Here is a 144,179-nt window from a genome sequence, read left to right as displayed (position 1 = left end):
TCTGTCAGAGAGGAAGGATTGAAGTCATCTCAGTGTGTGTCAGAGTTGGGATATGTATGTATATATGTGCTCAAGTACAGAAGTGTAAATGTTATTGTGAAGCCTTGCATTTAAATGTATGTAACAGGAGCAAAATGGGGAAGTATGGGTAAGCACCAGTAAATGTACTGTCTACTAGCTTTTGTTAAAGTTATTCACAACTATTCCAAATACTATTTACAATGTTTTTGTGTATTTAAAACACAGTCCTAACAAATAGATCTATTCTGGCAACACTCCCACCCCACCTCGGTATAAGTAAATGCAGCTTATACTAAGAAAGGTGTATTGTTGGTATAGTGTATGTTGTTGGGGGAAGTGGTTTAAGTATGCTGGCAAAAGTACTCTTCTGGGCACGGAGCCTTTTACCACTTAACCCAAACTTAAACCCTTCTCACCTGACTCTTCCAACTTGTGTCTTTTTAACCCTGACTCCTTGTGCCAGTCCCATTCTCTTCACTTAGCTAGCCCCAGTCTCCACTCCTCTGGTTTCTCATTCTGAGTTCCTCCCTCATCCATGGCTCCTTGTTGAATCTGTCTCTACTCCCCACTAGTTTCCAGATGCCGCACAACCACCTTGTTTCCTGGGCTCCTCATCCAATATTAGTGTCCTCCATTCTCTTATTGGGTCCTTGTCTCAGTCTCTTTGCCTTTCTAGTGCCAGTTCTCCCCTGGTATCCTGGCTTCTCATCAGATCTGTTGCCCTGCACAACACTGGTTTCCAGTCCCAGACTCCTCCCTCAGTTTCCTTATCTAATATCATTCTGCCCACCCAGCCACTGACTCCGAGTCTCCCCTCATTTCCTTCTCTGGCACCCACTCTCAGGGTCCTTGCCCAGCCAGTACCAGACTCCCCCCAACTCCCAGTCCCTGTTCCTCCCCTGCAAACTCCTTTTCTTTTGTGAGTGTACATTAGAATTGAAGAAAGACTCAGAAGATCTTGAGATAGATCCATGTATTTAGAAAGAAACATTAATTTGCTAGCCTGCTGGGCACTTAAATCATCATTCAAGGAATTCAAGATTATTGCCTTGTCCATGTGTGTTTTGTGTGTTTTCCATTCTAAATACAAAAATGGACAATCTAGGTATGTGTATTTTTGTTAGTTCCGGAATAAAAAGATCAGGTGCCTTTGCTCTATCACATTTCAGCACATTTTAGCAGCTATTAAACTGTTTGCTTAGAACATGTGTGGCTTTTATTTTTTCTTTGTTAGTATGATGTTTAATCAAAGCAAATGTATTGCAGCAAAATCATCCTGGTGCCTGGCTTTCTACCAATGTTAACAATGATGACAGAAAGCATAATTACTAGGCCATGCAAATGCTTTAAACTTTTTCTAAAGGTCATTAAGCTTTATCAGCGTTATTTTTCAAAAATGGTAATTTCTGAAAAAAATCACCAGGGCAAATACAAAATTGAACTTACATTTCTTTTGCATCTGTCAGAGTCAAACAGCAGCAAGTACAATGAAGGGCTCATTCTGAAGTGATGTTGTGAGAAGAGTTAAGTTCAATCAGATGTGGGAACGCATGTGTTGAGGTTACATGGTGGAGCCATGGGCAAAATGGCTATGCAGTATTATGTTTGTCTGTATCTGCCTAGGACCCACCCCTACACACACCATGGAAAAGATCAATGCACCAGCCATGCATTGGCTGGAATGGTGGATGCTGATGTGATAGATTAGGGAAATGGCCAAGAGTTCTACATTTATACTGCTCCAGTGGCCCCACCACATGAGGCTAGTGGGTTAAAATAGTGACTGTTGGGTTGGGTAGACCTGTGCCCTGGTTGCTTTCATTGAAAATATGGCTACCTATTGTGGCCATTTGGCCTACTGACTTGCTGACCAGCAGGATTTGCTATGTAAATATTTACTTAAAAATATGTAAATCAAGCCATAGGGAAACTTTAATCTGAAACACTATGGAAAACAGTGCACGGTGAAGCCACAATGTTGATAAGGCAATTTAGGGGCTGTTGGAGAGTTAGTATTGCTATATCAATTAATTACAATATCAGTATAAGTGAGAAACAACAATTATATTAAAAGAGGAAGGCTTGATGTTAAATCCTTTAATGCTCATATAGAGGAAAATTTTCTGTGATTTTAGAGACAGTGCACAAAAACAACTGAAATGATTAGGAGATATAATCTAAATGCAGATTTTTCATTTATTAGGCTCATTTATACCAGTTTAATTCTTGCAAAGAGAAAACTATTCAACTGCCCTTTGTTATACTAATCTATATATTTGCCTTTCATACAAGGAAAATTGTCTAATATGATTCTGAATAATAATAAAACAGTTACGTGCTGACATGTCATTGTGCAGAGTAATGATGGTATGTGGCTCTAAAGAAAAGTAAACAGAGGCAGCTAGTTATTGAAGGCAGATTAAGCTGGGGTTCCATGGGACATATCATATCTTTAACACTGTCCCCTATTATAAAGATTAATTTTGGATATTCAGTATGAAATCACTTGAATAGTAACTCTGGGATCATTCACTTAGGTTGTGACTAATTTGATTGGGAAGTAAAAAAGCATCAGTTCGAGCTGTGCCTTCACACTGCTGTGGATCACTGTATTCTGGAGCCGCCAGTTTAGAGGTTCCACTAACGGCTTGATTCACAAAGGGACTTAGGCTCCTAACTGCCTCTCTAGGCACCTAAATCCAATATACAGACACCACTGACCTTCACATAGCCACTGCTTAGCCGCTGCCTAACTCTGTAGGCGCCTAAATCACCATAGGCCAGTGGGCATGTGCTAAACTGCCTATGTCCTGATGCTACTTCACAGCTAAGGAGTGACATGGAGCCATAGCTGATACCTAAAGACCAGGTGAGATTCTCAAACTAGGTATTCCTCTGCGTATCTTGCCTGTAGGACGTGTGCTCTGAGCACACCTAACCCCACAAAAGACAGCAGGCGGTGAGCCAGGAATTTTGCGGGCTGGCTGACATGAATGTCCCCAGAATATTCTATAGCCCAGAGATTAGAGTGCATGAAGCCTCAACACATGTGATGTGGGAGAACAAAGTTTGAACCCACTTTGTCTCATCTGGAGTAGGGACTTGAACCCAAGTCTCCCAGGTAGGTGCCCTAACCAATAGGCTATACTGTGTTCTGATATAGGTCTCACTCAAGCTTTCCTGCTGAAGTTGTTCCACTTGGATAGATTCTTAGTCATTGGGCATAAGAGAAAATTGCTCTATAACCTGGTGGTTAGGGCAGCTGGACGATTGTTTACTTAAGAATGTACTATTAAGAAAGTATTAAATATAATTTTAGCTTCTTTTAATGTGATCTGGGAACAAGGAGGAAAGTTAGCAGCATGTAACTATGTAGCTGTCCATGGATTACCAGGAACTGCTTCATAGGCTATTAGTGGTCACTGGACCACAGTTTGAAAACCACTGGCCTAGTCCAGGGAGCCTGATTTTTATGAAGTGTGCACACAAATAAATAACTTAGTTAATGTACAAATTAGGTAATTAAATCAGAGTCACAATGTTTAATCCTTCTTTGAAATGTAATGTATGATTTGCCTTAATATGGTTCAATGTTACCACTTTGGGTGACACTACTACAAAAACAATCAGTTATTTCTTCATCTCTTTTTTTTGTATACATGTTCTGACAGTTTTTCCCTTTTAGGTTGCCCAACGTTTGAAGTGTTAAACTCAAACTTTCTTTACCTAGTAACATAAACAGCACACTGTAGCAAAACCACTTCAAAAAGCCTTCCACAAATTAAGGTTATTACTGTTATTTCCACTCACTTGCCCAAGACCCTCTTTTTCCTCATTTTTCTTTCTGGGAAGGGCAAAAATTATAGAGAGAAAATAGATGGAACCATCAAGGTAAAAATAACATTTTAAATTCAGTGCACTTTTATGTTTCCTTTATGGTGTGTAATCCAGTGCAAGACCTAAGTACCACTGAAAACTGTATGATAAAGTGGCATTTTTACTGAAAAACCAATGAAAGCTGTGTGACTAAGTCCTGTACTTCTTTGAAAATGTAAGGGAACCTATCTGCCTTTCTACAAGAGGGGGAGGTTGAGGCCTCTTTTAGGATCAGAGGGTTCTTTACCAGAATGTGCAAAATGTTATTACTCTGTGTGAGACTTATTAAAAAAAAACTGATCTGTGATACTTCTTTGGGTCCACGGAAGAGCTAGGCAAACAGTGTGCAATGGCTAATTTGTTCAGCCAAATTATTCATTTTTTTGTCTGCAAATTATTTGTTAACAGCTTGTTATTTTTATAAATCAGTTCACTTTTTCATAATCATTCAACTGATGGTTTGTGCAAATCCATTTCATCCGACCTAGTGCGGAGAAACTACGTATTTGTCAAACATTCATTATTTACAATTTATTCTGTGATTGGTCTCTTAAGTCATATAATATTGTTTATGCTCCCTAATTGGATAGTTTATCTTTATAAAACAGAGGTGTGTCTGAAGAAACCACTGGGAGAGGGTAAGAGACAGTTTGAAAAAGAAAGATAGGAGGAGCTTGCCCCTTCCTTTGTATATATTCATGCTTTCTCTTGGTACACTCTTAGGCCAGGTCTACACTGAAATTTGTATAATAATATTAGCTAGGGGTGTGATTTTGTAATGACATTTCTATACCACCAAAGCCCTAGACTAGATGCAATTATATTGGCATAAAAGTACTTCTCTTGGTACATTTTGTTTTCCTCATGGAACTGGTGTAAGCTACTGGAAAAGCACTTTTTGCTATTATAAACTGTATCTACACTAGGAGGATTTGCCAGTAAAGCTATGCAAGCAGCTATACCAGCAAACCTTGTGTAGTGTAGACTTGGTCTTACAGTAAGATATCCACACTTTACTATGGAGAGAACCTCTTCTTTGTCCTAGATCAATCCTTGCCCTAGACCAATCCACAGCATCACTCTAGTGTTCCCTCTGTTTGTCAGGATTAACTAGCACCATGGTAGCACTACAACTATCATCTTCTCTTTCAGAAGAAAATCCCACACAGGTTTATCTGCAGAATGAACCCTGTTCTCCTCTAGATAAACTGCTCTCTTCTGCATTCTCCTCCTGTAATCAGCAAAAGCATTCGTCATATCCCCTTTACTGAAAATGATCTCTCAGTCCCAGCTTCCTTTCCCCAATCCACCCCAACAGATTGTGCAAATTAGATAATAATTCTGTGCAGCATTTGTTTTCTGCCACTAACAGAAGAATTATAATTTTGTGAGCTATGTCTAAAACTATTTGGATGGTACCTGCTGGCATCTGCATTGGCTTAAACGTTTCTTAGAATCATCCAATCAGTGACCTGAAACAACACTATGTTGCTAAGGTGAACTGGCCAATCACGGAGAAGTATTAACAAATTGTGTATACATTTGATGAACAGAATGTGGAAACAGGTCTTGTCAGAAATTTATTTGCATGAAACATTCATCGAAGTAATTATGACTAGTGAATATATTTTAATAAATCAAAGTTTGTTTACTCAGCTGTAAACAGCAGAAAGAGCAAAAATCATTTAATTTATTCTTTAGGAATAGTTCTCCCAGCTCTAGTCATGAATGATGGTTAATAAAATAAACATTAGGTTTTGTTGTATCTCTTCGATATTAAAATGGAACATTAGTAAAATGATTATGCTGCCATTGAGGAATACCTTTCATAAAGCAATTTCTCTTATAAGAATTATGTGCTTATCAAACTGAAAGCAAACAAGAAGCATAGAGTCTTATTTCATTCTTCTAGATGTAAAGCAGGTAATTAATCAATACTGCTCTATTTGCTGGAGATAAGATATACTATGATACACAAGCTACTTCAGCCCTCATGTTTTTACATGAAATTCAGTTTATTTTTGAAGGACTGTCGTTCTTTGGATGAATAGAGAACTTGGGTCATTCGGGACCTTTTATAAGAACTAAATTCATCCTATTATTTTAAAAGAAGAAAAATCTTGTAATTGTTAATAATGTATTTAAAAAAACAAAATGTTAAAACATTAAAATTTCGTATTTCACATGTATACACATCACACTCAGAAATTTAAAAAAAAATGTACCTCAGTCTTTCATGAGCAGATATTTGAGGAATCTCATGAATTTACCATAACATGTATGTTCCCAGACCTTGGCACAATAGGCAGAAGTATAGATGGATTGGCAGTATTAATTCTGAATTTTCTTCTTTGTAGGTAGATTATACCAGTTGCGCATTGTATTTAATGTTCTTTTTTACTATAGTACAGCTTCAGAAGTTTACTTCCACTGACATAAGACACATGAAAAATAAAATGATAGATAAGAAAAAATATATATATATATAAGAAATAGGAACCAAAAAAGTTTCTTCTAGTGTAATGATTGTACTGGTCCTGATATATAGTTTCTTCAAAGTCATTATAATGTCAGTGCAAGGGCATGAGACATTTCCTTTATTAACAACATTAATGCGCTCAGTCCTGCAGACCTTATTAAGTTAAACCACAACTGATTTGTAAGTTTATCTGGCCCATATGTCGTAGAGGGGAGAAATACATGGTGGTGTGATCCTATTGTGTGAGATAGCTAAATTATGCTAGAAAATACTTACGTTTTGCTATATTACTGTGAGAGGTTTTTTGGGGGGTTAGTATAAATTGGTTAGAAATTTCTGAAATGAAGCTATTTAGCTGCTTTGTCCTCATTATAGATTATGGTATAATGCTTCACAGAAACACACACAACAAAACAGTTTCCTCCAATTCCTGATGTGACCTGAGGTTTTTGGAGAATTTTGCTGTATGCGTACATGAGCGGAGGAATCAGCTTGTAGTGTAAATGTAGCCAATATAGACCAGCTGATATATGCTGTATATGGTAAAGTCACTGCACTATAGGTCTACATTGAACTTTATTATTCTCTGATTTTTTTTGTGGGTTTAAATTTAGAACCTTAACATTGCATAGAGTTTTTCATTTGAGATAGATAGATTTGATTAAAAACTATTATAAAGAACAATACTGTGCTGGCAGATAAATGGACTAGATGACCCATCACATATTTTCCATTTCAAATCAGGTGGACCAAAATCAAATCTTCACATTAAAACTACTTTAAGAACATTGACAAACTACTTCCAAATGGGCAGTTTTTGTAAGCACAAGTACACCCACAACTGTAAACATCATGCAAAACCCTTAAAATTTCCATTGTCAGAGAATGTTTCCAAAATAACATTTATGCACTGTAATAGCCCAGTTATGAAGCATAATGTAGAAATGTGCTATATTACACTGGGCTTTCTTTAATGCAAAGCCATTAGAGAGATGAAAAATGGTTATACATGCACTTAAATTTTTCACACTGAAGTGATTTGCATTGGAAGTTTTTTCAGGCATAGTAGTTTAGTTTTCAGTGCTAGTTACTAGTGCAATATAAAAGATTTTTGCCTTTGTTGTGTATTTTCACAGAGGTATAATTCCCCCCCTCCATTTTTTAAATAGGGACTATCAGAGCTGAACTACAGCATGCCTTAAAAATGAAATAGCTAGGATGATAAAAGGCGGCACATTTTCTTACTACAGCTATGCTTTTAATGTCTAGTTAAAATAATGTCAGTCCATTAGTGAAGTGAGAATGCATCTTCATCACCCCATAAAAGCAAGTCTCTTTACCTCAGAGCTCCATTTAGTAAGGTACATCTGGAAAAAAAAGTATTTTTATTTGTCTCTAACAGAAGACTGTCATCTCAAGGGTAAAGATTCAACTACCAATATACTCTGCTTTAGAGCTTTTATTTTTATTTTTTTCTCCTTCAAACCTACCAGTAAATTATTTTGGAAATAAACTATTTTCTCCATTCTATCAAAGGCAATCTATATAGAAAATCACAGCTTGAAATTATTCAAGAGCAGATTATTTTCTTTCCATACATAGTTAAGGCCTGTACACATTTTTATACTATACTACAAAAACCAACCAACCAAAAAAACCAGGAAGAATTGCTAAATAGTAGAATGTTAATAGAATATAATTAACATAGATACTTGTGGTAAAGCACAGCAGTGTGTCCTCATGCTAAATGGTGATCATGCAGTGTCAAAAAAAATAAAAACACAGAAGATACAAGAAATTGTAAAACAATAAAACTTTAATCTTGAGTGTCTCTTATCACCTTGATCACCTTGATACATCAGTCCTTCAGCGCTCATATAGATTGCGTGGATCACAATACATCTTCCATTCTTCTCTTATCCTGGCCTTCCTTCTCCATGTGCGGCCATTCCTTTTCACAATAAACTCTTTCTATCTCTTTGGAGGTTGGCTAAGTGATCATTTCCATTCCCACGAGTACCACTCGGAGACAGATTTAGTCCATCCAATGTCAGTGAGCCTAGCTATATGCCTGGCCCATTGCATTTTACTGTACCTGCTTTAAACACCAAGTCTCTTATAAATAATCCAAATCATGATCCTGTTTCTCCTTTTATTTCAGCCCAGCATAAATCAGGAATAACTGCCTGAAAATCAATGGAATTAAATGGCTATACAAATAGTCCATGACGGAGAATCAAGCTGCATATTTTGGAATTTTGTTGATATCTTGAATGATCACAGAGCTGCTCTAGCAGCACTAGAAATGCTGTAGCATTCTGCCCCTAATTTTGATCCAAAACCTGTTCTTATTAAAATTAAAGTGAGTTTTGCCCTTAACTTCAATTAAAGCAGGATTGAGACTTTAACTAGTACATGGAGCCCTAACCTTGAGTTCTATATATTGGTATTGGTATATATATATATATATATATATATATATATTATTTGTTTTATATATCTATATATATATAGCTGAGTATATGAAAATATATGAATTACACCAAAGTATATTGACATGTTTAACTTTAGATAAATCATAAACAAAATATAATAAGCAAAACAGCAAGATTTATGCAACAACAATTAACTCTTTAAGTTGCAGGAATTTAGGACTTCATTCTGGGACATGGTACTGCAGAGGTGAAAATTGTTAATAATCCATCAAAGAATATACTGTGTGCATATTTTCTTCCTTAAGTCTCAGAGATAAAGTAATTACTGGAACTGTAATTGATTAAAAAAGGAAAATAAAGGAAAATGCTATTTTAAAAGTGGGGATGGTTTGAACCCATCAAATTCAGATCAGCATTTTGATCCTCCTTCTCCATAATTCAATTCATTATAAACACAGTCATTTTTTTCAAAATTGAGATATAGACATCATTCAGAGGTGTTCAGATCCAGACCTTCGGACAGGATCCATTCCATTTAAAATACTCAAAATACCCAACTTGCTCCCACTGAAACCAATAGAAAAATTCCCATAGGCTAGTGGGTCAGGATCAGGCCCCAAAGACATGCATGAAAATGTGTGAAGAAGCGAAAATTTAAAAGGTCACCATAGAGATTTCATTACTGTTTCATTCAGCTTCTGAACCTGAAAAGAAAAGCACTGAAGAGGTAATCACCATGATAAGGGTCTGTAAGAAAGTGATGGGTTAATGACCTCCTAACCTAGGTTTGTTCAGCACTGCAGTAGGGACAAGTGGGTATGCTGTAGTTGATGCTATCTGCTAATACCATGGGATAGAAAAAATGACAACCTATAAGTATTTTAAATAAGCATCCATTTGTCATCAGCCATTCCTGTACCGCCACTGGATGGCACAGAAGTGCTTATATGAATAATGTGTTAGTATCAGGTAGTCAGTGTTTTCTGTTATTAAATCATACGTATAGAATTAGCGCTTCCACAGACGGAACTTCCATGAATGATAATTACAAATATAGCAGTGCCACTGTGTAGCCACATTTAGGTACTGTTGAGAAAAGCAGAGCAGCACTGGATAAACTCACCTAAAGGAGGAAATCAGTTCAGAGAAAAAAGTTTCTAAAAGACTTTTATGGTAAAGAAAGGGAGTGTCTTTAAACTCATATGGAATCTGACTGGTAAGCAGAAGACTGTTAATTGTTCATATAGCCAGAGTCTAGCAAACAGAATCTGCTAATCATAGACATAATTGGAGACCTGCTGTTAAATTGGGAATTTTGATTCCTATCTTAGAGCATTACTATGCAGTTTCATAGTTCTTTCCAATAGGATAGTTTTTAAAGTGGTATTTCAGGGAATAGAATCGTAGCGTTAAAGGCCAAAAGGGACCACTAGATCCTCTAGTCTGACATCCTGTATACCACAGGCCACCAACATCACCCAGCTCATGCACACTACACCCAACAACCAAAATGAGATCAAATTATTATAGCCTACAGGAGACTAGACTATTACGTGCCACAAGTAGAGAACAGGAGGAACTGAGGTGCACCCAGGGTCATGACCCCCACAATGACAGGGAAATGATTAAATGTGATATACCCAGATAATCCTTGCAAGTGATCCACACCCTGCAGAGGAAGGTAAAAAAAAACCAAGATCACTGCCAATCTGACCTGGGGAAAAATTCCTTCCTGACCCAACAGGAATGACATTGCTGCTTCAGAAATCCTTGACTGGATGATGCTATATTATTCTTATAATTACTGCTTTCTGAAGAACAGACCTCTGGGAGGACACCAATCCCTCTAGTTTAAATGTCTGTAGGTTCTACAGTTTGAGTGCATGTATTATTATATGGATGCCATTTTTTTGTATTATAGGTATTTGTCACCTGGATCCTGTCTTTTAAAGTGACTTTCTATGCAGTTTCAAACCTTTTTTACTCTTACTTTCAGAATCTGTAGAATATCTATCTGCAAAACATTAAGAACAAGACACCAGTTCTGCACTGTGTAAGCAAATCAGAGTGCTAAATAAAGAAAGATCAGAAAGCTGTAACGCTTCTTAATTTGAACCTAGCATCTTTAGAACTTTAACTATCTTCAATCTTAGAGAACTTAATTTACTGTATAATCATTAGACAGACTGCAGTTAGCCATGATTATTAGATTTCTCGGTATGGAACTGAATTAAATCATATTCATTTTATAGAAGAACACTAAAGTAAAATGGTAATGATAATTCATACAAAATAATTTCACAACTTAGTTTTGAAATATATCAGTTAGTATGATGCCTTTAGGAAAAAGTATTAGGAATTATCTTAAACCAAGAGTTAATGGAATGAAATAAAAATGTCAATATTAAATCTAAAAAGTACTTTAAAACTGTGGAGTAAATGACAAAAGTAATTATAAGATGATACAATAAATGTGTGAAGTGGTGAAATGCCTGGGTGGTGGGTTATGTTCCTTTTGAGATTGCAAAACATGATGCAAAGTTATTTAGTATTGCAGTATTGGCAACTTCATGAGTTGGACCCCCCCACCACCACTTAAGAGAGCAAAAATCATGGGGCATACCTTCAAAAAATCATGAGATTAAAAAAAATTCATTATTGTTGGACCAAAGGCCGTATTATGGTTTTTTTGGTCTGTCTTTTGATGATTGATTTCCCACTGGCCCATCCCCATGTGTATGTGACAACTAGTGTCGCCCACTCTCCCAAACTTATTGTGTATGGTAATTTTGGCTCCTGCTGAAGCAGCTCTCACTCCCACCTCTGCCCATCCCCTGCACAGCCATTAATTCTGCCCCCAATCAGCTCCTACTCTCATAATTTCAGTCCCTTTTAGACCTCACCACCCATAAATTCAGCAGCCCTACATTCACCTCTGTTCTTCCTGGGGTTCTTCACTATCTCTGCCAAGCAGGGTCCCCTCTCCCCGTACCTGTCTCAGAGGTGTAGCACCAAGTGCCCTTCACCCCCTCTGCCCAGGGCCGGTGCAAGGATGTTTCGCACCCTAGGTGAAACTTCCACCTTGCGCCCCCCTCCCTGCCTTGAGGCACCTCCCCCGTGGCAGCTCCCCCGCTCTGCCCTGAGGCGCCCCCCTTTGGAAGCTTCCCACCCCCCACCCTCTGCCCTGAGGTACCCTCCCCACCCCAGCTCACCCCTGCTATGAGCATGAGCACCCCGAGCACGCCGTCGCTGCTTCACTTCTCCCACCTCCCAGGCTTGCGGCGCCTAAACTGATTGGCGCCGCAAGCCTGGGAGGCGGGAGAATGAAGCAGCTCACCCTTTCCCAGCCTCCTCCCCGAGCACGCCATCACCGCTTCACTTCTCCCGCCTCCCAGGCTTGCAGCGCCAATCAGCTTAGGCGCCACAAGTCTAGGAGGTGGGAGAAATGAAGCAGCCACGGTGTGCTCAGGGAGGAGGTGGGGCTGGGGTGGGGAGTTCCACTGCATGCCACCCCCCCCTTACTTGCTGCAGGCGGCCTTCCCCGCCCTCCCCTGCCCCAGGTCCCTCCGCCTAAATGCTGGCGGCGAAGATCCAGCCGCCGCGGTCACTGCCGAAGAAAATGGAGCCCCCCAAATCCCAGTGCCCTAGGCGACCGCCTAGGTCGCCTAAATGGTTGCACCAGCCCTGCCTCTGCCCCGATTCCAGGCTGAGAGACGCAAGGAGGGAAGAGATGGGGGAGGAGCAGATGTCCCCACTGATCTTTAGATCCCTCCATTCCCCCCACCATAAGAATGGCTTTGGGTTGCCAGGGGGCGTGTGCGAAAGCTCTGCCTACAGCAGCTTTGATTGCAACAAAGAATCCTGTGGCACCTTATAGACTAACAGACGTTTTGCAGCATGAGCTTTCGTGGGTGAATACCCACTTCTTCAGATGTCTTGCATCTGAAGAAGTGGGTATTCACCCACGAAAGCTCATGCTGCAAAACGTCTGTTAGTCTATAAGGTGCCACAGGATTCTTTGTTGCTTTTACAGATCCAGACTAACACGGCTACCCCTCTGATACTTGACAGCTTTGATTGGTTATTCTGCCCCAGGAGATGGGCAAGAGGGGCAGACAGCCAATCAGAGGGTTCAGGTTTACTAGGGTCTGTAGCTTCTTGTGTGATTTAGACAGGCTTCTTGTGTGACAGCAAAATGGGATTCAGCCTCTTGCAAAAGCATGTTTCATGAAAAAAATTACAAGTATTGGAACACTGCTATTGAAGACAAATTTGCTATAAATATGTATTTTCTCTAGCAATAACTTAGGGCCTGGTTCCTCTGACCTCTAAGGGCTTTGGGTCATGCCCATTCTGCTGCAATATATTTACAATGAAGCATAGGTAGAGTCCAGCGTTTCTTTTTTATGTTGTTTTCTTCCTATATAATGGATGCCAGAGCTTAACATTGCTCGCACTGGGATTTGTTCAGTGGCACCCTTTATGGAAACACCCAATATAATTTAATAGAAATGAAACTAATAGATTTCTATATAAATGTGGAGAACATGGGAAATTTCTGCATTATTTTATTAAATATTATGTGTGATTCAATTAATCTTTTAAATCTTGTGCTACTTGTTACCTAAATTCAAAGGGGTTATCTTCTTTCCAAAGATGCTTGCTGGAGATGGGGAATAGGCAACCAAAGGACTAGTATGTGGCAAGTAGCCAAGTCTGGGTTTGATGCGTGAACATCTGAATAGGTCTGCTTAGGCAATACGACAGATATGCTAAAGAAGATGGCCAAACCAAGAAAACTGGTTCTGCCAAGGCTGGTAACCAGACAATGGATCACTTGGTGTGGGACTTTGATTACCTGATGAAGCCAGTCAGGGGATTACCTCACAAAGATGACTGGAAGTTATAAAAGAACGAATCTCTCACCAGCTATTTTGAAGAGAGCAGAAGGAAGCTGGCTGTAGGAGAGGGAAAGAAAGAGAGAGACTCCAAGATTCAGAGGAGAAGCTATGTGCAGAAGGGAGGATCGTGGGCACTCTAGAGGGCGCTGACTAAATCCCAAAGAATGCTCAGGAGTAGTAGGGAGCTAAGGCACGGAATGGCATATAGGTGTTTTATTGTTTTTACCTAGATCTCTGTATATCTTGTGCTTTCGAAAGTAAAGACTGTTTTTTGATCTTTCGCAAAGCCACTGTTATGTGCTTCAACTATCATATATCCCTGGAGAGGTAAACTGTAAATCAGAGTATATATAAGATTGGAGCTCAGAGAAAGGTTGTGCTTAAGCAGCTGATGTGTCTTAGGGTATCTCTACATTGTCAGAGTTACAGTGCCGCTCAGAGAGTGCTAAAGGGAAACTGCTGTTGTGAGTTCATACTGTCAGCTGCCTGTGCAATAGCACATTCACACTGGCGGCACTTGCGGCAGTATTCGGAGCATTGAACTCTGGGGAGCTATCCCACAGAGCATTTCTACCTCTTCTGCCACTAAGAATTATGGGAAGACAGAGGGGAGTTGCGGGGCATCCTGGGTCCTGTCCCAAAGCCCCGTGATGCATTGCTTCGCATCCCAGCAACCCCTGTGCTTCCATCCACATTTGGCGCCATCTTTCAACGTTTTGTATACTGCATGCCCTGCCTCTTTGGGCTGCAGGAATGGATCCCGAACTGTTGACCAGTATGCTGCTCACTCTCATTAACAGGTCACGAGTGGCAGTGGAGTTATTCCTTAAACTACAAAGGCAAGAGGAGTGTGACACTGATCTTGCCACAGGTACTAGCTACAACACGAGATTGCTTGTGGCATTCATGGAGGTGCTACCACATTGGAACGCCGCTTTGGGGCTCGGAAAACAAGCACTGAGTGGAGGGATCACATTGTGATGCACGACTAGGATGATGAGCAGTGGCTGCAGAACTTTTGGATGAGGAAAGCCACATTCATGGGACTGTATGATGAGCTTGCCCCAGCCTTGCAGCGCAAGGACACAAGAATGAGAGCTGCCTTGCCGTTGGAGAAGCATGTGGCGATTGCACTGTGGAAGTTGGCTACTCCAGACTGCTACCAATCCGTTGCTAACCAGTTCAGAGTGGGAAAGTTGACCGTTGGACTCGTGTTGATGGAAGTGTACAGGGCTATTAATCGCATCCTGCTCTGAAAGACCGTGACTCTGGGCAACGTGCGTGACATTGTGGATGGATTTGGAGAAATGTGCTTCCCTAACTGTGGAGAGGTGATAGATGGCACACACATTCCAATTCTGGCACCAGAGCACCTAGCCACTGAGTACATTAATTGCAAGGGGTATTTCTCAATGGTTTTCCAGGTGCTTTGGATCACCATGGGTGTTTCACGGACATTAACGCAGGGTGGTCCGGAAAGGTGCATGACGCATGCATCTTTCGGAACATTGGCCTGTTCAGGAAGCTGCAAGCAGGGAGTTTCTTCTGGGACCATAAGATCACCGTAGGGGATGTCAAAATGCTGATTGTGATCCTGGGAAACCCTGCCTACCCCTTAATGCTGTGGCTTATGAAGCTATACATGGGGCAACTTGACAGCAGCAAGGAGCAATTCAACAACAGGCTGAGCAAGTGCAGAATGACTGTTGAGTGTACTTTTGGCTGTTTACAAAGTAGCAGCCATGTTAGTCTGTATCCGCAAAAAGAACAGGAGTACTTGTGGCAGCTTAGAGACTAACAAATTTATTTCAGCATAATATTTCGTGGGCTACAGCTCACTTCTTTGGATGCATAGACTGGAACACACAGACAGGAGATATTTATACATATAGAGAACATGAAAAGGTGGAAGTATGCATACCAACTGGAAGAGTCCAATCAACTGAGATGAGCTATTGTCAGCAGGAGAAAAAAAACCTTTGAAGTGATAATGGGTCATTACACTAATTGAATCTATTTCCCTATGTTAAGTTCTCCTCACACCTTCTATGGGTCATCTCAATTATCACTTCAAAGGTTTTTGAAGTTTAGAGTCCCACTGGTGCTGCCTCTATGGGAAGCTGGACCGGGCCAATGACAATATGCCTATGCTTATAGCCGCATGATATACGCTCAATAATATTAGTGAAGAGACGGGTGAAAGCTTCACTCAGGGCTGGACTGCAGAGGCTCAGTGCCTGGAGGTTAAGTTTGAACAGCCAGAGACCAGGGCTATTAGAGGGGTGCAGCACGGGGCCATAAGGATCAGGGATGCCTTGAGGCAGCAATTTGAAGCTGAAAGCCACTAATATTTGTTGTTATGCTCGGGAGTGCAGTGCTTGTAAGGCTAGGAGGTGAATGTGATTGGTGCAGATAATGCAATATGAAGTTTTAAGATAATTGTTTGTTGCTTTGCAGAGTTCTATTTGCTTTCAATTAATAGAATAAAGATTGCTTTCAAATCAACACAATTCTTTTATTAAAGAATAACAACCAGAGGAGATAGTCAAACAAAAAGCAACATCAGCAGAGAGGGGGATGGGGGAAAGAAAGGTCCCAGGAGAAGGTGGGGTCCCAAAATGGCTAAAGGTTTGTATATGTCCAGGGATCATATCCAACCTTCTCCTTTGGAGTACAATGCAGCAGGTAGTGTACTTCAACAGGGCCAAATTGCAGAGGGATGGGTGTTGAGTGCAGTGGATAGTGGGAGTCCTGAGTGCTGGACTGTGAGGGGGGAGGAGTGGAATGCCGCAGGTACAGACTGGAGCCAGGCAGGGGCGGCTCTAGCAATTGCGCTGCCCCAAGCAGGGCGGCACGCCATGGGGGGCGCTCTGGCGGTCGCCAGTCCCACGGCTCCGGTGGACCTCCTGCAGACGTGCCTGCGGAGGGTCCGCTGGTCCCGCGGCTCCGGTGGAGCATCCGCAGGCATGCCTGCGGGAGGTCCACCCGAGCCGCGGGACCAGCGGACCCTCTGCAGACATGCCTGCGGCAGGTCCACCGGAGCCGCCAGACGACCGGACCCTCCGCAGGCACGCCTGTGGGATGTCCACCGGAACCGCCTGCCGCCCTCCCGCCGGCATGCTGCCCCAAGCGCGCGCTTGGCGCGCTGGGGTCTAGAGCCGGCCCTGGAGCCAGGAGATTAATAAGAGTGTTTGGCGGTGTCTGGGGGGAGCATGGGAAGGAGTTTTGCGACAGTGGCTGCAGGGAAGGGCAGGCGCAGGGCTGCTCAGTTTGGAGAGCTAGTATCTCCTGGAGCATGCCTGCTAGGAATTCCATAACGTTTAAGAGCTGCTACGTGGCTTCATTCTGGCACACCGTGTTTTCCTTTCAGTCTTTCTTCTTGCTGTCCTCTCCCCAAATGTTGATGAGGTCCAGCAGCTCAGCATTGCTCCAAGTGGGGAATCGCCTGGTGTGTGGAGCAGGCATGGTCACCTGGAAAGATGTGCTCAGACCACTGCATGTATCAACGAGCAAACAGGAAGGGGACTTTCAAAATTCCAAAGGAATTTACGTGTTGGGGATGACAATTGATCACCTGATGGCAGAGCAGTAGAGTTCAAACTGATGACCAGAGAGGTGAGAACAGGCATTGTGGAACACCTCCCAGAGGCCAATCACAGTGCTGTAATTGACAAGAGTGTCTACACTGGCACCGCAGCATTGTAGCCCTGGTGCAGAAAGCTGTACGCCTCTTGTTGGGGTGGTTTTTTAAAGCACTGTAACTGCGCAGTTTCTGCACCCTAAATGGCTTGGCAGTGTGTACACCTCGGCAGGTACAGTGCAGAAAGCTCCTTTATTGCGCAGAAACTTTCCAGTGTAGACAGGGCCTTGGAGAGTCAGCACACATCCTGAGGGCCTAGTGCAATAGGACTGCGAGGTTGCAACTTTTGTGAAGGGGTAACAGACAGAGTGTGTCCAGGAAGGGTGCAAGAGGACAAGGAAAGAGACAATGCTGGAATCTACCTAGACAAAGAGAAGCTTAAGAGCACACAGGCCTCAAACATAGAAGCCTTATGAGCATTCAAAAGGACTAGTGCTTCTCAAAATTACATACTACAATCTTTAGGGCCAGATACTGAGATGGTGTAAATCTAAATAGCTCCATTTACTTAAATTAAGCTATATTGATTGACACCAATTGGGAATCTGGTCCATAGAATTAAATAAAGAATATTTCTTGAACGTATAGAATTCTATAGCAGGAATATAATGCTCATTCTGTCTTGCCAAATACAGCCACGTGACATCTGTTCTTTGTTATATAATATGTTCTTGGGTGCTGGCATTAACAGATCTCAGGCATTGGAATCAGTTGCTGCAGAGGTAATCAACATAAAAGATAAGGGAGGATGTGATTGTAAAAAAATAAATTCTTTCCAATCTATGCATGTATTTAAGACCTTCATAGCTGAAGAGGTGTGTCGCAGTGATGGCAGGTTTAACTTTTTAAACATTTTAAAAACTCCCCAAAGAGTTACTAGCAAATTTAAATTTAAGCCTGATGTTTTCCTGGTGTTTTTTGGATAATTACTTACTCTACGCCATCTCACTGATGCATGTCTGTCTGTTGTACCGTGATGAGTGGTAGTCAGAGGACTAAGTTCCCATGGACGGTGAAGACAGCTGTCACTAGAAGTAGATCCAGTGATGGTGTGTTTACCATGAAGGGAAATTCCTGTGGCACTGAGTACTCCAGTACACAAAGACTGCAGAACAGGTGTATCATACCACTGGAAGAGTCCAGCAAAATCTGAGTAAGCAGTATGATGGTGGTAAAGAAGCCATAAGGCAAATTATGCATCTTCCAAGACCCAAAGCCACTGAAATAGACGTTTAAAAGATGTCATTAGCCAGTGCCCACAATTGATGACAGCTTGCCAGAACTTTCCAAAGTCAGAATCTTTACAGTCTGTGATGTGAAGAACAGGTTTTGGCACATACGCATGGATAATGAATCCAGTAGCTGACAACCTTTTTTAACACCATTTGGTCACTAAAGATGGCAGTGCATGCTGATGGCTTTAAGTTTTGCACCAGAGATGTTCCAGTGAAGATGCACCCAAGCACTGGAAGGGTTGCCTGGAGTGAAAAAGATTGCAGATGCTATTCTCATTGTAGGTGAAAAGAACGATGACATAGAAGCTGAATAAGACCATAATAGTGATGCTAGGATAAGAATGTCCCAGAAAAACTGTGACTCAAACAACATGTGGTGACATACATAGGACATCTACTGATAGCAGAGGGATTGAAAGCAGATCCCAACAAGATCAAGACAGTCACAGACACGCTAGCTCCAGTGAATGTGAAAGAGGTACAGCGCTTCATGGGAATGATAAATTTTCTATCCAAGTTCTGTCCACACTTGATGGCAGTAGGGAACCCTTATGTCAGCTCACAAGGCAGGATGTTGAATGGGATGGGTCAGGTCCCCAAAAGCAAACATTTGACATGCTGAAACAAATGATAGCGGATACCTCTGCCCTGAAGTACTGACATCCAGGAAAGCCATTGACACTCCAGTCTGGTGCATTGGAGAAAGGACTGGATGTTGTGCTTTTGCAGGAGCAGCTAGTCACTTATGGTAGCAGTGCCCTGTCAGAGACTGAACATGGGTACACCCAATAGAAAAATAGCTTCTGCCTGCAGTATGTGGAGTGGAGTAATTCCATCAATACACCTATGGCCACTTAGTAACAGTGCAATCAGACCCCAAGCCCCTAAAGACAATCGTGGCAAAGCCTGTTCTTAGTCCTCCAAGACTGCACTGTATGCTAATGTGCCTCTACTGCTAGCAGGTAGAGATCAGATAGTGTACAGGGTGGCTGATACCCTAAGCAGGGCATAAATATCCAACATCAGTGAGTTGGAGGATGGGGATCAGGATATACTGCAGCTTGTTAATGGTGTCAGTCTTCCAGGTTCAACAGCAAAGGTGATGGAAATCAAAGAGGCTACAGAATCATGGAAGGGACCTTGAGAAATCATTGAGTTCAGTCCCCTACACTCGTGGCAGGACTAAAGGTGTTTGTCTAACCTGTTCTTAAAAACCTCCAATGATGGAGATTCCACACCCTCCCTGGGCAATTTATTTCCGTGCTTAACTACCCTGACAGTTAGGAATTTTTTCCTAATGTCCAACCTAAACCTCCCTTGCTGCATTGGTTCTTGTTCTAAAAGAGCATCCAAGTACAGGCAGTCAAGATAGCAATGTTAGCAGGGTGGCCATAATTAAAAAGCCAACCAGTAGGATCAGAACCATATTTTCAAAATGAAGATGAGCTGAGCATGCAGGATAGAATATATTTAGAAGAGGGAGAGCTGTTGTCTCTAACTCATTATGTAAAGATGCCATCCAAAAAATATATGCCTCACACATGGGTAATGATGGCTGTCTTAGACGGGCTCAAGAGTGGGTTTCTTGGTGAGGAATGATACACAAATCCAAACTTTGATAGAAGGGTGTGACATCTGCGAGTTGTGGGATAGAGACTGTTACCATATTAACTGCTCACCCGACCATGGGAAAAGGTAGGAATGGATTTATTTACCATCTAGGAAAAGAATACTTGATTATAGTGGACTACTATTTGAATTTTTTGGAGGCTGGCAATTTCCCTGATACAAGAAGCAAGTCAGTGATTGGCAAACTGAAGGCCCACTTTGTGACATATGTAATTATGGATGCTGTATTCACTGACAATGGTCCCAGTTTGCCTCTGAAGAAGTCCAGGAATTTGCATGCACCACATCTCCTCCCCCAGCATATCCACAGAATAATGGTAAGGTGGAATCAGCTATGAAAAAGCTAAGAAACTGTTACACAAAGCTGTTTCTTGTAGGTCGGCCCCCTTGTTAGCATTTTTGGCACACAGGAATACCCTATCATTGGGGTGCCAAAACAGTCCAGCCCAGGCACTGATGTGATGAAGGACCAACATCCTGTTACAAATGAGGGGAGGTGTGTTACAGCCAGATGGATGAGGAGACCATCAAGGGGAGATGGCCAACAATCAAAGAAAATGGGCACTAGAGTATGACTCATCAGCCAAGCCCCTACTGGCCCTGGAAACAGGCACTCTTGTGAGGATCCAAACAGCAGAGAGAGACAAGAAGGAGTGGACTAAAGGAGTCATTGAGGGGTGCAGTGGTACCCAGGTCATAGGAAGTAATTACAGGAACAGGTGATCCTAAGGAACAGGAGTTATTTGAGCCAGCAGAAACAACTCCCATGGAGAGAGCCTACAGAGATTATCACAGAACAGAAAGACAGAGAAACATCCAGAGGCCTGCCCCACAAGGAAGGAGGGAGGAGACTCCACAGGGATAGTTTGCTAGGTGCAGTGATAGGTGACAGGGAGACAGAGACAGGTCAGTCCCAGTGCAGTCACCTGTTGAGGAGATCAAACTATCTTAAAGATGAGATAACCAGCTGAGTCTGTGGTAAAGATGAAACTTCAACTCAGCTATGTTCTAGTAACAGCTGGCCAAAGGGGCACAGGGCAGGGTGGGGCTGGGCATCAATTATTTGTTTTCAATGTTTGTTTTACAAGCATCTTAATATAGGGAAAATGTATCATGATCAGTAGAACTAGAGTCAGAGGGCCCATGTTTCCTGGAAGGGCTGTTATTGAGGGGATACCTTGGAAACAGGGAACACGTGGAGTAAGGCTGGAAGCAACACAGCCACATGGACAGAGCCATGCACAGGGTTTAATAAAATTACACTTCTTCTACATAACTTGCATTCAGCTTCATTCTTTAGTAATTAAACAACTGTCAGCCCCACATCACTCTGCCAGAGTGAAACTGGCTAAAGTGATATATAACTGATAGCTGGAGATGTGAAGACCAGAAGCTCCATGAAACATGTCTTGGATTTTGGGGATATAAAATATCACTTTAATATTATCCTAATAAAAATTAAAGGAGTTGAAATTCAGCGCTTACAAACATTTGAAGAACTCCGCTACCTTTACATTGCATTCCATATACACAAGAAAACTGATCTGTTCCAAATTAAGGCTTTTATATCAGAATAAAGCAATGCAATAAGTTGAAGTCATTTTCCTATTGTAATAGACCAGAGGCTCAGCCACTTTCAGACTGAAGAACTTTAAAAAACATTGGAAATGCTGCAATTATTTTTAATTGCTATGTTCAAGGTAGAGCAATTTAAAATTACTAGAGCATCCATTTTTTTAGCGCTTTAATTTGGAAGTAAATCAAGTAATATTCTGCCATGGCAGTTTAAGATATATTAAACCAATTTACAAATGAAGCCTTTAGAGAAACTAATGAGGAAAAATGTACATTAAAAATGAATTAAGATGGTCATGCAAAAATATAGATATTCTGAGAAATCGTATAAAGAATTCACAATTAGGTCCTAGGCATATAGATGTTTACAGTGTTGAGGGCTGTGAGGGACAGAAGGAGTTGTTTCCTTACAAAGGAAGGTTGTGATGGTATATGATGGTAAAGATGTATCGGAAAATAAAGACTAGAGTATTAGATGATCTAGATCTTTATAAAGCATGCATATTTGCTATGGCTGAAATGCCTCAGTGGCCTTAAGTACTAAGAATAATAGACTTTTTTTTTAACTACACCTCTACCCCGATATAACGCGATCCGATATAACATGAATTCGGATATATAGCGCTCCTGGGGATGGGGGCTGCGCACTCCGGTGGATCAAAGCAAGTTCGATATAACGCGGTTTCACCTATAACGCAGTAAGATTTTTTGGCTCCTGAGGACAGCGTTATATCGGGGTAGAGGTGTATATATGACAAGACACACTGTATTTTTCAGTACAGATGGCATTAACAGAAATAGTACCAAAATTAATTCCTAAGTTAAATAAAGCAGCTCATATCATATACACTGAAAAATAACAGAGGAGGGATTTGGCTCACTTCCGTTGATAGAACTCAGCCTATGGGCACTCAGTGGTGCAAAGTCCATCTCCAGTAATCACGGCACTATCACTGTATTAGTAACTGTGGGTAACTGCTGGCATTTGAATGGCGACTGATGTATGTAAATGTGTCTTTTATTAAAAATATTTGCTCTGCAAATATAAAGTCAGCTGCAGGTTCACCCTGATCGTGTGATATCAGCATCAAGTCCATTTTTACTAGGTATTGTGGACTGCTAAATTTATTTCGGAAGCTAAGCCAATATCATGATTACACACACTTGCTGAGGGTTTTTGCTGGTGCTGAGTATTTTCCCTCCCTTAATGATTTTATTTTTTTTCTAGAAACAGTTTTCCTCTATTGAGTTTTCCATCTCTTTAGCTTTTATTAGTCTCCTTTATTGCCCTGTTGTGTTTTTGCTTTGTTTTTTCCCCCCACTCTCTCTCTCTCTTTTTTTTTTTAATTTGGTTGTACTTTTATGTCTGATCTTTAGCCCTCTCCTCTTCTAAAGAAAGTCACGTAGCCATAGAAGCATAGGACATACAGTACAAATATTGAATAAAATTCTCACTCAAGATTATTTGCTTCTTCCTGCTCATCCATCAACAAGAAGAAATTAAATTTAAGAAAATACATGATATGTGAAGATGAAAAATTATATCACCCCGCCCCCCCTTTTCTTTGGTATACTTTCAATATTTCTGCATGACACCAAATATACTATACTAGTAAGTTTAGAGCATTTTACCAGTTTAAATTAACTGGAATATGTTTATTATTTCAAACAACCCAAGTGAAAATAAAATAAGTTATTACTATGAAAAAAAATTGAAGGCTATTTCTTTAAAGAAAATGTTTTAAATGGCCTCTGTGGGAAGGGCTGTATGTTCATTTTCATTTACAAATAGCGACGCATTTAGGTTCTAATTACTCTGACTTATTTTAAAGACTTTGTACAAGTGAGACTTCATAATTTTTGATCAGCAGTCTAAATAGCCATTTGAAACATTGAAATGAAAAGAGAGAATATGAAAAATGTTTCATTACCCCCTGCTGCATCGGTGTCTTGCTTCACTATGTTCCTAAGGAGAAATATTTCAAATAAAGTAGCCTTCAGAGTAATTTTATGGTGGACATTTTCTCCCAGGAAGTATAACACATTGACAGTAACTTCATCCATTTTTATGCATACCAAACAGAACCACATTTGAATGCTGTTTAGAGAAGGAAATGATGAATAACAATAAAAGCTGAATTATGCTACTGTATGCTAGAGAGCTAACAAGTGTAGGAGCCCCTTGATGCCAGTGAAACTGTACAAGAGACAGATATTATTTGCTTGTAAGAAGTGGAGAATTCAGTGTGGCAGGACAGCTTGTGTTGCTACCTGTGTATATCACTCCAGAGAGCACATGGCTGGATGTGGTGCTACCAGGATTATGATTCCACCTCCTTTGAACACTACAAGGGTTAGGGATGGGGAGACTATATAGACTACAAAGATGTAGCAAAAGCTGCTAATGTGATCCTTAGACATACAAAAGGGGGAATAGCAAGTGGAAGTAGGAAAGTGATCTTGCTTCTGTACACAGGATTGGTAAAATTGCTATTAGAACTCTGTTGTCCATGTTTCAAGAAGGATGTGGAAATATCTGAAGGAGTTCAAAGAAGGGCCACAAAAATAATGTAGGGGGCTGAAAAACAGTCTTAGGGAGATCAACTTAGGCCTGGTCTACACTAGGCGTTTAAATCGGTTTTAGGAGCGTAAAACCGATTTAACGCCAAAACCGTCCACACTAGGAGGCACCTTATATCGATTTTAATGGCTCTTTAAACCGGTTTCTGTACTCCTCCCTAACGAGAGGAGTAACGCTAGTATCGGTATTAACATATCGGATTAGGGTTAGTGTGGACGCTGATCGACGGTATTGGCCTCCGGGAGCTATCCCACAGTGCACCAGTGACCGCTCTGGACCGCAATCTGAACTCGGATGCAGTGGTCAGGTAAACAGGAAAAGCCCCGCGAACTTTTGAATATTTCCTGTTTGCCCAGCGTGGAGCTCCGATCAGCACGGGTGGCGATGCAGTCCGAAATCAAAATAAAAAAAAGAGCTCCCGCATGGACCATGCGGATGTGATCGCTGTAAGGGCAGGCAAATCCGTTCTATCCGTTCTATCAGCGCTCCGTTACAGAAGATGAAATTCAGAATCCTTTTTTAAAAATCTCCAGACAGACGCCATAGCAGGGACTCAGCGCACTGCAGCGTGACAAGCGTAACGGAAAGCCAAAGAATCAAATGGATGCGCATGGACTGGAGGACTGAAGCTATCCCACAGTTCCTGCAGCCTCCTAAAATTATTTGCATTCTTGGCTGAGCTCCAAATGCTTCTAGGGTCAAACACAGTGCCCGGGGGTCAGGGCATAGCTTGACAATCTACTCACCCACCCCCCCCACCCAGAAGCGAAAGGTAAAACAATCCTCTGACTCTTTTACATGTCACCCTATCTTTACTGAATGCTGCAGATAGACGCGATAGTGCAGCACTCAACACCAACATCCTTGCTCCCCCCCCCGCCATGGGCGGCTGATCGTGCAAAAAGATGGAAATCCATCCTCATCATCAGCCTCAGCTGATGGTACAAAAGGACTGGTAACCGTCCTCGTCATCAGCCTATTGGCCCTAATTTTTTCTGGTGGATGGATGGTGCAATATGGCTGGTAACCATCCTCATCATAGCAACAGGGGGCTGAGCTCCATCAGCCCCCACCCTTCATGTGTAAAGAAAAGATTCAGTTGCCCCTGGACTAGCAGTGGGATGCTGGGCTTCTCTCCTACACACTGCTTAATGTCCTGTCTGGACTATCATAGCAGCTGGAGGCTGCCTTCCACTCATTTCTCACTAACAAGTCAGTGTGTCTTATTCCTGCATTCTTTATTAATTCATCACACAAGTGGGGGGACAATGCTACGGTAGCCAAGAAAGGCTGGGGGAAGAACGGAATCAACAGGTGGGGTTGTTACAGGAGCACCCCCTGTGAATAGCATACAGATAATAATTTCTGCGGGCTCTGACACAGAGCAGGTGGTTCTCTAGCACACTTGCCTATATTAGGCAGCACTGATTCTATTTTTAGATACCAAAAAGGAGGGATTGACTCAGGGAGTCATTCCCAATTTTTGCTTTTGCCCCTGGCTGATCGGCCAGGGGCACTTATGACAGCAGCCAATGGTACAAAACGATGGAAGGTACAATATGGCTAGTAACCACTCTTGGCTTTTGCGCCCCTGGCTGATTGACCAGGGGCACTAGCAGCAAATGGTACAAAAGGACTGGTAGCCATGATCATCCTCAGTTCCAATTTATGGAAGGGTTTGGATGGTGCAATATGGCTAGTAACCATCTCTGCTGTCATGCAAAAGCAAAAGCATGCTTCTGTGTAGCGCTGCTGAATCGCCTGTGTGAGCGGCATCTAGTACACATACGGTGAGAGTCACAAACGGCAAAAAAAGCTCCATGATTGCCATGCTATGGCATCTGCCAGGGCAATCCAGGGGAAAAAGGCGCGAAATGCTTGTCTGCCGTTGCTTTCCCAGACGAAGGAGTGACTGACGACATTTACCCAGAACCACCCGCGACAATGATTTTTGCCCCATCAGGCACTGGGATCTCAACCCGGAAGTTCCAAGGGGCGGGGGAGGCTGCGGGAACTATGGGATAGCTAGGGAATAGCTACCCACAGTGCAACGCTCCAGAAATCGACGCTAGCCTCGGACCATGGACGCACACCACCGATTTAATGTGTTTTGTGTGGCCGCGCGCACTCGATTTTATAAAATCTGTTTTACAAAACCGGTTTATGCAAATTCGGAATAGTCCCGTAGTGTAGACGTACCCCTAGTCACCTTACTGAAGAAAAGGTTGAGAAGTGATTTGATCACTGTGTAAGGGTCTTACATGTGGCAAAGATATCAGATAGTGGCTGGCTTTTCAATCTTTCTGCCAAAAGCATAACAAGATCCAAAGGCTGGAAGTGAGAATGATTAAACATAGAACAAGGAGGTATCACTTGGAGTCTCTAAAACAAAATCAGAGATCTTTCTAAAATAAACTGTAAACCAGCTTCTGGGAGAGGTTCTGTGGTCTGTGTGGGTGGATGGGTGGATAGGGCTTGGATAGTCATGGTCCCAGCTGTCTTTGTAATCTGAATCTATGGATCTTCCTGTTTATTTGCTTCTTTCATGGGCCTTAGGGTGAGCAGGACTGCCTGCATTACCTCCAATATAGCTCTGTTTTATGATAATGACTGTAATTTCATGCTTCAGCCAGTCAGCTGCAGGAAGACGTTTTCCCCTGATATAAAACTAATCTGTTTTTTTGTTTGTTTTGTTTTTGCCTTCCTCTGAAGCATCACAGGTCAGTCACAGCTGGATATGGTATACTGGTTTGGTATTGATAATCCTTGTTTTACATGCCTTGGCGGGTGTGTCTTTAACTACACAGGGTCTAACTAAATAGTAGATTTGGTGTGGAAATAATTTTTTTTCCCCAGTCAGATTGGTAGAGACCTTGGGTTTTATTATTTCCTTCCTCTGCAGCACCCGACATGGATCACCTGTTAAAATGTCTCACCTAAACAATTCCCTGCCATTGCCTCAATCTCTCCTTTTCTTTGCCTGTGGCACACAACAGTTTACTCTTCTTTGGACTAAAATGCTTTAGTTTAACTGAAGTAATTGAGCTCAACATAGCGGTATTTGGGTGAAATGTAATGGCCTATGCTATACAGTAGATGAGACTAGAAGATCTAGTGGTCTCCTTTAGCATTAAACAGTATGAAATTATAAATTGTCATGCTGGTAAAATATAGATAAATGATCTGGAAAAAGGGGGTTAACAGTGACATGGCAAGGCTTGCAGACGATACAAAGTTGCTCAACATAGTTACAAAGCTGGGTGACTGGGCAACAAATTGGAGATGAAATTCAATGTCGATAAATGCAAAGTACTGCATATTGGAAAATATAATCCCAACTACACATACAAAATGATATGGTCTATATTATTTGTTAATATTTTACTGTTCAAGAAAAGTCTTGGAGTCATCATGGAAATTCTCTGAACACATCTTCTCAATGTGCAGCAGCAATCAAAAAGTTAAGACTGTTAGGAACCATTAGGAAAGGGATAGCTAAAAGGAGAATAAAGATCATAATGCCACTATATAAATATATGGTACACCGACACCTATTGTGTGCGGCTATGGTCACCACATTTCAAAAAAAGATATATTGGAAATGGAAAGGTACCGAGAATAGTAACACAGATTTTTAGGGGTATGGAACAGCTTCCATATGAGGAGAAATTAAAAAGACTGGGGCTATTCAGTTTGGGAAAGAGGGAGGATGCGGTAGAGGTCCATAAAATCATGACCGGTGATGAGAAAGTGAATAAGGAAATGTTATTTATCTCTTCACATAACACAAGAACCAGGGATCACCAATGAAATTAATAGGCATCAAATTTAAAACAAGCATAAGAGAGTAGGTTTTCACACAACGTTCTGTCAACCTGTGGAACGCCTTGTCAGGAGATGTTGTGAAGGCCAAAATTATGAATGGATTTAAAAAAGAATTATAGTTCATGGAAGATAGGTCTATCAATGGATACTAGCCAAAATGGTCAGGTATGCAACCCCATGCTCTGGGTATCCCAAGCCTCTGACTGGCAGATGCAGCAACTGGATGACAGGGGCTGAATAACTTGAGTTTGGACCAAGCACAGAGTCCCAAGTATTGCTGGTCAAAAATTTTCCAAGGGAAGAGTTTTCCATCAGAAAACACACTTCTACTCAATCAAAATATTCCACAGGAATGTGTTAATTTTTGATGAACTTGCATTTACCAAAAAAAAAAAAAGACAAAAATCTAAACGATTAATTTTCAGAGGGTTGAAATATTTCATTTAGACTTCTTCATTTCAAAATGCTTTTTATGTTTTGACTTTTATTTTATAATGTAAATTAGTACAGACAGGGATGGTAGTGCCACTTCTTATTGAGGGTGCCCAACATAATATAATGTAACATAAAAGTAAAAAACAACACAAAACATTTCAATTTGATTGAAACAAAATGTTTCAGAAAGCACATTTTGAAATAACAGAATTTCATGCAGGATGGAAACTCTGGATTTCGCTCAGGTCTAGCCCCAAATCAGAGAAAGGAATTTTGAAATCTTAAAGGGTCTTTGGAATAGACAAAAGGCAGCATATGAGCTAAGTGGGGCAGACACTATTAGAGGGAATCAAATTGAAGGGTAAAGGCTAGTGGGGTGCAGTCTGACTCATCTATCCCGATGCTGTCAGCCTAGCTAAAACATGCAAGGAAAGGCCAAGGTTTAGGTAAGATAATATGCATTAAAGTGTTCTTTTTTTTATTTCAACCCACGTCACGCTCCTATTTCCTACATTACAAAACCACTGTCATCATCCAGTCTGACCTCTTCTGCCACACAGGCCATAGAACTTATAAAAAATTCCTTTTGAACTAGATCATATCGTCTAGAAAAACATCTGATCTTGATTTAAAAATAGCTAGTGATGTTGCCATGACCCTTAGTAAGTTTGTTCCAATGGTTAATTATCCTCCTGTTAAAATGCGTACCTTATTTCCAGTCTGAATTTATCTAGTTTCAACTTCCAGCCATTGAATCTTGGTATACCTTTTGTCTGCTAGATTGAAGAGCCCGTTTTCACATTTTTGTTCCCCATGTAGATATTCATAGACTGTGATAAAGTCATCCCTTAACCTTCCCTTGGCTAAGTTAAACAGATTGAGCAACTTGTGATTTTCCTGGGGATGAATAAAACATAATTGTTTTGCAAAAGCTGTTGCCAAGTCATTATACTTTCATACTGGTCACAATCTCCCACTGTGAATTCTAGAGTAGGGGCCAAACCCAGGGGCCTGCTAAAGGTAATACAGTTGGTAAAACGGGGTGCTGTAAACCCGGTGGTCCAGTCTAAAAGTGGGACAACCCACTGAGTTTCACCCTAAAGAAGCACATGTATGGTCTGTGGCTTGGAAAGGGTGCCCATGGGAGGGACTGAGAGAGGGGTCCAAGTACCACATGAACCATAGCACAACCATGTTGTAAAAGTGTAAACCAGAATGAAAGCAAGACTAAACCAATTAAAAAGTAACTAATAGAAATGAAATACCATTGTAAAATGACAGGTCAGAGTGATGAATGTTGCTAAGCATTATAGCCCTGATTTTTTAAACACCTAAACTTGGCATCCAATTTAAGCACAGGAGAAAAAATATACCAGTTCTCAGATTATTTTATTGCAGAATTTTCTGCCTCATAAACCCATATCTCAACATTTTGTATGTCAACTGTGAAAATGATAGGTGGAAAGTGTTTTATGAGCTACTCCTGTGATACAGAGACATGGAACATGGCAATATTGTCATTTATACTGTTAATGTTTTCAGTGTTAGTATCTTCTATTAATGTAATAGTTCTAAATAATTTTTCTCACTGTGAAGCATGAGTTTCTATTTTTACTTATATAAATGCTATTTCTATGCATTCCAATTATTACTTTGTGAGTTATGTATTATTATTTTGCTGATATATGAAAAGGTTCATAGGCATATCTGAGTAGTGTCATTTGAACTATTATTTAAGAGTTGCTCAGGGTTTCTACTTTCAAAAATGTAATTTTAGGAATGGGCAAACTAACTGAGCTAAGATAAAATAAAATATTTTGTCCCAGTTAACTTTCTTGATGGGATTGTGTGGATGGGTGCATGGGAGTGCACCTCTTTGTCCAGAAGCAGAAGTGCAGGGGAAGAGGCTATTTTTGTTGCATAATTAACATGTCTAGAATTAGGTAGTATCCAGATCTCATGATATAGTGTCTTGTGACATAGCCTAATTTCAGACATCAACTGTGATAGGTTAAAGAAAGGGTCTCTCACACTGAGATTTCACAACTCTGCAGAGTATTTCAAGATAAGGCACATATGGGGTAAAAAACCTATCTGGGGATTGGTCCTGCTTTGAGCAGGGGGCTGGACTAGATGACCTCCTGAGGTCCCTTCCAGCCCTGATATTCTGTGATTCTATGCTTCTATCAAGAGTTTGATTAAGATTTGCAGATCTGCATTCCTAAATTTATCAGATTTTATTGTTGGTATCAGATTTTCACAATGACAGGTTGAGATTAAATATTTTGCATTCTTACAAGAGAAATAATTTGGCATTGTTTGGACATCTCTGTTAGGGGGAACCTGTTAACCATGAAAAGTTATCAAATGAGGTAGGTACTATAGTCCTCACTCTTGAGGGGAGGGACTAATGCCACATTCTCATTCTCATTTTTTAGTGATATGTGGGAATAAAACACTTTAGTTCCATCAGGTTTCAGCTAAATCCAGCCACACCTTGGATTGCCAACAAGAACTAGAAGTACTGAAACACCAGACAAGAAGTTGTGCTCACATTATTTCTGAATCAAATTTTGCTGACCAAAGAGGTTCTTATATTTTTGGAAGAGATTCATATCAATACGTCTAATTTCAGCTCATTACCAAAATTAAACCTTCTGGGACTTTTGCACTGCCAACCGGAGAAGAAGTTCTGTTCTTATGGCTACCATGAGCTCCCTTTGCTGAAACTGTGATCTATCTCCCTTTGTTACTGTGGCTAATATAAGATATCTTCTGACAAATGTTAGCCCTGGTTTTGGAGCATCTCTGTGTGTGAGTGTAGAAAACGTCACATCAGAATGTTAAAATAATTCCCAAAGCATATTGTGATGACATTTCCCATCATCCATGATTCACAACTGATAAAAGCAATGGGTTCTATTTTTAGTCCCTATGAATGCAGAAGCTCCTCTGAAATAACTTTTCTCAGTTCCATCAGCAAATGTCCACATAATGTACTGCCATTTTTGCCAATTTTTCTTTCTACCACCATTTTTGAGATTCCTGGTTACTTCTCATAAGAGAGGGAGAAAGTTCCAGTAAATGGTGGGCAGCTGTGAGATCCATGCTCTGTGAATATACATATTTGTGACTATGGATGGAAATAATTGGACTTAGAGAGAGATTGGTTTAAGCATTATACATATATATACACCTGCATTTGGGTGACCTTTTCATCTGCTAGCTTTCCTCAGCTTTTTATCCCTTTTCACTGCTGCTTTGATGGAGCCTTTAGGAAAACAGGCTGTGACTACAATACAAAAAGAGGAGTGAACTTTCCTCGGCCACCTTCCTAGAGTCTTAACTTTGAAAACTAATTGCAGTTATTTAGAATGGTGGTTCTCAAACTGTGGTCCATTCACCACTGGTGGTTTATGGAGAGGTGTCTAGTCACATAGTGCTAGCTGTCCTCCTTCGTTACCGCTACTAAAATACATTAAAAGATAGGGAAGTATTTTACACATTTTTGCTAAAATTACTTTGTAAGCAATTACTGTAAAGAGCTGCTGTGTGATCATGAATGGTGGAGAGACAGTCCATGCGATTGAGTGGAATGGGAGGTTGTCTGCAGGTTTGACAATGGGGTTGGGACAATTTCTTTGTTTAAATGTGGTTGATGCTATGGAAAAGTTTGAGGGCCCCCAACTTGGATGCCAGCACTGTTAAATCTGCTAACTTATCACTGCTAAGTGACCAAGCAGATATACCTAGTGAATATGCTTGTCCATTGTGGATGGATGCATCTGATTGACTAACTTTCAATCAGAAACTGCTGCTGGGAGACGTGCACATTCAAACAAAGGCAGTTTTAAAAAAAGCAAAGACATCTGGACCCAGTTTTTGTTTTGGAAAAATATAACATGCTAAAGATGACTAGTTTCAGTTCAGTGAACACAACTAGACAAAGCACCATCTCAGCTTTTTATTTTTTAGGTCAAAGAGACATATTATTAAAATTAATGTGCAATTTAGCCAGTTTGTATCACATGAACAACTTTTAGAAGAAGGAGATTTTTTTCCCCAGAAGACAGAATTATGTATCTGTCTGTATGTTAACCCTTTTGTAGCAGTTTTGGATGACTTGTACTGTTTGTCCAGAACACAAGCGATATGATTATGTGCATTAATGTCAATTTAAAAAAAGTAGCACTAATTGTATTTTTAGCCACAGAATTATTTGGGAAAGGTGGCTACTATATACTAAAGTAATATACAGCGGTTGGTCAAATATTTCAGCTGTTTCCTAGTGCACATTCTCCACAAATATTCCTTCAAATACAGTTATAAGGGAGCTTATTTAGTAATATTGTTTTAATTTAATATTTGTGTTAAGGTAATGAGTAAGAGCTGCAACCAAGATTAGGGCCAACCTATCCATATAGTAAGAGACAATCATGACTCCTAAAAGCTTGTTAAAATTGGGGTACTACTGCTTTTCAGAACTCTGCAGATTGAAAGAAAACAACCATGGGTTTTGCCAATGTTTTCTGCTGAAGTTTTTTATTATTATTTTTTTTAATCACATTATATTTAGAATGTTTTTCTTTCTGTTGCCTTAAGTTAATAAATGTGTTTTAGATGGAGGTACCTCAGTGTTTTACAAATATATTAACAGTAGTGCTAACCAGAATTGAAAACCAATAGGAAAATCCTTGCAGATATAACATCAAAAAATTATTTCTTCAACTACACTGGTGCAACCCAATTGAAATCTATGGCATTGTACCAGTTTCACTGAGAGTAGAATAAATAAATAAATATAAATAAAAGCTACAGAGATTTTGGCAGATCTGTGAGGAAGCAAATTCCCTGTGGATTTTTACTGTTCATAGTCAGGAGTTATAAGATACTGCTCAGTATAGTCCATAATGGATAAAAAATACCCCACAGTGATTGTTTTAAATAATGTCATATACTTTTACTAACAAAATGAATATCTCACAGTGTAACAGAAATAAAATAACAGTTCAGTTGTAGTTGAGACCAGCATTCTGCTTTCTTAATCACATCTGCTTTTTACAGGATAAATCAAGCAGTAAGACTAGTTAATCATCTAATAAACTGAATACATGAAGCTATATCACAAAATCCTGAATTAGGCATTTTAAATCAGGCACCCCAGGCTCTACAATAAGAAATTTGCCAAGATTCTAATTAAACTAGTTATCCACGGGCACAAAAAAAGATATTTGCATAAGATATATATACATCTATATATACTTATACCTATAAAATACTCAGAAAGATTGATTCTATCTATTCTGTAATAAGGAAATCATGCCTCATACACCTCATCTATTGTCAGGAGATTAGCATAATAGATAAGATGACAGCAACACAAATCTTATCAGAGGGTAAAATTTACTCAGAAGGAAACATTTGAAATAGTCACAAACCACTGAAGAAGTATTAATGACCAGATGGTACCTGTTTCTTGCACTGGGAAAGGAGAAGGTACAAAGAAACTTCTCTCACACCCCTTGTAAGTATCAATCTCTGTGTCATCCTGAGCACAGGGACTGCACTCTGCTAGCACTCAGTGGGGCGCAACCTGCTCTTACAGGAGACAAAGAAGATAAAAATAATTCTAGCTCTTCTCAGCACAGTTGCCAACTTTCAGGTGGTAAATAAGCACCCCAACTTTCACAAAAAGCCAAAAATCAAGCGAATCCCATTTCAAAACAAGGCCAAAACAAGCCAATCCCTAAGAACCCCAACACGCCATGTGACTAGATCCCCCGGCATGCAGTCTTGGACCCTGATGGGCCTGCTGTGCACCCCGACTCTCTCTCCCCCCTGCTTGCCCCTCCCTTGCCCCTGCTTGCTGGGAGCTGATCAAATAAAACCCCAACAAGCAACTCGCAAGCCGATTAAGCCAAAAACAAGCCCAATTTCTGGTGGTTGTTTTTTTTTCTGCGGGTTTGGCATGTCTGCTTTTCAGCTGTAGAGCTCAGTATTTCACAAAGATACTCATTATCTTCATCCCATTTTTACAGATGGGAAAGCTGAGGAACAGAGAGGGGAAATGGAATAGCCCACAGTTACCCAGAATGCCAATAGCAGAGCTGGGACTAGATCCTCAGTTACAGTTCAGCATGCTGTCTACTAAGCTATACTGCTCCCTTGTCTTTTATTTGAGATATCCTCAAATACTCTGATAATAGGTGGCAGTACAACTTTCTCAGAAAGACAGATAGGGAGCAGCAACCAAAAGAGGGGAGAATACAGTGGGGGCACAGCAGGGCTATTCTCCTTTGTGTGCTGGGAAGCTCAAGAGGTAACCATGCCTCATTAGGTTAAACGGACTTGATCCTTCCTTCTGTTACAATGTTTTTACATTAGTGTAACTCCATTTACTTCAGTGTAGTTATTTACATTTACACTGTTGTAAAGGAGAGGAAAATCAAGCCCATTGTGTCGCCAGAGCTCTCCCTGGAATGGTACAGCTCCAAACTGTCCCCAGGGTTGGGCTGTGTATTACTAGGACTGGCTTTGAACTTGAATCTCATTTTATTTCTAGTGGTTGAAGGCTTCTGGGAAGTGAATGAACACAGGGCTTAAATATTGGAAATTGATGGAACGAATTCCTTGGAGGTGTCAGAGTTGTACTAACCCCCCAGATTGCAAGGAGCATGTGTAAAAGACGTACTAGTGATAAAACTGTTGTGATAAGGCTCAGTACTATTCTTTTTAAAACAGTTGGAGTTTTGCTGTTGATTTCAATGGGGCGAAAGAATCAGAATGTGTGTATGAATAGTGGCTCAGTAGGCTCTTTGTTATTGTTGTTGTAAAAATACCATGGCAACTGGCAGCCTGACTTCAACTTGTGGTCTAATGGCACACATCAACATCTCAAACTCTGCTTGAACAGCAAATATTGGGGAATATGTGATGTGTGACCATGAGGGTTGAAAATTTGTGCACATAGCAGGTTTTTCTGCAGCTTTTATTTCATATTCTTAGATCTTAAGGAAAAATCAAGAATTTTCTACTGTATTTCAATCTACCACACAATGAAAGAACTTGTACTATCTCAGTTGGAGAAATAAATATAGAAAAGCAAAGGAGAAGACCTCAGGTTTCCATTTTAAATCTCCAAAGCATTTTTCATGATGGTGGATGCACAATTGTGCTCACTGTAGTTATATTTGCAGTAAAGTTTCTGAGATCATCTTCTGTTAGCTCATGTCAGATTTTTCCAAAACAATCATCTTTTTGACTTACATTTTTCATGCTTGGTTTTTGAAGAAAGGCAATACAGCCACCTGTATGCCTCTGGCTGAATGCTTGACTCGCTACGTTTACTCCTATGGTCCAAGGGTTGCAATTTGCTCTATTTGGTGCTCCCAAAACACAAAGCCCAATGTCTTTTACTCACTTTTTAGTCTGTTTCTACTTTTAGTCTGTTTCTACTCCAGCGGAGGGCAACAAAAATGATTAGGGGGCTGGAGCACATGACTTATGAGGAGAGGCTGAGTGAACTGGATTTGTTTAGGCTGCAGAAGAGAAGAATGAGGGGGGATTTGATAGCTGCTTTCTACTACCTGAAAGGGGGTTCCAAAGAGGATGGATGTAGACTGTTCTCAGTGGTAGCAGATGACAGAACAAGAAGTAATGGTCTCAAGTTGCAGTGGAGGAGGTTTATGTTGGACATTAGGAAAAACTTTTTCACTAGGAGGATGGTGAAGCACTGGAATGGGTTACCTTACCAATCTCCTTCCTTAGAGGTTGTTAAGATCAGGCTTGACAAAGCCCTGGCTGGGATGGTTTAGTTGGGGATTGGTCCTGCTTTGAGCAGGGGGTTGCACTAGATGACCTCCTGAGGTCTCTTCCAACCCTGATATTCTATGATTCTATGATTATAGTGACTGTCTGAGTGGCCGTTACCACATTAGGTAATGACTGTTAATGTGTTGGTTTGTTGGACAGCAACATTTTCTTTTGCTTCTGTCACTAGAACTTTATGGACTGGAAACTTTCCTTCATCTTATGATTCACTCATTCTCTTTTGATTTCTCCACTTTCCTCCTTACTTCTCAGTACGTTTTCTCTTTGCTTTGATTTGGTGTGGTCATATGGAAATTACTGCATGTGTGACTTTGTGGGTTGACTTTTTCTCTTGGTTTTACATAATGGTGTTGGTTTAAGCCCCTAACCTAACTCCTGACCTCTCTCTCTGGGATTGTAGATATAGAAGTGCTAGTCAGTCCAGTCTGCTTTCCTGTGGATATAAGTGCATGTTAGTTACTTCTGCAGTCTGCTATCAGAAATGTTTATACAGTCCATTTTTATAAAACATTATTTATATTGGGTTTTCTATGCTACACAAGCAAAACACTTTTCTCTTTTACCAGCTCACATAAGTGGCATCGGTCTGGTAGAATGCCATGTTATACTGTAGAGTATTTGGCTAAATGATCAATATAGTGCCCTTCCCAAATGTACAATGCAGTGGATGATGAGGGAAGAAGAGGATTTTGTATTCAATGTTGTCTCAGTGGAATCTTATGGCACATGTATCCATTAGCCAAAGGCCAAAAAAGCAGTTGATGCTGGTCACAGCCAGATCAGCCCTTTCATTTGTCTGTTGAAGATCGAATGTTCAGCATACAAACACGCTTGAGGCAGCTGTTACTACTGCTGCAGTGCCTTTGGTGGATGGTTAGTTTAAAACATTGAAAAAGGACCCACATATATTAGAAACTTGAGACGGAACCAAAGACAAGTAAATGTAATGAATATTCATTGCCATTCTTGATCTGTTGTCATTTTGGCAGGTCTCATAGTTGTGGAAGGGAGCCATCAATAAAAGTATTTTAATGAAAACTGAAAAATAGTTTATTTTCTATTTAATAGTGAATTAAAGGATCTCTGACATGCATGAATAGAGATTATAAGGGAGGTTCTCTCTTGATTATATAGTGCACATCTTATAGGGGACTCAAACAGGGAAAGTTAAACTGATATCCAACTTTCAACTATTCTTAGAACTTTCATCTTAGATGTGTTTTTGCATAAGAGTCACCTTCCCATGAAGAATCTAGTACAGGAAGTTAAGAAAATATAGTACTGAAGTACCATTTCTTTGATCTGGTATGGCAATATCCATGTTCCTAACTTAACTGAACCATAACATTTCAGAGAGTCAGAAAAGTTTTATTTTTTTTTTGCTTTTCTCACCTGAGACAGGAAATAGAAATAGTGGAATAATGTATAGTGTATACTCAGCTGGCCAACACTGGGGAGCAATGGAAATCTTACAAGAAATCTCTTGTGACATGTCTAGGCTAATATTTATTGCCACTTCAGAAACAAAACGGCAGAGAGCCAGAAGAAACTCAAAATCACAGTGAAGTATTAGACAGCCCTTGAGTTAGCTCTGTGCATAGGGTGAATTTCATCTTAGGTGCAGGAGTAAGCTACTGCATTAAGCAATCTGAGAATGCATCTTTAGTGGCCCCAGAGACATGTTTATACGAAGTGGAGGCAAAGCAGCAGCCTGCCTATGAAGATGGTGGCTGTAGCTTGGCTTCCATCCACAAAGAATGCCAAATTGTTTCATGAGGTCAAATTTTAATTGTCCCACTCACAGAAATGGTTCCACTAGCTTCTCTCTCTAGGGAGCTGATAAAACAAGACTCATCCAAAGCTTTCACATTTTAAGTTTAGACATAACTCTGGAGGGGAGGGGGGGGAATAACAAAAGTCTGACATTTGAATCATTAAAAGGTTCAATGACTAAAATAACAATGGCATCAGCACTGAGTTGTTTAACAGCATGTGCCAGCCAAACTGTATCCCACAGGTAAACTGTATGGAGAAGAGTAAATATCAGATTTCTTCCAAGAACTATGAATAAACTGTGTACACAGCTATTGCATGTTTGAGAGCTACTTTCAACAAACCAAACAACCCAGTCTTTAGTCCTATCAAGTGTTTCTGAAGTGGTTTGAAATATATGTGGAAAGGGCAGCTAAACAGCTTTAACCTTTGCCCAGCCAGTAATGTAAAAATGTGTCAAATACTAACTGACGTGAAGATGAATGGGTTACAAAATCTGGCCTGATTAGGTATTGCCCCCTGGAGTCTGATAAACAGAGATGTAACTTGACTACCACAGAATCTAATGTAATTGCATGCCTAAGGTACTGTAGTGATCAGCTAGTTACATCAATACTAATTTAATGCAGATATTTTACTAATAAAATGCAAGCAAGTTTCTTAAATATTTAATATACACTTAAATCATAGCAAAAGCAGAATTTAAATTATGAAAAATATGGCATTATTTTAACTTCAAGGATGTAAAGGCTTCCTAGTCCACAGTGCTTAAAAGAAAAAAATGGGTCTGTTTATTTTGACTGTTGCTGCCAAAATCAGAAACAAATATGGATCCGTTTAATTATAGTTTCACTGAAACAAATGAAAAGGTCTCTGGAAAAATGACTCAAACTGCCTGCAGTTGTCAAATTATTCTACACTTGGTAAATGGGTCACCGGAATCTGGAAAAATTGTGAAAAATGAAAAACTAAACTCTCCAAAATGGATCTATTCCTACTGAAAAAATGTTTAAATAATCACAAACCTGATTTCAAGGGATTTAAATTCAAAACTGGGAGTCCATTAATTTTCCAAGTGTTCTGCGAGGTTCTGCCTTAATGTCTCCCATTAGAGTAAAAAATTACCACAGCTAAAATTCCACATAGCATTTTGAGAACAGAGGAAAATATTGCAACTGTGGCCACTCGGCTCAGTGGATCCTCACCCCTGCCATATGCCCCGGTATTAACCTTTTGTAACCCTAATCTATGTCATATGACTGGGGCCAGGCAATACAGATCATTCTATTCCGAGCACTTGTGTGTGTCACAGCCTTCTAGAAAAATAAATATCCCACTGGCAGATACATCTTCAAATTGGTCTTCAAGGCGGCTCACTCAAATAGGTGCATGCTTAAATCCTGCAATGACAAGCACCATTTGGATGTTTAGATATGCAAGTACCTGCTTTGCATGCGTAAATACAGGTTAACCTTTGTAAAATGCTGGCTATATTAACTCTGACTGTACAAGTTTAGATGTCTGTTAGAAATTAGCCCCAAATTATCCAAATTCACATTGTTCAGCTATACCGAAAGAAGAACAGGGACTGGAGACATTTGATATAATTTAATCAGGCCACAACTTTATTATTAGATGTCTGGGACTACCTGATAGATAAAAATGTACAGTGGAGGTAACCCCATGTTGATTCCATAATTACCCTGGGGACTTCTGCCAGCTCTCCCTCTTTTTTCCATTCAGGTCCCGCCAGCCATCCATTGCTTGGACCTTACCACCTACCTTCCCTTGTAGGAGAGTTAAGGTGGACTATAAGAAAAGGGGTTGACTCTCTGCTGTACCAATCACAGGAGTCCTCAACCTCCCCCTCTCCTTGTTCCATTCCTTTAACAAAACCTTCTTTTTAAGTCTATTTCCAATCCATTTATCTGGTCACTCTTACTTCTGGGGGGATTCTGCTTGACTGCGCACCTGCAGAAAACATGCCCCCTCCCACAGAATTCCTGTGCTTCCATGCAGAAAATGGCAGGGAAGCAAAGGGAAGCTTTGCATGGGGAGGGATGACTATAGGTGCAGTTTTGAGGGAGGGATTGCTTGCCCCCAAACAGCGGTGAGGCATGGGGGGCACATGGGGTTATGTGCCACTGCCCCCTTCATTTTTACAAGCGCAGAGCTGCCCAGCTGAAGGAGGCTGCATCCGGGCTCTGCTGATTCTGCAGCTGAACGCCGCCTCCTGGTCCTAGTGCTAGTTGGGCTCCCCTTGTGTGTGCTGGGAGCCTTCCTGTTTTCGGTGGTGGGGCTGAGTAAGGGAAGTGGGGGGAAGAGGCAGCAGGGAAGGAAGGGTCAGTGGAATAGGGTAGGGGGAGGGAAATGTGGGGGGTGAGGGAGAGGGATGGAAAAGAAAAGGGGGTAGAGGAATCACGGTGGAAAGTGGGAACCTGGCATGCGGTATCCCCTTGGCAGCAGCTGGGGCTCCCCCATTAACAGGGCCATTGAACCCTCACCCTGACAAGCCCTATCCCCCTACACCTGCCCCCCCGAAAAGCCCCACCCCACCCCCACCCCACTGAATCCCAACCAGCTGCATCTGGACCCCCTGCAGAGTCCCAGTGCCCCTATACCCAGACTCCCCTAACGAGCCCCTGTGCATCCAGATCTCCCACTGAGCTGCCTGAACCCAGATTGCCCCCCAAAGAAACCTCTCACCCCACACCTGGATCCCCACACACTAAGCCAACCACATCTGGATCCTGCTGGGCTGAGCCTGAACTGCACACCCATACACTTGCACTGTGTCAGGTAAAGCCTCACTGCTGAGTCCCTGTACCAGGGGAGGTGGGGGCTTCAGGGTTATCTCCCACCTCAATGCAGCTAGAGGCCTGTGCTCCCCACTGCCATGCTGGAGCCACATTTAGTTGACAACATTTGCAGAATTCCCTCAGTAGCATCACTCCATACCTCCCCTATGGAGTACCTGCACCAGACATCCACCACATACTTACATAATGAGCTGCGACATACAACCTATTGCCCTTCATGTCATGCAGGAACAGAGCCCTTGATGAAGCTGCTTTGGGGAAAGCAAAAAAACAACAAAACAAAACAAACAAAAAAACCTCTTCACCTAGGCCAATATGGTGGCAAGAGAAAAATTCCTGCCCAGCCCCCTCCCCCCCCTGCCCCAAACAAGGGGTGGCTAGTGCAATGTCCACAGCAGGTATTGACTAAACCTGGTATTTCACCATCTAAAGGGGACAGAGGGTGGGTGCTGCCTCAGCCTGCTTTATGTAAAAGGGGGCTTCACACACAGAGCACCCCTTTTAAGTCCTTCCGCCCATCCGGTTCCCAGGGGATGAGTCAGCGTTGCCTGGCTGACACCCTTGTCCCCATTTGCAGCAGTTTTCCTCTCCCCCTATCCCCAGCCAAAAGCACTGTTTCCATTATTTGACCAGCAAGACAACCCCCGCACCCTTAAAGGTGTGGTGCGGTCAGTCTGTGAGAGTAGTCCACATGCTTTTTACTTCAGCATTTCATATGTTTGGCCCCAAGAAGGGGAAAGAAGCAGTGGATAAGAGACATAGATTTTAATTTGGAATACTCTCTCTGCACATGTGCAGAGTACAGGTCAGGGCAATTCAACGGGAAGGACTCAAATATCCAGAAAGTAGAGTGTGGTAGTTACTAGACATGCTCAGAAAATAGGGATTTTTCATTGTGGGTAAGGAATCTTGCAAGTCCCGCACGTATTCCCCAGTTAAGAAATGATCCAACCAGAACTCACTGGGCTTTGGTGAGGAAGTTTATAAATACAGGACTTAAATACAGGTCTGTGGTTGATTGACATAGACCAAGAGATGTGGCTGCTATGAGGGGTACCTCTTTGGTTACGGGCAAGGGTTAATCTGGCTATACTTACTAGAGAAGCCTTTCCTATTAGGATAACATTTGGTCCATCCCAGTGCGTTTTATGGACCTAGAGGGAGATATGGACGTAGAACATCTGTCACCCTTAGAGGCTACATTTACATTTACATTTAGCTATTAGCTATCTGCTTTAAACTAGAATTTTAGCTCAGTTAAAGAGAGACCAAGGGCAGAGCTGAATGAAGTTCAGGGTTTGTACATTCTTAACTGACTTAGCTGGGTTTATGCCATGGGGCTATATAGTGTGTGTAGCATGAGATTTTTATGAACTCCATGGAATGTATATTTTGATCCCAGTACCTGTATCACTTTCGATACAGACTACTGCTTTCTGTTGCACCGACAACTAAGGAGACCATATTTCATTTCAGAAACATTATGTGATTGTATTTCCAAATTGAATTATTTTGGAATTACCAGTTTGCAAGTGATTTTGGAAAAGTGTCAGCCAGCTCTACAAGGGCCACCAGATTTTCTGCCCAACTGCTCTTGTTTAAAAATTATTCAGTGTTACAAATATGATTTACCAAGTTGTATACTATGTACAAAGCTTTTGTGTGCTTTCTATATTTATTTATTAAACTGTATGGTTCTCTCTCTCTCTCTGAAGTTGACTGGGAACTATTAGCACCTAATGATGGTTTGACATATAATAGCCCTGAGGTTTAGTATTGTGTAATGCTTTCTGAAAAGTCCTGAAAAGACAGAACCTGGCCCATGCTTTGGCAAACAGTTGATATGAGGTGCAGGAAGAAGGGAGTGTAATATAGTTATATATAATATTGCTGTGATGTTATTGACATGAACTGTGACCATATAGATCATTGTTGCAACTAAGGTCCTATAGTTGCACCAAATCTTGTACAAAGGAGGTCAAGTAAGATGTCTATGGAAAGGTTGTAATTTGCTAGTTATGATTATGCTGTCTGTATGTGTGTATCATTTTTGCATTTGAAGTTATGAATATTGGCTATGTACTTGTATCTCAATGTGTTTGATTCTAAGTAGCATCAGTGAAGCATTTGGTCAGCTTCTTGGGAAAGAACTATTCTGAGTAAGTGCCCAATCAAGAAACTGACAATGGACTTTGGGAGATGCCAATCCACATCTGAGATTTCCTGGGAACGTTCAAACTAATGTGAACAATGGTGTCGGCCTGCAAAAAGCTGAATCATTCATGGACATGTGACTTGCCCGGGTGGCTACAAACTCCATCATGTTGCTGTGATTTTGCACAGAAGAACAAAGGGGTTTCTGCCCGTGAGAGAGAATATAAAAGGCCTCTCCCTTTTGTCTTTAACTGGCTCAAGAGATGGCCTCTCCACTCCAAAGAGATGCCTGAAAGAAACTGTGACAAAGGACTGTAACTACGGGGGTGATTGCTGGACCCAGACCATAAGATACAACGTTGGTCTGAAAAGGATTGGACCCAGACTAGGAAGGAGTCTAGTCTGTGAAAGATGCATATTGGGATCTGAGGGTGAGATTTCATCTGTATTCAGTTTCCTACTGTATTAGGCTTAGACGTGCATATTTTGTTTTATTTTGCTTGGTTAAGTTACCTTGTTCTGTCTGTTATTACTTGGAACCACTTAAATCCTACTTTTGATATTTAATAAAATCACTTTTGCTTATTAATTAACCCAGAGTAAGAAATTAATACCTTCATTAATTTATGAGTTTTCCCTGTATAAACTTTTTACAGAGTAAAATGGATTTATTTGGGGTTTAGGCTCCCAGAAAGACTGAATACTGTGTGCTGGCAAAGTCCCTGTTAAGTGAGAAACCCCTGGGCTAAGTGAATTTTAGTTTCTATGTACTGCAGGGGGCGTGGCCCAACCTCTTGGTCTGTGCTGTAGCTGACTGGAACGTCTAACTCAGCAAGACAGGAGTAAAGGGGAGCCATCTCTAGCAGGGCAGTTTGTTCTCAGTGGTATCCCAGCACATCTAGTGACAGTCTTGAGGGAGTTTCTGTGACCCAACCCCGTCACAATTTCCTCACCATTCCCCATTACAGTAGCAGGCTAAGTAGCAGTAGCCAAGTTAAATCCCCCAGAGAACATGAATATGTCATAACCAGCCTCCATCTCAGATCACCCCACGGATATTTTTATAATAGCAATAAGCTACACCAGGGTAAACATTCTTGGACCACTGGCGCACTTCTTGGGTGATTGACAACTGTGGGCAGCATAACCAATGTGTGGCCAGGAATTCATGCCCTAATGTAGAATGATTATTTTTTCTGCATCAATTTGATTTTGCTTTAGGTATTATGGATATTCATGCACTGTCTCTTCAATGGCAGGCATAAAGTAAGCGAATTAATTAAAAATAGTTCCCTGTGGATGATATGTGTATTGATCTTTAAATCTAGACCAGGAAGTCAGGCAGAAGGGAATAGGGAAGCTACTAGGCAGAATATTTTTAGAGAAATAGAGAGCGACTTTAGTAATACTGTTTTCTTTATCAACTAATGTTTTTTATTCACTGTTTGATGAAAGACATTTCTGTGATCTTCACCATTGTCACAAGAGAGCGCCTGCATGGTCCATCCATATTTCCCTCCTGAGAAGCTCCCTAACACACCACAATTGTTGAAGAGCCTTCCGGTTTGCCATAGTTTCCCTGCCAGCTGTCCTTTATTCTGGGAGCAGTTTCAGAGTTCCATATTGATTGTCCTGCCTCCTACTGGTGCCATGACTCAACTATTCACCCCTGCTTCCTCTTCTGCAGCAGAATCCCGCAGCAAGACGAGATGGGGCAAGCCTCCCATGCAAGCCAGGGGAAAAGAGTTGGCGCCAAGCAAAGAGAACAGGCATTTAAACATCATTTGATCCATCTAGCAATACAAACCTGACCCTTCCTTCACTGTACAGTAGCCTCTTTATTCCTCACTGGTGTCCCTGAAAATTTTCCTGTCCTGAAGGGGTAAAATACCTTATGACTGTTACACTATGGGTTAAAGCCCTTAAAAATAATTTTAAAAGAACACCTGCTGTTATGAAAGATTAATCTTCAAACTTTGTACCCAATCAATCTGCATCTGTTTGTGATCTCACCAACATAAAACCTCATCAACATCTCAGTCGCAGTAAACCTGTTCCTCAGAGCATTCTTCTTTGGGAGGTAGCAGAGCCAGCTAGACTGAAAGCTTTTGGTCATAGCTTTCATGTCAGAAGTTTGGGTGATCTGAGCAGAGATTAGAGTAAACAGTAAAAAGCCTGTTCTCCACTCTGTTAAGCAGTTTTACACCTTATGGCACCATACATGTTAATTGAATTAAGCTGGTATAAAATTGGAGTACTGCCATGGACAATCAAGCTATTTAACTTTAGTATACTGCCTAATTTTGGTCCAAATGAAGTGTGAAGTATATGACAGCAGCATTTACCACCTGTAGGGTCTATACACTAGAATGTGTGAGCTTCACCATGATCTGGCAATGGCTGAGGAGAAAGGATACCAACCAAGGAGCAGAGAAACCTGACCTAAATAGAACCTGACCTAAATAGAACATACACTTCTTAAGATCAACAAACAAAAAATGTAGGGTGTATTAGTCTCTTGACATGAAGAAGTTATTATTGATATTAATGGGAGCTATATGCACTCTCTGAAGTGAAATTAGATCCCTTATTTCCAGTGGATTTTTTCCAAAAATAGTAATGAAAATACATTTTGTTATTTCTCCTCTTAATTGAGAGCAACTTCAGCATGAGTCCCAGCTACTTTCAAGTCTTCAGACACCCCACACCATATTTCAGGCAGAAGCTGAAATGGGAACTGCAAATTTAAGCAAAGATGGAAGGTTTTTTAAAATTTAAGGATTAAGATAATTGTCTTCAGTCATTAGAAAAACATATTTTTCTTGCATAATGCTGAGTTTAAATTCTGCCTGTTCCGTCAATCCCATGTCTTCTAGAAAACACCAAGGATTAAAAATAATGGTTAAACTACATCCTCAATGTGTTGATTTTTAGGTAGTCATTTTAATGCTAAAGTAAAGGTAGTTTCATCAGACTGGCTGTCAACTGATTGCTGAATGAGTTTGGAAGAGTCTCTATGCTTTCCACACACTGCCTGATGCAAAACCCATTGAAGTGAACAGAAAGCCTCCCATTGACTCCAGCATCCATATGGATCTGATCCATATGATATTGCAGAAAGGGGACTGGAGTGACAGAAATTACCTCTTTCTGAAGAATCAGATATTGGCAACTACAGAAATAGGATAGCAAGGTTGATGGACAAGGGGCTGATATAGCAACTCCTCTGATCCTATGACATTTTTTTAAATCTATATTTTATAGGTGGAATAACCTAGAGTGTGTGATTGTTGTGAGATAATCTATGAGGCCTTTTAGGTGCTTGTACAGCTGACTGCATGCCAAAGACATGCAGCTCTCTCTCAGCAACTGCTTCTCCTGCCAAATGTTATTCCTCAACTATATGGTATAATCAAGGAGGTGGAGGGGAAAAAAGCCAGAAATTGTTGCTCTTATCCCCTGAGATTTACAGGTATGAACAGGAATTGAAAAAGCTGCTCTTTGATTTGTAGCAATTGGTAACACATACTAAAAACTCAAGAAACATATTGCTTAAGTGAAAGCAAATGTATCTGAGGTTACAAGGTGGAAAAGCTTTTAGTTACAAGCTACTCCTTTGCAAATAACTTTCTGGTCATTAAAGCTGCAGGGAATATGTACAGTCTGCCATATAGGTCATAACAAGAAATTTCTTAACTGAAATGATAGAAAAAGTACCGCTTCCCAAAGAGTAAATGTGAAACTTTCACTAATTTCCATCAGTTAGAATAAGCAGAATAAGATATAAAGTAACCTACAGCTGCCTGGAATTCAACAAATCCCATTAGAGATCTTTTTATGTATCTTCAGGGCTCTAACCCTGAAATGTATTAATCTCTGCATCTTTCTAATAGGCATTTTAGTTATTTTCTGCACATTTAATGTGTAAACTTACTTCAAGTATTTCAGATTGCTCCACAGATCTGAGTCACACAATTCTGTTATTCTTAGAATATAACTTCTCATTAATTGGCAGTGTGACTCACTGTTATTTCAGCTCAGATTAGTGGTATTCATACAGTTCTATGTAATGCCATTGCTTAAGATGTAATATCAGAGACATACTTAAGAGAATTATCATGTTGTATTGATAACCTGTTGATAAAGCAATGGAATGTCTTTCTGGTTATAAGGAAAGTGTCCAAAAAGGGCTTTTTAAAAATCAATTTTAAAGTTTCAACCTCAGATTAATCAATTTCAAAGCAGAGGTTAGGACTTTGAAATTGGTTAGAAATATTTCTAGTACTCTTACTTAGCATTTTGGTTTAGGTACTCTGTGCATCTGTATTGCTATACAATTCATATATTGTTAAGGATGTGCATAATTGCCTTTACCATAGCAGTAAATAAAGAAGATTCATTAATCTTTCTAACACTGCATAGGATATACGTACCCTTACATAAGTCTCGCCCAACCTGCTCCCTGCACTTTTCCTGGTTTAAAGCTTATCTTTCCAGGCACCCTTGATCCCAGAAGTTTTAGTACCCGAGGTACTCAGTGGAGTCCATCAGTCGAGAAGAGTCTTCTTTCCGTGAATGCCTCCCAATGGTTGAGCATCCAAAACTTTCCTGGTAGCACCAATCCTTGAGTAATCTGTTGATTTTCATTATCTTGTTAGGCCTTCGCTCTCCTTCTCTATGGAATGGAAGAATTCCACTTGAGCTTCCACTTCTTTAAGCATCTTCCCCAGCCTGGTGCAATCAGCAATGTTATTTGTCCTGACATGAAGAACAATCAGTGGATTTTTCCCCCCAATCCCATCAGGATCCTTTTTAGCCTCAGGTCTACATCTTGTAACCTTCCTACTAGCAGACAATGCACGCCTCTGTTTTCTGGATCCACTCTGGTGCCAGGCCTGTCAATACTTCTCAGTAAGGAATCTCCAATCACATAAACTTGCTTCTTTCTGATACTGGTGTGAATCTCAGGTTCCCTCCCACTGTTTCCTGCCTTCTTTCTGTTCTCCCTTGCAGTCCCCAGTATATCACCCTCATTCTTCATAGGGATCCGATTCCTGTCTATGTCCATCATTTCTTCCTCTCTTGTCCTGAGAATAGCTTCCCTTCTCTTCTTCTTTGCCACTCCACCTTGTGCCTGCTTCTCCTCCTTGTTTTCCACTGCAGTAAACCTGTTCCTCAACTCTATTTCTCCTCCACTAACCAGGCTCTTCTTTTGCCTTGTCCTTGTGGTCATGTTCTTTTTTCTTCAGTTTCTAGCATAATGAGATTATCATGTTGACACACTGCTGTGCTCCGCAAGCCTAGGTATACTCTTTTCTTTATGTACTTTACAGTTACAGTAACTGGCAGAATTGAACTATTGATTTGAATTCAGGGATGCATATTTTAATAAATTACTAATATATCATATTGTTGTGACAAAATGTTGGTAACTTTACCAGTAAAGTAAATGTATTTTTCTAGTTAACTGTCCCTCAAGCTATTGGCTGAATAATCCAAGAAGCAACCAAGTGACCAGGGGCAAACATCAAGGGGATTGGAACAGAGATCTGTGCCTCCCACCATATTATTGTTTTGTAGCAGTGCCTTTCCTGGGTTAATTATTAGGTGTTCAAAAAAGTATTTCAATTTATCAGTTTTGAATTTGCCTTTCAGTTTCACTAAATGCCCCCTTGTTCTTTTATTATAAGAAAAAGTAAACAGGAGCATTTGTGGTTAGAATTGAACATAGCAGTCACATTATTGGTCTAAACAAATAGACTATAGGCGTCTTCAAGGCATGCTAAAGAGAAATTTGCTTTTGTATGGAATTTGCATTTAAGGGCCTACCCAGATGGACAGTTTAACTTAAAAGGCCTGTCTTAAAGAGAAGTAATACTTAATAAACTGTGTTTATTTTAAAAAGCCATCCACTCTTTTTACTTGAGGCATTGTGCCTGCCTTTTCCACTGTAAACCCTATGCCCTTCAAGCGCTTCAAAAAATCTGGAGTGAAGTACCAGAACCACATATGAAAATGCATTTTTAAAATGTCAGACTTATGAAATGCAAAGTTGCATTTCAGTTGATTAGAATTTCTATGAGAAAGTTTGGCTTAGTCAGTCTGCAAACCTACGTAAAACCAGTCACTACTGCCTTCTTTTCTTTCCTTCTTTTTTATTCATAGTCCTGGGCCAGATCCTTTACTGCAGTAAATCAGAGTAGCTCCATTGACCTGAGGATCTAACCCTGTATTGTAAATTAGAATGGAGTTCTCATTAAATTTGTACAAATGGTAGCTATTCTCTATACATTAGAGACAAGATCTACAAATCCATTTTTATTTCCCTACTTTATTACATTCCAACTTAGCTAAAAAGATGTAATTACAAGTTAAAGGCCTGCATCTGTGATTATTTTACATAGACCCTGATTATATTAGACCCTGTGTCTCTACAGATTATTGATTTTGTCACAGGTTTGAAGGTGACATTGTTGCACCCAGAATTGTTAGGATGTCAAGTCATTCTGCTAGCCTTTCAACTAGTGTATCAGAGACAGGGCCCATAATAGCTTCAGTGTTACAAAATACTTCCCTAAACAGATTCCATAAACTGCAACATAAGGAGATTTGACTCTGTTATTTTTGAACTTTTTTTATTCAGAAAAGGGTGCACAGAAATTAATTTTCAAAGATTTATTAGTAGTTTTTGAATAAAACAATTTTAACTCAATAAGATTAAATTCCAATCTGTGTTGCCTAATCAATATTGTGACTACCATGTGCAAACATTTTAAACTCCATTCTGTTGACAGTAATACACACACTGTTTCAAGCTAACTAGAGCTGGTCATAATAAAATGGGGATTGTCAAGAGTGTTAGTAAGTAATAGATTTCAGTTAGAAGCTTCTCACAGGGAATAAAGCAGTAATATAATTTTAGATGCTTTGACAGTATCCTACCAAAAGGCAATAACATTCTGCAGTTTGATTACATATATAATAACTCTGTCATGCTTATGGAATGGGTGGCTACAGTTCTTCATATGTCTGGAAATGATACATGTGGATCCTCATCTTGTGAGATCGGGGGGTGGGGGGCACTCTCAACTTGTTGCAGATTCAGGCTAACGGCCTCCACTGATGTGCAAATCCCTGGCCAGAAAAAACAGCAAATTAAATTCTACAATATGTTTAAATATCAAAAGCATAAAATCAAACAAATAAATTAAAAAATTCAAAAAACAAGTATATGTTTGTTCTTGGTCATTTGCTTCTGAATCAGCCTACTACTCCTAGGAGACCATGCCATTCTATCCTCTTATAATGCAGTTTGTATTATAAAAACATGGGGGTTGAATTTTCTGCATTAGCATATAATTTGATATTTGTGTTTTGTCCTCTGAGGACTAAAACACCAAACAAAAAAAAGTCCCACGAAGTTCAGAGCCATTAAATGAAATATCTTACTTAGCCCTGGTCTACACTAAGCTCGGGGGTCGAACTAGGGTACGCGAATTCAGCTACGTGAATAACGTAGCTGAATTCGAACTACCCTAGTTCGACTTACTTACCGTCCAGACGCCGCGGAAGCGAACTCCGCGGCTCCAGGGTCGACTCCGGCAACTCCTTCTGCCGGAGTGGAGTACCGGAGTTCGAACTAGCGCTTCCGGGGTTCGAACTATCGCGTCTAGATCAGATGCGATAGTTCGAACTCCGAGCAGTCGAACTCGCTGCGTCGACCGTCCCGGTAAGTGTAAACGTACCCTTAGAACTGTAGAACTGGAGGGGACCTTGAGAGGTCATCTAGTCCAGTCCCCTGCACTCAAGTCAGGACTAAGTATTATCTAGACTATCCCTGACAGGTGTTTGTCTAATCTGCTCTTAAAAATCTCCAGTGATGGAGATTCCATAACTTTCCTTGGCAATTTATTCCAGTGCTTAACCACCCTGACAGTTAGGGAGTTTTCCTAATGTCCTACCTAAACTGCTCTTGCTGCAATTTAAGCCTATTGCTTTTTGTCCCATCCTTAGAGGTTAGAAAGAACAATTTTTCTCCCTCCTTTTTGTAACAACCTTTATGTACTTGAAAACTATTATCATGTCCCCTCTCAGTCTTCTCTTCCCTAGGCTAAACAAACTGAATTTTTTCTATCTTCCCTCACAGTCCTTTGTATTTTAATCATCACTTCCACATCCATTAATGTTGTATAGCCTATGACTGAGCAGCAGTCTTTGTTCTCCAACTATCTAATCTATATATTTAAGGTTTTTACATATTTTGTAATTAATTTGGAATGAAATTCACCTTATTGCAAAGCACAAAAACAGGGGGAAAAACACCATTCAGTTCAGTGCTGAAATACTTACCTCAATATTCCTCAGACTTTATACCAACAAAACTCAGTAAAGCATGTGGAAATGGCCTCTGACAAGTATCTTGTGCATCAGGGGCTCCCTTGCTGGTGTACACCTAAGCTGGAGAAATGCCAAGCTGCAGTAGCTCCCAGCAGCCTTGCCTCTGTGTACATTAAACGTTTGTGATTCTATAACAGTGGTCCCCAATCTTTTTGGCTGGTGGGCGCCAGCTGAAGGACCACTGCAGCGGTGGAGCACCCGCCGAATTTCGGCGGCTATGTCTCTCGATGACGTCTCTTGTCATCGACAAGTGACGTCATCGAGAGGCGTCCCCGCCGAAATTCGGGAGTGACGCCTCTCGATGACGTCACTTGTCGACAGCAAGCGGCGTCAGCAAGAGGCGTCCCCACCGCAATTCGGGGGCAACGCCTCTCGGTGACGTCACTTGTCGACGGCAAGCGGCATCATCGAGAGGCATCGCTGCTGAAATTCAGGAGCGACGCCTCTTGATGACCTCACTTGCCATCAGATTACTCAAGGATTGGTGCTACCAGGAAACTTTTGGATGTTCAACCGTTGGGAGGCATTCACGGAAAGAAGACTCTTCTCGACTGATGGACTCCACTGAGTACCTCGGGTACTAAAACTTCTGGGATCAAGGGTGCCTGGAAAGACAAGCTTTAAACCAGGAAAAGTGCAGGGAGCAGGTTGGGCGAGACTTATGTAAGGGTACGTATATCCATGGCGCCCGCGGGCACCGCGTTGGGGACCCCTGTTCTAAAATGAGATCTTACAAGATATTGAAGTTTGCCAGTACACTTTTCCTCAGACAAAAATGTAGAAACATTTCTTCTATACGTAGAAACATTTTTGTAATACCTCAGACAGTTGCCCTTGAATGATTATAGATGCCTTCCAATCATACATAGCAGTTTCATTCTGTTACTGAACACAACAAGCTGTTCATAATTACTAGCCAATGACAACATGCTTTCTGAGAGACAGTGTAAAAGGAAGCGAACACTGAGTTCTGTAATGCAAGGAATGACTGATACAGATGCAAAACAAACTATTTATGGGTCAGTGAATACTCTGTTTCCATCAATACCTGAATTACTTCTGTTTTCATGGTATTTGCTAACTGCTTATTAATAGTATCTACAATTTCTATAGCATTTTCAATGGAAAGGTCACAAAGTACTTTGCAAACAATTAATTAAAACCTTACAATATCCACTGTAGTAGGTAAGTATTATTATCCTTGTTTTACAGATGGGTGTGACAGGATGCTTGGGGTGCAACCCGGAACAGTGGAACCACTGTGCCCCCTTAACTCACAATGCCTTACTGGTGGTAAGCAGCAAACCCCTCCAGGTGCCGTTACCACTGAGTACAATTGCATGTGAAGCCCCACACCCAGCTAGATTGCATGAATGCTCCCATGAATCACACAGAGAAAAGCACCAGCCAAATCCCCCCAGCTGCCAGCCTTGTACCTTAGGGTATGGCTACACTTACGGTTTGCAGCGCTGGTCATCCAGCTGTGTAGGAGCAGCGCTGGTGTGTGGCCACACTCACAGCTACCAGCGCTGGTGTGTGGCCACATTTGCAGTATTAGCAGCGCTGTTGGGAGTGCTGCATTATGGGCAGCTATCCCAGCATTCAAGTGCAACAACGTGCTTTTCAAAAGAGGGGGGTGGAGGGTGGTGTACTGTGACAGGGAGCGGGGAAGATAGAGTGGATTTTTGGAGCCAACACTGTTGTGTGTTAGCTTCCTGGATTGGAAAAATCACAAAATGTTCATGAGCCCTTAGTCTTAACTCTTAATTGCATACAGCCTGCCTCCAACACGGACTCCCCGCTGTTTCACTCACTCCCTGTGGTGTACTGTGACAGGGAGCGGGGAAGAGAGAGATTGGAAAAATCACAAAATGTTTGCGAACCCTGCATCCAACGCTGTTTCCCCTGCCTCTCATTTGATCGTTCACAGCCAGGTACAGATAGCTCCTGTTTGCTGTGATCAGTGTTTGTTTTAGATTAGCAGTTCAACGGAGCTCCGATCGGTTCTGTTTCATTCACTCTCCCTGCCTCTCATTTGATTGTTTACAGCCAGGTACAGATGATCACAGCAAACAGGAGCTCTGTTCGGAGCTCCGATCGGAGCTCGTTCACAACAAAACAAAGAGAGGCTGCATAACAAAACAAAGAGAGTAATTTATAAAAGCATTCTGGGATACACCTTATACCCTGGAGGCCAATCACAGCGCTGGTGTGTGGCCACACTTGATGACCAGCGCTGCAGCACCAGCGCTGGAATCCTTATTCCCCATGCTGAGTGAGGTGTACGGCCAGCGCTGCAGCCAGGGAGTTGCAGCGCTGGAAGTGCCCTGCAGGTGTGGCCACTTACTAATTGCAGCGCTGGTGGAGGCTTTCCAGCGCTGCAAATCGCCAGTGTAGCCATACCCTTAGAAATATGCCATGTTACACTGCTCAAGACCCTTTCTTGAGTAATGCAAATTTATTCATTGGTTCACCACTTCATCAATGGAAAGTGGACATGCACCAGCCTCTGTGACTTGAGCAGATTTACCAAACACTTCAGGCAAACTTGCTGCTTAAGATAAACAGTAAAACAAGTTTATTGATTACAAAAGATGGATGTTAAGTGATTATAAGTAATAGGCAAAAAGTCAGAGTGATTACCAAAATAAAATAAAATATAAGCACTGCACATAGTATAAACTCTCAACCTATAGACTGGGCAACATCTAGATTAAGCAATGTTTCTCACCCAGTTCGATATTGCAGGTTGTTCACAGTCTTTCATACATAGGCTTTCCCTCTTAGCCTTGGGACCAGTCTGTTCAGTTCCAGTGTTTTCTTTTTCTTCAGTGTAAATGAGGGAGGAGAGAAAGAATGAAGCATGGGGCCACTGTGTTCTGTTTTATACCCTTGTTCCACGTGCTTGGAGAACATAAGTCCAGGCAATGCGTTACCAAGCAAGGTTGAGCAATTTCCCTGATGTGGCCTTGTCCAAGTGAGTCTTTGAATTGTAACTCCCTTGCTGGACGATAGCTGTTGATAGTTGTTCAACAACCAGCTGCGCATTGGTTAGCTCTCTTGTTCTTGTCACTGGGGATCTAATATCTAGATGGTTCCCCAACTCACAGCATATTTTAGTGGCAACCATACAACACAATCTCATAACTTCATGTGCACTAATGATATATATATTTAGATAGAACAATGGCTTTCAGCAGATCATAACCTTTCCCAGGATACCTTATATGGCATGTGTGACACTACACCCCCATATTCTTCATCGAGATATGATTATGGCATAACTAAGATGTACTTATAGGTCATGTAAGATATCATTGAAAAGGTTATGATTCACTGAATATGATTGTCCTACTTATATGCATGTATCATTCTGATATCTGAAGTTAGAAATATTGTCTATGTATCTATTACAAAGGTATTTACTCCTGGGGAATGCCCACTGGACAGATTGTCAGTTTATATGGCTGGCTGGGAAGGGCTATTAGGAAGAACAATAGGTCTTAGAAGAAGCTACTCTCCCACCAGGGAGCCTTCCTGAGGATGCTACAAACAGCATCAAAGTCATGGCTGCTGTGGCCCTACTGGGGCATGTGACCAGATCACTTGGTACTGGACTCCATCTTGGAATACCAGTGTTTTTCCACTGAAAGGTTTAGGTAAACAATGAGATCCAATGGTTGGAAGCTGATGCTAAACAAATTCATACTAGAAATAATGTGCATTATTTTAGTGAGGATAATTAACCACTTGTAGTGACATGGTGGCTACTCTATCATTTGACATCTTTAAAACAAGACTGTCTGTCTTTCTAAAAAATATGTTATAGCTCAAACAGGAGTTATGGACTTAACATGGAAAATACTGGATGAGTTTCTATGTCCTTAAAAAAAAATCTATGAATGAGAAGCCTCTCCTCCCCACCCCCCACACATTAGTCACCATTATATGTGTAGCAGATTACTTCTCCCACAGAGAAAAGGGGCTGCCAGGAAAAGAATTGTGATTCTCAGAATAAAAAATCCCTCCTCAGGCTGCTCCTGGGGCAGCAGATTATAAAGATAAAATGTAGCCTATGAGATTTGTTAAATATAAGTGTGTGCTGAACTCCCTGAAGATAATGTATGATTAGTGCTGCATGAGACAGGCCACAGCATTTCGTATTTTATGGCTATCTTGCTGACAAGACATTACATTTACTGCTACTTCCTACTGTAGCTGTCATTTCAGCATTTCAGAAATCTGTGGTGTATTGTAAACACAACAGATTTTGTAGCCCTTTGTTCCCATGATGGTATAACCTTTCCATTACTCCTCCTTTGGTAACCACTGTTCACTTCCATAACATTACAACTAATACTGATAAACGAGAAAGCTTTGTATACTGTACATACCCCTATTGAGAGAGATTATGTTGATTTTACCTTTCTGTGACTTGCCAAATGAATCCTCTTACTCTGAAATGTAAAGTCTCGCCCTCTCTCTGTCTCTCTTCCTCATATGCAGAGCTAAATATCAGACACAAAGGCAAAGATCTTTATGTAACAATCACAATAGTCTATAATTGGTTGTTTTCAAACAGAGGGCATAATCATGCCCTTTGAAGTACAAATGCTTGGAACAGACGTGCCAAAATTTACTCCAAAGTAAATGTTAACTGTGCTCTTTCATTTCATCAACTTCACGTAAATTTACAACATGAGCAGCAGCTATTGGATTTGGTTCTCCAGACAGTTGTGTTTCAGCAATAAACAGTATTGCCCAGGCCTTCAAGAAATCTTGAGATCAGCTTACAAATTATGAAATCATGGATTTAAAAAAAAAATAAAATAAAAAAATAAAAAAATAAATGGGGGGGGGAGGGAGGAGTAATTATTTTAGTTTGAGCCTTTGGGTCACATCTTCAAATTTTTCTTTGCAATCATGAGCACTATAAACTTATTTTAAAAAGAAAAAAAATGAAAGTTGAGATTCTCATTTCATTTTACCCTTGACTTCAGGACTTGGGACTTTAAATAAAAAACAAAACAAACACACCCCAAGTATTATGATACTCATAATAAAATTGTGAGTTGGTACCACGGTGTAAAGTAGAGGCATTGTGTAACAAAAGCATATGCATTTATGATCGCTGTACATTGACCATAACTATAGAAATAGGCTCAGATGTGCAATCTGTGCTATGTATAGCATAGAGGTAGTGGGAACTGATGACATCAGTAGACGCAGCATAGCTAAGTGAACAATGGAAATGCAGTCCATCATCCCAGGAGAAATAACCCATAACAATTGAGATATGTCAGACGTATATTATAAGAAATACCTGCCTGTGCCTACACTATCAGTTCTATTATAGGAGTGCATGCATGTCAGCTTTGGGATGTATTTTTCATTGCAACACATGTTCACACTGTAGCACGTGGTTATATTACCCTGTCACTGCCTTTAGCAGGGGAGAGTCTTAGTACGGCAGAGAAGGAGAGAAGCCTAAAACATGTGGTAGGAAGGGGAGGGGGGCTGCTGCTCCCTATCTTTCCCCCACCCGCCCCGGTTCTCTGATTAGCCATTGGATGGACAAAGGGGTATATTACCAGCTGAATGACTGCTGTGTGCCCCTCCCCTTGCCCTACCTTCCCTATTTAAGGTAAGACTGGGCTTTTCAGAAGCCCCTAAGGGTACAAAGAAACATCTATAGTTGGCCTGTAGCAGCTGAGTCAGGCTGCAGGGCTATAAAAGTACAGTGTAACATTAAGGATCTGGTTGGAGCCCAGGCACTGGGACTCTCAAAGCACCCCCTCCCCAGTCCAAAAATGTCTATACTGCAATTTTGTAGCCGCACAATCCGAGCCCAGCATGACTGAGTCAGCTGACACAGGCTAGTCACAGATGCTTTATTGCAACAGTGACCTACACTTATTTTCCAGTTAGCTGCAGGGAACCAGTGCTGCTTAACCAGAGGAAAACATGGGCAATGTTGGGAGAGGCATGGGAACAGAATCACACAGGGTGGGAAAGTAGGAATAAGGGATGGGCATCTTTTACATTCTGGGAATATCATCATTCCCCCACCCAACTGTGGACTCTGATTGGCAGGGTTTTTTCCTAGTGCAAGGTCTTTAGATCTCAGATTGGGAGTGACTTCCTCTCCCCAGCCCCCAGAATAATGGTGGCAGTGGCAGATTTCTTGCTCCAGGGGCCAGACAAGGAGACAAGACATCTCTATGCCTGGGAGCATCAGCATTCCCGCCCTCCCCGCGCCACTCCCGTGCTGCTGTTCTGAGTCGATCTGTAACTGCTACCATACAGTTCCAGGATGGAATGGCAGAATTAACTGACTCTCTGGTTCCTCTCATGGCTGAAAGGCTATGGATCAGGTATTTCCCCCATCAGAGGCAGGAGCACTTTTAACATGATTTTGAGGTAAAGACAATATTCCATAGCAAGCCCCAGAAGCACGAGGTGGACCAGAGTATAGTGATACTACCTGTGCCAGATAGCAATGCCAAGTCATAGGTGGGACTTGACAAGTCACTAGGGCTGCATTTGTCAAAGGAGATTAAAGAAAAGATTTGGAAAGGAGGATACATTAACATTTTCACCCTCCCATTTACAGATGACAACAAGCATGATGATGAGAAAAAGAATGCTAAAGAAAAAGTGAAAGGTGTCTTAGTCTATAGTTAATTGCACCCTGGCTTTTCTCATATTCACGAGTGTGATATGCAAAAGGAGCCTAGAGCAATGTATTCCCCTTCTCAAATACTGTACATGGACCTTATAGCACATGAACATGCCTTGTATGTGGGCATGTCATTGCTGAGATATAAGGAATATAGAAAGAGCAGCAGATGATGAGATTGGTTTGTGGCGTAGGAAGGACCAGGATTTGTGGCTTGAATTTAAAACTCCATTGTGTCTGATCCCATAGGTTTTTTTTTAATAGATGGTGGGTAACCAGTCCTGAAACTTCAGCTAACGAGGGGATGTTAAGTGTAATATATGTTTTAATTTTAATTAAGGAAAATTGTAGAAATGATTGTAGAAATGAGCATGCACATAGGATGTTTGGGGCAGGCAACACAAAGCACCACTTGTTACAAAACAAAGAATAAACCAGAGGAAGGAGAGGTGGTCACTAGGGGCTGAGGGCTTCAGCTGGAGCAGCAGGTAGAAGTGGAAATATAGACAAAAGAACTATTTCCAATTAAATTAGAAGTATCAAAGGCCATGTTGTTGCACTAGCCTAACAAAAAAGATGAGGATTACATTTGCAATGGATGTTTAACCAATTCTTCAGAGCGCATATGAAGGAGAGCAATTTCATGTACAGGCAAAGTATTTAAAATCCATTGAAGGTTTTGAATATATAGAGTGAGTGAGTGTGAGTGTGAAAGAAAGAAAGAAAGAACAGCTAAAAGGGTGGCTGGCCCCTTGTGGATTTAATCAGTACTGGACCTGTAGCTTTCACCCCGGTTTGATTCCAAAAAAAAGGTTGAAGAAGAGTACAGAATTATGCACCATTTTCTATACCCACAGGGCTCCTCTGTTAATGACAATATTGATCCTAATCTCTGTTCAGTTCAGCATTCCTAATTTGATACAGAAGTAGTCATGATTAAGAGATGTGGCAAAGGAGTACAGTTAGCAAAATGCGACATTAAGTCTGCATTTCAGTTGCTATCTATCCCAAAGATTAAGTTTGGGGTTTCCAATTTGAAATGTACTACTATGTCAATCTTGCCAGTTGGCTGCTCTACTTCCTGCTAAGCTTTTGAAAAGTTTAATATGACACTAGAATGGGTGGCTGTGAGGGAAACTGTCTTAGAAAAGGTAGTTCATTAACTTCATGATCTCCTCTTTAAAGGACAATTGGGGACAATTAAATGTGCCCACCTATTAAGTGCTTTTCAGAGGTTGGCCAGGCACTTAGGTGTTTCGTTGGCCTTTGGAAAGAGGAGGCCCAACACTGAAGTTGACATATTTGCCGATTGAGTTATATACAATGCAGTGTATATCAGAACTATCCTGGGAGAAGCTGGATAATTTTCTAAGGGCATTGGTACAGGCAATTCAGGGTCATAGGGAAACAATGTTCAAGCAGTCCCAGGTGATCTCCAGGTGCCTGAATTTTGCTGGTAGGTGGTTGCTTCAGGTAGGACCGTTTGTACATGACATGTATCCTCCACCACCAGGGTCAGGGAGCCTCCTCACTTTATCAGAAGAACACGAAGAAATGAAAGCTATTTGAGAGTATGGGAGACATCCCTTAATCAATTTCATGAGGCATCTATCTGGTGAGCCAATTGGACAGTGAGAACAGAGGTTCTGGTACAACCTGATGCCTCCGCATGAAATTGGTTTTGGAGTATATTTCCAAGGGAAATGGGGTGAGCAGAAGTGGCCAGCAGATGGACAGCATGGGGTACAACAAAGGATAATACATATCTGTTTTTTCCCCCTTATATTGGTGATAGTAATTATCAGGGTGAGGAATTCAGAAATAAGCAGGTTTTGTTTCTGATCTGAGAACCAGGCAGTGATTCATATCAGTCAGCATGGGTAATGAAGATGGTGAGGGCATTTGTTTCACATTGTCTTTCATCTAACATCCTTTTCTGTGCAGTGCACGTTCCAAGTGTAGATAATCAAATTGCCAATTATGTCTTGATTTCAGGAGAACAGATTCTGGGAGCTCATGCTGTTTGCTAGCCATGATCCAGAGGCAATGGCTCACCAGTTGTGGAGCCTCAGTTTCTGACAGATTTAGGATTGGCACAAAAACCCAAAACAGCCTCTCCCCCCCTCCCCGCCCCTTCCATGACTCCCCTGACTTTCTGGTTTAATAGCTGGCATGGTAAAAATGTACAGAATTTAGAGTTCAAGAAGGACTTCAGTGCATGTGGTCCATTCCTGGGCATCGAGGGTGTGATATGCAGAGTCCCTGCTGCACCAGGTATTGACTTCACCCATGATCCGGGGGTGCCTCATAGGGTTAACTTTAGGATTAACTGTAGCAGGCTAGTGGGCATTCCCAGCCTTGGCCATTACTAGGCACGCCTGAGTTTGCACTAACCTTGGCATTTATGATGGCAGGAGACATTTGGAGGAAGGTTGATGTCTGGATGTTCAGGCTTTCTGCTGTGAATTGGGTCCACAAGTGGGTGGCCAGGTCACCAGGCGGATCACACCTGAGCTTCAAAGTTAAAGCCATTTGCCTTGAAAAGGATGGCAGATGACTACTCCACAGACACCATAATTTCCTGCAATCCTACAAGCACAATGGAAAAGATCCATGTTGAAGCAGGCTCAGGGAGTTTAACTTGTTCTTTGTGCTTCCTTTAGTATATAGTTTTTAGAGGGGACCACAGTAAGAAATTTGGCACTGACTCAACCTCTTGCATAGAAAGCCATATTCATTCTTCCAACAGAGTGCACAAAAATGTGCAAGCCATTTGCATGACATTATGTTCCTTGCTCATGCTGTAAGGATGGGGAATAAACTTTTTTTGACATAATTTGCATTCTATTCCTCACGCAGAAAACAGGCTGAAGAGATTCAGTTATCATTAGGTTATCATTTACCTATACTTCTGTTAGTATCATCTGAATAGCAGTACATTTAATAGTATCTATGCACATGCATGCAAACTTGTCAAATGTCTCATCAGTATTGGGCACTGTTGTAGTTGTTAAAGTCAGTCTAGCAGGATTCTGTGACTGACTTTAGTGGAATCTGGTTGTAAGGGATACCCAGCAATACTTACTTGAGAGACACAAGATTTAAGATTATGTTCTGACAGAATGCAAATCTACTAAATTTCCAAATGACAACAAATTACCTCTTATCAAGCTTCTTAGATATATTAGTAAAACCCTGGCAGACAATATCATAACTCTCTGGCTTCTTTGCTAAAACATCTTTGGCAATTACAACATCAATAGGTCAAAAAGAAGATGAATGATTCTATAAAGAACTTTTCCCTTTGGTAATCAAGCAGTCCCTGTGCTGAAGATATTCATATTAGGGTTTCTCACAGCTTAATCTAGTACTTCCCAGGTGTTAGTTGTAATTAAAGGCTTAGATGCCTATTTCATTAACAGTTACATGTGATTTTAACTCCATTTTTTTCTTGCATTTGTGCAGGGAATTTATGAGTGACTGAATTAAGGGCAAAGGTCCTAATTCTTCCTCCAGTGAGGAGTGAGTGAAAGAGAGAGAGTGTGTGACTTGTTTAACCTTTGATTGAACATCCACAGTGAGCTTCTGCTGCCCTGTGTATTAACACGCTCTCTATTAACGTACAGTTTGTCACCAGCTTTGATCTGTCATGAAGATGATCTATAGTGTACTTACAGAAAAATCATTGCTAAATGCAGCAAATCCCTCTAGGAGATTGATTACTATAGGTTTTTGGTGGTTTTACTGTGGGCATGCCCTCAGTTGTGTGCTTATCCTGGTTACACAGGAGAATGGGTCATGCCACTAAAACAACTTTGTTGCTCATATAATCTGGCATTATATATATTCATATAAAATGGAAACTGTACAACATGAAGAAGCAGCCAAATTTAACAGTGACATCTACTTCCTGAGCAAATACAAGAAACCGAACATCATCCCCAGAGGACTCACCATCTGTAACCCTCTGACCATTACACACAACTCCGAATATGCTGTTCAGCTCTGCAGAAGGACTTCAGAAAAACTCCTGCACCTCACATGCTTCAGATGGGACCACCTTTAACAAGAAATTATCACATGCTCCCACACACTGGGAGAAAAATATCAGGAAACCTATCTGGAGAGCTTGCAGGTGTGATTTATTATGTGATGTTATGATTAACTAACATGTTATGTCATATGTAATCGTTGAATGCTAAATAGAGTTAAATTGTAGGATTATAGATGTATAATATTGATCACTAGTTAGGATAATTATGTATTAGGTATCTAAGTAAGGAGGACTGAAACACAAGGTCTACAGGCTGAGGCCTTTAAGATTTTAGCTTAGCCATAGCTGGCCATAGGTTTAAGAAATGCTTGACATAAGAGTGACCAAAGAATGACCCTATGCCACAAGATTATGAGAGAAGATGTACCAATGGGTGATATTGTGAAAAATTAACAGTAAGAGTAATATTTTGCTTACAGGATACCCGATAGTCACATTTTTCTAACATGACCTAACCGGAAGGTGTACTATGTGCATAAATGCTAATGAGGTATAGTCAGAATCACATTATAAAAAGAAGGTGCCCAGACTAGGAAAATTGAGTTCCCTATGGGAAACTCCAGCAGGAGCCATCCCTCTACTAATGATCAATCCATAAGAGATCCACCAGAATGAAACACTATCTAGGAGGATGTGAGTATAACCATATTTGTAACTTCTGCATAGTTCTGTATAGAACCAGGTTATATGTACTCTCCAAGGGAATGAACTTCTGCCCACCTCAAGGGATTCTTTCATAACAAAGATAATACTACCCACAACTACCACATCCCCACAGACAGTCACAAGAAAAAAATAATTAGCAGCAAACAAAACCACACACTGGATCATTACATCAATTGCTTCACTCAGGAAAAAAAATCCTGTGAAATCCTTAAACTGTACATCCACCTCAATCTTTCTACCATCAAGACGATAGCTATACAGTCCCTGAAATCAAACCACCAAATAGCGATCTAACCTGCAGACAAAGGGGACACCATCACAGTCTTCAATAGTGATGACTACACCAACAGGGCTAACTGACAATGCTCGGATACCACCTAAGATGAAGAACTCAAAGGAGATTCCATGCCATAGTTCACACAAGAATTTAAGTATATGATTAAATCCTTCCCCAAACAATTCCAAGAGAAATTCTATAATCTCACCCCCCACAAACCACTCCAGGAACCTTCTAAATGCCTCCTACAATACACAAACAAGATCCATCATATCTGGCCCTGGCACTCTAACTGAAGGTATACCAGGACGCTTAGAAACCATCCTTAAACCACTCAGCGCACAAAAAGCCACTTTTCTCCAGCAAGCTCCGAACAGACCAGGACACACCAACCCCAATGGCACCAGATCCCGCCATAACAGATGCAAAACCTGTAGACATCTTTACTGAAATGATCAATAGTCCCACTTGCAAACACACCTTTCTCCATGGGTCCTACACATGCCTATCACAAAACTATATGGTTGAATCCAGATAATCGCTATGCGCTCAGATGAACTCACACAGAAAAGTGATAAAGACAAAACCACCAGATCACCTGTGCCAGTTGCACCAGCTGCTGCTGGGGCAGTCTTGGGCCACTGCCCTGCCCCCAAGCAGCAGAGTTTGGGTGTGGGAGGAGACAGGGGGTTGGAGCATAGGACAGGGTGAGGCAGGTTCTGGTGGCTCTTACCTGAGGGGCTCCCCGGAAGTGATGACATCCCCCCCCTCACACAGCTCCTAGGTGGAGGCGTGGCCAGGGAGTTCTGTGTGCTGCTTCAGCCTACAGGCACTGCCCCCACAGCTCCAATTGGCTGCAGTTCCCCTAGAAAACGTATCCCAAGCTTCAGAGACTTCCCAGTTGAAATCCTGGAGGAGCCCCCACTTGTAACACTGATAGACCCCAGTCATTGATGGGTGGGATCGAACCTGGGACCTCTGGAGCTAAATAAGTGAGCCTCTACTGCATAAGCTAAAAGCCATACGGCTGTTCAGCAGACACATTAATCTCTCTCTCTATGTAGTCTCCGTGCCACTAAATGGGACAGAACACCACACCCAGGAGGTGCGTGGGTTGCAAGTGCAGCTGCAGCAGTAGGGCTGTGCTGCTATAAGGTCTATAGTCCAAACAGTCAGAGATGAAGGATCTTTCTTTGACTCCATATCTATAGTATCTTCTCACAGAAAGCAAGCTGACAGTGTGTCTACCCACGTGAGCTATTCCTTTTATGATGAGGAGTGAGGAATGCACTTTGAGTCTCTGACCTCAGGTCATCACCACAATGGCCATTTGTTTTGGAATTAGCACCTTCTCTGATAAAGTCCTTCATTAGCATTCCAAAAGGCTTCTTTGATGGTAGATGAGTTATTTAGTTACAGGGATGTTTACAATGTAAATATTTGGTATTATATTATAACAGAAACAGATAAGTGAAAACAATACAAGTAACATTCCATTTGGTTTCATGAAGTTTAAACATCTGAATACACACTTATACATTTAACACTTTGATCTACACTAACACATCAGTGAGTTGGCCTGGGGTTATAACCTGAGCTGGCACCTGAGCTGGTTTGCCAGCGTCCCACCCCTTTCCTCTGGACGTGCTAGACAAATCCTTCCTCTTAGTCTAAATCTCTTTCTATCCTTTATCCCAGGGAGAGTGTCTGCAATCCTCTTTCTGCTATCAGCTCCCCAGTGATGAAGTAGACTGTAGTCCATGAAAGCTTATGCTCAAATAAATTTGTTACTCTCTAAGGTGCCACAAGTACTCCTGTTCTTTTTCCAGTTTTATAGAAGCCCTGCCTGTTCATGCACAGGTGAGCTTCCTTGAATTAGAATTCTCTTCTCAGCCTAAATATCCCCTCCCCCCTGACAGCAGCCTAATAGGTTAATTGGCCCATCTGGTCTACATTAACCCCTTTCAGGGCAGGTGTGGGGTGCACAGCTCTTCACAGGCCCATTACAACAACTATAACACACCTTGTTGCCTACTAACCCTTCATTCTCTTACGACTGCAGAGGTGTTAATTGCCCTCTTCATTTTAAGTGGTCTCCTACAATATGTGAAACCCTTATGCTTAACAATCTGTCCTACTTTGTATTTAACTGTACCATCTGTTTTCCTTTTCCCGACCTGAAGAAGAGCTCTGTGAAACTTGAAATCTTAGTCCCAATAAAAGATACTACCTCACCACCGTGTATTTATAATATGGTGTTTCCTTTTTAGGTTTGACTTTCTTTGTTGTCTGCAGTGTTGTTGTAGCAGCTGTGTCAGTCCCAGGGTATTAGAGAGACAAGGTGGGTGAGGTAGTATCTTTTATTGGTCCAATTTCTTTTGGTCAGACACACAAGCTTGCAAGCTACACGAGAGCTCTTCTTCAGGTCTGGGAAAGTTACTAAGGCCATGTCTACACTACCAATTTTTGTCGACAAAAGTGATGTCAACATCCAGAAGTCAACATATTAAAAATCAGATTTTCATGTTCACACTTGCTCCTTCTGTCAGCAGATTGCATCCACAGTCAGGGCACCATCACTGACAGTGTGAGCAATGCACTGTGGGTACCTATCCCATAGTCCAGCTCGACACCTTCTGTCGCTAGGTGTTTTGGGAAGGTGGAGCGGATCGCGGCACACCTTGGGACTGAGCTAAATGTCCTGTGATGCATTGCTTTCTGTCCCAGCACTCCATGGGCGTCCGTCTTTCTTTCATGGCATTTTTGCCATATTCCTTCTTTGCTGTGCACCCCAGCATCTTTATGAGACAGGATGGATCCCGCACTGCTCTCCTATGCTCTGTTAACTGTCATAAAGACATTGGGGATGGCAGTGCTGTTAATCATGAAGTTCCTAACTGAAGAAGACTCGCAAGCGCCCGACATTCTGCGTGATATGGATAGGAGCAACTTTAGACTGCTTTTGGCATTCACAGAACAGCTGCATAGGATAGACTGTTGTTTTTGGGTTCGGGAAACAAGCACTTAATGGTGAGATTGTATTGTCATGCAGGTTTAGGATGAAGAGCAGTGGCTACAGAATTTTTGGATGCAGAAAGCCACCTTCCTGGAACTGTGTGCAGAGCTCATCCCAGACCTGCAGCTCAAGGACATCATAGAGTACTGAGTACCTCCAGGAAACTTTCCTGGAGATCTTCTCTGTAGAGAAGCGAGTGGTAATCACTATGTGGCAGTTGGAGACTCCAGACTGCTACCGGTCGGTCATGAATCATTTTGGAGTCATGAAGTTGACCATTGAGGCTGCATTAATACAAGGTGCAGGGCAATAAATCGCAGCCTGCTACAAAGGACTGTGACTCTAGGAAATGTGCATGAAATAGTGGATGGGTTTGCAGAAATGGGTTTCCCTAACTGTGAAGGGGTGATAAATGGCAAACATTCCAATTTTGACACCGGACCATCTTTTGACGGAGTACATCAATAGGAAGGGGTACTTCTCCATGGTTTTGAAGGCCCTTGTGGATCACTGTGTGCGTTTCACTGACATCACCGTGGAGTGGTCTGGGAAGGTGCATGACGCCTGCATCTTCAGGAACACCTGCCTGTACAGAAAGCTACAAGCGAGGACTTTCTTTCCAAACCAGATGATTACAGTGGGAGATGTGGAAATGCCCATAGTGGTCCTGGGAGACCCAACATACCCCTTACAGCTGTGGCTCATGAAACCTTACATGGGACACCTGGACAACAGTAAGGAACAGTTCAACAACAGGCTGAGTAGGTGCCGGATGATAGTTGAATGTGCCTTTGGCAGATTAAACGCTCACTGGCAATGCCTTTATGGCAGGTTAGACCTTAATGAGTATAATATTCCCATGGTCATAGCTGCGTGCTGTATGTTGCATAATCTCTGTGAAGCTAAGGGTGAAAAGTTTGCTCAGGGGTGGAGTCCTGAGGCAGACCACTTGGCCCCTGATTTTGAGCAGCCAGATACCAGGGCTGTCAGAGTTGCCCAGAGGGAGGCAAATCAAATCACGGAGGCTTTGAGGCATCACTTTGACAATGAACACCAGCAATGTATCTCTCTGTTAGAGGTGCTTCAATGTTACGTTACATGAAGTTTTCCTAGGAGGCAATGGTGACATTTGGGGCCTTATATTCCAGTAAGAAAATGATTAAACTGCCTCTATATGTATTGGTAGTGCCTGCTATCTCAATTTGTAGAAAGAAAAAAAAAGATGATTTACCATTATAAAACTTTGCTTTTATTGAACAGCAGCACACACAAATACAGTTGCTTGGTGAAAAAGGAGGAGCTAGGGAAGGTCAGACTCTCACAACTGTGTGTAGGTCCAGCTATCATTGTGAAAGTTGTCCGAGGGGGTGGAGTGAAGGGGAAACTGAGAAGTCCCAGAAGATGGAAAGGAATGTGGGGGTGGAATTTGGGGGGTCACAGAAAAGAGTTCTGAATGTGCTGCAGTGGAGGTTTAGCATGGATATGCTCAGTCTGCAGCATTATAAAGGATTTCAGCATCTGTGTGCCGTGGCTTTAATCACCCGCTCATTAGTGTCCTTAACAAATGCGCAATTCTCTTTTCTGTCCTGCCGTTCGGCTTCCCAGCACTCCTTGCATTCCCTTTTTTTTCTGCACTGGAGCACTGCATTATCTCCCAGAACATGTTTTCTTTGCAGTGTCTTGGGTGCTTTCTTATCTGGCAGAGATGCTCGTTCAGGGTGCGTGGGGTATTCCTGAAGTACACATCTGGTGAAGCACGGGGGACAATGCACAGAAGTGAGATTGTTGAATTAATGCACAGCATTGAAACATTTCAGTTAAATACACCTTTTGCAACATAACAATCACTTTTATCACTGACCCTAGCCAGGCACATATCTCTATGAACACACAAAGAATGGTGAGTGTTGGTGGGGACAGGGGGGCCCTCCACATGGGGAAAAGAGAACACACTTTTTGCAAGGGTCATGGTGCAGCATTCTAGGGAAAAAATTCTAAAATTCTCCCACAGGTAGGGGTCATTCTAGCAGACATCTCACTGCTAAGGGTAAACAGGGAAACGAGGGTACATCTACTCCATGCCTGTGGCTTCCACCCTGCTTCCTATGCTGCTTGCCTATGTGCCGCTTTGGTCGCTGCACAAGCAATTGCTGAATGGTGCAGGAAAGTTTCCTACAATGGGGGAAGGAACAAAAGTGCTCTGCCATGGAACCTTCGGCAGAGTATTACTGAGTACCTCCAGGAAACTTTCCTGGAGATCTCTCTGGAGGATTCCCATGAGATCTCAGCATGCATCAACACCCTGTTCCACCATACTAATTAACTACACAGGGAAATATCCAGCTCACAGAAACACAGCCCGCTTCCCACATTTCTATATCCTGAACCCCACTTGCACTACTCAAGCCACTGCCACTTACTGGCAGCTTCGGCCAAGTGCAGCTTCCCATAAAGAGAGCACCAGCAGCCCTTCAAAAGGCTAAAAGCACATTCCACAGTCATTCGGCACTGGCTCAGCCTGGAGTTGAACCATTCCTGGCTGCTGTCCAGGCTCCCTGTGTAGAGTTTCATGAGCCACGGCATTAAAGGGTAAGTGGGGTCTCCAAGGATCACAATGGGTATTTTGATTTCCCCTACAGTAATCCTCCGGTCTGGGAAAAAAGTCCCGGCTTGCAGCTTCTTGAACAGGCCAGTGTTCCAAAAGATGCGTACGTCATGCACCCTTCCGGGCCAGCCTGTGTTAATGTCAATGAAATGACCATGGTGATCCACAGGCGCCTGGAGAACCATGGCGAAATACCCCTTTATGTTAACATATTCGGAGGCTAGGTGGGCTGTTGCCAGAATAGGAATATGTATCCCATCTATCGCCCCTCCGCAGTTAGGGAAACCCATTTGTTCAGAACCAGCCACAATTCCATGCACGTTACCTGGAGTCACGGTTCTTCTGAGTAGGATGCAATTAATGGCCTTGCAAACTTGCAATAACACAATTCCAACCATCGACTTTTACACTCCAAACTGGTTAGTGACCGATCAGTAGCTGTCTGGAGTTGCCAGCTTCCAGATTGCAATAGCCATCTGCTTCTCCACCAGCAGAGCAGCTCTCAATCTCGTGTCCTTGCACCTCAGGGTGGGGGCGAGCTCAGCACACAGTCCCATGAAAGTGGCCTTTCTCATCCAAAAGTTCTACAGCCACTGATCGTCATCCCAGACTTGCAGGATGATGTGATCCCACCACTCAGTGCTTGTTGCCTGAGCCCAAAAACGATGATCCACAGTGGAGAGCATGTCCATGAATGAGACAAACAATTTTGTGTCGTATGCGTTACGCGACTCGATATCATTGTCAGACTCCTCACTGTCACTTTGGATCTTAAGCAGTAACTCGACTGCCAAACGAGACATGCTGGCGAGTCTCGTCAGCATGTTCCGCAGCAGATCGGGCTCCATTCCCACAGACCGAAAGGGAAGACAAAGTGCACTCTGCACAGAAACCATTGAAAAATGGCACCAAATGTGGACGGAACCACAGGGATTGCTGGGATGTGAAGCAATGCATCACGGGGCATTGGGACAGGATCCAGAATACCCCGCACCCCACACCCCCTACCCACAAGCCACAGCACCAGAATGGGAAGAGGTGCTCTGTGGGATAGCTGCCTATAAGGCACCACTCCAAATGCTGCTTCAAGTGCTGTGAATGTGGCCATGCCAGTGCGCTTGCAGCTGTCAGTGTGGACAGACTGGAGCACTTTCCCTGGTGCGCTCTCCGAAGGCTGGTTTAACCAAAAGCGCTCTACATCTGCAAGTGTAGCCATGGCCTTAGTACCTTTCCCAGCCCAGAAAAACTATGTGTAGCTGAAAAGCTTGTCTCTCTCACCAACAAAACTTGGTCCTATAAAAGATAGTACCACCTAGTTTCTGACTTCCTTTGGGCATATTCCCCCTACATGATCAATTTCCGTATAGGGATAGGAAATTATATGGGTGTTCACACAGTTTCCTCCATATCACTACAATGAATTTTGTTGGATTAGTCCCACTGTTGGAATAGGCAGAAGATACATTCTCCTACACTGTGCATCCCTGGAGATCCAGAAAAATCAGGGGGTACCCATATACAGAACCCAATACCTCTACACTGCTTCCCAGTTTTTCAAGGAAGCACCCTCCCATACAGAAGCCTGCTGCTGCCCCTGAACCTTGCCTGGGGCAGGTCCCTTGGCAGAAGAAATCACCATGTTAGATAAGATTGACAGGTCTGGTACATTTTACTGAGGGAACCCTCACATAACTGTGAGGAGATGCTGCTACTACATAGAGTTGCCATTCCCAGGTTTTCCAGTCTGAGTGTTTCAGAAGCACTTTTCTAGGACTGGGAAAAGACAGGATAATTCTATACATACCAGCACTTTCCACTTCCCTGAATTCTTGCAGAAGCAGAGGGATTGATCAAGCCCCTGACTTCAATAATATCTTAGAAGTTTTTAATTAGTTCCCTACCCTGCCTAAATTGTTGCCTGCTCTCTTTCAGCTATTTTTTTCCCTCTTGGCTGAAAACTATTTTGTTGAAAGGCAGATCAGATCTGTAAACTGTGTATAAATATCATGAGCATGACCAATGCAAAATGTGAAGAGAGCTGATCACAAAAAGGGGATTTCTGCAGTAGGCTTCTTGGCCAAAAATGGTTCCTTGCTGTTAGCACCAGTTCAACTCCATTAATGGTAGCAGTGGTGGGAGTCCTAGTGTAAACAGGGCTCCAGGTGGCTAATATTTGAAGTACCATGTTGTCTAACCTTGCTTTGAGTAGGATACCAGCAGCTGCCCTTAATTTGTCTATATGAGAGCTCCTATTGTTGCCCTCAGTGGGAGCTGCTGGATGCTCTCACTTTGGGAACTCTGGCTATTCACTCAGATGCTGAAGTATAGGATTAAAAGTCTAACCTTAGGCTTCTTCTTCTTCTTCTTCTTTTTTAAATTGCCATACTGGTGACGAGGCCTCCGCAGCTTTCAGTGGAGAAATTTTAAGAAAGCCATTTCTATAAGTGTATTAAATTAAACCAGGATCATTTCAAATATTTTTGTAAGGCTTATATTACACCATGCTCAGAGGCTGATCGTGCAGATTTTCCCTCAGCTAATTGTTTCACTCAAATTTGTGCCCTATGATCTTGAGTAGAGTTCACTAGTGAAGAAAATTACAAGGCTATTAGCAGGGAATATCAGAGACAGGGAGCTTAATGAAAAGTGCGTAAATACAAAGTTCGTGAGAAGTGAGCTGTTGTGCATATTGTAAAACCCAGAAAGTCTCATGGCCCATGAATCACATCTCAAAAAGCTGCATATAGAAAACAAAGAGTTCAGCTAACACCTGATATTTTAATTCAAAATCTTATAGTAAAAATGTGCGAGGCACTGTAAAATAAACTTGTAGGTTAAAAATTATCCATTTAATGTTTGGGAGTTAATATGGATAAAGAGATATTTTTGTTAGTACTGTCTGCTTTTTAATAGATGCATCTCACTTTGAGTCACCGATGTAGCCATAGAGGTAGCTCCACTTTTCCACAGATGATACATTGTAGCAGTTGTGCAAATGCTACAAGCATAGATGAGCAGCTGTGGCAATGGAAAGAAAGTGGTATGAATAGGGGTTGAGAGTCCCATGGTAGCTTAAGACATAGCAGAATGAGACACTACACCTGGAAAGGTATCTAATCAGGAAGCCCTCTTGCAGATATTTGTTTTCTTAAAATACCTTTAGGAGAAATTTTTCAGTAGTTTTATTTCCAGGGGCTGTCTGTACTGTTTTTATGGTATCTTGTCTAATTACAAGCACCGTCCCAGTTATATTGACTTCTAGGAATTATGTCAAAGTGTGTCACCTCTTGGAGAGGTATGTATATGATTAGGTCAATGGAATTTCAAGTCCAATCCATTTCTGCACTGCACCTCTCAAAAGCTGTTATATAGTCCCACAATTCCAAGCTATCTATTCCACCCATGACCCTTACATTTAATCCTTGTGTGTCCCTAAAGATCCTCTGGTTTTTTTTAAACACACACAGAACTCTGTAGCTGTCAAAATGAATGCTGCATATTGAACATGGGTAGAATATGTACTTTAACATTCTGCTGGAGTGACACAAGTCCAGCAGATGACAACTTAATGTCAGTAGCACTCTGGATTACATTGCAGTATGCTCTAAATAGAATATAGTTGGAAATCGGAGGCTCTTCACATGCACACCTCATTCCCAAAGGGATTAGGTGTGAAAGTGTGGGTGTCTACTAAAATTTATATGCTTTGAATTAAAGACACAGTTTTAGAATCTCTGCAGGGAATAGGTTCTATTGTACATTCTTCGGATAAGCTGAGATAAGAAGATTATAAAATAGAAAAATGTGTTAAAGCCTCATAATCTATTACAATAAAAAAATTTAGACCTTAAGGACCTGAAGGTGCATTTTGGTTTCTAACAGGGTGTCTTTAAAAAAAAATCAGATGCCTATAGTATGCTCAGCTGGACACATTTCTAGACACACTGTGCTGAACGCACTCTAGGCAGTTGATGCATTCATTCTCCACTTACAGTGCTGAGCAGCAACATTTTCTCTTCGTATACTGTTCATTTCCCTACAGATTTGAACACAGCCATACTGTTGGAGCCATAATATTACCTGATAAATTCAGAACTCATTAATTGAACCTGAATTGCTGAGAAGGAAATATATATATTATAGGCAAGGCTGGTAATGCCTTCTATTATTAAGGTTGCCCAACATTTTCCATTGTAAGATCCTGGGTTCAGTTCAGGGGCGGTTCCAGGCACCAGCGCAGCAAGTGCGTGTCTGGGGTGGCAAGCCGTGGGGGACAGCCTGCTGGTCGTCATGCGGGCGGCAGTCAGGCTGCCTTCGGCAGCGTTTCTGTGGGAGGTCTGCCAGTTCCATGGCTTTGGCATCAATTCGGCGGCGGGTACGCCAAAGGCGCGGGTCAGGCGGACCTCCTGCAGGCATGCCGCCGAATCTGCGTTAGCGGCGGACCTCCCGCAGGCATGCAGCTGAAAGCCGCTTGACTACCATGCTTGGGGCGGCAAAATACATAGAACTGCCCCTGGTTCAGTTGCATATAACTTTGCTAAAATTTAACGATTTGTGCTGAACTTTTCCAATATGGTGTTTGCTTGAGGCAAAAAAAATTGTGGAAAGGGTCAGCCAAAATAGTTGTCATTTCTGAGAATGAAACTAGGGAGAAATGTGTGGTTTTACCCATGTTAAACTAATGGCAGTTTTTTCCTTGAACTGCACTACTTGAAATTTAGCAGGTGGGTGGCTTTTGTATTAGAGATGTGGCTTTTGCTATCCCCATAAAATCCACTCAGATTTGGTTGTTATAAGCCTTTGAAAAATTGAAATATGCACATGGTGGGTAGAGAATTCTTAGATTTTCATAGCTTAAATCTCTGAAGAGGCCAGGCTCAAGCCATATCTTAATGCATACGCAGAAGAGGGATGAATTAAGGTCACAAAGGCAACTTTATTCTGGAATTATCTAACTTCTGAGTGCTTGATTTTGCACCCTTCATAATTTTAATGTATTTTGTGCGTAGTGTGTGTGGATATAAATATAATCCAAATGCTTAGCTAGTGTAAACTGGCATAACTCCATTGACTTCAATTGAACTTTGCTGATTTACATAACCTGTAGATCTGGCTTGTGTTTTGTTTATGTTGTAATTGTAATAATTAGGTGATTTAAAACAGATATTTAGCACTTTTCTTCATCCTCAATCTTAATTATTTGTGTGGCCTAAATGCTAGTACAAGGTTGCTGTGTTTCAGTGCTGTAAAGTTTCTGTTTCAGGAGCCAGCATTCCTTTGCCATGCTGGTCACATGCACCTCTCCTATCTCCATATATCTGCTAGTCTATTAGCACTCCATATATCTGCTTTGGCTTCTCCTCATCATTGCATTAAATTCAGTAATTAGTCTATTAGCACTTTGGTCCTTTTCATTTTTAACTAGCTACATAAATATATCTAATGAATATTCATGATCTACTTCCTCACTGTAAAAGTCTGTGCCAACATCTCTTCCCTAATCTGACCTACACCTTCTGCTCCTTGCATTCTACCCAAACTGTGGACTGTTCACTTTGTTTCCTCAATAATTTCCATCCTGGTGCCATTTTTTTCATGCTGCTTCATGTGTTTGACCCAGCTTTGAATGTCAAAAGTTTTCCCGCTCTTTCTGAAAATCATTGATAAGATTCCAGATATTCTATGAAGTATTTCATATGGAGCTCCATATTTGGTCCATGTGGAGAATGAGAGTTCTTTGTTTGATATTAATCAAAGGATGCAGCCAGGGAGCAAGCCAACAAGAAACAAAACAATGGTGAAGATCGAATCAATGGGGGAGCTATGAACTAGGGAATGCTCCTACCTGACTCCAACCAGACAAGCAAGATTTACTCTTCCCATTGTTGAGGCTAGTATCATAGGGCATACAAAATCATAAGACAATGGGCATAGAAAAGGAAGAGGGCTGCTCAGGAAGTGACAAAGAGTACTGAGAGAGTTGCAAGGAGACATACAGAGTCACAGAGGACATAGTGCAGCAGGGCACGCTGCTTCAGCCAACCCAGAGTTGGAGGCTGAATGGAACTTGCAAGACTTGCAAGAGAAGATTAAGCTGTAGGAGAGACCCCCCAGCCTATAGGCCTTTTTTGTTTTATTCTTTTACTCTGTGTGCTTCATGCCTTTGCGGGGGGGAGGGGGTAGATGAATAAATAATGCTTTGCTTTGAAGAAGATGGTTGAGTCATTTTAATCAGCAGCTGCCACAGTCTTCCCAAGGACAAGGATTTACACATGCCAAACACATTTCAGCCTGGATGTTAACGTGGTTGGTAAACAGTAGGGCTACAGCCCACAGATCCGGGCTAAGAATGGTAGGACCGCGTGGTTCCATCCACAGAGGGGTGAAGATAGCAAACTTTGTCCCCACAGGGGTACACTCCAAAAGGACTAAAAGGGATCTAAAGCAAAGTTTACCGTGTAACTGATAGGCTATGGGTAGCCACTTGTTTTTTTAACCACATAAGCTCTTTGGGAAAAGTGACCTATTTAGCAATTTGTGTATTGTAAAGCACTATGTATACTCACAGTGCTACAGCTAGGATCAAAACAGCAGTAATATTGCACGTGAATTAATGGAGAAACATAAGACAGGTTAATCTACTGCCACTCAGATAATAAATGGAGTAAAACTGTTTGCACTGCCAAGAAATGACTCTCTACCTGTGCTAGATATTAGTCATGCACCTTTTATGTGTAGGACCTTGAAGTGAAGTATATGTGAGGGTTTTTATTATTCAACACTGGAAAGGGAGTTAAACACTAACTTGAAATAAGGACAATATTCTCTTTGGTAATGCAAAGCTTCAAAGTTTTGTACCCTTTTTTCACCCTCAGAATTTGATTGACAACTTAAAGTGTAGAAACTACAGAGGTAGGACAGCTTTTCTTAAATAGAAGCTTTATTGAGATTTTAAGATATAACAATAGAAAGAACACTGATCTGAACAAAATTCCACATGATTCACTGCAATTGTAAAGAGATATTTCAGGAGTGCAATTGATAATGCAACTGTCACAGCAAACAAGAAAGAGAATATACAAGTACAGAAGAAAAGTTCAAGGGTCATGATGTTAGAAGAAGAGATGGAGTGACAGTTTTCCAGGTGTTATAGCGGCACTGTATTCTTGAAATCTGGCCACCTCCTTCTGTGTTTTTGCAAATTTTCATGTGTTTTAATTTTAAAAATGTTTTTCCTTTCCCTGTTGCTGTTCCCAAGCTCAGTGCAGGGGAAAAGAGTCTCACAAAGTGCTGTCAAATGCACAAAGGTAAACAAACTGGAAAAATAATCATTTTCCTCAAATCTTTTTCATTTATAGTGATCTTATGTGTTTCTTGTAAAACTAGTAGGCAAAAGAATTTGAGGTAGAAGTGAGATTTTTAAGTTGGTGGGCCTGTAAATGCAATGAGCTGTTGTGGATATCTCAACATTTTACATGTTGCCACAGAAAGAGCCCCCATTATATACAATGGAAGTCTATTGTCTGATATATTGAAGCAAAAGTTTGCTGTGGATTATTATTTTCTTCATTTACATCTGACCTGTCACCACTGAAGTAAATGGGAGTAAGACTGAGTCCTTGGTAACTCTGATTAATATATAATGGTCCTTTGATATTTGAACTGAGAGAAAGAAGGCAGGTAGGCAGTGATACAAAACTGTGACAGTCATATAATGACAGTCAAGGCTGTTGCTGCTGCAGTTCATTAGTATACAAAATCAAGCTTCCCAAACTTTGTTTTGTTGTTTCCAAATGGTGGACATAAGATTGAATTCAGGTAGGCAAGAGGAGAACGTTGCCTCATGTCTCAGAGAAAATTAGAGCTAGTGATCTACATAAGAACGGCCATAGTGGGTCAGACCAAAGGTCCATCTAGCTCAGTATCCTGTCTATCGACAGGGGCCAATGCCATGTGTCACAGAGGGAATGAACAGAACAGCTAATCATCAAGTGATCCATCCCCATCAGCCATTCCCAGCTTCTGGCAACAGAAGCTATGGACATCATACCTGCCCTTCCTGGTTAATAGCCATTGATGGACCTATCCGCCAGGAATTTAGCTAGTCCTTTTTTTGAACCCTGTTATAGTCTTGGCCTTCACAACATCCTCAGGCAAAGAGTTCTATAGGTTGACTGTGTTGTGTGAAGAAATACATCATTTTTTTAAAACCTGCTGCCTATTAATTTCATTTGGTGACCCTTAGTTCTTGTGTTATGAGAAGGAGTAAACAACACTTCCTTATTTACTTTCTCCACACCAGTCATTATTTTATAGATCTGTCATATCCCCTCTTAGTTGTCTTTTCCAAGCTGAAAAGTCCCAATCTTATTACTCTCTTCTCATAAGGAAGCCATTCCATACCCCTAATCAATTTTGTTGCCTAGATTCTAGATTGAGAGAAAAAAGGTTCACTCTCTCTAAAGGGAAAAGTATTAAAACTCTAGAGCAGTGACATTCACTATCTAAGCTTTCCCCATACCAAACACATCTACAGCTACTGTTTCCCCAGGAAGTCTTTAAAGGTATGACAATCTGGGACCAAAAGTTTTAATGTCAAAGGACATTCCAACAAACAATGGAACAGAGATGCCATTTGTGTCAGTTGTGTGGGATAAGAAGCTTGTAAATGTTTCCAAAATGTTACTTGGAATGGAAGGTAATGCATTTTGTGTGTGATAAAACATTTCATTTGAATACATTTGTTCCAGATAAACAAATTGTGCATTTTATTTATTGCTTGATGCCAAACTGCTTGAGGCATGTCAAACCCCATATTTCTATTCAAAGCTTGACTCAATACTTGACATTTTAGTATCTGAACAATTTGGAGTGTATTATAAAATACAGAGATAAAATGCTGAGTTTTTAGTTTGTTGTACTAATTAACTGCTTCTCTTTATCTGCATCTTTGTGACTCAAATTAAGTAAAATAATGCTTTGGTTATTGAGTCCCTTAATTTAAAATATGTATAAAATTCTCTCTTCACCAATCCAGATATGTGTATGTGTATATCTTGAAAACAGTCAAATAAATGTTAGACCTTTGCTTTGCCAAATTGAACAGTGTTGTTCAGACTAGCTTGGAATTTGGTTAACTCTGCCTTTGTAGCTAGGATAACAGTTCTGTGAGTTATGTTTGATAGTCTATGCATCTGAAATGGTCAATGGGACTACTCATGTCAGTAAATTTAGTCATGAGACTAAATGTTTGCAGGACTAGACCCTTAGTTTGAGCTACAAGGGGAATTTCCTTTTTTAGATACATCAGTGATCCTGTGCATCTTGTGTGGTGCTATACTGAGAAAATCCACAGTAATCTCCAGTTGCACGAGTACTTTTGACACAATGGATGGGAGTTTCCAAAGTGCATTAGGAGTACAAATATCATGCAGAATGGGCAGAATGTTGTGTAAGAAATGCAGTATATGCAATATATGCAAGCATATTCTGCTCAAAAGCTGAGAGAACTTGTATTAACTAATACATATACGTTTATATTTATGAAATGCTCCCTGAGGAAGGTTTCCTTTAAAAAGTTCTTGATTTCTCTGTTTTACTTCATTTTTAATTTTCTCCTTCCTTTGTGATTATTTATTTTTCCTTCCTCTGTCTGTCAATTTATCACTGCCTGTGCTTCCCAACGGCCCCTCTCCTCTTCAATTTGTCCCAGTCTCTCCACAATCTATTTCTTTACAGCTTTTCTGTTCTTGCCTTCTTTATTCTCCTCTGGTCAGCCCTGTGTTTTTGCTGCTTTTGGAGAGCAGTAATTTTTCCATTGAAATTGCACTACCAAGTGCTGTTCTCACAGGATACCCACACATTCTGAGACCCAGGAAACACCAATAGGTTATTAAAATGCAGAAGCTCAATGGGAGCTGCTAAATAGCACAAGAAATTGACTCCAGAATGCAAAAGTTGACATCCAATACAGGTCTTTTTTCAGTTGACTATTCAAGTTTCTGATATTAATGTGGTGACATCACCCAATTTTGATATACTGATATACATACCTTTAGAATGGTATCTGTTTAAATGTTTTCTATGGCCTTTACTGGGACCGTTGGTTTATTAGTATGTGCTCCTGCACAACTGGAAGCTCTAGTTGAACAGGGCTTGTCTTCCACCTTCCCCCCACAGGACAAAGACAACACAGCCCAAGATATGTTCTTCTCCAACTCCCTCCCTCCTCAGGACTGGCTTTTATTCAACTGCCTCAGTGATTTATCTCAAAAACAGTAAAACCTTGCTACAGCTCAACATTGCTTTAGCCCACAGAGATCTCTTGAGCTAACTCACCCAAATACTTTTCCTTGAAGAACTTCTTGTTCCTCCTTGAAGCTCTGTCTTATCTTAGGGTACGTCCACACTACCCGACAGATTGGCGGGTAGCGATCGATCTATCAGGGATCAATTTATTGCATCTCATCTAGACGTGATAAATCGATCCCCAAACGCTCTCCCTGTCGACTCCGGAACTCCACCAGGGCAAGAGGCGGAAGCGGAATCAACGGGGGAGCTGCGGCCATTGATCCCGCGCCGTGAGGACGAGAGGTAAGTTGAAATAAGATATGTTGACTTCAGCTATGCTATTCTCATAGCTGAAGTTGCGTATCTTACATCGACCCTCCCTCCCCCAGCTGTTTGTATTGCTGAGATGGAGATAAATGTTATTCCTCTGTTTTGGTGATTTGTTCAGTCAGCAGATTAACTCTTCTGCCTCCACAGAGAGACCTAAAACAGAAATCCTGTCACAGAAGCTAACTAGGCTTCTTATTCCCCATATTAATCAAGTTCAGAGGATTTTTGTTTGTTTGTTTTTAAGTGATGCTGGAAATAATTTCTTCACCCCCACAGAACCTAACTATGGTTACTTCCTCCAAAAGCATCACCTGCTGGTATTACTCTTATTAGGATTGCCTTAGTTCCCTGAAGAGCTTAGTGGTCTTGCTACATGCTAGAGATATGTCCACACTGAAGCTGGAAGTGAGCCTCCCAGCCCAAGTAGACTGACTCATGCTGGCGGGGCTCAAACTAGCACACTAAAAATAACAGTGTGGACATTGTGGCTCAGGCTCTCAAGCCTAAGGGGTCAGGTCAGCTCTCTCACTTTCTTTGGCCCTAATAATATTTAATTATTCACTACAAAGTGGAACAGCTTTCAACAAGAGCGCTCCACCTCAGAAAACCCCATCATCTGTTGGATAGGGCTCTCACCTGAGAAGTAGGAAACCTCTGTTCAAATCATTTCTCCTCATCAAGCTGACCAGGAAATTGAGCCAGGGTCTCCCATATTCCAGTGAGTACCCTAATGTCTGGGCTAAATTTTTAGGTATTTTCCTATCTTTACCTGATTTGAAGATTGCATTTGTGATTAGATGTGGGCTAGATACTCCGATGCCTGCCTGGGACTGCAGTGAGCATGACCACAGGCAAAAATATAGTTACCTAGGGAACTTTACAGTGGAAATTTAGGGTATACATGAGTTTAAGCACCTGGTTAGGCAGCAGCTGAGCAGGGGTGGATCTGAGCCTAAACTTTTCACTATCCCCATACAATTTGTTTTTCTGCATCAAGAAAGCTGGGTGAATGATACTACAAGCCCAGTGCCAGCTCACCTCAGCCTCCTCACTATGCCGTCAAACCTAAACAGGACAAATGAGAAGCTTGAACCGGAGTCCTTAGAAGGCATCCTCAAGCTGTTAGCTCAGATTTGTGACTAACTTGGGCATCATCCTACTAATCTATAGTCCTCGAGACAAAGGATTCCCATAGGAACTAAGATGTTGTCTGACATGGCAAAGAAGTCTTAGGTTTATGACCTGTGGAATTTTTCCAAACACTAAATTGCTTCATCAGTTCAGATTGCCTCACTCAACCCCATAACTAGGGCCCTACCAAATTCACGGTCCATTTCAGTTAATTTCATGGTCATAGGATTTTAAAAATAGTAAATGTCATGATTTCAGCTATTTAAATCTGAAATTTCACAGTGTTGTAATTGTAGGGATCCTGACCCAAAAAGGAGTTTTTGGGGGTCACAAAGTTATTATAGTGGGGGTTGCGGTACTGCTACCCTTATTTCTGCATTGCTGCTGCTGGCAACAGTGCTGCCTTCAGAGTGCAGAAGTATGGATGGAATTGTATGGTATTGTCACCCTTACTTATGTGCTGTTGCCTGCAGAGCTGGGCCCTCAGTCAGCAGCCACCACTCTCCAGCTGCCAAGCTCTGAAGGCAGAAATGCAGAAGTAAGGGTGGCATGGTATAGTATTGCCACCCTTACTTCTGTGCTGCTGCTGGCGGGGCACTGCCTTCAGAGCTGGGCACCTGGCCAACAGCCTCCACTCTCTGGCTGCCCAGCTCTGCAGACAGCAGCACAGGAGTAAGGGTGGCAATAACACAATCCCCCTGCAACTTCCTTTTGGGTCAGGACCCCCAATTTGCAAAACGCTGATCTCCCCCAAGAAATCGGTATAGTATAGGGTAAGAGCACATAAAAGGTCAGATTTCATGGAGTGGGAGGGAGGCCAGATTTCACAGTCCATGATGTGTTTTTCATGGCTGTGAATTTGGTAGGGCCTTACCCATAACTCAGAACTTCATGTGAAGATCTACTATCTTATCACTCACATCTGTGACAGCCTCTTGGGACTCCAGGAACAACTAACTAAGCACAGGACCACATAAGATGCCCTTTCCAAAAATCCACGTGTGGATCTGATTGCAGAACTGGGGCTGTAGATGCTAAGTGGCACTTCAATGATGTGTATTCCTTGTGTTGGTCTTCTGCAGAGGGTGACTTTCACCCTAAATGCACTAAAGGCAAAAAGGGAAGATGCTTATCATTCAACCCTTAGGTATATTACCAATCAATCTCAGTCAAGATGCTGTCTGTGCCAGACTAAATATACATACACATTTTTTCTGCACCACAAGAAGAGACATTTAAAGAGACCATTTAAAACTTACTTTAAAAATTATGAAAATGGGATTTCTTTCTTCTACCATTCACACCTCAGCCAGATTATTGGTTCTAGTGAGAAAGGGAACAGTACAATCATGTGTCATTAAAATTTGTGGTAAAACTGTCTCATGGAATGATATAAAATGAACTTAATTCAGGAAATGATGTGAAGCTGAAATTTCATCTAGAATTGCAAGGTATAGCACAGTATGATGACCAACAAGCTTAGATAAAAGGAACAACCAAGGATAATGCTAAAATGTTCAATTGATTTACCAGAGTATATTCTCTAGGTTCCATCTTGGGATTTGTTTGTTTGTTTCTTGGCAGACAGAGAAAGCTAGCAGTTTTCTGGTTTCTTATTTCCTGGAGTATGAAGATACTTTTGCAAAGCAGCATGTGTCTACTTTGCAGAGGGCAAAACTGACAGAAAAATCAATCAGGGTTTCAAAAGTTATCAAATGAAAAGGACATTGGTTTGTGAGTCTGAGAATATCAAACGGCATAAATTTAGCACTTATAGGACACTTGTGAAGTCCTGTACCAAAGCTAAAGACAGATGATCATTACAATAAGATGATCATTACTGTTGCTGGATATCTGCCTGCAGATATCAGGAATTCTTTCATCTTCACATGTGTGATACTTCAGGTAAATATAGTATGTAGCCTAGCAAGTTTGATTTCAGGTGTGTTACATCACTGATGTCTGGAATGCCTCATTAATACCCAGCACTCCCTATAATCATAGGAAATTCAGTTCCTGATATAAGAGAAGCCTTTGATCCATTGACAGAGAATACAAAGATTATTTATATGAAGATTACAGTTCAGGAAGCAGTCAAGTTGATTTATCTGCAGTGCACTGGGCAAATTAGAATGACAAAGAATGACACATTTTCAGCAGAAGAAAACAGTAGGGACTCAGTAAAAGAATGCAGTCTCCTCACAATACTTCTTTCTAACTATGAAAAAAAACATGAGATCTATATTTCAGAGCTTCCTAAAGATATTCATATGGAAAAGAGAAAGAAGAGCTACTGCTGGAACCTGTAAATAGTGACTTTTTAAACACTTTCAAAAAAATCATCATAATTCAGTTTAAATGAACAAATCTTGGGAATATGAATGAGCTTGATGTTCTATTAAATGCGTTTTACTGTCCTTTTGTTATGTTCAAGAATATTATAACGAATCAAGGAATCCGTAAACTCTTTTTGGTAAGTTTACTGCTGGATATGAAGGTATCATTGCATGAGTTATGTCCATCCTCACTCCAATGCTATTAATAACAAACGTGAGGTAGATTCTTTAATAGGCCATAAGCAAAGTAAAATATAATGGAGGAAAAATTAAGGCCTGGATCATGCAATGAGGTTTGCTCATTGCAGGATCAGGGCATAGATTACTAAATTATAAATCTGATCTTCCAAACTCACTGCATGCAACACTCCCTTTGAATCAATCAGCCAATATAAGAAAGTGTCCCCATTCAGCAGTAGCACTTAAAATTAAACGTGCTGAAATTGCTTTCCTGAATAGCAATGGATTTGAGCACATGCTTAATTACTTCTCTGAATGATTGCCAGAGAGGCAAAGATAAAATTACAGGATGACACTGGAAGAACTACTGTAGTTATCCCAGATGAGGTTTCAAACAAAATCATTTTTAAGCATTTATCTAAATTAAAAAAGTGTCATTTGTCACTTTCTTTTAAAAAAAAATGCATTATTGTTAAGGCTGTATCTTTTCATTAATAATCCCGTGTTGTGTTGTCATGCAGCTATCGCTCAGCTATAAAAAATTGCTTTTGGCTGAAACATGCAGTGTAGAAGCTAATTAGTTTTATTTTGTTTGGTTCATGAGTACAAATATTGAACAAAATTGCTTTAGATATTAAATGATATTTATTCTGCATTTGTACAGTGCCTAGCACAATCAGGTCCTGCTGCATGTGGGTATGCTATAGCAATACAAACAACCACCACCAATATCTGTATCAGAAAGACAGATAATCCCAGCACAGGCCAACATAAAATTATCTGTGGAAAAAGTCTTGAAGTCAGTGAGACTATTGAGCGCCTTGGAGGAGCTAGTTCTCAAAATGCAAGTTAGGTGGCTAAATGGCTTTGAAAATTCTGGCCTTAATTTTCAACGTAGTGCACAGGGATTTAGCTACATCACTTCCATGAACATTACTGGAAGCAGAGTGGCTGTATTCCTGTGCAAAGCTTTATAGATTTAAAAGGAAGAGGTATATTTTATTCTGTTTCTCTTTAATCATAGACTCATGGGACTGGAAGGGACCTTGAGAGGTCATCTAGTCCAGTCCCCTGCACTCAAGGCAGGACTAAGTATTATCTAGACCATCCCTGGCAGGTGTTTGTCTAACCACTCTTAAAAATCTCCAATGATGGAGATTCCACAACCTCCCTAAGCAATTTATTCCAGTGCTTAACCACCCTGACAGTTAGGAAGGTTTTCCTAATGTCCAACCTAAACCTCCCTTGCTGCAATTTAAGCCCATTGCTTCTTGTCCTATCCTTATGAGTTAAGAACAATTCTTCTCCCTCCTCCTTGTAACAATCTTTTATGTACTTGAAAACTGTGAGCATGTCCCCTTCTCTTTTCCAGACTAAACAAACCCAATTTTTTCAATCTTCCATCATAGGTCTTGTTTTTTAAACCTTTAATCTTTTGTGTTGCTCTTCTCTGGACTATCTCCAATTTGTCCACATCTTTCCTGAAACGCTGCCCCCCCCAGAACTGGACACAATACTCCAGTTGAGGCCTAATCAGCGTGGAGTAGAGTGGAAGAATTACTTCTCATGTCTTGCTTACAACATTCCTGCTAATACATACCAGAATGACGTTAGCTTTTTTTTGCAACCGTGTTACACTGTTGACTCATATTAAGCTTGTGGTCCACTATGATGCCCAGATCCCTTTCTGCAGTACTCCTTCCTAGGCAGTCATTTCCCATTTTGTATGTGTGCAAGTGACTGTTCCTTCTAAAATGAAGTATTTTGTATTTGTTTTTATTGAATTTCATCTTATTTACTTCAGACTATTTCTCCAGTCTGTTCAGTTCATTTTGAATTTTAATCCTATCCTCCAAAGCACTTGCAATCCCTCCCAGCTTGGTATCATCAATAACTTTGTAAGTGTACTCCCTATTCCATTATCTAAATCATTGACGAAGATATTGACTAGAACTAGACCCAGAACTGATCCCTGTGGAACCCCACTCATTATGCCCTGTGAACCACTGATAACTACTTTCTGGGAACAGTTTTACAACCAGTTTTGCATCCACCTTATAGTAGTTCTATCTAAGTTACATTTTCCTAGTTTGTTTAGGAGAAGGTCATGTAGGACAGTATCCAAAGCTTTACTAAAGTCAAGATATAACAAGTCTACTGCTCTAATGATACTTCAGTGATTACTGAAGATCACTTGTAGAGATACTATGGTATAGTAACACATCCAGTGCTGAGGAGCTGTTAGAACAATAGACACTTAATTACCTGTACTATACACTTTAGGAGCCTGTATTACTTTCCAGCTGGGGACGTGCTGCAGCCATCCTCATACTCTACAGCTGTGAATTGTTTACTTCACTGCAGGGAAATACTGATTTTGTTTCCCTTTGTCACATTCTAGAGTGCAACTTCAGTCCACCGCTGTCTCTTCTATTCCTCTCCTTCTGATGATTACTATCTGTAGCAAAAAGGGAATAGCACAGCTCCTTCTTCCTTCCTTTGATGTTTCACAAGGCTGAACCTTTTGACGTTTCCCTCTTAATCAGTCTGACAACTGTTTTCACAATAAAACCTATTTCTGAAGAATATCACATCCATTATTTTAAACGGTTTGAAAACTGTATTCAGTAGCAAAAAGATGCACATCAGCACTTATGCTGAAAAAAGTGTCTAACAAGTGTGCATTTAATCTGACTTAATTACTTTAAAAGGTTAGATTGGCACCTTGGTGATATGTTGATGGGCATTTTAAAATGCCATATAGGTTAGTTGTTTGCAGTGTTGTATCTGTGTTGGTCCCAGGATATAAGAGAGACAAGGTGGGTTTGAGGTATAGGCCTGAAGTCCTTTTGCAATGCTGCTCAGCATATTTAGGGTTGTATGTAGTGGTCAGAGAGTTATGGAGGGTAATGATGAGGACAAAGTTTTGTTTCCTGCATTTGCTCAGGAAGTTGATGCACTGTTAAATTTTGCTTCCTTCTTCATGTTGTGGCATTTCCATTTCAGATGGCAGAATTCAGCATCTTTCATTTTTGTTTGCTGTTTTGTCTGCATAGCTCAAAAACTTGTCTCTCTCGCCAACAGAAGTTGGTTCAGTAAAAGATATTACCTCACCTTCATTATCTCTCATAGAAAAAGTTGATTAGACTCCAAAACAAACAAAAAGATTAAAATCAGTTCCTTTGTTACACTGTTAACCTAGGAGAGAGTTGTTGTTATAAATTAAATTTTGTGCATGGTAGCTGGTGAAAAAACAAAAAGCCATGGAGAAAAAAGCCACTTGCTCTGGATTGATGGTGTGACAGACCAGATTCAGGCTACTTCATTGTAATGTGATTTATTAGTTTGGTTTAAAGAAGAGTGATGATCAACATTTCCATAAAGTTGACTAAAAACAGCCTCTCCGGGATATAAGGATGTAAAACAAAAAGCTCTAGGCTCTTCTAGTCAAAGTTGGAGGTCCTGCCTCAGCAAAGGGGGCTGGAGTTCTATGATTCTACTATCTGGTTAGCTGACTAACACTAGTGAGGAACAGAGGTCTTGCAGGAAGTCTGTGGCAGAACCAAGAATAGATCAAAATTCTCTGATTACCAGTTCTGTGCTTTAGCAAGCAGATGAGACTCTGCCTTTTATGCAGTACTACTAAAATAGTTATTTTAACACTTTCCAATCGGGAAGTTCTTGGTGCTCTGTTTACTGCAGGTGTAAATGGTTTACTGAACAGCACACACAAACACTACCTTTGTTTCAAGTAATTCTGAAAATCATTCTAGACACAAAAACCAGATTGTGGCCTAGATCACCTGGCAGAGCAAAGGAGTAAGTGGGTGCAAGGCAGCCTCTTACTGCCTGGGATAGCTAGATGATGAATAGCAAGCACAGTGAGGAGACAAGACAAGTGGGAGGGAGCAAGTGGACCCTTGGCTCTGCCCCCACAATGCACCAGGGGAAGTACTCCAGAGACAAGCATAGGCCTGGTGGTGCAGGGTACTTCCCTCGCAGAGCACAGGAAAACCAAGAGGAAGATTGTGACTCAGCATTATCTATGATCTGGTTGGCTCTAGTAGCAGCATAGCAATGACTGCTCTTTGCTTTGGAGTTGGCGCAAAGCCATGACTGAGCCCAAAACAAACAAAGTCCACTCAGTCTTCTGTAAAGGAAATTGGACAAGTATTGCCAAGTATCTTAATACAGACTCATAACATGGATCAAAACAGCTAAATCAAGATGCTTTACACTTCCAAATTAGCCCGTGTTATTACAAATTTTTCCATTAATTCAAACAATCTTACCAATCGTATCATTTATAATAATCTTTAGCTCTTATACAGTGCTTTTCATCATTGATCTTAAGGCACTTTACCAAGGACAGAAAGTATTATCTGCATTGTAGAGAAAAGGAGATTTGGGCTGAGAGCAGTGAAGTGATTTGCCAAAGGTTCCACAGCAGATAGGACCAGGAAAAGAACCCCAGTCTCCTGGTCTAGTGTCCTAGCCACATAACTATGCTGCTTCTTTGTTTTCTTTAGAAAGCTTGGCAGTATAATAAAATCGTCCATCAGTGTGGTCCCTTTTATCCAAAAGGATGTAACATCCATTTCAAAACAGGATTCATTTTGCCACGGTTGTTGTAGAGCACTTCAGCTTTTTAACAGCCTACATCAACACTATGTAGCTCAACTGATTGAAGCAGAAAGCAATGAGTTTAGTCACTCAGTTGTTCAGTACATTGTAGGATAAGAGAATAGTGATTGTTTGGTAGCATACAATTCTATATGTAGCTTATAATAAAACTAGATAGAATAGAGCATTTTCAATGGCTATAGATATAGAATTAGAGATTTCTGGATTAACAGTAAAAACACAAAAATCAGATGTGATTTTCAGAGCAGTGCAGGAGATTTAGTTACACATTTTCCTTTAACTTTAATGGAATAAGTGTGTTTAATTTCCTTGCACTACTTGGAAAGCGTAAACTATATTTTAACTGTCTAGTACACAACTATCACAGCTCATCTGTTTGGGAGTATTATTAGGTACTTACTCAGGATGCAAGTTTGTAACATGGATTCTGCTTATAATACATTCAGATTAGTTTACATTTTTTGTAGAGCTAAATGGGAAATTGCAACACCTTGACTGCTTGCAGGATGAGAAAACATTTTTACCCATCTCAAACTCGGTCAAAAGTGGAAAAATTCGGAATGGGTCAATCAAAACATTTTATTTCGATTATTATGAAGAGTTTTATTTGTATTTCAACTCTCTAAAATTGTTTCCACCTGCATTTTAGTATAATCAAACTAAAATTTTGAAACAAAGTTGTTTTGATCCAAAAAATGGAACTTTTCATATTGAAAATGTCAAAGTGGACATTTAAAAAATTCTGATTTTTTCCCCCCAATAAGGTTTTCCAATTGGGAGATTTTTCAAATTGGACCCTTTCCCACAAACATTTTCAGTTTTGATTGACATTTTCCAAATGAAAAAATGTTCCATTGGAAAATTCCTAAACTGCTCTAATTGTTTGTAGTTTGTAGTCAACTGTTAAAAGTAAATACAAATAATTAAATCTTACTGAGAGGGACCTCACCACATTATCTTTTTGACAGAGAGGCAGGTAGACCATCAATTTTTGTGTGGATTCAATGCACAGTTAAGCAAGATTCTATGTACATATTTCGGCATATGGGATCTAAGTGTATTTGTGATTATATGTAATTATAGTTTGCAATTGTGTTTTGACATTAATAAGAATTTGATTGCCTCTCAGACATTAAGATTATTTTATTATTAAGTGAAAATACATATTATGTCAATTAGAACTGGGCCTGTGGCTGGATCTAGATTTTCAGTTAGAGGTTCAGATACAAGGGCAAATCAGTGCAGGGGTTCACACTGATATTCAAGAATGTCAAAATATTATAAGTTACTTTTATGAGATGTCAGATATATTCAAATCTGAATCAGACAACATGCCCACTTTGACACTGAGTTCTACCTAGATTCGCACATAAGACTAGGAATTAGAATCTGAATATAGACTCTTCATATGGAGATTTGAAAAGATTTGGATTTCAGATTCCAATTCTAGGCTTCTCTAATTTCATTTCAAAGAAAGTTTTTTAAAAATATAGGGCAATAAAGCAATTTTAATACACAACTTCCACTGATACATTAGGAAAACCAAAGTATGCAAAATTGTGGAACAAGTGCAGACTAGACAAATCAGATATGTTCTCACAACCATCAATGAAATCTTTTATATTAAAATATTGTATTCGTGTCTAATCACATCACTGCTCTTTTACCCAGGCCACACCCTCAAACAACTATTGACTTTTTATCCACTTTTTAACATCAACTCACTCATTCCTACTAGTCTAGTCACACCTTTCCCTGCCCGCCTCGGGAAAGTTTGAAAATCCTGGGTTGCCCCTTCTCAGTACTGCAAACCCCAAACATTTTAAAATAGTGAGTACCTCAGATTAAGAAATGGCTTAAAATTGTGACATTTTAATAATAATAAAATTTAGGGGTCATGTCTTCAAGCTTTTCTGTTCAACCATGATGGTGAGAAAGTTTTGGCTTTTTTAAAAGTGTAAACAGATTCTTACACATGACTCCCAAGTTAAGCAACTCTTAAACTGAAATAAGATTGTCCATATGGGGATTTGCACTGATTTAACTAAAGCTCTTTAAAAGTCACATCTTAAGTTACTTTTGCAGGTGAGGCCTCAGGCTCTCATCTGTTTCTGTTCCCTCTCCCTTCACACACATCCTATCCTAAAATGCCCTTTCTTTATATTTATTTCCTCTGCAACCAACTCCCCCACCCTTTCTTCACTTCCAAGCTCTTTCCTACCCTGCTTCATCAATGTGCCTCTATCCTGATCCAGTTGGACACCTGCCACAGGATATTACAGTCCCACATCTATTCAACCACGTAATCTGACATATCCTTTGAAACTGCCAACAAGGGTGTACATTAGCGCCAGTGCTGATGGAAGGTTTCTGAGGTTGAGAGAGATGTGGATGCTTGCTCATTAAGAACAGATCCAAGAATAGACCACCAGCTCATTTCATATTGGTCATTGAACAGCAACCAGTTCACTAGTGTTCTGCTCCTACAAATTCAGACATGAGAGAAAAAATATCTTCTATCCCCATAACTAACAGTAGCAAGAACTTAAACAAAGTTTTCATCTCATGGCCTGAGAGTGGAAAGGATGGCACCAGGATCCACCTATGCTTGGATTCCATTTTATAAGTTCCTGAGCAGAGTAACCCAAAGTCTAGCATACATTAGACAAAAATTGGGCTCCAAAAGAAATATTGAGGGACACTGCAATAAAACTCTTGCTAGAGAACAGAAATTCTGAAATACTTTTACTTACTGAAATTATTTCAAATGATTGGAGCAGCAGGGACACCCTTTGTCACAGCAAGATGCTGGCACATTATCAGTATTCAGTTCTATTACCAGTGGGTATATCTACACAAAAAAGGCATGTCTTTGCCAGTACTGTGACTGCTGCATTGTTTCCACTTGCATGTATTCCTCTACAGTTTTAATGAATTATTTGACCATTGGCAGGTGTATCAGGGCATTGTTGGACTGATTGTGTGATTGATTGTTCTGTTTTCAGGAGTATACATTTATTTGTGTATGTTTACTAGTTTGAGAGTGCTGGGAAGTAAGTGTTCTGCAATTGAGTCTCCTTTGTTTCATTTAGAAGAAGCTACTCATTTCAAATGACTGTGACTTTGAAGTTCCAACTTTGGCTATATATCAAATGTTTGAGGATAAAATGTGATGTGACATAACTGGTCACATAACTGGAGCAAGGCCTGCCTCCATGCCAGTGTAACTGGTGTAATTCCACTACTTAAGTGGTTAGGTTGGGAAATCTACATCATCATCTTTGGAGCTGGTGCTTTCTAGGTGAAGGGAAGTACAGTGGCACACAAATCTCACAAAACTCACCACCTTCTGCTCTAAGTGCAAGGCATACTTCGTTTATCTTGTCTTCTCTAACACAGAGACATAGTAGCAGGTACATATTTAAAAAAACCTGACCCCTTACCAAAACATTTCTCTGCACACACAATGTTCACCTGGAGCAGAGAGTGAGAGAAAGAAGAAACCACACATGATAGATGACGGTCATTTGACAATGCCCTTCTAGAAGGGGCTCAGATACTACAGTAATGAGGGTGTGATAAGAACTTGTATAGAATCAACTACAAAATGATGTCAAAGGCCTCTAGATCCTAGAAGATGCACTTAAAAAATTTAAATATGAATAGATAGCCAGAACTCTAAATCCATTTGAGTACTAGGGTCCTAGACACTAGGTGGGAATGCATGGGCAGCAGATATTAGTACACATATGTTATGGTGATGGAGTGGCTGTGTGGATGTCACTTACTGTGATGGTGGGTGAAATCCTAACTCTTTTTGATATCATTGGCAAAATCTCCATTTACGTCAAGAGTGCCATTTACAGTGTTTTAGAGTGTTTGCGTAGTACAACTGGTTGGAAAAAAAATTAGATAAAAATGCTGTTTTCATAAAGACTAAAATGTTTAGAAAATCATATCAATGTTCACAATTTTGCTTAGAAAAAATGAAACAAAGAATTTCAATAAATTTCAAAATGGGAGTTTTGATGGTCGGAATGGAACTTTTCAATTTATTTTGAAATGAAATTAATTATTTTTTATATTAAAAGAAATACATAAAGTTTTAAAAGATCAAAAGTCAGAATGAAATGTTTTGAATTTATTGAAACGAAACATTTAATTGACCTGAATATTTTTTTAAAAAATTCTCTTGGGAAAATTTTGAAGTGTTTTGATTTTGTTTTTTGTTTTTGTTTTTTGGGGTTTTTTTGGCAACTGAAATTGTGGGATTTCTTCCCAACAAAAATCTGGTTCCCTCTAAGCTCTGTAGCATAGGTCCCCAGCCCATAGCACTACTTACCACTTAGCTGGTACATAGGTATTACTGAGATGGGCACCTTAAAAATAAAGCAAATAGATAGATAAATTTGAGCTTTGCATAGTCATACAACAATTGTATAGGATTTAGCCCACCTTTCTTATGAATAGCAAAAGACAATCAAGGCTAGAACATGAAAACTGTAGAGTAATTAATAATCTTCATGATACAGGCGTATTTAAAGCATGCCATGGGGCCAATGGCCCTTCAGAAGAATGAGGGGCTAACTGGTCCATGTTAGGTGGGCTACACATGGGAACACGCAAGTGCTCCAGCTGGAGCCCCTTTAACTAATTAGCAATGGAGCAGCTGAGATCAAAAGAGGCTGCTTGAACAGTATAAAGGAAAAGTTGCTTAAAATAAAGGGAGCTGTCTTTAGAGGCAGCTTGCTGTGGCTGCAGTCTGGAAAGAACCCACTGGAGGTAGAGTAAGCCTCAGGGTGGGGGAACCTGAATGACATTGTGGAGTAGATGAGAACCCCAAGAGATCTTTCAGGATCCCTTTTGTGGGGTGGGCTGAAGACCGTTGTGGCATTCCTGTCATTAGGTTCTGGGAAGTAAGCTGATATAGGTCTTCAGGAAACAGGCTCTGGGGAAGGGAGTAAGAAGGAGGAAGATCTGGTAGAAGTTGTCCAAAGCCAGCAAAATAGGCTCCCAATGTGTGTGTGGGGGGGAGGAATCCTGAGTTAGGTCCTACAATGGATAGAAGGAACCTACATGAAACAGGTTAGTCTCCTGTGGGAGAAGTCTTGGGATAGGGCTTGTAAGTGGGAGCATGGACACCCCAGAGGTAAACTGCCAACGTCCTTGTGGGAAAGCAGACAGCATGAGGAATCCCACTAGAGTAGAAGTAATTAGTTTAATCCAAAAGGGGCTTTAGAAGAATTGCCCTGGACTTGTTAGGATTTTCTTCATTTGGACCCTTTGGCATCCCAAAAGGCGTTTGGACTTCATGTGAATTAGACAGAGGAGTGAGCCCTGCATGAAATGGAGAGGCAGCCAGCCAGCCAGAGATGCTGGAGATTAAAACCCCCTTGCAGCATTGCACCCTGACAAAGGGAACACTGTGGGTCATGAGTATACCACCTTTCAGCAATAAATGACTTTTGCAGGAGATTAAATGCTAATCTGCAGTTAAAGCATTTGATAATCATAAATGTTTATTGCAAATAGACCTCAATGCCAAGATAATTTCTGTTATATGTTAAGCTTAAAAAACAATATAATGTAAATAAAGAAAAATATTTCTCTTATGTGTTAGTAAAACAGTGTTGCCAGCTTTCATGACTTTGAGTCTCACAACATTTGGTGTTTTTTGCTAAAGCACTGTGTCACATACACTGAAATAAGCCACTCTTGAGCAGAAATGCAAGTGCCCTCATGGAGGTTTGCACCAGTTTAATTAAATATCTAAAATGTGATTTAAGTTAAACTTGCAGACAAGGCCTGAGAATAAGGAAGAGGGATGGGATAAGCAAGAAAAGGTCCCAAAGCAGTTTTTTGACAGCTCAGACCCATGGTTTTGATTCAGCAGATTACTTAGACCAGGACCAGGACAATTCTTCCCCCCACCCAAGTTCTGAGCCCAGTGCAATAACTGCCCACCATGGGTTGTCAGTGGCAATTGAAACCAGGACATCTGACACTAAAAGGATGGTCTTCTACTGTTTGAACTAAAGGACTACTGGGTAACTATAGCAGACTCATTAAATCTTGTACATGGACTAGACACTAGAATGGAACAAAGATCCACAGTGTGGCAATGTGAGTCATTGTGATGCACTAAACTGTTGTTACTACTGTCCATGTTCTCACAAGTTCCCTCCAGAAATGAACATTCATTCAAGATCTTCTCTTAGCTAGATTAAAACTTCAATTATTTCAAAAGCACAGTATTAATTGTTAGAGGGCTTATTCCTTCACCCTCTCACTTCCCTGTCCTTCTCGCATGAACAGAGAGCAACAATACACAAAGTCCAAAGGCGCAAACAATTCAATGTTTATTGGGGTGAGTTGTCAGACGCTACCGGTGTGGTGCTCTGCTCTGTTCAATGTTGATATCCAGGGGCTGCTCTAGGCATTTTGCCACCCCAAGCACGGCAGGCAGGCTGCCTTCGGCGGCTTGCCTGCAGAGAGTTCACTGGTCCCGCGGCTTCAGCGGACCTTCCGCAGGCGTGCCTGCAGGAGGTTCTCCAAAGCCGCGGGACCAGTGGACCCTCCGCAGGCATGCTGCCGAAGGCAGCCCGCCTACCACCCTCGCAGCGCCAGCAGAGCGCCCCCTGCGGCTTGCCACCCCAAGCACACGAGTGGGGTGCTGGGGCCTGGAGCCGCCCCTGTTGATATCAATCAGCTGTGTACGTGTGTTCAGGGCCGCCCAGAGGGGGGGGCAAAGGGGGCAATTTGCCCCGGGCCCCGGGCTCCGCAGGGGCCCCCAAGAGAAGAGCGGAGGCTCCCGCCTCCGCCCCTCTCCTGGAGCCTCAGTGCATCAAGCGCCGAGTCTCCGGCCGAGCCCCTGAGCCCCGCCCCGCTCAGAGCCGCGTGGGGAGGGGGCGGGGCTGGGAGCTCCAACGGGGCCTGAGCCCCGCCCCGCTCAGAGCGGCGTGGGGAGGGGGCGGGGCAGCTGCCTCCGCTCGGCGTGGAGCTCACAGCCCCGCCCCCTCACCACGCGGCTCTGAGCGGGACGGAGCTCAGGCCCCGCCGGAGATGCGCTCGGGTAAGAGGCTGGGGCTGGGGCGGGGGAAGCGGGACCCGCCGCCGCAGCAGCGCAGCCCGGTCTTCGGCGGTGGGGGGCCCCTTCTGTTCCGGGACCCGCCGCCGAAGTGCCCCGAAGGCGGGGACCCCCCCCCGCCACCGAATTACCGCCGAAGACCGGGCTGCACTTCGGAGGCGGGTCCCGCTTCGGCGGTAATTCGGCGGCGGGGGGCTCCCGCCGCGGGTCTTCGGGGCACTTTGGTGGCGGGTCCCGGAACGGAAGGGCCCCCCGCCGCCGAAGACCCCGGGCCCCCGGAATCCTCTGGGCGGCCCTGCGTGTGTTCCCTCTGTGTGCTGTCCCAGCTCTGTGCAGATAGCTGACACAGCAGATCCTGAGAGAACCCCCGATGACCACAGACTCTAGTAAGTTACGAAGGCACGTCGGCCAGGTTTAGTGTAGAAAAGAAACAGTCTCCAGCTCCCGGGCAAACGAAGTCCAAGGTGCTGCTAAGGTGCTATTAGCCAGTACATATGTGCTCCCTGACAATGGACTCAGCTCAGTCAGTGGCAGGACTTTCCACTGCTCCCTAGACTGGACAAAGACATCCACTCAGGGATGCATTCTTATACAGAGGTACGAACAAGTTACACATCACTCCTGATGTATTGAGGTGCAACCCCTCTACGTAGCAAGGTACAACCCCTCTACGTAGTAAGGTGTCGTCTCTCACCTTGTACATGTTGGTTCAAACAAAACAACTCTATCCATCATATTACCCTTTTGGCCCCGTCATTGGGATGGGTCAGCCTGTTCCTTGTTATCTGTGGGGAGTGTACAAGTATGCGAATGTTCTGATATCTGGTGTCCAGTACTTTTTAGGTATGTCTCTTTTTGCAGTATCAGCCCTTTCCTTGCCAGCTTCTGTGAGCAGGGCCTGCCTCTGGCTCACAGCTTAACTTTGCTTTATGTTACAAAGTCTTGACCATTACTTTAGTTCAGGCCTCAGGCCTCTGATAAGGGTTTATGTTTCAGGGCATCTTCTTACTACAGGGTGAACTTCCAGCAAGCATGATTCCAGTTTCCTTCCTTAGTGTCCCCCTTCCCAACTCTGACACCACAGAGCCTTGCCTGTGTCCCTGTTTCTATTCCCATCCCCTGTTCCCATTTCCCCCTTTAGCAAAACATGATCCCAATTCCCCCATCCCCAGTCGCTGTTCCCAACCCCCCAACCCTTACTTCTTATAGCAAACTATATAGTAAAACTTGAATTCTTCTTAGCTATACCTTAACCAATCATTTTACTGAAATTTAACTAACCAATTCTAACATACTGTAACATGGTTATTTAACCAATTATATCCCACCACCTTAATTGGTTTACACCCTACAAAATTAATTATACAGCAGACAGAAACAATTACAGAACCAGACAGAGACCATGCAAATAAACATACAAAACAATACAGAAGTGAGGATTTCACAACTACATCTATACAGGCATAAAGGTTTTCCACTGTGTCTATTGATAAGTGAGTTCTTACCAGACAGGATGCTATCAAACTAAGTTTCCTTTTACATCTCCTAGGCTCTTCCCTTTCTCTGGAGGTGATAGATGGGATCCTAACAGCCCCAGATTGCCTTATTTCAATATGACTAAACAGGGCCTCAGACTGTCACAGTAAGAGAAGGTCCTTACACAGACAGACAGTGATTTTTGGTTCTTTCTTTTATATCTCTATAACTAGCTAAGTGATAAGAATACATCTAAATTCTTAAAGTATAGGCCTTTGCAGACAGGCCTGAATATCTATATTCTAACATTAATAACTAGAATTAACATAATGGAAAATGAAGCAACACACAAAAACAGTAACTAAAATATAAGCTAGTTTCTGCAAGTAAAATCTCACTGGGTATGATAAAAGCCATAAATTAAAACATAATTGAGGCTCAGGCAGGCTGGATGTTACTTATTAAGAGAAGTTTGTTTGACATTGGAGCATGTGTTTTAATTTAGCAATCAGCATCAATAATTGCACATATGACCATTAAGGTTCAAATAAGGTTTTAAGGAAGAATCCTGTTCTTAATTTAGAATTAGCTAACTAACCTAGATGGAGATTTGATATTTTTGCAATTTGGGCTTCTGCAATATAGTAACAAAAAAGTTTCCTTGAGATCTGACAATGATTTGAAAAATTTTCTGAGTTTTCTTGGAACACTATTTCAAACCTAGGTATTCTTCTGAAAAACTTGTCTCACTAATGGAAATTGTATAAATCAGAGAACAACATACATTAAGGATGGTAAGGTGTAATCTTTGCGGTTGTAGATGAAGTATGTCACAATGGCTATAGACAAGAATACATAAGTATTTCCATACTACAGAGTCTTCAGTTGTCCTATGAATTACTCACTTTACCTTTCTGGCAGAAATATGCCATGTTATTCCCATCCCAACAGTGAATGTGTTGTGTCTGCAAAGTCTGAAAAAAAACCACAGCTAATTTTGATTAAAGAGTGAAAACACCACATTTCTGCCATTAAAAAAAAAATGTGATTCCCCTCCCTCATGTTACAGCGCCTTAGCAAGAAGTTGCAGAAATGTTTAATTTATCATGGACATAGTATATAAAATTACATAGGTGCCTTCTAGTTCTGCAGTGAAAATCTTTTCAGAATGGATCACATGATATCTGGCAAGCTGATGGATGGCTGAATTCCTCCCATATGTCAAATCATTGTAAATTTCTATATTTTGGAAAAATTGACAACACATTTCACTTATAACTGCTAAAACTGCCTAGATAACATCTAACCATAAAAGGTATATTTCCATGGTATAAAGAAAGGTCTGAAATAAATAGGATGAAATTCAATAAGGACAAATGCAAAAGTACTATATACTTAGGAAGGAATAATCATCTGCACAAATACAAAATGGGAACTGACTGCTTAGGAAGGAGTACTGCAACAAAGAATCTAGTGGAGTTCTAGTGGATCACAAATTAAATGAGTCAACAATATAATACTGTTGCAAAAACTTAACATTTTGGGATGTGTTTTGTAAGCAAAACCCAAGAAGTAATTCTTCCACTCTACTCAGTACTCAACTGGAGTACTGTGTTCAGTTCTGCACACCACACTTAGGGGCAGATGGACAAATTGGAGAAAGTCCAGAGGAGAGCAACAAAAATGATTAAAGGTCTAGAAAATATGACCTCCAAGGAAAGATTTTAAAAATGGATTTGTTTGGTCTGGAGAAGGGAAGGGGAGACTAAAAGGTTGTTATAAAGATGAGTGTTATGAAATTTTCTCCTTATCCACTGAGGACAGGACAAGTAGTAATGGGTTTAAATTGAAGCAAGAGATATTTAGGTTAAACATTAGAAGAACCTTCCTAATTGTAAGGGGGTAGTTAAGCACTAGAACAAGTTACCTAGGGAGGTTTTGGAATCTCCATCACTGGAGGGTTTTTTTTTAAGAACAGATTAGACAAACACCTGTCAGAGATGGTCAAGATAATATTTAGCTCGGCCTCAGTGCAGGGGACTGGACTAGATGACCTTTCAATGTCCCTTTCACTCCTACAATTCTATTATTTGAAGATGCCAACAGGTGGAGAATCCACCACTTCCCCTGGTAGTTTGCACTAATGGTTAATCACTCTTGCTGTTAATTTTTTTTCTTTTTTCTAATTGGAATTTGGCTGGCTTCAGCTTCCAGCCATGGATCCTTTCTCCTCTAGACTAAAGAGACTGTTAGTATCCCCTATCTTGTCTTCTGCAGTGCGTAACTCAAGGCATAGCAGTATACAATTTCAGAAGATATCCATGGTAAGTATCATGGCATATTTACAAAAGAATTACAAAGAGTGCTATTCAAACCAATGAGTTTAAGTTTAAAAATACCTCCCTGAAAAATAGAATAGATATAAAGAGAAGCATAACCTGGAAAACTGAACTGAGGCAGGAACTGTCTTTTCATTATAGGTGTGTACAGTCCCTTGAACTGTGGTGCCTCAGTCCAATAGGGATCTCTAGGTGCTGCCAGCAATATAAAGGCTATAATTTAGGAAAATGTGCGTTTTTTTCTGATTGGAAGTGGATTATCTGTTTATAATGTATGACAGAGAAAAAGACTCTCAAGGTGTCAGGGCAAAAAGGACAGGAATATAACAATGCCAAACCTGTTACCTTTCAATTGTTGAAATATGATAAGCTAACGATATTTAATACTGAGAGGAAAGCAAGCAGAATTCAACACAATCAGCTTAAAATTTTCCCCTTTATTTCTGCAGAATTGATGAAGACAGAAGGTCTATATTTAACAGCATAAAGCACACTTTAAGAGGGGGACTAACATTAGATATGGTATCAGGTATCCAGCTATCTGGAGGTGGTGGAATCTCTACGTTATTAAGGCCCTGCTTGACAAAGCCCTGGCTGGGATGATTTAGTTGGGGTTGGTCCTGCTTTGAGCAGGGGGTTGAACAAGATGACCCCCTGAGGTCTCTTCCAACCTAATCTTCTATGATCTTTACTACTGATCTGCATATTCCACTAATTTTGAAGAACAGATTTGGCGGACATTTCAAAGCCTAAAAGCAAATCTGACCCAAAATAACAGCTTGTCTAACAGAGAAATTTAGATTTTATCTAAAGTGTTAATCCACACTTTCTAGAGCAACAACATTCTCATTAAAACTATACTTCCCTTGAAGCTGAGCAAACAATTTTACCAAAAGTGTTAGGACCTTATGTTACGTTATGACATTCAAAATTTCCTGTTAGATAGCAGCATGTGTGGACTGCATATTCATTTATTTTAAACTCTAAAAGGCTAAATCCACCCCTGGTGCAACAGGACAGGACAATACCCTCCACAACACTCACTCCCCACAAATGTGCTGTGCGGAGGGTAGCAAACTGAGTGGTCCAGTTTTACAAGTCACTCCATGTGAGTATACAACTGTACCAATACAGAACCCCCTCAATGCAATTCCTTGCTTGTGATATTATACAAAACAATTTTTGAATAAAGCTTTATGATAGGTACTAGTGGATGGTACCTTTAAAATGGTTGTATTGTGTTACAAGTCATTTTCCCCTCTCATTCATGAAATGAACCATAATAGCAAAGCAAGTTTCATACTACTCTGGAAAGACCAATTGGTTATACTTGTGAATCATTTAACAGAGTCTATACTAAAAATCACTGCTCATGAAATATGGAGCCTTATTGTGCAATCAATTCACCATATGACTATTCCATTGGGGAAGCTGAAATACTCATGATTGTTCATTTTCAAAAGAAAACACAAAAAACTTTTAGTTATGTCTGTCATCGTGGAGAGAATACTGTTAAAATTAAATACATGTAGCTCTGCTGTACAAGGCACAGAATATAATTAACAGATGACATCGGAGACATGGTATTTTTCTAGAAGCATGTAGAATGTATTTTCCTGTAATTTCACTAGAAGAAAAAAGGTTACATCTGTATTGTAACTAAGTGTAAGTTCAGGATGTAATGTTGACATTCAGATAGTAATCAATACAAAGCTGGTCAGATGTGAAATCCTTAATGAGGGCAGTAATCAGTCTGTGCAAGGTTTGAAGTTTAGAAAATGCATTAACCTTTAGCTGCTTTGTCAATATTTCTTTTTAAAAATTGCTCTGCTCTGACTCATTACCGGTTGATTTAAGTCATAAAATGTATATTTCTTTTCAGAAAGGGCATCATCCTTTTAAAAATATGCAAATCTAACTGCAGAGACTTGGCACTATTTTCCATTACTTTTTCTTTGTTTACTAGTAAAGTAATGACTCCAGTATTAGCCTGGCTCCTTTATCGAGGCATGGATATTTTATAACAAAATCTTACAGATGTTTAACCAACACAGGACAACAGGATACTTATAATATGCCTTCTATGCATGTATATTAGTGGGAGGTATTCCACAATATTCCACAGCTGTATCCTTTTCAAAAATATTTCAGACAGAAATATTCCACCTGTGTTAGCAGCTCTTTTCAAGGAAACGTTTTCAGAGAAAGTCTGTGCTGCTCTCTCAAGTTTGCTCATCAGTATATTCTTACTCTGAATGGCCTCTCTTAATGAGCCTTGTAAATGTTCTTGGCAGCTAGCTGAGAAATGTTAATCAAGGGTTCATTTACAAGGAGCTGCAAATTATCCAACTTGTTAAATTTTCAGATAGCCATCTTTGATTTAATTATTGGAGCTGGTCTTCATCCACCACTCAGTGAGAGTGCATTGCTTGCTTTGACTATTTGATTGATTGCACTTTCATGGGATTTTTTATCACTGTAATAAATGATAAATCTGCTAAATTCCTTTACAATCTCAGTCTAGTGAGCTATTAACAACGCGCGTAATAGTTATCTTTTCTGGACATCTGATCAGTATCATACATCTTAATATAGGAAAAAGTTATGCAAAGAAATAAGAGCCCCATGGACCTGGGGGCAGCCAAGCAAGGATTAAGTTGGCAATGGATGTGGAAAGCAAAGAACTCCAGATTTAGAGTTCCAGTTATTGACATTGCACGCTCCACTTATGCATTTTTCCCGTATGGAATAATGTAAAAAATGCCCATTAGCTGAGAGAAGCTAAGCACAGCTTCTCTTGCTTCATGCCTGATGAGCTTCAAATGGAACACCTAATACAACTGATACTCCAATGTGAATCTGGGCTAGGATAGAGTACAAGGCATATGCTCATGTTACGGAAGTTCTCACCAGTCCAATGGCATACAGCCTCACACAATTCTCATCCCACCAACAGGCACTTCACTTTCAACCTCCATCTCCTAGAGGGACTTTTTCTTAAAATGAAGATTAGTGGCCTCTTGTCCTTACATCTTTGAATGTCAGGTCCCCCTCCGCTGGCAGCCTTTGGAATCATATTTCCTTCTCACTATACACTACCTGATGAACAGCTAAAATGCCCCTTGACTATCCTGAACATACACAGTGAGATCCTCAGCCATGCTCCAGATCCTATACACCGTGTAAAGGAGCCAGACAAATAAAGTCCCACAACCACCTGGGGGAAAAATTCTCCCAATGAAGGTACTGTGGAAGATAGCTATGAGAGGCTGACTTCTGAGGAATCCCTCTCAAGCTCTGGCAAAAGTGGTGAACTAAGGGTGGGAGGGGACATGCCATGGGCAGGGCTGGAGACAAGAGGGTTAGTGGTAGGGCTGCAACACAGCTCTGCAGAGATTTGACAAGGTATTGCGGCATTTAGGGCAACCCAGGGATGCTGCTGTAACTCAGACAAGCCCTAAGGACAGGCACTCCAGACCTTGGAGCAGCCCAGAATCAGGAGAGTGCAAAGATAGCATAACACAACATTAGCACACACATTCCAGCCCATACCGAGCTCTGTGCCATGCCTTTGACTTTAAGCATGTTTTGAATTTTGACCAATCGAGCTTGAAACTCCAGTGAATGACTATAAGATAATTTTTGCTGAGACTTTATTTTCTAAAACAAGAGCTGCAAAGCAGTGGCCTAGAGATGAAGTATTCTGGTACCAAAGTGTGTCATTCTTCCTTGCTTGTTTCAGATTTTTTTTCCACCATTTTACTTTTAATTCTGACAACTCCAAGGAAGAGGAAGAAAAGAATGGAAGGGAAGCAGAAAGTATAGGATTAAGTATGGTTCCTTAAAAATAGGACTATTTTACTGCCTATTTCTTCTTGTCACTAATGGGTAGGGTTACCAGATAGCAATGGTGAAAAAAAGGGAAAGGGGGTGGGGGTAATGGGTTCCTACATAAGAAAAAGTCCCAAAAAAATAGAACTGTCCCTTTAAAAACTGGACATCTGGTCACCCTACCAATGGGGGTCATTGTGGACTGCTGTAAGGAAAAGAATATTTGGGGTTTGTATTTTCATTACAGTAGTGACTGAAGGAATGTCGTGGCCAAAAGGTAGTACCTATAGAGGGAAAACTGAAAAAAAATGGATTTCCCCAAACATCCACTTCCTATTTCTCTTCACTAAACTAGAAAGGTAAAAACCTCCTTTGGAAGTAGAATACAGTACTGAAGTGGGAGGTGAGGTGGCTGGAAATGAAGCCAGTTCAGATACACTGCAACTCTTCCATTTCCCATGATTTCCTCACCTCAATTGTATAAATGTGCTCCAGGAATGTAGTATAATTATTTCAATACTGCAAGGAACAACCAAAAATCAAATTACAGTGGGAGTGTCATTTACATTCTTACACTGGCATGGAATCATTTTCAGAAATCCTATTTTATATCTGTGCTGAATTTGGTACAACAATATCTGTGGCCTATCTAGCAGTGTACATCAGATGATACTAGTTAGATGCAAGTGCTAGCCAATTATCCTCTCTGCCAACATTACTGGTAGCATGGCAAATGAAGAAACTGAAACGCCTTAGCTGTAACTGTAGCAATGCTGTTATAGTCAATGGGGTTCTGGCCAGTGCCCTCTGCAATGTCTCATGCCTGCACAATGCCAAACTCAGTTTGATACCTCTGAAACATGAATTAACATAATGACCATCTGTATGTTAAATGAACAAAATTACACACAGTACATTAAGTTTCTAGGTCTGCATTCATTGCATAAACTCTCATACTGTAACAACTTGACCCTTCCTTGTGCATACTAGTTTACTTTTTATATCATGTTAATATTTTCATTCCATTATTACTGTTCCTATTATCAGGGTACCATGTTTTCCACAATAACGGAATTTCCCAAAGAATCCACCCCTTTCTTGCTACAGAAGGGCACCATGCAGAAACCCTTCTGAGCCTCATGTGTCTGTTGAATTGTTGCAGTGAATAGAATTTCTGTTGCCCTTGTGGGGGAAAAAATTATATATATTTGTAATGATGATAACTGAATCATGTTGGAATTCACTGATGCTTGGAAAAGATCTTAGATTTATCCATCAAATTATGTTAAATGAGGCAGTGATTGTGTTTTTTAAATTCCACTTTTAAAAAAACATGAAATTTTGGCAAGAAAATTCTTCTTAAAACTGCATATTTTAATTGTTGACTTACATTGTGTCATAATTTTCCACCTCAGTTCCCATTTCATAGTTAAAGAACCCTGTTGGAGGCTTTTTTAGCACAGATCATAGAATCATAGAATCTCAGGCTTGGAAGGGACCTCAGGAGGTCATCTAGTCCAACCCCCTGCTCAAAGCAGGACCAAACCCAACTAAATCATCCCAGCCAGGGCTTTGTCAAGCCTGACCTTAAAAACCTCTGAGAAAGGAGATTCCACCACCTCCCTAGGTAACCCATTCCAGTTCTTCACCACCCTACTAGTGAAAAAGTTTTTCCTAATGTCCAACCTAAACCTTCCCCTCTGCAACTTGAGACCATTACTCCTTGTTCTGTCATCTTCTACCACTGAGAACAGTCTAGATCCATCCTCTTTGGAACCCCCTTTCAGGTAGTTGAAAGCAGCTATCAAATCCCCCCTCATTCTTCTCTTCTGCAGGCTAAACAATCCCAGTTCCCTCAGCCTCTCTTCATAAGTCATGTGCTCCAGCCCCCTCATCATTTTTGTTGCCCTCCGCTGGACTCTCTCCAATTTATCCACATCCTTTTTGTAGTGTGGGGCCCAAAACTGGACACAGTACTCCAAATGAGGCCTCACCAGTGCTGAATAGAGGGGAATGATCACATCCCTCGATCTGCTGGAAATGTCCCTACTTATAGAACCCAAAATGCCATTAGCCTTCTTGGCAACAAGGGCACACTGTTGACTCATATTCAGCTTTTCGTCCACCGTAACCCCTAGGTCCTTTTCTGCAGAACTGCTGCTCAGCCATTCGGTCCCTAGTCTGTAGCAGTGCATGGGATTCTTCCGCCCTAAGTGTAGGACTCTGCACTTGTCCTTGTTGAACCTCATCATATTTCTTTTGGCCCAATCCTCTAATTTGTCTAGGTCCCTCTGTATCCTATCCCTACCCTCCAGCGTATCAACCACTCCTCCCAGTTTAGTGTCATCTGCAAACTTGCTAAGGGTGCAGTCCACACCATCCTCCAGATCGTTAATAAAGCTATTGAACAAAACCGGCCCCAGCATCGACCCTTGGGGCACTCCACTTGATACCGGCTGCCGACTAGACATGGAACCATTGATCACTACCTGTTGAGCCCGACCATCTAGCCAGTTTTCTATCCACCTTACCGTCCATTCATCCAGCCCATACTTCTTTAACTTGCTGGCAAGAATACTGTGGGAGACTGTATCAAAGGCTTTGCTAAAGTCCAGAAATAGCACATCCACTGCTTTCCCCTCATCCACAGAGCCGGTTATCTCATCATAGAAGGCAATTAGGTTAGTCAGGCATGACTTGCCCTTGGTGAATCCATGCTTACTGTTCCTGATCACTTTCCCCTCCTTTAAGTGGTTCAGAATTGATTCCTTGAGGACCTGTTCCATGATTTTTCCAGGGACTGAGGTGAGATTGACTGGCTTGTAGTTCCCTGGATCTTCCTTCTTCCCTTTTTTAAAGATGGGCACTACATTAGCTTTTTTCCAATCATCCGGGACCTCCCCCGATTGCCATGATTTTTCAAAGATAATGGCCAATGGCTCTGCAATCTCATCGGCCAACTCCTTTAGCACCCTCAGATGCAGTGCATCCGGCCCCATGGACTTGTGCTCGTCCAGCTTTTCTAAATAGTCCCGAACTACTTCTTTCTCCACAGAGAGCTGGTCACCTCCTCCCCATACCGTGCTGCAGAGTGCAGCTGTCTGGGAGCTGACCTTGTCTGTGAAGACAGAGGCAAAAAAAGCATTGAGTACACTAGCTTTCTCCACATCCTCTGTGACTAGGTTCCCTCCCTCATTCAGCAAGGGGCCCATACTTTCCTTGACTTTCTAAAGTAACCTGGACAGAAGACTAAATATTTTTTTAGATAAATAGTATCTGGATCATTTCAAATGTTTTCATCTTTATTGCTTACACTTCAGATACCCTATCTACTTCATAGATGCCATAACCACTTTTTTTTTATAGTTGTACCATTTGTTGGATTCCAAAATATTTCAGTAGAAGATATTTGCTCTGTAAAATGATGCTAAACTAGCTTTATAAAAATATGGCATGCAATGTGTTATAAGTTCTGAATTTATCCTCAAGCCATTTTTTATTTGAAACAATTGCCTAACTCATTTTACATATGGTATATAATATGTGCATTCATGTAACATATGCATGCATCATTCCCATTTTTCTTTCATGATCAGTTCTTCCATATCCACTATTCAAGTTTACAGACTAGAATAGTAGCCACAGTTGCTTTACAACCTCTATATAGATGTCTACAGCCCTTGATTTGAAAAGGTACAGGGCCAGTTCTCCCTTGGGCCCCTCTGTGCCAACAATTGAAAGGCAGCAATGATTGCAATTTTGGGACATCTGAGTAATAAAGGATCCATGTGCAGCTGTGGAAGGACTTGGATGGGCCTGTGGCACAAGGTTATATGTTACCCCTCAGGAGCGGCGCCAGAGTTTCTGGCGCCCTAGGCAGAACTCGGGGGCGGCATTTTGTGTGCTCCCCACAGGGCATGCGGGAGCTTCCGGTTCCACTCCCATAGCGCCGCCGAAGAAGGACCCTCTGCTGAAATGCCGCAGGCGACAGTGGCAGTCATTGAGCTGCTCAATTGCCTGCCGCTGTTTTCCACGGCACGTCAGCAGAAAGTCCTTCTTCGGCAGCGCGACAGGAGTGGAACCAGAAGCTCCTGTGCGCCCCGTGGGGAGCGCACAAAATGCCGCCCCCCGAATCCTGGCGCCCTAGGCGACTGCCTAGGGTCGCCTAATGGAAGTGCCAGCCCTGTTACCCCTAGAGCCCAGTCCTAACCGATCTTCAGTTTAAACCACGTTCATTCTGTATCCACCAATACAAATGACATAGAATCTATTCTCTTTTATTTATTTATATATATATAAATAAAATAATGCATGCCAATAAATCCTCCACTTAATATCTTGCATATAGGAGAATCTGCACAGAAGCCAGGAAATTGAAGTTACTCTCGTAGTTTCCTCTGAATTTTTTTTTCGGGGGGGAGGGGGAGAAAGGGTTGGGCAGGAAGATTCACTCTCTTCCCTCAAACCCTTTTTCCTAGAGAATTAATATAAATATATTCATATAGTAATCGGACTTTCCATGCTGATGATGCAGTTACAGATGGATGTGGAGAAAAAAGGAAAGGGTAGAATTGTGAAAGAGGCAAAGAAATAATAAACCATTGTAGTGAATTTAGGCGGAGGGGGAAGGGGGCAGAGAAAGATGTTCTAGTTCTAAATCTATTCAAAGTGAAGTTGCTAAAATTATTGATCTTTTTTCTGACCTTGGCACTCCCTTCCTTTGAATCTCTTCACAGCAGCAAATTCCATATTCTCTCATCAATTTAAAAACTTTTCAAAATTCTACACTTTAAATTTATCAGCTGCTGGCCATCAATCCCATCCTTACTCTCCTCTTTGTCCGCTTCTCCAATAAGAGACTTTATGCTTTCTCTCATGTATGAGACACCAGCCCCAGAGTAATCCAGGAAGCCTTCCCTTCTCAAAAGTCAACTTTTAGACCCTCTCTTATAGTGCCTTTGGGAAATGGCTAATAATGGCTCGATGGGGATTGATACCTATTTTGTTTATTGTTTTATCAATAATGTATCTTACTGTAATATAAATAATAAGGGACATCTCTTCAAGGGGAAAGGGAAATAACCCTACCGCTTTCTTTACCAACTTTGAAATGAGGTTTAAACATACATAACGGTATGCAAAGTAGTTGTTTATGTGATTTCCTCTTTTGTAGTATTAAATAAGATATTTACACTTTTATTATATAAGCCAGATCCTGCTCAGTTTGTTCATGAGATAATTCCACCAAAGTGAACAGTAACACTAACCAACCAGAGACCAGCCTTTAGTGTCCTATCTTTGACTAGCGATATTTAGTAGTGAATACATTTCACAGAGCATAACATACTTATATAGAATCATAGGACTGGAAGGGACCTCAAGGTCATCTAGTCCAGTCCCCTGCACTAATGACAGGACTAAGTATTATCTAGACAATCCCTGAGAGGTGTTTGTCTAACCTGCTCTTAAAAATCTCCAATGATGGAGAGTCCACAATCTCTCTAGGAAATTTATCCCAGTGATGAACCACCCTGACAGTTAGAAAGTTTTTCCTAATATCCAACCTAAACCACCCTTGCTGCAATTTAAACCCACTGCTTCTTATCCTATCAGAGGTTAAGGAGAACAATTTTTCTCTCTCCTCCTTGAAACAATCTTTTATATACTTTAAAATAGTTTTCAGGTCCCATCTGTCTTCTCTTCTCCAGAGTAACCAAAGTTTTTTTTAATCTTCCTTCATAGGTCATGTTTTCTACACCTTTAATCATTTTTGTTGCTCTTCTCTGGACTTATTTCAATTTGTCCACCTCTTTCCTGAAATGTGGTGCCCAGAACTTGACCCAATACTCAAGCTGAGGCCTAATCAGTAAGGAGTAGAGCAGAAGAGTTCTCTTGTGTCTTGCTTACAACATTCCTGCTAATACATCCCAGAATTATGTTTTGCTTCTTTTTTTTTCCCCCAACAGCATTACACAGTTGACTCATTTATCTTGGGATCCACTATGACCAGATCCCTTTCTGCAGTCCTCCTTTCTAGGCAGTCATTTCCCATTTTGTACGTGTGCAACTGATTGTTCCTTCCTAAGTGGAATACTTTGCATTTGTCCTTATATGCATACTTATAACCCTACAGAACCCTGTCAACAAGAAATTTATATAATGGCACAGCTTCTTTCCCCAGTTTCAGATAACATGAAAGTGATCTGTAGAATTACTACTAGGACAGCTGTTCAAAGAATAGATACATTATACAACAGACTCTGCTAATAATTTTTTCTGACATGTTTGCAAAGTTAAGCAGGCTTCTTTTAGGCCAGAGGAGACCAAAGGACATCCTTTGGCTAAACCTGCATTACTAATTTGCAAGGATGTAAAGGTCTAAGTGTTTGCTTTATTCTTTCACATGCTTGAAACCTTTCAAAGTATTTTCCTGATATGAACATTTTAAAACAGAGTGCACACCTTACATCTAGGTAGATTAAATACTCTTGAAACCATTATGAAAGTGCAAGAGGCTTGTTAATGCCTAAAGACCATCAGTGAAGCATTCAAACTGAACATTGACTATATTCTGCTTTATTTCTAACCACACAACTCTACACTTGATCCACTACATGTCTCAGCTGGTATGGCCTCTGGCAGGTTATTCAGTTCCCCTGCTGTTTAAAAATGCATACTCACATACTTTAACAGCAATAATAAATACAGAAATCTTTATTCCATACTTGGCAATAGTGTAAACTGGAGCCCTTTTTCATCTTAGATTTATGTACAGAAAAAAGGGAATATAATTTCAGGATACTGTTGTTGCTAATGACAAAATGAGTGGAGTTTATCCTTCAAATTCTGAATTCTTCAACTTCGGCAAAAAGGAATTTACCCAGACACCCTGTCTAAAAATAGAATTAGAAATTGATGTGCCTAAAAAATGCTCTCAAATTTGTCCTTATTTTGGAAATCTTATTGGCTGTTATGCTCATTGTGGAATTTTAGGGCACAATCCTGTTTCTGTTGTAACTAGGGGTTTTGCTATAGACTTTAATGGAAGCTGCATCAGTCTCCTACTTTAAAACTGATAGCACGATATGGCCCAGTATGAATTGTTATTAGCAGCTGCCTTCATCAAGCATATGAGCTGATTCTACAGTCCTCATTTAGGCAAGCTATTAGTTATTTGCAAATAAAGGTCTTTTTGTTCACATTGGCTTAAGACTTAGTGTCAGATGATGATCACTGTTTAACCTGGATCTCCTGAAGTCTTTAATATCATAAATGATGTATTTTTAAAGGGACTAATTTTTCTTTAAACTTTAAGGAATTATGTGTAAAGGTATGAGAGGAAGAATGTGTATTTTCAACATCATAGCATATAGATGTATAATAGCATATTCTGTAGGAATGTAATATTAGAAAAGTAACTACTAATGATCAATTGTTAAAACTTAATTTTCCCTCACTGTGGCAGAGCAACATCTACTAGCAAGCGAAGGAACAAACTAAACCAAAATAGCTGCACGCAAACTGTCAAATGCTGCCATTTGAGTAATGATCATAATATTTTATACAAAACAATTGAGGGTTGAATCCATCTGTCCAGACTTAGGCAGCTTGTGGTAATTTCAGTGGGGGAATTAGCCGGAAAATTACTACAGTTCTTTCTCCTTTACCTGTGTAACCCACATGACTAATAGGGAGATATCTCTTTAAAAGATCTAGAGAAAGGAGAAGGAAGGAATGAATTGAGTCTGTGTCACTGCTGCTAGGCAGGTAAACAACTAGCAGCATTTTCTGGAACTGGGTGTCGTGTTTTTGGGCATTCCAGTAGGCTCCCTGTAGCTGGACTCAGCATCCATTGAGCACAAGTAGTCAGGGCAGCTGCTTTATAAAAAGGACGTGAGCTGTATGGGTTGGAAATGCTCAGCCACAGGAGTAGGCTGATTTCCCTCTAACACTGATGTATTGTGCAGCAGGTTAGTGCTATTGTTAACTTTCCAACATAAAGAAGCCCTGGCAGTATTACAGAAAGTTTTCTGTCCAAAATTTCCTCTAACTTTTCATTTTAATTGTATATCTTGAACATCATTAGATTTTAGCCACACTGATTTAGTTAAACTGTTTTAACCAGTCTGGTTCATCAGCTTTTTTCGTATTTAAATGTGATGATGGGGAAAGAGTCATCTGTAATGTGCTAGTCTCTCTTGTATTTTTCTTGTAACAGAGTTCTTCCATTTATATATTAATACTGATTGATTGGTTAATTAGTCAGTTGACTAGCTAATTGAAAGATTCCACAGTCCCGTAGACGAAGAGAAAGTCTGCATGGGTTCCATTTGGAGACTTCTGTAAGCAAAAGGAGAGAAGATACTGTTGCAGTGCTTTTGAGTCAGTACAGTGTATAGAGCTGATGACCAAAGACTGATACTCAGGTGAGCTCAACATAAGCTCTTGGAACTCTGAATTACTTCTCACTGTGTTTTTGTAGGGACTGGCCTGGTTAATTTGTGTGTTTCTTTTGCTTATATCTGTGTGTAACCAAACACAATATATGTGGATTAGGAAGTAGCCCAGTTATGTTGTAGAAATTAACCTATTATTGTTTTTCTGTCATTATAAAATTTATAAAGTTGAGAATTAATTTTTTTGGACTTGACTGGAGAGAGGTTGACCCTGTGCAGACCTTTGAGGATTTTCAGCAAGACTGAATTCTGGCTCCATGTGCTTTTCTCTAGGAATGGTGTTGAAGCACTAGAAGAGGAGTGGTAAGGCAAACTGTAGTGCATCCAAAGGTTACACATGCTATTTTTTCATATTTATCATGGAAGGAATCTGAAATGATGTAAATTGAACAGAATTATTTTCTGAACTGGCTAAATCAGCATACAAATGTTAAAGTGTTTTCCTTCAATTGTTCATAAATAACCAATCACCTTTACATTGGTAATAAATAGCTGTCACAGTGATTTAAATCTTTATAAGACTGTACAGGCATTAACTAATCAATCACTTAAGTCTACATGTTGGTATTTTAAATGTAATCGTTCATTGTAGTACTCATTCCACCACAATAACATTAAATACAAACACACCAGGTGATTTTTAGTTTAGTTTAGACTGGCTTTGAAAACAAGCTACCAGTCTGTAATAAAAGGGCAGGAATAGGTGTTGGGGAAACTCTAGAAGTTTACAGAAACTTTTCAAGATTTTGCAGGAGAAATACCTGTACAGTAACCTTCTCATTTAGGCTACTTACACTGCCTACCCCACTTTCCACTATCTCCTTCACACAGGGGCGGCTCTAGCCATTTCACCGCCCCAAGCACGGCGGCACGCCGCGGGGGGCGCTCTGCCAGTCGCCGGTCCCGTGGCACCAGTGGACCTCTCGCAGACGTGCCTGCGGAGGGTCCACTGGTCTCTGGTGGACCTCCTGCAGGCGTGCCTGCGGATGCTCCATCGAAACCGCAGGACCAGCGGACCCTCCGCAGGCACGGCTGCGGGAGGTCCACCGGAGCTGCCTGTCGCCCTCCCGGCGACTGGCAGAGCGCCCCCCGTGGCTTGCCGCCCCAAGCATGCGCTTGGCGTGCTGGGGCCTATAGCCACCCCTGCCTTCAAAAGAGATTCATTCACCTCATGCAACTTGGAAGTGTCCTTGAGATCCATAAGCTTCTCTGGATGCCAGACTGCTGACCTTGCATACTTTAAAGTGAAGAGTTTTAAACAGCTTTTTTTCATTTATCACCAAAAACTCAACTGCATGGGAGAATAAGTCTCAGGAAAATAGTGCTGTAAAGAATTTGAAAGAATCAAAATTATCTTTGATTTGACACCAAAGTTATGAAATGAGCTCTGTGTGGTTCAGGGCCCATGCTGAAGGTAGGGGATGGAGACTGGGTAGGGTATGGCAGGGTACAGGCCCGTTATTCCCCTTCTGGTCTCAAGGACGTTATGTAGTAGGAAAAGGTAATGCACCTTGATTTTGTATTACCTCTCCTAAAGAGCTCCACCCTGGGGCTGCAGTGAGGTGGAGGCCATCACTTGTGTGGTTACAGTGACCTGCCAGTGGACTTGAGGGGAGGTCACTGAGGGAACAGAGCCACTGTGGAGGTGCAAGGCATCAACAAAGATGGCCCCAGATCTGAGGGTGGGCACCAGGAACATTCTGCAGGGGTTCTCACTCCTTTCTGCTTCTCCTGATGATGGGCGGGTGGGGGGAACCATGACTGGTTCTTCTCAAGGATTGCCTCAACCCTCTGTTTTTTATCTAGGATTGATCTGAGCCTTTGCATTTTACTGCAGACTCAAGTAGCTTCATTTTTCATTACAATCCCAGCCCTCTGTGACCTCTGAAGCACCTGCATTTCTCCTACAGCAGAGTTTAGTTCAAAAATCAACTGCTAGCACATGGTGCTCAAATTAGTTATGGACAAATCTGAACCTCAGTTCAAAAAGGCCAGACATGGTTTGATTTGACAAAACTCTTATCGTTAGAGACCTGGTTTCATGAGCCTGAACTGCATTAGAGTTCAAAGGATGTGATTTCTGGATGGTATGAATGAAAGAAATTGAATTACATTTATGTAGTGAGTTTTCAGACTGAATTTCACAATATGAATTTTGATTCTTTAACATCAACAAGGTCACTAATGTCTGAAGTCACCCATATAAACTAAGAATCACTCATTTCTTTTTCTTAAAAATATCCTTGTTGTGACTGAGAAAAGCTTTTAAGTTATTTTAATTCCTAAAAGCTTATTGCAAAAACCTGGTTATCATCATCTGATATTATATATATGACTGAAAGGCCAGACAGTGTTCTTAATGGAGAAAGATAAGAGTTTATTGGAGCGGAAGTGGATTCTTGCACTTGCACTTTGTTTACAGGAAGAAGGTAAAAGCAGTTTCCAGAGGAAAGAGCTTCTATACAAGGTAAAGAATGCTACCCTCTTCTAAATGTATCATAAGCCAATGAGACTGACTGTTAAAATATTCAAATTCCTGTGGTAGCTGGCACAGAGTATATCTTCAAGTCTTAATGATCTCAGAGGATTTGATAAAGAGTTAAATGAATGGAATGGGGTCAAATGTAAGTTAAGCATTCTTCCCCTTCAAATTCCTCATCAGGATACGTCTTTTAAATAATGATTGCTTTCATACCGTATTTGCCCTGCTAACTCATTTGCTTCCATCAAACTCTAATAGACTAGCATATTAAAGTTTTACTTACATGCACACACAGGTCACTATTAAAAAAGCGGTAGTTGCCACAGTGGCATCTGAGATTAAGTTTTATCCCACACATGCAATAGGAAGAATCTGTTATAATTGTTGGGAAATGCTATCTTTTTAGTGGCTTCTATTTTCAATATTTTATATGTATGATAGTCCTAGCCATGTGACAAATTGTGGGGCCACATGATAATTTGCAGAACTTCATTCCCTCTGTTAAGATCACCTTTCTTGCACTCTGCCCTTAATCCATCCCTGCTTTACTTCTAACATTCTAAATCTCTGAACAGCTGTGAACAACCTGCCATTAAAATGAAACAAAAAGCTAGAGAGAGGCTTTCCTGTTTTTCCCTCCACATGTAAATCGTTCAGGTTTAAGATGGGCTCTAGGCAATATGCAGTCCATGATCATAAAGGCTTGAAAGCCGAGAACATATAGAAATTGATATTCCATAACCAACTGTTTCCTATTTGAAAACTAATTGGATCCATGTGTTCTTGGTCATATAAATCAGACTTTATTCCTATTCCCTGATTGTTATTTACTTAATTAGCATCAAATCATTAAAAAAAAATCTACTCCAGCAGCATAAATGAACTGGATGTATACAGTCCTGAATGTGCAAAGAGGGTCTGAAGACTGAAACTGGTAGCAATTTAGGAAGGAATAGCGAAGAAATAGTAAAAAGGAATTTTAGAAACTCTTTAACTGTTTCTTCTCTGGGCCACACAGGATTGGCCAGGAGAACCATTCCTAGAATAATGAGGCCACTATAAGACTCTTAGGTCAGTGCAGAGTGTAAATTGAATTTTCTCTTGTCACATTCATACTTCAAATATTTGAATGTACATACATGATCCTAACTGTAATGACTGGCTTTTTAACTGCCCTTCTGCAAAAGACTTTTGGGGACCCCGCAACCTGTTATCTTTGTGAGAGCTTAAATTTTACTATGAATATTCACATGAAGGAAACTTGATTGCTTTCTGCAAATAGTCAAGCAAACACAAAACAGGTGCAAGAATTGTACCACTATTAATGTTAAGGAATGGTCATATAAGATTGCCCAGGACTGCCACATTTCACTGGCCAAGGCCTGTTCCTCATCCCTGGATCAACAGCTTCCTGCGCCCTTCCAAAGTCCCATCCAATTTAAAACATTTAAAAATCAATGTGCATTAGTGAAGTAGGTAAAACATTTTAGGCATACCGCTTTTAAACATGTAATGCCAGAGCCTCAGGGTTGCCAGGGAGCAGTAGTGTGTGTACACTAGGGAGAACACTAGGACTGCAATTATGGCTAGCCCCTGGTGCAATCAAAGTCAATATTTCCCAGCTTACCACCCTGAACTACAATAGTTAATTCCTCTTTTAATTAGAATACTGCAATAGTATTGCATGGTTGCGGAGGGCCAGGTCCTCACCTGCTATAAATTGACATAGTTCCATTGACTTCAATTGAGTACTTCAGTTTACACCAACTGATAATCTGGTGAATGTCTATCTTAAGGCTGATCTTGTGCCACTTACTCATATGACTAGTTCCACTGAAATAAAGGACAAAAGATTTGAAAATTAGATTGTAAGAACCTGTGTGTGGTTTTTTAAAAGTATTTAAAAAAGTTAATAGAATTCAGAAGTGCATCTGGAGCTGCTCAATTACTAATATTTCCTTTCTCCCACTCTTTTTATGGCTTGTCCAGTTAGATTGTGAACTCTTCAGGGCAAGTACTGCCTCTTCTACAGGGCTAATAGAAGGTCACAACTGAGTGTATTACAGATAAATAGTACTTCTAAAATAAATAAATAGCTTTCTGAAAACGTGCATTATTACTGAAACTTTTGATAGGTGGGAAGCAAGGAACTCACTACAGATGGCAAATGTCCTTTCAGATTAGGATATAAAATTATGCTTTAGTCACTCAAGCACTAAAACAATGTGCAGCAAAAATTTTAAATGTGCATTATTGTAGGACTGTATATAATTAGGGTCACATTCTGTCCTGCAAAGATATCCACTAGCACAGGAGTTGAGGGGCAGGCCATCAGGGAGCCAGTTAGAGCTCCGATTCTCCATCCTGCACAGCTCTAAACCTGACACTTATCTCAGCATGGGTTAGGGGAGTTATGTTATCTGGCAATGATCCCTAAATTACTATTCACCCACTGGGAATTGCTGGAGCATGTTAATGCTCTAGCCATGCCTCCTGCTCCAGCAAGCCCCTTATGCTGGTGCTGAGATAGGGGCATAGTATATTGCCAGCTTTATGCCACTAAAGAACTTCTTGGCTGTCCAGAGATGGGGTTTTGTGGCTCCTTTGTGCTGGACTGGGGGAGAAAAATCTGTCCCAGAGTACTGTGCAAACACTAAGGTTGCTATTTCCTCTCTGTAGAACCAGCACTTCATTGTCTATTAGGTGCAGGAATTGTTTTTGAAAAGATAGCAACAAATGGAGTTCCATGACTGACTGACCTTAGTTATCATTTTTGGTCCATTTCATTATATTCATTAATGGGTATTAATTAATTGTTGCAAATGGTGCTAAACTACACTAGTTTCTTTAATATTAGAGTCCCTTCATACAGTGTTTATAGATTTATGGTAAATAAAATAAATAATAATACAATTACTGTAGATTTTTGTTAATGTATTTTTTAGGTCAAAAGGGAAAGGTGAACACTTGAATCTGGATTGTAGTTAGAGATGTGCTGAATAATCACAACAGTAGCAACCCCATGTCTATGAGGAAAATTTATTCTTCTCTTTCTGTCCTTGGTCCACCTCCCCATCTGTTTCAGTCTATTTCCCTCCCACTTCTGCCCACTGTTAAGGGAACATGGTCCAGATTTTCATTTGGATAAATGCTAAATGAAGTTTAGTATTAATACGGAGTGCTAACACAGCTTGGATTTTAGGTGAAAGGCCAGTGGAGTAGGCCACACATTCAGTATGGGATTGGCTACCAGGTGAGTCCCTTTCTCTCTTATCATGCTTACAGTCACAAGGAATGAGTGGAAATATGTAAAAGGGTAATTGCTAAATATAACTAAACATTCATCATCAAAGTGAGAATGGGCCTTATTCCATTAGACAAAAGTCTGTTGCCAACTCCTTCTCACATGTTCTGCTTATGAAGGGGACATTTGCTTGTGGTCACAAATGGATTTTGCAAGAAAAATGTCCACTTCAGACTGAAATCTTCTTTGACTTTCAGATCAATATATCAAATTATTGGTTCATGTTGAGCTAAAGCCAACATGCTGGACTTTGATTGGACAAGAGAGAACACTGAACCCTACAAAAAAGAGTAACTAGGAGAAAGAAGGCAGTTGCGGGGGTGAGGGAGAGGTCCTCACACCAACACCACCACCTAAAGTACTCTGTTCTCTTCCCTAGACCAGCCATCCAGAGAAGGAGAGAGACTGATCATCCTTTGAGCCAAATCAGAAGTCTACAACTAAGAATGAAGAGAGGTCCATGATGCTATATATGAAAGGTGGGGGAGGGATAGCTCAGTGGTTTGACCATTAGCTTCCTAAACCCACGATTGTGAGTTCAATCCTTGAGGGTGTCACTTAGGGATTTGGGGCAAAAATCAGTACTTGGTCCTGCTAGTGAAGGCAGGGGACTGGACTCAATGACCTTTTAAGGTCCCTTCCAGTTCTAGGAGATAGGTATATCTCCTATTATTAAATGAGCTCACATGTTTTACAGTGGCAGAACTAATTAACTAAGATCAATCATATGAGTTAGATTCTATAAGATCATGATATGAGTGCTTTTGTATAGAAATCAGCTGTCTGAATTCACCAACATTCCATTAGTGTGTTCTTGTGTGTCATTAGCTGTTTTCCCAGGCAGACTAAGGAGATATCTGAGCCATTAGCTATTATTTTCAAAAACTCATGCAAGAGGGGAAAGATTCCAGAGGACTGGAAGAGGGCAAATATAGTGCCAATCTATAAAAAAGGGAACAAGGATAACCTGGGGAGGGAATTCAAGACCAGTCAATTTAACTTCTATACTGGGAAAGATAATGAAGCAAATATTCAAGCAATCAGTTTGCAAACATTTATAAGATAAGGTGATAAGTAACAGTCAATATGGATTTGTCAAGAACAAATAGTGTCAAGCCAACTTAATTGCTTTCTTTCACAGAGTAACAAGCCTTGTGGATGGGGGAAAGTGATACATGTGGTATATCTTGGCTTCAGTAAGGTTTCTGATACTGTCTCATGTGACCTTCTCATAAACAAACTAGAGAAATACAGCCTTGATGGAGAGATTATAAGGTGGGTGCATAACTAGTTGGAAAACCTTCCCAAAGAGTAGTTATCAGTGCTGCACAATCAGCCTGGAAGGGCAGATTGAGTGGGGTCCACAGAGATTGGTCCTGGGTCTGGTTCTGTTCAATAGCTCATCAATCATCTAGATAATGTCAGAGAGTACACTTAAAAAGTTTGCAGATGATACTAAGATAGGAGGGATTGCAAGTGCTTTGAAGGATAGGATTAAAATTCAAAATGATCATTTCTCCAGTTTGTCCTGGTCTGAAGTAAATATGATGAAACTCAATATGAACAAATCCAAAGTACTCCACTTAGGAAGGAACAATCAGTTGCACATGCACAAAATGGGAAATGATTGCCTAGGAAGGAGTACCGTGGAAAGGGAGCTGGGGGTTATAATGAATCACAAGCTAAATATGAACAATGAGGAGTCCAGTGGCACTTAAAGGCTAACAGATTTATTTGGGCATAAGTTTATGTTGCATCTGAAGAAGTGGGTTTTTTACCCACGAAAGTTTATGCCCAAATAAATCTGTTAGTCTTTAAGGTGCCATCAGACTCCTCGGGGTCTTTGTGGATACAGACTAACATGGCTACCCCTCTGATACTAAGCTAAGAGGATTAACAGGATGGGAAAAATAGCTATCTTAAATATTCATCTAGATGAATCTCATCTCCTCCAAAATCAATTACTGAATTCCCTATAGTCTACTGAATAATACATAACTGCACCAAATGTAATTCTAGTAATGTCTTCTGACTTCTTTATTCAAGTGAAAGATTTTTTTTTTACTTTAACAAATCATGATTTATATTAGTGAATATAGTGTCTCAATCCCCAAGGAGTCTTTATAAAGAACTCTGGCCTCTCTGACCATACATTTCTATGCTTATCTGTTTCCACAGTAGCACATTAACATTCCCATTCAGTAGTTCATAGACACCAATGTCTCAGCAGAAGTGCTTTTATATGGGTAGTTTTGAAAGCTTTTCTCTGAGGGATAATCAGTGAAAATTTATTGCAACAAAATCTAGAAACAAATAAAAATGGTTGGTCAAGATGGCAGATGTTCATTTCCAATCTTCTATAAAATCCACTGAGCTTTTTCTTTTCATTCTGATGAACTGTTATCCTGTGCATATTCACATTGTTACTCTTCGGATGTTCTGTTCTGGCTGTTTCTTGGTAATTCCTAATAACAGTTATATTTTGCTTTTATTAATGTTTCTCTTGAGAAGAGAAACCACCAAATGACCAATGTGTCAGCAGCATTGAACAAGCCAATACTTAGTAGCTTTGTAGAAAAAAAGCTACAGATGGGAAAGCAACAACCCCTCCTCCCTTCCACTTCTCTCAACATGATGGTGGTCTGGTGGAAATGTTTTGATTCCAATTCAATACAATAGCACCATGTAGACATGCCTATCAGAAGATGAAGATTTTGGACCAGCTTCATAACTCCATTACACTAGACCTGGAGTTTTCTTATGATCTTTAATAAATCCAGAAAAGTTTGTTTGATTGAACTTCAAAGACTTATTGGAAGCTTTCAGAGATGTGTGGGCAATTAAGTGTCCCCCCCCCCACCAATCTGTAAGAGATGTATCTATAACTGCATGTACTGTTCTTATTCAGTTAGATTCTCTATATTTAAACAGATTACCTTTACAAATTGGGAAGGGTGTACTGTAGTGTCATTTTTAATCACATTTCAAATTGGACTTTGTACAGTATCATTCAGTTGATGAAAAAAATCTGATAGCAGCATATGAGCGATGTAACTATGTACTGTCCCTCTCTTCATAAAGCGTACCAGCTGCATTCAGTTCCTAAAGCCTTTTTAATATGTTCTTATCAACATTGCTAAATATTCCTGACTTTTGCCTGACTGAGATTTGATATTACTTGTTCAACAAAATTTGCCTGGCCACTGTGGTTTGCATTGAAGCAGAGCAGGAAAGTAAAGTACCAGGAGCATTGTTTAGTACTTACAATGACTTTTTTTTTTAATTTGGTGTTTGAATGGGGGTTGCAAGTCACTGAAAATTTAGCACTGGAAGCCAAATCTGTCTGGCATCGATTTGATAACTTTGGTAAAGTGAGTTTGATCTCACTTCTTTTAAGACTTTTGTGATCAATTGCCAAAAGGTAGTTGCTAGGAGTTTCATCTGAAAGCTCAGGGAGTGAATCAGCATAGAAACTGAACTAACCTTTCCCTGCGGTCATTTTTCTATGTCTTAATAGAAGTATATTGATGAAGTAGGAGCAATATGAGAACTTGCATTACCACTGCCTATACTATATCATTTCTAAACAGAGAACTTCACCTTCCAAAGCTAGCAACCATAAAATATGAAGTACCATAATCAAATGTTACCATGACAATTAAAAAGGGAACTTGAAGGCCACATGGAAGGACTCTCACTTTATACCTTTAAGAAAGAGGGCATCTGAAACTAGGAATAGGACCATTATTACTGAAATCCTCAAACTCACACAGCTTTGTCCAGTAAGTTCTTTGCTCGGAGTCCTGAACTGGTCAGGACTTCATTCTCCTGATGTATAGCTTTTTGTTGGTCTATTCCAGGATGGAGAAAAAAAAAGTAAAAAACGTATTGGATGTAGATGATCTATTTTCAGTGACTTATCTCTGGACCATGATGAAAATGTACTTTCTTTAAAAAGCACATCTCACAACAACAAAATATTTACCATCCTGAGTTCTGTCAATAGCGGCAATGGACCTAACCTCTTACAGTGACTTCTATACTGCTACATTCTTTGATTTTTAAACTGAAGACTTTTTTCCAAGCAGATGTAGAGAAATCCTTTTTTCTGGCACTAAATGGCATTGTGGGAATATCAAGAAAACCATCCATTCAAAAGGGCAGAGAAAGACATCAGAGCTATTTTCTGGTTTCCAGCAACTATGGATTATGGGAACATAATCTGTTTTCCTTGCAACATAAGTACGGCAGTGGCATATATAACTATTGTTCCAGTCATAAAAATTCCACAGCTCCTGTGGTGCCATATGGCATTTTTTTACTGGAAATTATGGTTCTGATGTAGAATGTGGTGCAACAATGTGTTAATAGTGTCTCATCTGAGGATAATAGCAACATTAAGACTTACTAGCAATGTACTTATACATTCATGCTGTTCCAGGAATTCTTGGACCATCTAGTAACATTTTCAAAATGTTTCAAAAAGTCCAATCAGATCTTTTGTCAGATTTACTGGCATAATGTCTAGCACAGCTGCAGTTCTTTTTGAGTGTGTTTCTCATCTTAACAAGGTAGCTAATTCACAGGATAATTGAAATTTTGAAGGTTCAGGCTTACCATGGCATAATTGCAGTCCTTTAAAAGCCAACGAAATAAACATACAAACAAGTCGGGTACAATTAGTACAAAGTACCAGAACTTTGCATCTGTATCACAAATCCTTTGTAAGTTCAACATCTTTATTTAAATCCCTTTTTACCAAGTGTTTCATGTCCTGGGACTGGAAAAAGTCTGGAGTAAAGAGATGTGAATAGTTCATTAAAAATAATGTGGTTGGCCTGGGTGGGTGTGGTTTTTTGCTGCTTGTGAAATATCTGTAAACAGGTGGAGATTTTCTCAAAAGAATTTATTTGAAATTATTAACTAAACAGCCTTCACTGGACAAAACAGTTTGATTCTCTTTACACTAAGACCACTTTACATCAATATGACAGTTAGTGTAAATTACATTTATTTTTATTTGAAGGCTGTTTTATAGTGCCAGAGTGATATAAAAAGTCTTTAAAGAGAATTAGGTAAACAGACCTAAACCTAAAGATGACATAACTAACCATAGCACCAACCAAAAATAAATACATACAAAAAATCAATCCCACAATATTTTCTTGCCACAAACTACAAACACATCAGAATAGCCTGCATCTAAAACTATGTTTACTGCTACTGGAAGATTAATTAACTTCTCCAGCAAACACTAGGGCTGTGTTTGCCCTTAGAGCCGGGAATGTGATTTTCAGCTTGCAGAGATTCTAACTCTGCTCAGGCTAGAACAGGTGGGGGCTTGGGTTAGCCACCCAAGTATTTTCCAAAGAGGTCTGGGTAGGTACATTCTTGCGGTGCCTAGACTGAGCCACCACCCATGATACCCCACCTACATGGCAGTTTTTCGCATGCTAGCTCAATGAGAGCTAGCGTGAGTAAGCTTATGCAAGCTGGGAATCACACTTCCAGCTCACTTCTGTTGATGATTAAAAAAAAAAATCAAAGTTGTCTAACTCGAAAGCTTGTCTCTTTCACCTACAGAAGTTGGTCCACTAAAAGACATTACCTCACCCACACTATCTCAAACATCCTGGGACCAGCACAGTACCAACTACACAGCAGGTAACAGAACATATAATACACAATGCCAGTGTATTCAAAATGGTTAAAAATAAGCTTCAGAGTAGAAAATATCTTTAAATGGGTTATAAAATGGACAAAGAGTGAAATTTGGTGTCCCAGGGATGTATTTGATAATACTGGGTTATAGCTTGTATTTTTTTCCCATTCATGATGATAGAGGTAGACAAATATTGATAAAATATTCAAAAATAATTTGGCTGACTATATTTGTGTAACTTTTATTTATTTTGTTTGCAAATATGAGCAGAGTTTTGTTATAAAAACAGTCTGAAACTTGCTTTAATCAGGAAAATATATTAATTTCAGGAAGAAGTGGCTGTCACAACCTGGGCAGGATCCCCTCTCTGAACAGGCACCAGTCTATTATGAATGAAACCCACATGTTCTAACCCCCTACATCTGGATGGAACTAGTCACTGTTCCTAGCCCTGGATCTCTCAGGTGCAGACTCCCTGACACCTGCTTGGTCAGTGGGACTCTACAGCTGGCCACCTTGTTCCACAGCCCTCCCAAGCCCACTGTGTATTCACACTGCCTTAAAGTTACACTTCGCTGTGGGCTTTGAGCTTCTTGATTGTCCCCTTCATGGGCACTGTGTCAGGCAAACAATTAACACGGGCTTAGCAAAATAATTTCTGAAGCCCAGACACTTTACTCTTAAAGCATACTTGAGAGTTACAGATCTTTGAAAACAAACTCCTGAATGCATGCCCCCACCCATCCCCACCCTGATCTCACCCCTCTTGTGAATCCTGGGTTAGGTTGGCTCCCTTAGGCTAGGCAAACTTTCTTAGCCTGTTCTTGCCTGTGCCCCTTGATTAGAGAAGCACCCCTCTTTCAAAAACGTCTCCCTTTCTGTCCATGGGTTTCAGAAGGGAGAGTTCTGGGCTCCAGCCCACTTCTTCCCAAATCAGCTGCTGCTGATTCAAAATCAGTGGCCTAACAGTAGAAAACCCAAGCTGTGACAATTCAAGCCTCCCCTCACTGTCCTCCCAACATTTCACAATCTTGACCTGGAGTGGTACAATGCTTGGCATCTCTGCTGAGACTGGCTGTGAACACCAACTGTGTTGGTGTGTTGTGGACAGTTGTGCACTAGGAAGAACTTAAGTTTTTCCAAGAAACCCATAGATAATGAGGAGACAATAGATAGAAACTACCTTCAAACTGAGCCTGCATCAATAGTAACTGAAGTGGACATTTAGGGCCTCAGTCCTGAGAGATACTGAGTACCCTCAATTCCCACCATCTTCACTGGGATTTCAGAGCACTCGGCACCTTGCAGGATTGGGCCTACAGAACTGAGAGGACTTTGAGCCATCCAGACCCCCACATAAGTGATTGTTCATGACAGCTGTTCTAAATACTTAAAGCACTTGGAAGTAAATAATAGTATATAGTAGAAGCAGCAAAGAGTCCTGTGGCACCTTATAGACTAACAGACGTTTTGCAGCATGAGCTTTCGTGGGTGAATACCCACTTCTTCAGATGCAACTGAAGATTGCATCTGAAGAAGTGGGTATTCACCCACGAAAGCTCATGCTGCAAAACGTCTGTTAGTCTATAAGGTGCCACAGGACTCTTTGCTGCTTCTACAGAACCAGACTAACACGGCTACCCCTCTGATACTAGTATATAGTAGTGATAGGTTAGAGAGTTGAGTGAAAAAAGTATAATTTTTAAATAGTAATGTAACTACTATATTTTACAATTAATCTTCCTCTCTTCCCTCAAAAGCCACAATTTGTGTATGCACATTCATTTTAGAGGTGTAATGGTGGATGTTACTATATTGCCATCTAGCAATGCTAATGCACAATGAGCAGATGTATTAAAATGGCTGATTGACCTGTAGTGTGTTTGTGAAATTATTTCAAGGTGAAGTTTTATGCAAAAATCAGGAATATGTTTAAACATTTAGAAAACTATAAGTATTTGCAGATAATGAAAAAAATGTGCATACACATGAAACAGAAAAAGCCACTCAACTGAATTTCACATACTGTTAGGTGCTACAGCAATACAAATAATAAATGCTAAGAACCCTATTCATGTGGACCTCTGTGTCCGACATACTAGGCAAAACTTAAATGCCAGGTTGTGATATCTTTACTCACACTGTGTAGTACAATACTGCACAAGCAGTCCAACTGATTTCAGTGGGACTACCCATGGTATAAAGCACAATTTAATGTGAAAAAGGGCATCACAATCCTGCCTTAAGTTATCCATGGTCTGTATTTGCGTCTCTTGAGAGTGTTTCCTTTTTCTGTTTACATAAGAACATAAGAACGGACGTACCAGGTCAGACCAAAGGTCCATCTAGCCCAGTATCTGTCTAACAGTGGCCAATGTCAGGTACCCCAGAGGAAGTGAACCTAACAGGCAATGATCAAGTGATCTCTCTCCTGCCATCCATCTCCATCCTCTGACAAACAGAGGCTAGGGACACCATTCTTTACCCATCCTGACTAATAGCCATTTATGGACTTCACCACCATGAATTTATCCAGTTCTCTTTTAAACACTGTTATAGTCCTAGCCTTCACAACCTCCTCAGGTAAGGAGTTCCACAAGTTGACTGTGCGCTGCGTGAAGAAGAACTTCCTTTTATTTGTTTTAAACCTGCTGCCTATTAATTTCATTTGGTGACCCCTAGTTCTTGTATTATGGGAATAAGTAAATAACTTTTCCTTATCCACTTTCTCAACATCACTTGTGATTTTATATACCTCTATCATATCCCCCCCTTAGTCTCCTCTTTTCCAAGCTGAAGAGTCCTAGCCTCTTTAATCTTTCCTCATATGGGACCCTCTCCAAACCTCTAATCATTTTAGTTGCCCTTTTCTGAACCTTTTCTAGTGCTAGAATATCTTTTTTGAGGTGAGGAGACCACATCTGTACACAGTATTCAAGATGTGGGCGTACCATGGATTTATATAAGGGCAATAATATATTCTCAGTCTTATTCTCTATCCCCTTTTTAATGATTCCTAACATCCTGTTTGCTTTTTTGACCGCCTCTGCGCACTGCGTGGACATCTTCAGAGAACTATCCATGATGACGCCAAGATTTTTCCTGACTCGTTGTAGCTAAATTAGCCCCATCATATTGTATGTATAGTTGGGGTTATTTTTTCTAATGTGCATTACTTTACATTTATCCACATTAAATTTCATTTGCCATTTTGTTGCCCAATCACTTAGTTTTGTGAGATCTTTTTGAAGTTCTTCACAATCTGCTTTGGTCTTAATTACAACAGAACAAAGTAACGTCATGCTATCATCTCTCTCTAAAACCCCAGAATAAACAGAAGTGGCTCGACCTTAGACTTCTCAGTTTAATCTCATAAAGATATATGCCCGGCTATTCCCCTTTAGGATGAGCCATTGGCTTTGAAAATCTCTATAGGTTTTGTACTTCAAAAGAAACATTTTAGATTATGATTTCTAATATTTATCAGTACATGTCCTTAATAGTCAGAAAATGCATCCCTGGAGATTAGATATTGTCATGAAATAATATAACAACCCATTTTCATGTTTGTATAATTAACTCTAGTTATCAGCCCACCACATATTTATGACTTCCTAAAGAAAATCTCCTTCAGTTGTTGAACTGTATCCTATTGTTTACCCTTTTTTCAAGCCTTTAGTCACAGACTACATGACCATTACAAACTCTTGGGCAGGAGTGACAGATTCTAACCAATAGAGGGTGGGAGTGTGCATGCGTACACTGGTTCATATACAGAGATTTCTGTTTTGTCAGTATTGTCAACACAAGATCATTTCACCCCTACTGCAGAATGCTAAAAAGGGAGAAATTAAGATAAGAAACTATCCAGTAGCTGAACTACTCATGCACAAAAGTGAGGTAGAAAAAGTGAGTTGGGCACCAAGCATTTTACGTTAGTCATTTAAAAATCTTCCCAACTTCAATATGTTCATTAATCCCCTTGTATTATTTTCCATCAACTTCTAATTAACTTGTGTAAGTTGTATAGCAGCCTCAATAAGCAGTTATGTAACTGTTCTTTTGCAGAGGGCTTGAAAGGAAGTTTGCACTTGGTATCTTTATTAATTTCTTTTACACTGTGTTGGCTCAGCAAGTTTGTGATCTCAGTTAAATCATTATTTCAAGTCTTCTGTTGGCCTAGTGAAAACTGCAGTCTATTGAACAACAAGAATGACTTTCAGAGTACATCTTAGATGCAAGTAAAAAGGACAAATATCTTGAACTAACAGCCTTTTCATGTCAGAGCTCTCAGGGGGTCCTTACTGCATTTCTCTGAACTTGTAACAATATGGTTCTTTTTTGAGTTGGGAAAAACATTGACTTTCCTGAGGATAAAAGCTGAGTTGCAAGTACCCCCACTATGTGTATTATAGTAAGTATAGGAATTGCCATATTGCATCAAACCCATGGTCCAGCTAGGGGTTTGATCCAGAGGCCAATGAAGTCAATAGAAAGACTCCCATTGAATTAACTGCACTGTAAATCAAGCCCTAGTTCAATATCCTGTCTCCAACAACAACCCAGGCCAGATGCTTCAGAGTAAGATGCAAAAAAACTGCATAATAGGAATTTATGGAGTAATCTACCCCCTCCCCACCCAGTGAAGGTATCATCTTAGTCTCTAACTATTAAGGATTATTTTAAGCCTGAAGTGTGAAGTTTATATTACTAAATAGTTACATGGAATATATTCTATTTAATCACATGATTATAATACTAAAATGCAAAAAATGGCATAATACAATGTCTTTTTTAAAGAAAGTGTGTAGAAACTGCCCTACTTAATAAAAAATGTAAAGATAACCTTCATTTTTAGAATTTTATTTTTCCATTTAGAGGAATTCTTCTCTGGCACAAAGTAGTAAACTGGAAGAAAAAAAAAAAGGAAAAAATCCATAATGAACCAAAATTGGACTCCAGTATTACAACCATTAACTGTCAGATAATACTGTAAGCAGACAGAATGTACCTATCACAATCCCTATGCTAGAGATTGAAATTCCTTAAGGCAGCTAGACACACGACTCTGGATTCTGTGAAGAAAAAGCCATCTATAGGAGATAGGAAGAACAACCTTCAGTTTCAAAATCATATAAGGTGTCTATTAATTCAGTCAGTGCTTTGTTTCATATTGAGTAGGTAAGTATCCTTGCCTCAGTACACCTACTATATGACTGACCATTGAATCTATATTACAAATTTCTAAAATACCCATCATATTAATATTATAACTGAATCAGTTGTAGGTATCAGTCACAACAACCATTATGAATATTAGTTATTTGTATAGCGGTAATGTGCTTGCATGTGTCTTTTTTGTTCCATTCATTCCTCCAGTGCTGCCAGAGCCTTGTTTTTGTACCTTTAGGACATCATGTTCTCTGTTGTGCTGCTTATTTTGTATTTTTTCCACATCTCATTTTTTTTAAGCACCCTCAAGTAATAAACATCAAGTTGCATAGTTGGAATATATGAAGCTCTAATCTCTTCCTTTAAAAGACTCCTGATCAGTTTTAGTACGATTAGTCAAGCCATTTCAGATGGTGATTGGGATGTGCACCAAACAAATATGCAGCAGCCCACCTGAGTACAAAAAATGTAAGTAGGCAGTCATGTCCATATCCCAATAAATGCATTCACATTCTTGCTAGCCACCTTAGATTACCTAATCTATGACAAAAGTTCTTTAGTATTATCTTTTCCAAAATGCAACCCCCGCCCCCATGGCTTGAGGCATGCGATACTGTTAAAACTATTGATCATAATGTTGCTGACACCAAGATGTCATCATAGTATATTGTAATTGAAGGGTTAAAATCCATATGCATTTTATACAAAAACCTGGTATATGGATTGTGCCAGCTCTTTTCCAGACCCAAAGTCCAGAGTTTGGTCAGGAGACCAGAGGCCTAGCAAATAGTGATCAGCTAAGAGAAAGCTGGGGTAAACAAGATAACATTGCCTTTGCTAAGATATGCTTGGTCAGTAGAAATGCCAGATGTTGAAGCAATAACCGAATAATTATGTTTCATCCAAAGTTTGAGATTGAACAAAGGATCCCTGTTCCTATTGTGTCAGTCTCTTCTGTAGGGAATGTTCTTCCCACAGATCCAACCTTGAGTTTATGAAAATTGGCACATCAGTATAAAATATGGCATCCTTCCAAGGGACCAATGCCTGCCTTAAGACATAAAGGAGACAATCTGTATTGTCATATACTTTCACTGTTTCTTTGCTTTAACCCCTAGGAATGTAACTGTTGGACAATCAAAGGAGTTGCTCCATTCCTATGAACCCCAAATCAGAATTCAATATATTATATATTTTATACTAACAACATTTTATCAAAGTATTAAATGTTAAGTTGCTAACTTGAGACCATGGGCGGAGACATTATGTAACCTTTTAACCATTAGCTAATGTTCTATCTTGTCTTGCTGCAAAACCTATCCCAGGGTGTGGAACTGCCTACCTCATCATTTTCCCCTGCCCATGGAAAATCTATATATTCTATTGTAATCAATTGATTGGCAGTGTCTCTGAGCCTAATAAGCAAGGTGACACTCCATCAGCGCTGTGTGTAATAAACTCCTATGCTTGACCTCTACACAGTGTGGATTTATGTCCTTCAGCAATAGTCCCTACTCAATGGAGTGCTATGATATATCAGCCTTTTTAGAAGCTTGGAGCATGCCAAGTGTACCACAATTCACCCCCTTCAACAGGTACTTCAGGCACTAGGCTTTGTAGCAGAGTCCTCAGTCGTGCACAGAGACAGCTCAGATGGCAGGTTTATTTACGAGGCCCAGCAGAAAGGGTATTTGCAACTCTTCCTATGGACAATAACGTAGTCGTCAAAAGCTAGTCAGTCCAGTAGAGGGCTGCAAAGTTAAGATCTGTCTCTTTGGCACGGTTTTATTATATTAGTGTCCAAAGATGCCATTCTGGATCAGGGACTTCTTGTGCTGAACACACAGGTAGACATATCCCTCATCCCAAAGAGTTTTTGGAACCAGATGAGTGCAACAAACAGAAGGAGGTAAGCGAGGAGGTCAAAGAGTAATACAAATAGATCATGAGTTTACAAAGATTAGCTTCACCCTATTCATGCCCCAGTTCATAAGTACTCCTAAGCTTCTGATCCTCACCCCAAGTTCCCCTACCCCAAGTTTCCCCTCTATCCTGGAGCTCTCCAGCTCCAATTCCCATCGTCCTCCCCTAATTTCTCCCTAACAACTGAAACCCACACCTTAATCCTATGCCCTTTTATTCCTATAATCCTCCCACCCCCAGCTCCCTCCCACTCATTCTCTACAGCCCTCTTCCTGGCTTCTGTCCATCTCCTACACAACATAATGCACCCCACAACCCACTCTCCTTTCTTTGCCCCACCTTTTCTCTCTTCTCTCCAAATCTCATGATCTCCTCCCCTTTCTGCTGGAGTAAATTTATGTTTTCTAAGTGAATCATGGAAAGTGGACAAAGTGGATTGCATACAGCTGGTCTGATGCTCTCAATGGAGCAGATATGTCAATTCATAGGATGCTACTGGCAAGAATGAATTAACTAAAATAGCAGCTTATTTCGAAGAGTAATTTAACAACTAATCATAATCAGTGAATCTTTACTACCCCTTTAACCATGATGCAATTCCCACGTTACCAGTTTTTCCCATTACTTTTGGGTATGCTCATGTATTAGGGTTACTCTTCTGGGGAGGAGAGGGGGATCTGTACTTCTATCAAGATACTGCTTGTGTCACTTGGATTCTCATACAGAGCTCTACATTTCCCTGCTGCAAGTTCCCTCCCAATGGAGCTATCCTGGAGGACCTAGGTTCCCCAGGGCTGGGTTCTTCCAGCCCCAGAATCAGACTAACCCCCCCCCCACACACACACATTAACAGAGCACATCTGAGAGAATCGGGTTAATCAGCACTCCCAAGCTGACTGCTTATATGTCCCTGGACTCAGCAGGCAGAAGCTGCCACCCTCATATGTTCCTGGTTCAGCATGTCTCTATCCCCACTTTCACATTACAATTATTCTGGTAGTAACCCACTTGAGCTAACCGCACAGAATTTTTGGGTGCTGCAGGGATATTTTAGCTTAGGTCTGAAGAGCGTTGCTGCAGAGCGAATTAATAAACCAAAAAACACCCATGAGGTGGGGATGGGGAGAGAGAGAGAAGCAACCAGCTTAATTATGAAAGTTATTTATTGCCAGGTAACCACCATAGGGGAGCCAAACAAACCAGTTATAATATTAAATCCAAGTTACATATTATAAAAGTCAGGTTTAGAAAACTATAACTGATCACACAAGTCAGAGTCAGAAGGCTATACTGGAAGAAAGAGAGAGAGAGAGAGAGACCCCCCCAGGTGGTGGTGGTAGCTGAGGATCCAGAGTGCTGGAGTCAGGCAGAGCCCTGAGCATGATCAGTCAGGAGAAGATGAAGTCCTAATGTAACTGATGCAGATTTTGGATCCAGGCATCAGAACACTTACTTAAGCATAGATAGGGGTTTTTGTAGAGAAACAACAAGGGTTCAAGGGAGAAAAACATGTCTTAACTTCAACAGCATACACAACATGTTAATGCTTATTTGAGACCATTGTTAGTGACAGCTAGGAAAGTGACAATTTAATAGTTGAATAGCTTGAGAAATATTAAAGAAGTAGTTGTGTTTGACTTGGGAGATGCTTCTAGTCAAATGAAAGCTGCTCTGTATTTTGGGATTTTTTTCTTTTAATATTAATTCTTGCTTTCCTCTTTTATGAGATGGGTTATTTCCAATTCAATAGCAAGCTACTTACATGGGAGCACTAGCTTCCTGACACTTCCTCTGTTTTTGTCTGCTCAGTGAAAATATTCCCCATTACAATTTACATAGGAACCTCAACTAGATAATGGCACAGGATAATGCACAAGAACCTAGTAGTACCCAGGGCCGCCCAGAGGATTCAGGGCTGCCGAATTGCCGCCAAAGACCCAGCACTTCGATGACGGGTCCTGGAGCGGAAGGTCCCCCCCCCGCCACTGAATTGCCGCCGAAGACCCGGAGCAGAAGAAGCTCCGGGGGCCCGGGCCCCGTGAGAGTTTTCCAGGGCCCTCGGAGCGAGTGAAGAACCCTGCTCCAGGGGCCCTGAAACTCTCATGGGGGCCCCTGTGGGGCCTGGGGCAAATTGCCCCACTTGCCTCTCCCCCTGCCCCCGGCGTCCCTGGTAGTACCAGCTTCCTCTATGGTGGTCTGCTAATCTGAGCCTTTCAAAATCCAAAGGCTTTGGAATTTCCTTTCAATTTATACCCAGAATGCTATTGCAGAATAAAGAGTTCTTTTCTACCACCACATACTCTTGACCAAGACTTGAACTCAGTTCTCCCCATCCCTAAGAACTGGGCTCAAGGTGGAGAGACAAAATATTGAATATTTTTCCATTTGCTGGTCAAACCTGGCAATCAATTATTCTCCCAGCTCCATCTCTTATATGGTATTTGTATGTATTGTTTTGCAGAATACTGCAAATATTCTGACAACTATAAAATAAAATCTGGATCCACATCCTAGAAATAAGGTGTCAAAACTTTTGGGCTTTTCCAGTCCTTAAAGTATAAAATTGCTAGAGAAGACAGAATTTTGTTTGCGATACCTGCTGTGGATATTTACACTAGGACATTACTTACCTTACAGTTCTGTGGTGGGATGTTCATCCCCACACTAACCAGAAAGGGTTAATGTGTCTCAGAAAAGGTTAAGTAACCTAACAAGCCTAACTCTCCCTCAGGTGTGGCCTGATAGGCAAGCACTGATTGAGCATGGAGCCCAACTGAGAAGGCACATGTGGGGCTTGTGTAAGGTCAGGAGGTGAGGGCAGAAGGAGGCTGCAGTTACTCTCTGGGCTTAGAGAGGGAAAGGAGAAAACCCAGGGGGTGAGTAGAAGCCCTGGGATCCTAGTCCTGAAGGAAGAGTTTACTCAGAGGACTAGTGGAGAAAGAAGCCTAATAGAGGTGGTACAGGAAGCAGCCTAGGGAAATGGCAGCAGGGTTTAGGGATGGAGCAGACCTTGGCTACTGATTGCTGAGACCCTGGGCTGGAACCCAGAGTAGAGGATTGGTGGGGGAACCATCATCAGTTGCATAGCCTTGAATTGGAGGGCTGCCAGGAATGATATCCAGTCATCCCATGCAGTGAGACTTGGATAACCTTAAAGTTGGGGAGAAAGCACATTGTGGCTTGGTCATCTGGCTGGGTCATTAAGAGGGATCATCCATGTCACAAAAAGGGAGTAACCTAAGGAGAGAGAGAGATACACACATGCACGCCCTGTGATGGGGGAGCAACCAAAGGAGGTTGAGAAAACCCCATCACTGAACCTTACAGAATTTTTGAAGCCTCAGCTTGATTGGTTGAGAGCTAATCCAAAGATGTGTGAGATGCCCCAGGGATGAGTAGTAAATCCCATGACATGTTCTACCAGATGGATCATCCTATAGGGATGGAATGAACCATCAAAAAAATTATGCATCTGATGCTCTACATTGAAAGTCTGTTACATATTAATGCCATTCTATTGTTTCAAAAATAATTGAAAACAAACAAAATACAGAGCTTTTGTGCACTATAGTTATCATACTCTAAGACTGCATGAGTGTGCTGGTTTTGTGGGAGTGCCACAGAACAGAATTCAAAAGAGCTTCCTCTTGCAACTTGAAAAAACTTTAAAACAAACAAACCCAACCAAACAGCATTCTAAGTATTATCATAATCAATACTTAAAAAGGAAACATGAAATCTTATACATGGGTTGAGGAAGGTCAATGTGAAAGGAACAGCATTTCAAGTATTTTGTTAAGACCATGTAACTCTTAAACCTAGATAGCATATTCCAAACGACGATAGAAACCTTGAACCATTTTCAGCATTTTTTAACATTTCTGTTTACCTTTAGGTTGTTGTTCTTCATTATTTAAAAATATCTTGTGGGTACATTTTAAAATGTAAACATGAATATAAACTTAAATTAAGTTTTTTTCTTTAGTACTCTTAGGCCTATGTCTGACACTGTCCCTTTCCCTTTTATTGAGGGCCTCACAAACACCAGATGAATGTGTTTCCTTCTGCAGAAGAGCAGTGCCACTCTGTTGACCACAGAGAGATAAAAGACATTTGCTTCTTGTCTCTACTCGTTCATGGTAGCCAATTCCCTAACTCACATTACTTTCTGTTTTACTGGCCCATCCACTGCTAGGCAGGCCTCCTTTTCAAGTTTGAGGTTCACAGATCCATCTATAGTTGAGTTCTCACTGTTTTCAATTTTCCTTATATGTGTCCTCCCAAAGGTGGTTTACACTTAAGTGCCGAGTTAAAAGGTAATATTGAAAATGTTGGTTAATTAAGGGCTTGTCTACACAGCACAGCAAAGCGCATTAGCAGGGTTTGAATTCTAAAGCACGCCAGTGTATTGTGCATTAACTGGCCTGTGCACTAAAAATTCCCTAGTGTGCCTTAATCTAGTCCTATTTCAAACAGCACTAGGGAACTTTTAAGTGTCTGCCAGCAGGGTCTACACAGGCCACTTAGCACACAAAACATTGGTGTGCTTTAGAATTCTTGTGCACACCACTGTACCATGTTGACAAACCCCTATTTTTGTTCACAGATGGTGGCATGAAGCTTGTTTAAATTCCCTGAAATATGCCACAATATGGTGAGTCATTTCTTCATGCATTTTTCTATAAACTCTAGCCAGATTATTTTAAGTCTCTGGAAAGCAGTTATCATTTTGCACATCCTTCTGCAGAGGGAGTGCTGGCTAAGGATTTCTTCCTAAATTAGGTCTTTCCAACTGGGATGAGAAAAAATGAAGACTGTCAATGAGAATGGAAAGGACTAAAAATATTCTATAAACTCTTGCCAAATTTTTGAAATGTTCGAATTTAAGGCAAACAAATGCCATTGTGACAGGTTCAGTAAGAACCTGTATAGAGCAGAACAGAAAAATATCAGGCTTATTTATGAAAGATACGGGAAGGAGTGGAAATTGGCTCTTCCAATGGAAAAAAAATTGTACAGGAGGGGTACTTGGAGGAAGGCAGGAAAAGAAAAAAGAAAAACAAAACAACTGTGTGTACCGTCTGTTTTCCCCAAATGGACTTATTGGGAGGAAAAGGGTAGTTGAAACTTTACAAAACTGACTATGGTTCAGTCACCAGAACCAGTGATCCACTAGAAACACAGCCATCCACACTTACACCCCATGCCTCTCCACTGGTTCCAAAGTTCCCTACCTGTCTGGAGGTGCAGTGCCAGAGAAGCCATATTGCCCCCACAATACTGCCTTCAAAGGTGTCTACACAAGAAAATATTAATACACAATCACAGTTTTACCAACCTTGCCAGAGGAGTGGTAGAGAATGACAGGTGTCCCCTAGCCCAAGCTATCTTCTGCTCTTTTTACCCTATGGTTGTCTGCCCAAAGATGGTAGAGAGGAGAAACTACTGCAAATGCTCCTTCCACCCCGCCACCCCCACATCCAGACAAGGGGAAATCTGCACGCTCAGAGTTTGCTCCATGCATGGCACTTGGAGGGAGTGATTCTCCACAAAAGGAACTTATACAAATTACTACCTTCAATAGACAGCCTCCTTTCAAGCAATCTCCTTAATATATCCCAAGCCTACCAGAATAGTTTTGTTTGCCTTTAGTTAAATAGTTCTACTCAACCATCAATTTTTGCTTGTCACTTTGTGCATTTCATTGATGTTTAAAGAGAAATACTATCATGAAAGTGTGTAATACAAGTATAAGAATGACTAGCTTCCTGTTTTCTTGTAGCACCAGATCAATGTTTACCAATTACATTCATTGAAATTGACATTAGGAACCTTTGCAAAAAGTTTTATTAAACCTATATAAAGGGCTTGATCTTGAAAATCCTCCAGACACAGAATACCTATTGTAATCTTGTGGTTAAGGTAATAAAAAATGGGGACTCAAGAGATGTCTGTCACAGACTTCCTGTATGACTCAGGCAAGACACTCTCTCTGCTCCTGAGTGTTCTGTCTGTAAAATGAGAATATTTCCATGCATCAGAAGTTTTAGAATAAAATCCTTAGTGTATGTGAGGTGTTCTGGAACTACAGGGATGAGCCATAGGAAAACCTTATGCAAAAATAAAAAGGAATTGTACATATTCTTCCACACATGGAGGGTTTGCAGGATTGGCCCCAACCTTATAGTTTGCATATACACCTAGTGTCACAGGTTCAGGGTAACTGCACTTGTATTCCCCTTCTGTGATGCCTTAAGCTCCAAGCTGTTGCAGGTCTCCACCCAGGAGAGGCATGTCACATCCTTCTGACCAGGGATTTTAAGACTACCCAGCTCCCAGCCTTACATTGTGATATCCCCAGCAAGCCAGACTGCCTAAAAAAGCCAAAACCTACACTTAGCTTTCTCTGAAGGCTATGATTAGTGTGCTACCCAGAGTTATAAGTTACCATTAGGCTCCTAAGGAAGCACATTTATTCTTAAGGTAAAAGCATTACAGAGAAAGCATTAAAACAATAAAAAAACCTGCACACTAAAAAGCTTACCAAAGGTCATCCACAACTCCAACCTAAGGCTCCGGTTAGTTCCAGTCCTTCAGACCTACATTTGGGTTTTCCCCATGGTTACAAGTTCATCTGGTCTTAGATCCAGAACCAGTACAATGGCTGGGAAGATCAGCTGTTTTTGTTTTGTTTTTTTAAATACAGCTCAGGCCTTTGATCATGGCCTTCCATGACAGGTAATCAGCAGACAATGACCTTATCAGGGAATAACTTCAGAACGCTGGGTTTTTGCACAGCCACAGTTTGGGAATTTGCATCAACTTCTCCTTAAAGGTTCCTCAGGAAATCCACTTAACGCTTATTGACCCAAAAGTCTATACTCGTATAGCACATTTTCAATATATTATTTGAACTCCCAGGTCTGACAACTGTCACAGCTCCCTCTTAGAGGTTACACACAATCCCAGCTAAACAATAATATATAAATATAATACAGTAAGGTCTGTTGAGGTTTTTGCATAAAACTATCATATGTCAGTTCAGAAAGAAACTTTTGTGCTATGCTTTTTATTTCTTTTCTGAATTATTTTGAGAAAGTATATTTTTAGTAATATATATTTTTCATTGGGAAATACCCAAGGACTTTATATTAAGATCAAGTTGTGATGGGAAAAATGCAGAAGGAAATCTGGGTTTAATTAAAACTCAGAATATCCCCAGTAGACAGCATTATTTCTTTTTACTAAAGGGAAAATTTGGGGCATAGAAAAGTAAAGTGCAAAATATTCTAGCTTGGCTGCTTAAATAAGTAGTCTGATTAGTAGAGAGGTCCTGAAGCACTCACTGCTCTTCTGAACTTCAGTAGGAGCTCAATACCTAGGGGAGGGGTGCAAAAAACAGGCCACTTATTTACATGCCTAACCATGGATATTGGTGCCTAATTTTAGACTAAATGATGATCCAAAGCATCACAGAGTGAGTCAGTGGCAAAGCTGAGACAAGAACCCCGGACTCACTCTCAGCCCGGTGCTCTAACCCGTATAAAAAATTTCTTGTTGATACCATTGCTCTGCATTAAAGGATTTTTGAATATATCTGTGGAAAATATAGGATTATTATGTTAGTGATTATGAACCCTTACATAAGCCAGTCATGAGGAACTGAATTGTCTTAACAAATCTTAGTACATTTTATGGGTAGATAAGTATTTTCTATTGTTGTAAACTGACAGATTCTGCTCCCAGGAGGAAGGATGGCATCCCCCACCAGCTGCTTCACTGGAATGCTGGAGAGTCAGCTCATTAGGGAGCCAAGTGACCAGATGGTGAGAGAGACCAGACCTTTCTAGTAGATTTCCATTCTTCATTGTTACACTCCACCTACAGTAGAAGTTGGTCCACACCAACAGTTTTCTGCTTTGCTTTCCAAGTGTAACTGATCTGCCCAGTACTATTACTCTCAAGGGTACAAATGAATTAGGACAGTTAAAAATTTTAAAGTGACATTCCAGTGATTGTCCTTGGCATTGTTGGATATAGTATCCTCATGTACTCAGCCACTTTTTCAACTTCCTCTTTACAACTCTCCTATCTTTGGTGCTTTGTATTTATGAAAGCCTCCTATTTCTTCTCAATGGTAGTTGTATGAAAGCTTTCATCCAACAAGCTAAATACTCACCTGCTTCCCTTCATAGTTAACAATAAGGCCTGCTATAGATCTGAGGGCTGGGATAGCGTCAGTTGTATCCATGCAAAACTCAGTGTTCTCTTTTCAAGGTATTCCATGTGTCACCATTGCACGGTACCAAGAACTGGATCCAAAAGACAAGGCATCAAGGGGGGGGGGGGGGGAAAGACACTGAATGGTTTAGAATGTCACCCTTGTAACGCTGTCTACAAGTGACAGTTCAGTGTTTAACAGTTTAGAATAATGCTCAGCAATGTCTTGCCCTTTTTCAGCCCCTTTAATTTCTTCTCATGTCTATTAAGCCTCACAGCCTATGATATAAGTAAATGTTATAATAATACCCATAATTAAAATGGGTAACTGAGGACCACAGAGGTTAAAGTCTTAGTTCTCTCAGTAACTTGATTCAAGAATCTAATCCAGCTGTCCTGACTCCCAGTCTTCTGCTTTAGCCCCTACCTCACATTGCACAGCATAGTTTCAGTGAATAAGAAGCTGATAAATTTATCTGAATCCTTTGGTGAAAAAGAATAGCAAATTCTCTTTCCTTTCTTTTCTCTGAGTGACGATTCACTAGCTTTCAAAGTTGGAGTTTAGGTTTAAGTTGGCAGCTTTTTTATTTTGAAGATAACCCTGAAAAAAAAAACCCAACACACAGGAAAAGAAAGATACCTTAATTGCATGTGTCTTCCAATTAGGTTTGGACATTTCTAGATTTAACATTAGTGGGGATTACTTAGTCTGGTACTTATTCTGCATATACAGGCAGTTAGTGTAAATCAAAGATAGTTATTCAACAGAAATGACAAGAAAACATAAAATTGTTTTTTAATGTAGTCAACAGAAAAAAATTTCTCATCCGGCAGGTTATGTACAACATACCCCAACAATGCCTGAAGTCATGAAAATCACTATGGACCACGTACAGCCATTTCATGTCTCTGGCCAGGGAATGACAATGTGTCTGGACCTCATCCACCATTCCTAACAAGCACATTATCACTGATCCAAAAAGCCACGTTCCCAGTATTGATCTGCTACACAGACTTTGGAACACACTGAACCCTATCAGAACAAACCATGGAAGATTCGTCTACTTGATGCACAAGTGGAGTATCAAAGACTCCCCTTTGGGCGACTACCATGAGAACATCATAACACAGTATCCCAACTATGTATTCAAAAGTGAAATGGGTGATATCCACAACAATGAGGCTGCCTTGAAATGGCTTATGGACTTACAAGCATCTATTGAATGTTGTTCAGTAGACACCATGTGCACTGAGAGAGATTTAAATAAAAAACAAAAAACCCTACATTTTGTTCAGCTGATTCTACTCACAACACTTATATTCACCTCTTTCTGAAAGAGGTAGTCAAATGAAGTATAGCTTTTCGGTGCCTAACAAACAGAGGAATCATATTAAAAAGCCTGAGGACAAAAAAAAAAAGCCTCCTGAGTTAAACAAAAGGATTTTTTACATACTGATGCATGATTTCCAAGGAAAGCAAAAAGGACAAAAATGAAGCTCCAGAAGATTTTATTGAAATATGAAATTGATGAGGATGCTTTAACTATTATTGCAGCATAGCAAGAACACCCACAGTTCTTTATCTGCTCACTGCCAGTATAACTAAAATAAATGTTTAAGCTTGAAGATGGTATTTTTAATACAATACTAGTAACAACGTTTATCATTTTTCTGCCAGTGTTTGTTTTTAGAGATTTCAGAGTTAGAGACAGCTTTAGTTCACAAACATGCTTTGAATAGATTTAGATATTGCTTCTTCACAGTAATAAACATTATCATTTCCAGCCTAAGTGCTTGAACCAGGGACATGCAAAGAATGCACCAAACGAGGAATTATTAGACTGAAGTAGCACCTATGATTTGAAATTGATTCATTCTCCTTTGCTTTGCACACAGGCACATTCTTATCAATCTAAGATTGTACATATTTGCTCTTTTAAAACAAAACAAGAGTATAAAAGCCCTCCTGAATCAGTGTTAAGAGTAAGGGTCCGGAATTTTTTTTTTTTTTAAATACCTCAATGGGATGAGTCTTCCTTCCAAACTAAACAAACCACACTATTTGTAAGGTCTGATAATTAAATGCCAGAAAGTGGAAACTAACATTTGTTTAGATGAAACCATGATTGAGACTGAGGGATGTGATTATAAAGGGAGAATTCTCCCTACAGAGTATCCGTTAAACCAATACATTTTATTTGAAGGAAGACTCCTATGTCCCCTGAAATGTGGCTATATATGGTGCTGAACTATATACTCCTTTAAGTATACTTTTCCTGAACTACAAACTTCATTTTCATAGAAATAGGATATGGCTAATCATATATTAATAGTGGAACAATTATTGACTATTTTGGCCAAATTTTTCAAAACTGGTGTGTCTAAAATGTGGACTTAGAAATCCATGTGTATGCACTTCAGTACAAGGGATCTGGTGTTCAGCATTGCTGAGCACCCACAAATCCCCTCCTTACAATGAAAGACAACAGAAAGAACTGAGATCTGTCATGGAACTGATTGTTGTTAATTTGCTATAAGGTCTGGGTACAAACAGTTCTAAATAACATTGTGTCCAAATACCTTTAAAACAAACATGGTATCAAGAATGTTGTTAATGCTGCTGACAGGTAGTATTGATATTTATTTTGATGCACCAATTTGTTTGCACAAACATGAGCGGAAGTATTCTCTAGTGTGATGACGGGCAAGTCATTTAAGATCCTCATAACTAAATCACCCAAGGTAGTATGGCCTAATGGATAGAGCATTGGACTAGGAGTTGAGAGACGTGGGTTCTATTTCAAACTTTGCTGTTGATAGACCTTTAGAATGTTCCTTCCTCTCTCTGAGCTCCATTTTCCCCCATCTGCAAAGGGATAATGATGCTGACCTTCTTTGCAAAGTTCTGAGATCTGCTGATGAAAAGTGCTATATAAGAGCTAGATATTATCTGTAAAATGAATATTAAAAAAATCACACACTTACCTACCTCAGAAGAGTGTTGGGAGGCTGAGTTTTGCACCATATGCCTTAAAGAAGGATTTGCAGACATGGCATAACAGGAAAATGAATAAGAATTACTTAAAGACATATACATTGTGTCTTCTGGGCTTCTTCCACCATTAGAAACTTTAGCTTTATTCAAAGAAAGGATAACTTTCTCCCTCATCCTCCTCTTAATTTCTGAAGTTCTATGCTATGTTTGATACATCAGAGTTTGTTGCTGTGGAAATCATTGTACTGTCAGAAATTGAGCATTGTTTGGGATTTCCCTACAGAATTAAACAGGAATTAGTAGATTTAAATAGAGTGGTAACACTTTAAAAATGCTGTATCTGCATGGAACTAAATACAAAGACAACCTCAGATAAATGAATCCCAAAGGCTAACTTTAGAGCTTTAAAAGCTGTGTTCTTAATTGAAAAGCCATATTGGAGCTAAAAATCAAGGGCTGATCCTGTCTCACTGAAGTCACTGGGAGTTTTGTTATTGACTGAGTTTTAAAACTAACTTTCATCTTTATAAAAGGAAATTCAAACCAGAACTTGTGAGCTGATGTGATGGGATTTCCTGGCTCCTGGCACACTAGCAGACATGGGCAGCATAGCACTGAATTAGATCCTTTAGTACTTGAATGCCCACATGAAGGGTCAAGCACATGTCAAGACGTGTATGAATAAGTAGTAAGAGAAATGGGTAGGTAACAGGTTTTCCACAGAAAGTCAGAAACACTTTGAAGAAGGTAATTTTGCCTGTTACTGTAAGGAAAAAGCAGACCTGGAAGTGAATGCAAGGGGAGCAGTCAAAAGTGGTTATATCACCTCACGTCAAGTGATCCACTCAGAAAATACTGGGGTTGAGTCAGTTCTGCCAGAAAGCAGGAGCTACCACGTTCAACAAAAATGGGGGAAATCCTGGAATGTTTGGAGTTTGTTTTCCATAATGTCCCACAGTTCAGATGTTTATCCCAACCTACAGAGCAGTGGTCAACTGGTCAATCGCGATCAACCAGTCGATCCTGGAGACTCTCCCAGTCTATCACGATCTCCAGTGGTGCAGCGGGGCTGCCACTAAGGCAGGGTCCCTGCCTGCCCCAGCCCTATTCCACTCCCAGAAACAACCAGCACATCCCTGCGGGCCTGGGGAATGGGGGGCAGGGGTCTCTGAGTGCTGCTCCTGCCTGCAAGCACTGTCCCCACAGCGCCCATTGTCTGGGAATGGGGAAATGTGGGCGCAGTGCCTGCAGAGATGGGGGCAGCGCGCAGAGCCACATTTCCGACGAAGTGGGCATTCACCCATGAAAGCTCATGCTGCAAAACGTCTGTTAGTCTATAAGGTGCCACAGGAATCTTTGCTGTTATTTCCCCCCCAGGGGCTGCAGGGGTACATTGGCCCCTTCCGGGAGCAGCATGGGGCCAGGGCCACCCAAGGTAAGTGCCACCCCCTTCAACGGACAGCATTAAGACCAGAAGTACAGCAGGCCCAGCTATGCTGGACCAGCATCTCTCTTCCACCACGCAACCTGCAGCCTCCCAGAGCCAGCACCCCATGACCCCTCCTGCACCCCAACATTCTGCCCCAGCCCATATCCCTCTCCTGCCCCCAAACTCCTTCCCAGAGCTTGCACCCCTCATCCCCTCCTGCACCCTAACCCCCTCCCCCAGGCTCAGCATGGAGCCCGCACCCCCTTCCAAACTGCAGTGCCCTGACCCAGCCTGGTGAAAGTGAGTGTGGATGCGGGAGAATGAACAACGGAGGGGGACGGTGCAGTGAATGGAGTGGAGCTTTGTGGAAGGAGCAGGGTAGATCCTGGGTTGCCCTTAAATTCAAAAAGTGATCTTGGGTGTAAAACAGGTGGGAGACCACTGCTATAGAGGTTCAAAGCAACCACCATGCCCCTCTGTCCCTACCTAAAGCAATCCCACTGTCCTTGAAAAACTACTGCAAATACCCTCCCCACCAACAACCCCCAGCACTGGTAGCTGGCACATCTCCACTGGAAAGGCTCAGTGCTATTAAAGCATGTTCTGAGGCAAGGTGGCAGGACCTCAACAACTCTGAATCCATTCCCCTCAATCTCAACACATCCCTCCAAGGCTAAACAGGGTGAAAATAGGCCCACATAGTAGTCAGTATGCTACCAGAAGTCCAATCCCCTAGATAGAGCATTATAAGTGAAGACTGTTACTGGTTGTGTTTTCAATTATTTCCTTTGTCTCCAACAAGTACAAATTGATAGTAAAGAGATAAAGTGCATTAAAAATTCCTTAAATGTCCAAAACAAAGTAATCAGGGTTTTGAATATATATTATGTATGACTATCAAATAATTTTATCCTCCATCAGTTCAAATCTCTCAAAAAAAATCTGCTAGGCATGGCCCAAAAGATATTTTGTTCCCTAAATTCAGTGCTAATGTCTTTCTTAATCCTCTTCTATATGTCAGTCCATTAATCACTGGTAAATTCCTGCTCGAGTGAAGATACACAGAATAATCCCTCAATATCAAAACTCTGCTAATAAATATGGCTAGAAATAGACAAACTTGTTTTGTGTAGTTTCAAATCCTGAAACATTTTTAGTTGGAAAGTTTAACTAAAACTGAAATATTGATTGACACTTAGTCAGGGGAGAGAATAAAAAATGAAGCAGGTGGAATGAAAAACAAAGTCTGTACATAAAGCAGAGGAGAAGGTAAGAATGTGTAAGCAGGGCTGAAGGAGCTCTCCCCTGACAGCTAGTAATGAGATGGGGCAGGGAAAGGCTTCAGGACCAGACTGTATTTACATGATCACACCCACTCTTCCTAGGTACAAGCAGACAGAGCTGTGTGACCAATTGTGGCTGACACTGGGTTACAAATCACTTTAGTATTGAATGCAGTGGTGATGAAATGTTATCATCCTTATAGTATGAGTAAAGGGCAGTAGAACTGTGCTAGCCTATCCTGATTGAAGTGGCCCAAGCACATACTGCTTCCTATAATCGTTGCTGCTGCTCTTCCCTGGGCCACTTCCCAGCTAGCCCCTTCCACTTCAGCCTTACCTCAGAGATGAAGATCTCAACTCCTTTTCTTCCTCACCCTTCTGGTCCCAGCCAGCAACTGAGGTGCTCAGGCCCTGAAGCTCCTTTTAACTGGGACTGCTGCACTTTGATTGGCTGCTTCCCTGCAACCTCTCTAGGCTGGCTTGGAAGACCCACCTTTACTGCTCTTTTTCTGGGCCGGGGTGTGAGGGCGGGCTGCCACCAGCAGAGGACCTCAAAGGGCCCAGTACACCCATCACAATGCTATATATAGTTTACAGCCAGACCATTTGTGCCAGCCTAACTTTTGGAGCTAGGGATAGAAAAAACAATCACAGGTTTCTCTTTAACTAGAAAAGTATTTATTTAAATATAAAATCACCCTTGAGGG

The 144,179-nt window shown here is 40.9% G+C and overlaps 2 long non-coding RNA genes across 2 annotated transcripts; one reads left to right on the top strand and one right to left on the bottom strand.

The window, feature by feature from the left end:
• Positions 1-49,991: 49,991 nt before the first annotated feature.
• Positions 49,992-143,854, bottom strand: LOC123371984. Its single transcript, XR_006580032.1, has 5 exons — positions 143,810-143,854; positions 60,679-60,873; positions 56,030-56,113; positions 54,337-54,431; positions 49,992-50,342 (listed from the first exon to the last, which is right to left on the bottom strand). It is a non-coding gene; the product is annotated as an uncharacterized LOC123371984 (long non-coding RNA).
• Positions 117,119-139,164, top strand: LOC123371985. Its single transcript, XR_006580033.1, has 5 exons — positions 117,119-117,267; positions 117,930-118,063; positions 134,152-134,199; positions 137,279-137,371; positions 138,600-139,164. It is a non-coding gene; the product is annotated as an uncharacterized LOC123371985 (long non-coding RNA).
• Positions 143,855-144,179: the final 325 nt, after the last annotated feature.

This window comes from Mauremys mutica, chromosome 5, assembly GCF_020497125.1.
Source record: "Mauremys mutica isolate MM-2020 ecotype Southern chromosome 5, ASM2049712v1, whole genome shotgun sequence".
In the NCBI taxonomy this organism is placed as follows: domain Eukaryota; kingdom Metazoa; phylum Chordata; order Testudines; family Geoemydidae; genus Mauremys; species Mauremys mutica.
Note: the sequence above shows the minus strand (reverse complement) of the source record. Positions and strands in the feature narration are given on the sequence as shown.